This window comes from Epinephelus lanceolatus, chromosome 8 (genome assembly GCF_041903045.1).
Source record: "Epinephelus lanceolatus isolate andai-2023 chromosome 8, ASM4190304v1, whole genome shotgun sequence".
Classification (NCBI taxonomy): Eukaryota; Metazoa; Chordata; class Actinopteri; order Perciformes; family Serranidae; genus Epinephelus; species Epinephelus lanceolatus.
In genome coordinates, this window is record NC_135741.1 from 2,776,882 (window position 1) to 2,921,060 (window position 144,179).

At 43.0% G+C, this 144,179-nt stretch overlaps 2 protein-coding genes across 8 annotated transcripts in view; one reads left to right on the forward strand and one right to left on the reverse strand.

Annotated features, from left to right (window-relative positions):
- Window positions 1–1,668: 1,668 nt before the first annotated feature.
- On the reverse strand, window positions 1,669–78,641 carry LOC117258602 (PDZ domain-containing protein 4-like). The gene is made up of 17 exons (XM_033629641.2): window positions 78,467–78,641; window positions 43,241–43,294; window positions 41,238–41,340; window positions 40,135–40,384; window positions 39,931–40,015; window positions 34,460–34,558; window positions 33,993–34,055; window positions 28,353–28,454; window positions 16,159–16,667; window positions 14,945–15,131; window positions 11,330–11,765; window positions 9,497–9,923; window positions 9,324–9,394; window positions 8,849–9,195; window positions 6,515–6,655; window positions 5,955–6,067; window positions 1,669–2,066 (listed from the first exon to the last, which is right to left on the reverse strand). Exons 1-17 carry the CDS (start codon window positions 78,524–78,526, stop codon window positions 1,823–1,825), a joined length of 3,291 nt encoding a protein of 1,096 aa, XP_033485532.2. The 5' UTR covers window positions 78,527–78,641; the 3' UTR covers window positions 1,669–1,822.
- Window positions 78,642–119,983: 41,342 nt separating this feature from the next.
- Window positions 119,984–144,179, forward strand: part of LOC117258600 (IQ motif and SEC7 domain-containing protein 1-like) — a 259,415-nt gene continuing 235,219 nt past the window's right edge. For 4 of the 7 annotated variants that reach the window (XM_078169731.1, XM_033629638.2, XM_033629639.2 and 1 more), the window contains exons 1-2: window positions 128,537–128,963; window positions 138,597–140,758. In XM_078169731.1, coding sequence (XP_078025857.1) covers window positions 140,022–140,758 — 737 coding nt within the window. In that variant the 5' untranslated portion in view covers window positions 128,537–128,963; window positions 138,597–140,021. Of the gene's footprint in view, window positions 120,096–128,534; window positions 128,964–138,596; window positions 140,759–144,179 lie in introns of those variants that run through there. The other 3 variants (XM_078169733.1, XM_078169732.1, XM_033629637.2) reach the window with 3 other exon arrangements.

Sequence of the window (144,179 nt, forward strand, 5' to 3'; positions counted from 1 at the left end):
AAAACTCAAGCGTGCCGTGTGCACAAGCTCAGTTGGTAGGCGATACTATATTTTCACATTTTTAACAATGCAGTTTAAAACTACATTTACTAACAACAAAAAGACTACATTTAGCACCAAAAAATATGTAAAAAAAAAAAAAAAGTAAATAAAAAAACGCATATCGAATACCAAATTTTCATAACGAATACCTACCCATAGAAACAAATATTCGAATATCCGAATATCTGGGTACAGCCCTAGCCGGCACCCTATATACAGAGGTGATGCCTCGCTGCAGCTGTCATGGGTTCGACTCCAGCTTGCAACTATTTTTATGGTAGCTCAGTCCATAGGGACTTGGGTTGGGAACCGGAGGGCCGCCTATTCAAGTCCCTGTCCGGACCAAATATGGAGCGTGGACTGGTGGCTGGAGGTGCCACTTCACCTCCTGGGAACCACCTAGGTGTCCTTGAGCAAGGCACCATACCCCCCAACCACTCAGGGCACCTGTCCATGGGCAGCCCACTCTGACATCTCTCCACTTACTGCATGTATCGGTCCTGTTTGTGCATGTGTGTGTATTTCAGACCTGTGTGTTAATGACAACGGAGTGAAAATATTGAATGTCCCCTCGGGGGGATTAATAAAGTATATAAAAATAAAAAATAAAGTGTACGCTATATTGAGAGCATTTTCACCACTTTACCAGGAATTTTCGACAAGTAAGCTGTTAATGCTCTTGTCGAAGCCACCAGACTCCACTGACAAAAACAGCAATTCTAGCTTGCTGAATACGGGAGACGCTTGTCTATCCCCACTGACTAACTAGTTAGTTTATGTTACTGTATGACTCTGGTGATGCCAACGTCGCCAAAGTCACACAGTAACATGTACAAACTAAGTGGCTGAGGCAGCTGTAGATCCTTTGTTCAGTGATATTAAATCACTGTTTTTCTCAATGGAGTCTGGCTTTAAAGAGAGCTATATAACGGTGTCCTTTTCCAGGTGGAAATCACTGTCGGACATTCAGCCTGACTCTCCAAACTGGGGGCGTGTTGACTGACATCTGTTATGGATAAGTAGCCCAAACAACCGCAATTCAAAATATCTGAACTATATTTCTGCCTGAACACACCAGGACATGAAACCCGTCTCCTTCAGGTACAGAGAAGAGTCATTTGAAGAAGAACATTTTCTTGAGGTCCTAAAAGCAGCAGTGAACCAGAACAAACCGTTCCCTTCTTAAATGTGTCTTTACTGAGTTTGAAGAGACATATAACCTGGTGCTCTTTGTGTCAAAGAAGTTCAGTTCTCAGGATTCAGTCCAGTCCCATATGTTGGGCTGGACACTCGCACTTCTTTGGCTGCTTAACAGGCCATCCAGCATCCAGTCCCTATAACAGTTTTTTGTTCCCAGATTCAACCCTCAGGACAAGTAACCCAACTGTTCAGGTTTTCAGGGTCACTCCTGATTTCTTTTGAGGCTATTGCTGCTTGTTTGATGCCGAGTCCATCCTTTCAGAGTCATTGTCACTTTTCCACTTCAGCTGCCTCCTACTGCGTGTGGTCCTTATACTCCATCCTCGCGTTTCCTTTACTTGTATCTTCCCTTCGTCATCACGCTCACGATCAAAGACAGTTCAGGGAACAGTTTTTAGACATACATCAAAATGTTCCAGGTTATAAATCCCTCATCTTTATATGAAGTCTTCTCTGCTCTGTTAACACGTGTCTATCTTCCTTCCAGCCCAAAGACATCTGAAGCGTTGATCTCATAGTTTGAAGTTTGTATTGTCCATTTCTTTCTTCTTCTTCTTCTTCCTCCTCTCTTCTCCTCACATCACACCGTGGTCACAGAGAGCAGAGGGTTGTATATTTTCTTCCCGTCCGGCGACCTGGAGCCATGAGCCAGCAGCTCCTGGATGGTGATCCAGTTGTCAAGGATGCGGCGATTCCTCCTCTTCATGATCTTCTTCTGGCTCAGTAACAGGATGTTGTTGCTAGGGGAGTCCTGTCGAGGGTGAAGCTGGGCCGTCTGGGATGAACGGAGGTCTTCGGCTCCCCGGGTTGATGATGAAATGTCCCTGGATAGAAACCAAAGAACAAGACTGATTCAGGCCTCTTTTGTACATTTACTACACATTTCAAAGTATTCTGTTCAAAAAAGCCTTTTATTAATTTCCATATACTGTTTATTTTATATATGTCTCACATATGTCTTATCTTTATTTTGTTCTTTTATTTTTGAAGTTGCTGTACCTTAGTGCAACAGTGCAATCTTTAGTTGCCAACTTTGCTTATCTGTTTCAGTTATGGTATTTCATCTTTATTTTATTTATATTGTTTTTCTATTTTCTTAAAATTGCGTAATTTTATTTACTTGAATCCTGCATTGTTTTAAATGCAGGATCAACCATGTAAAGCACTTTGTAACTTTGTTTTGAAAAGTGCTTTATAAATAAGTTTATTTATTTTATTTATTTTTTTATTAATGAAATGTAAACAGTGTGTTATATATTTCACCCCCTGTACAGTTGCCATGAATGTTGAAATTAGCTGTTGAGACCCAAACTGTTTTTGTACCAGGCTGTAAAATGTTTATTTCTACTGTGAAGTTTGAACCAAAGTTTTTGGTACTTCTGTGTTTGCTTCATTTTTCAGCCCCGGAAGTTGCTGCTTGGTTTTGACTGATTCCTCCAGAGCTCTGAAAGATACGTTGTACAAACAAGGGCCGCGTTTCCCAGATCGCTCTTAGCTTAAGAAGATCTTTCACTAAGAAGGAGTTGTAAGATCGAGCTGACCCAGTCTTAACAGTCTTCTTAGCGTCCAAACACTCACAGATCCAACCGCGTCAGGCAAATTAATATTACACTAAGCAAGGAGATGTTAAAACAGTGCGCACCGAAATCCGGCGGAAGAAAAATAATAATAATGAGAAATATATTAACAAATATTTATGTCTTAGTTTTTCATTAGAATTATTAGAACACACTTACACACGAGCAGCAGGGAATTAGTGCGTTAGGTAGCAGCGCTGTGTGTGACTTATGTGCTGATGAAGTGGTGGGTGATCGATTTGCCTGACATCGATTGATTTAGTTTCAGCAGCGCGGTAGTGGACAGCTCCTGTTGAGAGCGTCTTAAAGAGCGATCCTAAGAAGGGCATTAAGAACTCATCTGGAAAACACTCTTATCTTAGCGACCCTTCTTAGCTAAGACGTTCTTAAAGGCCCAGTGTGTAAAATGGGTTGAAAACAGTGACATCAGTGGTCAAATTCTAGATTGCAGGGCTCACTCGCTCACCCCTCCTGTCAGGTAAATGACGGTGGCCTCGTAGGGACAAAAAGCCTTGTGCAGGCAGTTTTTCAGGAGTAGGTCTATCTAGCGACGAGGTGAATGTTTATTTAGAAATCTAAACCATGTTACGATATTGTAATGAATCCCTCACGAGCAGGAGACCAGAGGAGCGTTCGGGAAAAAGGCCCGTTTATTTGAGCACTCCAAAAACTCCGGTAACACTCCAGGGGGTAAAAGACTCCGTCCCAAACTCTGACTCTTCTGGCGTAATAGACACACTTCATACACACATACTCGTTTACCATTCTGAGTGGGCACCCCCTCCCCTCTCTGCTCCACCAATCTCCAGCCCGCACACTGACTGACAGTGTAGCCTGTAAACAGAGCTCAGCTGTTTATTTAGCATAGCAATATCTCCAGACTATAGTAGCTGCAATGGACGACTTTGAAGGCGATTTTGAAGAGTTTCTTGTAGCGGACACAGACCCAGAGCCATACCTGTTTGAGCCGGAGCATACAGATGAGGAACTCCATGTGTTTGATGCTGAGCGGGCGAGAAGAGAGGCTGAATGCACAGAATGGGATTCGGTGCTACTGCTGCCATCGTTGGGGAGATATATCATCAGGAGGAAAAGCGCCGCAGAGAGTGCATCACAAGGAGTGAAGTTGCGTCTTCTTTTCCTCGCAGATGACGGTTCGGGTTCATTCTCTCCTGTTGCGTGGTAAGTGTGGTCCATTCGCAAACTTTATAACTAAAAAAAACTTTACACTACTCTCTATCAACGAACTACTAACACTCTCTGCTGTTTCCTCCTCCTTCGTCCTTCCTCCCACTGTCTTCGTTGGTTCATTTATACACGCGAAACGCGTTCTCTGGCTGGCTGGATTGTCCGCTCGGGCTGCCGTACATACATGGTGGCGCAAGATGGCGATCTCTCTAAAGCAAGGCCCTTGATATACATATATATATAAAAGCATAATTATAAGGCTACGAAAACCAAACGAATTTTATTTTATAGCGATTATACACTTGTATAAACATATTAATGGGTAGAATATTCAGATTCAGATTCAGATTGACAATAAACCATGCCAAATATTACACACTGGCCCTTTAACTGTGCTCTTAAGTCTTAAGATCGCTCTTAACTGGGAAACGCAGCCACGATCTTGTACCATCATGTCTCCTTGTGTACATTAATCTTCTGTGTACACATTTTTTCTTTCAATTCTTCCAGGACTTCAAGGGTTTTATAGGTCTTATTTCAGTGTAAATTAATTGGTTTATATAGATATGTTTCTTTTTTTTTCATTGTTTCTTATAAACTATCCAGATGATGTGATTTCCGTTGGACTTGGGTTAAAGTATTTTTTGCAGCTTTTTGCACTTCTTTTTAAAGAAAATTAGATTCCTATGTTCCACTAAACCAACTCTTCAGCTCTACGCAGCTTTTATCTTCTTTTACTTTGTTGTTTTGGTTTTCTGCCTGCATGAACACTGTGTGGTTGAGGCTCATAACTCTCACAAAAAATAACTCTCACAAAAAAATCCTGCAAATGAATATAATCTCCTTCTTTCCAGGCGGCCATTTGTTTCCACTATTGTCTTCCTTTTAGAACAGAGTTACGTAATCGTCGCTTGATAATGCAGCTGTGAGCAAGGATTTCTTTCAGAGGTAGTTTGACTGCCTGATACACTCTGAGTCATCCAGTGAGCTTCAACCTCTCTGTGCAAAAAAAACCAACAAAAAATATTTTAAAAAACCAGCCTCAGTCTCGTGGGTTGATTTTCTAACAGCACAGCTTGTGAAAGTCTTTTCAGCAGCTTCAGGTTTTATCTGGCAGCCTCACATAAAAATGAATACTATTATTTTACTGACAACATGTTATTAAAGCACCATGTTACTCCTCATTTGGAGCCCAGCTCTTTAAGCCCTGCGCTCACAGGTGATGTAATGATGCTGATTAACTGACGTCTGTGATGCCTCAGTGTTCAGGTGTCAGAGTTTGACAACCACCAACAGACAAAACCTGCTTGTTCCAGAATTTGGGATTTCCATAAATTAACTCTGACTGATGGATTATTGGTTTGGATTAATGAAGAGTTTTGTTATCCGGATGTTTAATGAATTTTCACACTGCGTGGCGCCTCCAGCTGAGGAAGGTAAGAGGATTGTATTGTTGACATTAATCTTCACGTCATGGTGTGATAGTGAACACACACACACAGATGGGTAACTCTGAGCTCCTGAGTGACAAACCACAAAGAAAAATATTCAAAATTAATAAATATATTGTAAACAAGAAATGTCTCATCAACAAGACAAACACATTTTAACACTCCTATGCAGCCTGCAGCCCTGTGGGGGAAAGGCAGCACGTAGTATAACTAAGGATAACGGGAGGAAAAAGTTCACTGAGTTTCAGCCATGTTCCAGTTTTGTTCCAATGATACTGGAGCACAGAGCGAAAAGGGGCCGGACATAGAAAAGGCTGATTGCATCTCCGCTGGCCTCGCTTCCTTGGTGTCAGCAGGTCATTTAACACACTATGTACCACCACCACATTATTAAGAGCTCTTGGTCTTTTCATACATTTCTGTGAGATACACGACTCTTTCCTTCCCAGTGATCCTTTTCAAAATGTCTGGGTAAACTGGACTTGTTGTTCCCTACCTGTCTCCTCTGAGGTAGTCCAGGCGGCTCTGCATCATGTACTCTCTTCTTCGTCGGTACTCTCTGGCTCTCAGCAGCTGCTGCTTCCTCTCCTCTTTGCTCCAGTATCGGCCCTGGTGGAGCACAGGTTGTCACAGACGGTTGTCACAGTTTGTCACGAAATGTTAGTAATTGGTTAAGTAAAAAATAATAATGATAAAGTTTAATTATTATTATTGTAAATATGCTTTTTAAAAATGTTAAACGAGGAACCCAAATAGTGACAAATTCAGTTCCAAACAATATCAGAGGTGATTATTTAATATTAGAGACACAGAATAAACCTTTAGTTTGAGGTCTTTTCATTTCACTGGTAATTATCAGTGGTCAGTTCGTCATAACTGTTGCGATCGGCAGGAGGAGCGGACGAGAACAAGACATTCTCATCCCATCTTGTCAAATCCCGCTGCTTTGTCACTGGGCCTACATGTCACACTGTGACCTGATAGGTACCCTCGTGCATCAGTTTTGGACATTCAGGGACAACGTGTCAATTCATGCGTTTACTGTGCATACTCCACCTGTTTCATCTCACTGGCAGCGTCGTCATCTGTCGTCATGCCGCTGCGCTCCTCTCTGATCTTCATGGCTCGGGCCTTCAGGAGACGATCCCTGACCGGCCGCTTGGCCACGTAACGAGTTCCGTCGCTCCGGATCTTTACCTGAACACAAAGAGGACAAATCAGTTGCCTCTTGTGCAAAGTCATGGAGGAAATGACTAAAACAGACAGTTATGTTTCCTTTCACAGAGAAAAATAAATATGAATTTGTCAAACAATATGGAGGCAACTGTGTTTAATCACTAAGCAGATTTAAAAGGGAATGCTTTTCCTTTTGTTGTCATCTTACTATATAATGATGAAACTCTGTGTGTCTGTTCCACGTTTTTCTCCTCACTGACTTAGTCAATCCATGTGAAATTTGGCACAGTGGTAGAGGGTCATGGGAGGATGTGAATGAAGCAATATTACATCAATTGGCCAAAGGGGGGCGCTATAGCAACCCACTGAAATGTCAAACTTTGAATGGGCATATCTCATGCCCCGTATGTCGTAGAGACATGAAACATTGCACAGAGATGCCTCTCCTCATGAGGAACACATTTGCCTCAAGAACCCATAACGTCCACTTATATAGATTTTCCACCATTTTGAATTTTTTGAAAAACACTTCAAATGGATCTCTTCCTAGGAAGTTTGAGCGATCTGCATGAAACTGGGTGAACATAATCTAGGGACCAATATCTAAAGTTCCCTCTTGGCAAAAGTTGGAAAACTAAAACTGAGCTTCTATAAGGCAATGAATATTGCGGAGGGCGTGGCTCATCACATAAAGGTGTATAACATCTCAAGGGTTTCACCCATCACCACGCAACTTTGTAGGCATATGACCACACATAATCTGAGGGGACCCCTCCATTATTGACCCCATCAAACAAAATGGGGGCGCTAGAGAGCTCATTTCTTATCTAGGCCTAACCGCCATATGGATTTTTACTAAACTTGGTAGATATGTAGAACAGGACGCCTCAAGGTGACTGGAGAAATTTAACTCTAATTGGCAACTGGGTGGCGCTATAACAACAGAAACATGCTTCAAAATGCGACCGATCGCTGTGGCTCCCCCTGTGGACCAATGTTGGTGTTGTTTTCTAATGTTTGGTATGACTAAGTCATGGTATGGTATGCTGTACATAATCACGGAAACTGTCAGTGTGTCATTCTGTCAGTCAGTCATTCTGTCTGTCCCACGTTTTTCTACTCACTGACGTGGTCAATCTATGTGAAACTGCACATAGGCATTGAGGACTAGCATAGGTAGAAGGTGACAAAGCTACCAGTGGGTATGGAGTAGTATATATAATATTGCAATGTCAGATGTTCATATTAAATGTGGCTCAAGTTTCAAATAAAAAGGTAAACGTAGGTAAAAACAACCTCAGACTTCACACTGTTTTGAATACTCTGTCTCCAACATTTTTTTTCTACTTCAGCAACAAGCTGACGTCGCCTCATTCTAGATTTCTTAATATGGTCCTCTGCTCCAGGCATGTTACTGCAAATGTTTACATTATACACTGCTACATATAGCTACATGCTAACGTCAGGGAAACATGTGAAACTGGTTTCTGCTATTTTGAATTTCTCACAGATTTTGGATCATATTCGTGCTGGAACATGTCTGCTGTTGTTTAGCTTTTACTGGTGATTTTTCACTGTAGAAAACGCCTCTAATCTCTGGTACAGTTATTCCTCAGCTGCAAGTACTCTGCTAACTTACATGTAGCTAAGTGCTAATGTCGGGGAAACATGTAATCGTGGTTGCTGATGTCGTTAATTTCTCCCACATTTTGCATCATATTCCTGCTGGAACATGTCTGGTTGTGTTTTGAAATTTTTATTAGTGATTATTCACAGTAGAAAAGGCTGCTTGCCATTTCCCAGCTGAAACGAACGGTGCAGAGAAGCCAAGATTCAGAAGACTTGAAGAAGCTGGCAAATGAGAGCAGACTTTAATGGAAGGGGGGCTTAAACAGACAGGCGATAAAATGGAACAGAGGATGAATACAGGTGTTTCAGCTCAGACAGTAAGAGGACAATAAAGTGTTTTTTCAACATTAAAGCATGTAAATATATATTTTGGGTTTCTGCCGGAACACCAATGAACCTAAAAATAAACACATAGGTTTGACCAGTGGTCCACACAAAGTTTTGTCCAGCTGATTTGAGGATTTCATTTTAGCAGGAGCCAATTTCATTTATCATTATGGTTAGTAAAAAGCAGGAGGGTGACTGTCTATCAGAGCCGGTCCTCTTAATGAGAACACAAAGAGAGAACATCATCACACCATTTACCTTCCACTCCATGCGTTGTGGTGACGCAGTTGGTGATGAGTGTGTCAGCCCGAGTGGTAACGCGAGTCCTAACCGTGAGGCGCCTGTATGGTGGTCCTCCAGACCACAGGGGGCGCTGTTCACACTCCTGGGGCTGGCTGGGCCACTGCTGCCCGTGCCCATCCCCCTCTCCTCGCCCTCGGCCCTCGCTCTGTCTCTCACTCGATCCAGTGGGTCCACCAGGCCCTCAGAGGGCAGCGCCATGCAGCTCTGGTAGCGCTCTAATGGTTTGTTGTTGCTGTGGTGTCTTCTGGTGAAATAAGGACTGGACTCCGCACTTCCACCTCCGGGCCTGTCGGTGGCGCCACCTGCAACAATAACACAGCAACATTAGCATTTGTTAGCAAACTCATAAGGTTAGGATGCAAGTGATTTGCTGATTAACATTACATCGCCTAATGTTGACGCTGTGGAGAACAGTTAAATTGTTGTTTACCTGCTCTGGAGCCCCGCCCTCCATCAGCCACACCCCTTCTTGAAGAAGACCCCACCTCTCTGGTCAGAGACCTGATAATGGCGATAAATCCAGCATAATATCCAATATTATTTATGCAGTTTTACAAAGTTTAAATTCACAAAATGTGTTAAAATCAAAATGATGAGGGAGACCTGAACTTGGAGGGCGTAGAGGGGGTGGAGCTTGACCCATGTGCGACGTTGCCATTGGCTGTTTCGTACTTCCTGTAAGTGCTCGGGGAGAAAGAGCAGCTGAGGTTCGAGTGGCGCCTCTCTCTGTCTCGGTCCCGCCCGTGACGCCGCGGGGTGAGGGGGGAGTTCAGAGGGGGGAGGCGAGCGAGAGGTAATAGAGGAGGTGGAGACATCAGCCGTCTTCCTCCTTCATCTTCCTCTTCCTGGAGAGGAGGGATCTGCTCGGTGCTAACCAATGGCGTGCTCCGGCAGCTCTCCCCCCCGGTGTTGTAGGCGCTGGTGCTGTCTTTGTCGTCGGATCGTTCTCGCTCCGGCAGCTCATTGATAGCCGATAACTCGTGACGATGAGGGTCATTATCATCGTCATCCTCGTTGTCATTATCCACACCTAAAAGTAAAGAATTTTTGTTTTTAAGTTCCAAGTTTAAAGAGGAACTGCAAAGGAACAACGACACGCACATTTCACTCACTTAACATCTGGAGACAGGCTCTCCTTTGGTAATGACTTTTGCTGAAACTAATTTTGGTCTCATCAGTTTGGTGAACAGAGTGACCTTTCGCGTTTTCACATTGGCCACCATAGTTAGCAGCCCCTCAACGAGAGCGTTGGATTTAAAAAAAAAAAAAAATTACGTGAAACTGCTTTATTCAGGGTTATTACGGGTTTAAATCATCTGGTCTGTTTGTTTTGGAGAGGAAAACACCTCTGAGGATAATTCTGCTCCCAGTTAAAACCTCTTGACCGTCTGGATTAGAAATAAAGTGAGCACATATTTGCAGGTGCAATCGGCCCAACCAGACCAACCAGTTCTCACAGAACGTTGCGTATGACATCCTACAAATTTGTGCCCCACAAATGACGTTACTTTGTAACATACAGTTACGTAATTATGTTAAGTTATCAAGGTTAGGTTGAGGCAATAAAAGTTTATCAAGGTTAGGTATAGGTGATAATAGTTATGGAGGTTAGGTTTAGGGAAAGAAACATGATGAGGACGTACCTTACAATGACTTAAGGTTCACACGGATCTGAACATGTGACTCCAGGGAAAAGTCTCTGGTGAAAGTCTGTGGTTTTGTGACCCATCCACTGCCCCAACCTGCCTCCCTACAAGCACTAGGGACTGCTTCCTTGTTAACTGCCATCAGCGCATTGATCACATGTTTGAAGCCTTTCAAAATACGCAGGATTTGTACAAATTTCTGTGCATTGCTTTTCTTAGGGAAACGTACGAGAAAATTTGTGAGAACAGCCTGAGCAGATATACCAAACAGCGTTGCAGAAACACTGATTTGTAACATAAAACTGCTTTATCTAGTGTTTTCACCATAATAAATCACCTGGTCTGTTTGTTTTGAAGAGGAAGTAAAAACCTCCTGAACAACGAACACTGAAGGAATTTTAACCAGGAGAAGTTTCAGCTGGTTGAAATCTCATTTCTCATCATCTCATTGGTAGATGCCACTAAATCCCCCTAAATCTTACACAGTGGCCCTTTATGGCAATAAAAGAACAATTAAGTTAATCTGTACAAAAAAAGGGGGCAAAAATGACCAGCTGCGGTTTTACAGGGGGTGTAACGTGGCGGACTGTCTGCAGGCCCAGAGCAGTGACCATCTGGAGTCTCTGCCGTAACTTGTTTAAATTATTCCTTCAAGTCATAAGTTGGAATAAAGTGGAATTTCTAATTTGTTTTTTCTCCTTCAAATGCTCCCATCATACAACAGAACAGACAGGATGTCAGATTTGGGAATTTCTTTAACACGTTCCTGTTTAGTTGTTGTCATGGTTACCTGCTTCAGGAGGGCCTGGTCGCCCCGCTCCGGCTGCCACCGTCTCCTCCTCCATCATCCAGGCTTTCAGACACCTCTCTCTGAGCTGCTGCATCTTCTGCGCTCGGAGAATGTTGCGGCACTTGAACTCCAGGTGGCGTAACTCCTCCTCGATCAGCGCCATCTCGTGCTCGCTTAAAGTCGCACTGCAGTTCACGTCCACCGCAGACGAAGAAGAAGCTTCCTCCTCTCCTCCCCTCTCTGCCTCTTCTCTCTCCTCCTGGTCCTTCACCTCTGCTTCAGTGTCTTTACACGCCGCTTCTCTTTGCTGTTTTTCGTTACGTTTCTCGTACTGGCACTTGATCTCCAGCAGCTCCTGGTATCGCTGGCACTCTTCCTCCGTCAGGCCCGGCATCATCATCGCCAGTGGGGGCTGGTAGTGATGGTGGTGGTAGTGCTGCAGATCAAAAGTCAGGTGTTAGCAGCACACAAATAGTCTCCTGGGCAAAAGTTTGGTGTTTGTTTGAGCCACCCATCCACTACTCTGACTTCCCATCGTATATGGACTTTCTCACTCTTTATACTAGTTATGGGGTCGTAACATTAACCACTGCCCATCACGTGAGGTTGTTGAACCAGGGAATTTGTGTGTTCTAATTGACTTTGCATCAGCCCTGTTTCTGTGGTGATGGCACGTTAAAGTGTCACCGTCATGTAAGGTGACCCGGGTCGGTCATTGGATGAATTTCTGAGACCAGATTGGCTGTACTTTGTGTTTGGTGCTAATTAACCAATGTCAGCATGCTAACATGTTAAAGTAAGATGGAGAACATGGTAAATATTATAAATGCCCAATGTCAGCATGCTAGCATTGTCATTATGAATATGTTAGCATGCTGATGGTAGCATTAATCTCAGTAGGGCACAGCCTCATGACTGTAGGATCTTAGTCTTCTTTAATATCTGATACAAATAAAGTCCAAATCTCTTAAAGAAAAGAGCAAGACTGTTAAAAACAGTCTCTGAATATCAACTGTGCTGAATGTTGGATGACAGGGAAAGTGTGCCTTAAAAGGGATCTTCACCCTGACGGCAGGTAAAATGTTTTTATCTCTTTTTATCCAGCAGCAGTAAAGACAGAGGAAGCACTGGTCACAGCTCCTGTTGCTATGAGACGACTGACAGCTCGACTGAAATGCACCACTCTAAATAATAGCGTAAAGGGTTTTCTCAGTGCTGAAGCACATGAGCGCACACAGAACATCCCCAACATCCATCGGAGCCATTTGGGTCATTTCAGTTGTTAAAAGAATAAGTCGAGCTGTATTCTGTGTTTTTGGTCTCGTCAACAAATCCTATGAAAACCCTCAAGACCATCGATGTGTTAGTTTGTCTCTCAATACTTCCTCACCTCCTACCCTGCCTGTGCTGGTCAGCCCCAAGCCCATCGGTTCCAACTGAGGACGACAAAGTTTATTCACCAAAAACAGATCATTACTGTAGTTTTAAGAAATGTAGCAAACGAGGGGTAGTGGGTCTGAAACTAGCCCTTCAGAGCGAGGGATTTCAGATGCTGACTTGCCAGCGAGGGGTAGATGTCGCCATGGCTACCACCGAGCAAGAGACGGGGAAAAAAGTTCATACACAGCTAACGTTACCATCGTCAGGTTGCTTGTTAGCTAGCTAGCTAGCTTGCATTATCTGGCGTCTGTCATCTGTCCTGTTCTGCAAAATTGTCGGACTTTTCACATTACGATAACACGCCAGCTAGTATAACTATGCTGCCTCGTAATGTTAGCTGGCTAGCTAGCTAGCAGAAGTCCCCTGTTGTCTGTCGTTCATCAAACGAAGCATGATGAATGTGGCAAACGCAATCGGTAGGATGAACTCAACTGGAGACTCCACTGTAGATGCCAGTTGGAAATGTAGATGGCTCGCAGCTTCCTGTTTGAAATAGTTACGTATGCATGTACGTAACCGACGCGGTGACGTAGTGAGTGGTGTCCCAATTCCTAGGAAAAGATTTCTACCCCTACCCCTCGTTGCTTCATTTTGAGGGCCAAGGGTAGTGGGCAAGGGGAGGTATTGGGATTAGGCCTTAGTGCTCTAGTGAGTATTTGTGTCAGGTGTATGTGGGAGTCAAAGTAATCTACAGCGTGTGTGTTCATGGTAATGAAGGAACATGTCACCTGGAGCAACAGTGTGTCTCACTGATGGTTTTTTTGGACAAAAATGGAGCCTTATGGCACAGAGGAAGAGGATACATTGTTGGTCTGGCTGTTTAATGGAATTTGATAACAATAGGTAAGGTTGCTGTCAGCCCTAGAGTGGTCTCCTCTGGTCTGAATCAGGGACTCATGTTGTTCCAAAGTTGTATAATTACCTAGAGTTGGTTCGTGTTCTCACGGCAGCATTTACAAGAGGACCAGATCAAATGCCTTGTGTGAGAAAGCTGCTCTTGATTGGTCAGAATTTCCATGTGGGAAAAATCCAGGAAGTAAAGCAAACGTTGAAGAAGAGTACACTTGCAAGATAAATGTGACACTTTCTAATGTCACAATGGAGGGACAACTACGCAGGTTGATTTTAGCGCTGCTCATCGTGGACTATATTGCTGTCATTGTTCATTTTAGTCAAACCATACAGTTTGAAAACGAGGCGCAGCTCCAACTAGAAAACAATGTTTTGATGCATTGGATGTGCTGAATGTGCATATTAAGGCAGTACAGGAGGAGGTGCACATTAATAATCCTCCAGGACTGTAACATGCTCATGTTTAACCCAAACAATGTGTCATGTGACTGCAGTTGCTTCACATCCAGGTCGGAACACCTTCTCACCACAAACCAACCGCACCAGAGTTCCTTTGGAACCGGACTGAGACCACCTCTTCAAGAAGGTCTCAGTCCAGTTGTTTTGCTGTGTTCACACCTGCCCAAACAAACCGCACTGAGGGGGCAAACGAACTTGAGTTTGATTGAACCGAACCAAACAGAGCAGGTGTGAAAGCAGCCTAAAATAGAGAATATCATCAGACTCACTTTTTTAACTAGACAACGTGCGGCTCTGGAGCCACATGCAGCTCTCCAGTGACTCCCTGTGGCTTAAAAAAATTTACATAGAATGAAAAATTTTTGTTTTATTTTTAACATTTTAATTTTCATTTACTGTTTTTGTGGGCCTAAAGTGATTACATTCTCCAGTAGTAAAAATGTGTAGCCTTTACACCAAATAAAATAATGCTTTAATATTTTGTTGAGTAAAATGTGCGTCGTAGGTATACAGCCTGGCACCTTTTCCTCTAATAGCGGTGGCTCATCTTGAATCTCATTAGCTCGGCGAGCTGTGGATTCTGAATCTGAAACAGGAACAGTCATGGCGGAATATAGCAAATTTAAAAGTGCTTGGACAGATGTGTTTGCTTTCAGCACCAGAGCTGTAAAGGTAAAGAGCTAAATAGTCTTAAATAGCCCACTACAGAGTGACCATGGAGACAATGCTAACCACTGTACCACCGTGCCGCCATGACCTTCATTGTAAGGCTCAAATATGATTGTTTTTTTCTATGGCCATAAATGGCTCTGTTGATAGTACAGGTTGCTGACCCCTGCTTCAACAAGACTCATGTTGATATACCTTGTGGTGATGATGGTGGTGGGGGCTATACGCTGCTCCTCCTGCTCCTCCCGCAGCTGCCCAGTCCAGGCCAGGGAGGGAGTCGGAGCTGAGTTGGAGGTCTCGCAGATGCAGGAAAGGAGGGGTGGTGTCTCCTCTGCCGTGTCCGGGGCTGGGGCCGAGGCCGGGGCTGGGTCTGGGACTGGGTCTGGGTACAGGAAACAGGAGGGGTGTGCTGTATTATTACATACTAATCTGAAAGATCTTCTCAGTATAGTTGTGTTACTATCCTCATGGCTGAAGTCAGTCAGATATTTTGCTCCTGTCATGATGAAAATTTGGCAAAATACCAGTTTTGGTTATTTTTGCTTTCGATAGGCTGACAGCCATTAATTAGCTGGTTAATTTAAAAAAAAAGTAAAAAAAAAAAAAAGACTTAAATTACAAGAGGCCTTTCCTTTTAGTCCAGCGCTCCGCTGACTCAGCGAGCTTTAAGGCTGCATTTCAAAGTTCTGCCTAATTTAGAATTGGTCAAATGCTTTGTGATGTAAATTTTATGCCTTTTATTTTATGTTTCTGTCGACACAGACACTGAGTGCAGGTCAGAGTCATAAGCCATGTTTCCATCAGCCTGTTTAGATGCACATCTAGAAGTATCGCATCGGAAAATTATGATGGAAACGCCAAAATTCGAATTAAAACCTCCAGATTCGCACAAACTAAAATACGCTCGCTTTAGCCGGGTTTTTCGAAATCGGTAATGCATTTACAAGCTGGTTGCCAACCACCAGAAAACGTAGAAGAAGAAGAATGCGAGACTTATTTTGTTTCCGGTTCTGCGGAAAACTCGCACAAGTTCATAGTTTTCACCAAAGTCCGTACATTTAATGGAAACACACAGGATTTGTATTTCTTTTAATACGCATTTCCCAATGATTCGAATCACTTTTGGATGGAAACATAGCTACTGTGGATTTGAAACTATTGTCTTCATGGTGACCACAGTGACTCTGTGTCTATGTCTGCAACATAGTACGCCATCTCTGAGTGACAATCATCAAAAGTGCGCTTAACCATAAGTCCGGCTTTGCGGCGTCCGAGCTGCTAACTTCCGGGTCATTGTTTCTCTAACATGAGTGGCTCTTTGGGCCCACTATCACCACGTGTTGGATGTAACTATTCCACCGTTTGGCCACTGCGAAAATGGGCCCCACTTCTTGGGGTCCTGGTCCTACCTGGGGCTGGGTCCCGCTCTGAACTTCCTGGTGCTGCCTGGTGTGTTGGTGGTGTTGGTGTTACAGGCACTGGTCTGATCACCCAGCAGGTCGTGCTCAGACGACTCCTCGTAGCGGGTGCTGTCGTCTGTCCGGCCCACTCCGCTGTCCAGCTCCTGGCTGTTAGACAGCAGAGGAGCCAGGCTCAGCAGAGGAGGGAGGGGCACAGGGGGGTCTCTGTCCTCCTTCTCTCCTCTTTCTCCTTCCTCCCCATCCTCATCCTCCTCCTCCTCCTCCTCCACATCCACATCATCCCCAGGACCTTCTCCACCTCCTGCTCCCCCCGGGCAGGCCAGGCCGCCTCCTCCTCCTCCTCCTCCTCCTCCTCCTCCTCCTCCCCGGCAGAGGCGATAATAGCCAGAGGGCTGGGTGGAAGGGAGGGAGCAGGAGGAGGCTCGTGGGTTTGGGTGGAAGCCTCCTCCCTCCAGAGTCAGCTCCATGTCCTCCTCCGGACCATCAGGGTTGTCATTCTGGAGGACACAGAGAAAATGAATTTGAAAATTATAAAAAATAATTCATTCGTCAAATGATTTGGTTTGTAAATGGCTGAAATTATGTAAACAGACTTTTTTGGTAACAAAAACAACAGCAACACTTAAAGTATAGACAACAACTTCATTACAAGACCAATGCGTGTCAGCTTGTGGCCTTCATCATCATGACCCTGATGGCGTCTCGGTGAGATGACTGCCAAGACCAGCAAATGCAACTTTTAGCGTCACACTGGGACGATAGATGCACCCACCAGACCACAGCGTTTCTCCCAGTCCCACCCCACTGTGCTTTGACTTGCTAATGCTGACCCTAACCATGACCCCTTTGCCCTAACCACCTCTGACCTCATCGTGACAATCAGAGTATACAATGTCTCTGCGTGTGCGTCACAGAGATTACGCTCCAGTTTTTGGATCAATCCTGCGCCTCAGGAGATCCCAAGCTGGGTAACTGTCCTGTTGTTTCACTTACCTGCTCATCCTGTGTTCTTCTAAGAGCTGCTTCAGAGGCAAATACAAACTGTCCTTTTTGTCAGTGGTGCTGCACCTGGGTCCAACCCACGCCCACTATAGGCTCTCAATAGACCATTTGTGCTGGCACATTGGCCACTGTAGTTTAAGGATAGACCGATACATCGGTCGGCCGATATATCGGGCTGATATTTGAGTTTTTTACTTGTATCGGCATCGGCTGATACGCGCGTGGGTTCGCAGATTTATTTTTCCCTGGCATGATTTACAGACAGGCATCCACGGGCAGCTCTGTGTTGCTGGAAGACCCTGCAGCGCACATGCAGTGAATCCTACTGTGTACAGTAGTTGTTGTTTTATTTATGCTTCAGCTTAAATATTTGTTTATTTTATAAAGACATTACTGGAAGATTTAAGAGCACTGAACTCTTTTTTTTATTTCAATGTATAATAATAATAATAATAATAATATTCTACCTGTTCTACCTCAACTTTCCATCTTGTTTTAGTATTTTTTACTGTTCAATAAATGTTTCTTATTTTAAACTTGAGACCTGTAATATTTGTTATCATTGTGTCATTTTTTTGATGTAAACTGAGGGAGCAAAAGCAGTATCGGCCCCAGATATCGGCTCAAGAAAATCGGCAGTCCATAATCGGTCATCGGCTAAGGGTGATGGAAAAAAATCTGTATCAGCATCGGCCCTAAAAAATCCATATCGGTCTATCCCTACTGTAGTTCCACAACACGCTTGGCACACGGGAGAAGTTTCAGTTCTGCAACATCACCAATAGATGCCACTAAATCCTGCACACAAGACCTTTAACCACAGCTTTGTCACATCCTCACTCTGACCTCATCACATATCAAGGTTTGGTCATGGACCCAGGAGCACCTTACACATCATATCTTGACGTGCAAGGTACCCTGGGTGTGTTGGTTGTTGACGTTCTGGGACGCCGTGTCAACTTCAGCCTGTTACATGCATTGTCTGTTTTCAAAATATTAATTGTTTATTGTGTATTTTATATAACTTTATTTTTTAATTTTAGCATCCACTCCCCCTCTCCCTCCAGAGAGCCTTTGCTCTTTGGTTCAGGCTGCATTTGTAAATAAGAATTTGTTCTTAATTGCTTGCCTGGGTAAATAAAGGTTAAATAAATAAAATAAATAAAAATACACTTCTGTTTTCACAGGGAATGTACAGTTTGCATACAGTCTCTTTCAAAATAAAAGCACTACGTCCGTACAACATTGTGAATTGATGTTTTTTTCCTTCAACAACAAACACACATGGTTACGTTTATCCAACACATGCATGTGGTTGGGTTTAGAAAACGACCAGGGTTTGGCTTTACAGTCACACAGGAAGTGAACAGCGGGGTGAAAGTCAGTGGTTGCTGGACCCATCCACCACCCCTCCCACCCGCCCTACTCTGACTTTTGGCACCTTAACTTTTGTTGTTGTCCGACCACATGTCCCCCTGATGCCGCCAGGTACCTTTAAACAACAAGGGCTGCCAGCCGCGTATCATGCCGACACGAAAGGACAGCTTTTTTCTCGTCTGTGTCTTACGCCGGAAGTCAGTGACCAAGCGCTGATCTTCGACAACAACAAGGATGGAATGCGAAGGTCTATCCGGTCGAAGTGGGATGCAGAGGTTTTGTGGCTTCTTCCACCATCAGGCTGCTGAAAGACCTTGGTATCCATGGACAGGCTCTGCAGCAGACAATTAGATCAGTCTCTGAAGCGGCCAAAAGAAGCAGCCAGTGGATGTGGATCAAGCGGAAGGACCCTTGCTGGGCTCAAAGAACACCAACATGACCCGCTCAGCTGGCCGCCTTTGATGAGGGTGTCTAGTGTTGAAAGGCTGAAACACTCCCTGATTCAAAGTGTACACTACTGACGATGTGTCCCAAAAATTTAGATCCTTCCCTGTCAGAGAGGCTCCTCCAATGCCACTCTCAACATCAAGACAAACATCACGTGAGTGCATACCATCTATTGGCACACTTAACAGGGGGATCTTAACTTAACATCAGGTCCCGTGTTTTTATGATTCCAGTGACTTCAGAGCTAGACAGGGTTGAACTTAAATATAAAGATAAAAAACATCTGCTACATATGAAACTTACAAATCAAATCAAATCACCTTTAATTATATGGCACTTTTCATACGACAGTAACACAAAGTGCCTCACAGAGGTTAAAAACAACAAAGAACCAAAACAGAAAACAAAAAAGAAAAGAGAAAACCCAACCCTCCCACCCCACATAGAGATACATAAGTATACACATACTAGCTATCACTAAAGAGACATGGCCGAGCACCGAGACCCGAGGCAAGGAGAAAGCCACCTCTGGGGGCCGTCCACACCGAGAGAGCCCAAGGTCCATGGCCACAGGGAGCGCTGCCGTAGAGATCACCCCGACCCAGGCAGACATGAGGCTCCACACCGAAGTGCAGTGCCCTTTAGCCACCCAGGTCAGAGCGGTCTCCCGACGGCACCCCCATCGGGAGACCAGGAACAACCCTCAGTGTGGCAGGCCCCCATGAGGAAACACTGGAGCTAAAAACTGAGGGACTAAAACAGTAGGATAGGATAAAAGGTATAAAAAGAACCAAATAAACAAAAAGCTATTTAGCTCATAAAATTGAGTTAGTAGCTAGGTAGGAATGATGTAAAACAGAGACATAAAATGCATCAAAACTAAAACCTATAGGCTAACTAAAATAACAAAAGATAAAGGTTAAATGAGGTAAGAAAGTAAAAAGAGGAAGGGTAAGAGCATTTTATAAAAAAAAGAGCAAAAAACAAATAGATAAATCCGTTAAAAGCCTGATAAAAGGAATTTAAAATAGATAAAGAGATCAGTTAAAAGCCTGATTAAAAAGATGAGTCTTGAGCCTCTTTTTAAAAACATCAACAGTCTCTGCAGCCCTGAGGTTCTCCGGCAGACTGTTCCACAATTGGGGGCCATAATAATTAAATGCCGCCTCCCCGTGTGTTTTAGTCCTAACTTGTGGTACGGTTAAAAGGCCGGTGCCGGAGGACCTCAGGGTCCGCAAGGGTTGATATGGTAAAAGCAGGTCAGATAAATAAGATGGCCCAAGACCGTTAAGACATTTAAAAACTAATAAAAGAACCTTAAAATCGATCCTGAAGCGCACGGGGAGCCAATGCAGCGATTTTAAAACTGGTGTAATGTGCTCCCGCCCTCTGGTCCTCGTCAGCACTCGTGCAGCTGAATTCTGTAATAATTGTAGATTTGAGATACTCTTTTTGGGAAGACCAGAGAGCAGGGCATTACAATAATCTAACCTACAGGAGATAAAAGCATGCATCAGCACCTCCGTGCTGGCCTGAGAGAGAAATATTCTTAAGGTGGTAGAAACCTGCCTTTGTTATGTTTTTAATATGTGGAATTAAACAGAGCTCAGAGTCAAAAATCACACCCAGATTTTTTACAGATTGTGTTGGTTTCAAATCCTGTAGTTTTGGTAAAAGTTTCTCTCTCTGGCCTTCAGGACCAATGACTAAAACCTCTGTTTTGTCCTGGTTGAGCTGCAGGAAATTCACTGCCATCCATGACTTTATATCTAAAATGCAGTTAAAAAGGGCATCAATTGGCCCTGTGTCATCAGGAGACACGGCGATGTACAGTTGCGTATCATCAGCATAACTATGAAAGCTGATACCGTGCCTCCTGATGATGTCCCCCAGAGGAAGCATGTAGAGATTAAAAAGAGTTGGACCTAAAATTGATCCCTGGGGGACCCCACACTTTGTCTCATGGGTTCCTGCAGCAACAAACCTGTGGTTTGTAGAAACGCACAATGCTGCTGGGTTGGAGACAAACGCATAACATCACTCAGAATTTGTGTTGGAGTTGTGTTATTGTGTCAGTACTGGTCTTCAGAGGTAAACTAATACGTGCGTGTGTGTGTGTGTGTGTGTGTGTGTGTGTGTGTGTGTGTGTGTGTGTGTTTGAACCTACATGACTTCATCTTCTTGTGTATCGGGATTTGTGTGATATACGTGTGTGCGTATGACCTTGAAGGAAGAAACTAGGTCACATGGGATAAATATCTCCTCCTCTCTTCATCCATCATCCCTTCACCCCCTCATCACTTCATCTATCTCTGATACCTCTCCCCCTCCATCTTGTCTCAGTGGGCTTCATGGCAGGTTGTTATAAACACATTCTGTTTGTCTGCCTCTATGAATACTCCTCCGTCTACTCGACATCACAAAATAATTGTGACTAAAGCAGCAAAAATGAGTATAAATGATTTTTGCATTTTACTGCTGCTGAACTTTGACTTTACTGAGTAGAACCATCTGTTCTTTACACTATGAGAAATTAGTGTTACTGCTTTGAGAAAAAAATCAAACATCCTAACGTAGCCTTTTTTCAGAGCTTTCAGCTGCGTATCACAGCCTTGAGGAAGAGACTAAAGTGGACACCTGATTTTGAGTAGATGTTTTTTTAACCTTTATTTCCAAGATCAGACATTAGTCTCACTCTTAGCATGGGCAGACGATGAGACACTGGGCCCCTGGGCACAGACATGCAGAAGGCCCCACCACCTCGCCTCCACAGAAGCAACACACACAGACTTCATTGTTGTTTTGTAGTTGTTTTCCGTCTCTTTTTTTCCTCTTCATTTTGAATCTCTTTGTTGTTATTTTATGGCTCTTTGTGATCACTTAAAATTCTATGTGTACGTGTTAATTTGAGTGACACTCAACATAGTTTGTCCCATTGCTGAAAATGCAATAATACACTCAATTCAGTTAAAAAAACACACACAACATGACATTATTGTGGGTGTGTCTGCTCCCCCGTCACTTCCCAGTTTATAATTTGCTTATTTGATAAAACATCCATCATCTGCTGTTCTCTCATTACAACATGTGACGGGCTGAAGTGTCGGAGTTGTCTAAATACTGACGGACTGAGTGACGGCTCATTCATCTGGTTAGCGTATGAGTGTGTACGCATACACACATGCACACACACACACTGTGCACATCCATCAGTGAATATGTACGTGTGTTTTAACTGACGTGTATAAATTTGCTGTTCTGCAGTTCTTCCTCTGTCAGCAGATGTGGACACACACACTCTGGGACCTGCTGTCATGCTAGGAACATTTATCATGGCTGTGTGTGTGTATGTATAATACACAGAGCACACACACACACACACACACACAGTGTTATATATATCAGGTTTATGTTGTGTAGAAAACAGGCTGACTGTGAGCGCAGACTGAAGCTGGATGTGCTGGTTTCAGGCTGTGAAGCATACAGAGAAGTGATCTGCATTTAATCAAGAAACTCTGAGAGTTTCAAACAAGATGAGAGTGAATATTCTAGTTCTGATGCTTTATTTAATTTGGTGCACGTTAGTCAGATGGGCCTGTTTTAAGAAGGTGGAGGCTGCTGTGGTGTTAGAAATGACAGAGTTTATTGCTACATCCTGTTGTACAGTGTTTGTCACTCTCAATATGTTTTAATAAAAAATAATTTGTAACATAAAGTAAATCAGCACAGTCGCCACAAGAAAATGTTGGCATCAATAAGTGATTAACATAGGGGGGATTGAAATAAAATAAATAAATAAAATAAAAATCAACCAGCCACCCTCCTCCCCTGACAAGTAAAGAACAGTCCCTAAAGTGCGGTGAGGTTTGTGGCAATGTGAACGGCTCGTTTCTCCTCTGACACGCCACATACCTGTGTGCAGCCACGGCTCAGCTGTTCAGGTACTTCTGGGCAGTCATGACACCAAGAAAAGGAAATTATTGGACCTGGAGCCGGACTTCTCGGTCGCCGGTAAGCCGTTATCTTGCACCGCGGAGCACTATGGCTGCCGTATTTGACAGGAATACATTCCTGTCTGTGTCTGTGTCTGTGACCCCCGTTCAACCCACAACCGGCAGGATTCGCCTTTCGTTTCTGCTGCTGGTTGAGGTCTGTACTCGCACAGCGTGCTGAATGATTTATTTTGCTCGCACAAAACTATTTTTAGTCGCAAATGTGAGTAACGTTAAAATGCTCGCACCGTAGAGCTCTGTGGAAAACTAATCACTGTAGCATTGGTGGTGTTTCCGCCCTTGCATGTAATTACGGTGCTGCATAAATTGCACGTCATGCTGTTGTAATGAGTGAATGTCATGAGTCTTTTTTGGTGAAGTGAAGCCACACTTTCGACCGCTTCTGTCTCTCCACCATTACGTCTTCTTTGTTGTTGAATGTACTGCTGACTGATGAGCATGACGTGCGTCATCGACGTAGAGATTCGGCGTAATGAAAAGAATCGATAAGGGAATCGTTAAACATAAAGGCTAATGATGTTGATGAATTGAACCAGTTCGAACCGGTTCTTAACAGGAACCAGTTTTTGATTCCCATCCCTAACCATGATGCCAGTCTAGTGGGATTTTGTGATAACCACACATTATAATTGCAATATTCAACTGAGTCTATACAAAAAGTTCCGAACACATTTTTAATTGACTGTATCAGTATGTTGTGCGTGCGCATTTCCAAATATAGAGACAAACTCTTGCTAAAAATTTAATTAAATTCTAAATTAATTTCTAAAAAACCTTCATGGGAGCCTATTTGTCACCGTTCATGTGCGGGAAGTGTGTGACACACAAAAGCCCTGATTGGCAGCCAGTGAGAGGGATGATAACAGTTAAAAGGAGAGAGCTGTGAGTGGGACGATGGATCGCTTTATTGTACGGAGCAAATTACAACAAAGCACCAGCGAAGACGACCGACCACTGACAGAAAAGAAAAAGAAACTGTCAGTAGACAGAATCTCGAAACCTACTTGTATTTTTCTTTTCTTATTTTTTAGTGTTTTATGTCGTGATAAAAGTAATAACATACATTGCAGAAGCTATTATGCACAGATATATATAAAGATGTGCCTTGAGATTTTTGGCTTGCCCTTTGGTGAGCCTTGGACATTTGAAAACCACTGCTCTACATGGCGTTGTATTACGTCGGTTGATACCTTAAAGGTATAGAGCACCATCCATCCAGGCTTTCAGCTAACTCCTATGTAAAAACATCTGCTGCAATGTTTGACGCTGAGAGCAGCTGTGTGAAGAGCAGAGCAGAGAGAGGTGGTGGATGGGTCAAACTATATTCTCACCAGGTAGTTTTGCTTCCTAATCAGTTTTATGCTGGGTTTAATCTGGTGGTGGCATTTAGAGAAATATCAAGAGGTCACCAAAGTCTGTTTACAGCTATCAGGTCAGGAGATCCAGTCCTCTGAAAAAGTTAAGTTTGGGTTCATGGTCAGGTCTCAAAAATCAGTCAGGATTTGAAGCAGAAAAACAAACTTCCTGTCAAAGTTTTCTCTGCATGTTGGTCACACACAGATGCATCAAAGGGCAGAGGGAGGTGAACTCGTAACATTCCGGACTGCGACCACAATGGGAACCAAACTGTGGCTTTTATAAATCTTTCCTCTCCTGTCGGCCACCCAGAGCGGCAGCTGCAGCAGCAGGGACACGAGATGAAAGTAGGTTAGTAAAGTAGGCTGCAGGCGAGCTGAGTGATGAAACAGGAGAGACACTGTTAGACCTGAAGTTATGGATGTGGTGACTATTTCCGTACCTCACAGGGACAGAAAAGGATTCACTCAGTTTTAACTGTGATTGTTAGATTCATCAGTCAGCTGACAGTAAAATGAACCAACGGCTGTTTAGATAATCAATTTATTTATAATCTATCAGACTTGATTTACATCTGTGTTTTGTGCGGTGCATTCACACAAAAGCAAAGTCTGTATTTTATTTGAATTTACTGACGTTATCCCTCAGGCATGATCTGCACAGTCATTTGTAACTCTACACCAAGGCTCACCAAAGGGCAAGTCAAAATCTCAAGGCACACCTGTATTTATATCTGTGCACAGTAGCTTCTATAACGTGTGTTCTTGCTTTCATCACGACATAACACAATAGAAATGAGAGAAAATATGACAGGTAGCTTTTGTGATTCTGTGTACTGACAGTTTTTTGTTCTTTTCTGTCAGTGGTCGGTCGTCTTCACTGGTGCTTTGTTTGTTCGTACGATAAAGCGATCCATCGTCCTGCACACAGCTCTCTCCTTTTAAATGTCATCATCCCCCTTCTGATGTGTCATGCACTGATAATTCCCACGTGTGAACGGGGACAAATAGGTTCCCCTTGAATGAAATGAAATTACCTTTTTTGCCTCTTTATTGGGAAATGGGTGTGCAGAACATACTGATACAGTCGATTAAAGATTCAGACATAACTTTTTGTAAAGGCCCAGTTAAAGGTCATATGTATAGCTGTTTCATCAGAACTAATATTTTTTAAAAAAATAATACATCCATAGAACTTCTAGAAAGGTGTAGAATTAAAGTCTATATTTTCCTGAAAAAAATATGGTATATATGGTATATATATATGGTATATTTTGAAAGTCAAGCCAAGGGCCAATTAAAATTGGTCTGCGGGCCACAACTGGCCCCCGGGCCAGACATTGGACATGCCTGAACTATGTTAAGAAAAAGTTAAAACATCAGCTATTATATTCAGATATTTTACCTAATACTCTAGAAACGGCATTTTTGGGACGGTAATGTTAGTTTTTTGCGGCTTGTTGTAAAACAGAGTTGTAAAAAGATACATCTGCTGAGTATATCAAATATCTAGTAAAGCCTAACTAGTAATGACACTGCACCTAGATGAACTATGTTAAATAAAAGCAAGGATGATGGTTAATTTCAGATATTTTAGTTCTCTAGAAATTGTGTTTTTGGGACTCTGGTTGTAGAGTTGTCAAATAGAGTCTTAAAAACGAAAATCTACTGAATATATCAAATATATAGTACAGCCAAACTATCATGTTATTATTATTATTATTATTGGTGGGAAATTATAACAGAGGAATATACTTGCCGTTATAAAATCAAGAACACTTTTGTGTTTTTGTGTGTATACAGGAATGTTGTTGAATCAGGGAATCCGTGTGTCCACCACGACAAAGGATTCTAATTGACTAATTACGTTAGCGTTAGTGACAAGTAAAGCTAAAAATGCTTTACAGAGATTGTGACAGTGTGTTACAGGGCGCACAAGAGAGGATTCATGATTTATTATTATTATTTTTTAATCACTGTACCACAAAAGACTCTTTACTTGACATCGCTGACATCGCATCTATCACCTTTAAATATAGTAATAATAATGAGTGGTTATCACAAAATCCTACGGCACACCTGGATTGGCATCAACACAGAAACACTGTACAGCGCCACCTGGGTGATCTTCAGTGTTAACCTCCTTTTTTTTTCTGCCTTTACCACAACCAACTCTGACACACATTGTCACACATCACCCATCTCATCATCTTTCAGATGGAGTTGAGCCTGCTTCCCTGTGAACAGGTCTCTGTGCTGCGTAGCACGATGAGCCCTCTGAACCCAAAATGCTTTCAAAACTTTCATTTCTAATCACCAGCCTCCGTTATCCTTGATTGATTGGGAAAGAGGCAGAAACGCAGTGTGGAGAAACCAAAATGTCTAAATATGACCCTAATCATATATATAGGCTACATTCATTTATATTTTGCACATGATTTAACCATTAAGGTGATTGAGTAGATAAAGTAGACCTTATGCCCTCTATACACTGTGCGATTTTAGCAATCTTATAGACCATTGCATGACACACTGTGAGATGTGGATCTAATAAACTTTGGTATGACGTCAAGTTTGATGTGTGCAGATTGTACAATGGCCGTTTACGACTGAATCGCAGGTTACGACGTACGTCAATATGCAATGTCATCAGCGTGCACCGCATCAGCGTACGTCATCCATCTGCGCCACCATAGGTAGCTTGCTCACCTGGAAGTTCCTCTGCAGTTTCCTTCCATGCAGCGTCTTTTTTCTGGCGGTCATGATAGCAGCTGGAGGAAACATCAAATCAACAAGGCTTCTGCTGCCACAGCTCCACCAAACTTTCCTCTTTCTGGGAGTTCCACACACTTCTTTTTGTTTGTTTTACCTCCATGGCAAGCGATTATTTGTTTGGGTTCAGCGCTGGTGTTGCGGTGACCATTGCATCAGTAGACGTAGGTCAAAGCAGCTGTCACACTGTGAGATAGTCATCCTAAATTTCTGACACCGTCAGAATTTTATCTCAGGTTATCTTTGGTCACAAGACGTTGACAACGGCCGTCCTTGAACCTGTCTCACAGTGCGATGTAAGACCACCGTTTTAGAACCAAAGATATCGCCACGTTTCTCCCACGATGGTCATCTTTCGTCTGGGACAGCCCAGAGTCGCACAGTGTATACCAGCCATTAGACTACTGAAGAGCCTTTCAGTAAGGTGAATTTCAGAAAAAAAGAATTTTGTACCCATAAAAAATCCCCCTGGCAATATGAACAAACAGTGATTTAAAGTTACACTAACAAAGATTTCTGTTTCAGTCTCTTTGGTGGCGCCTGTGGTGATAAGCGGTAATTGCAGTGTGTGTTTTGGCAGACCAAGTCCAGGAACCACGCTGTTGAATCTATTTATATCAGACATCCAGTTTCTAATGCTGTTCTGACAGTTGCATCCTCCATGCTGTTTTCTATCTGACCTCACACTGGCTGTTCCACCTGTTCTTTACACAGCCAGCAACCTACATGGTGATATGTACATGTAGTTCCATTTAGAGCTCTGATTATCCACATTTGGTAATCCTGAAAAGTTTGTATCTGGATCAGTGTGATCAGTCCAGTGCTGCTTTCAACAGCAGGTGCTAAATTAAGATGAATTAACTGATCCTGAACAGCAAAACATGGGATTTCCAAATCCAGATCATCCTGATCCAGATTAACTTTTTTTTTGGGCCCTGGGGATTGTCAATGTCTGGACAAACTTTCATGGTAATCTGTTCAGTATTTGCAGAGCTATTTCAGACCACAGTGGTGCTGGTGTTGGTACGGATGATGAACACCATTTAAACCTCCCAGTAAACCTTCATCGAACAGAGCGTGACGCTCCTGTACAGACGAGGTATTAGCCTCACCAGCAAGCATTCACCCCTAACTTTGGTTTCCATGGTAACCTGCGGTCTGTGCACTCTGAGCATTGATTTTAAAATGATGGTGTGACTGTGTCGTGTGACGTCACCTCTATATCCGGCCTGGCCAGCAGCAGGGAGAAGTTGATGCTGTCCTCTCGGGTCAAAATGGCCACAGCTTCCTCTCTGTTCTGAATATCCACTCCGTTAATCTGGAGGGGACGAGAGGAGGTCAGAGATCACTTACTTTATATTCATTAGATCATACATGTATGAATGGGGAGCTGGGTGACAGGATAAAGATTAGAAAGCCTTCATGGTGTTTTGTCAGCTGTTTCAAGCCCACATCTGTTATCCAACCAAAAGCACAGTCTGTTACATGTTTAATTACGTCACACACACACCGTCATTCACCTGTCACATGATCCTAAAACACGTATGAACCGTGTCACATGTACTGCATGTGTGATTTATTTTTGGTTGCACTGTGAGTAATGATGACAGGTCTGTTCCCCAAACTTGCAGGGAGACATTTCAGCTGTCCAGAGGGCCTTTATCTCTATGCTGACGGCTGTCGTGGGAACTGATGCTGACATCATTCACCCGCTGCCCAGTAACCATGGCGATGCCAGGTGCTGCCAGTCTATTCTTATCACATTCCACAACTTTACCTTTTTTCCCCGACACTGTTTTGGCGAGGTCGACAGTCGGAGGGTCAGAGGATAATGAGCAAAGAAATGTCAGGGAGATAAATTTATTCACGCTCGTTTCTCATTGTCAAACTCTCAGAAGGAACCGTCAACACGTGTGGAGGTGTAGCGCCAGAGCAGAAAGAAAAACATTGATTCAACGGGATATAAAAAAGGTCAAACTCCTCATTAAACTACCAGTGACAGCTGCTTTTACAAAGCAAAAAAAACATTTATGAAACTAAATCCTTTATATCATCAGATAATAAACTATAAGTGATGATTAAATTACCTGTGTCTCTAATTAATATGTTGGAATGAAATACGATTGATCAGCAGCAACGACATAGGTTGTATTGATAGTAAATAAAATATATTAACATATATGTTTGTACGCAAACACTCGTATTGCCACATCATGGTACAGGGCTGGCTCTAGACATTTTGGGGCCCTGTGCATCTGATCTGGTTCGGGGGCCTGTCATTGTAACATGTAACCATTGCACTGAACCAAATATTAGTTAAAGCACACATTATGTACAAATAAGCATGACTAAAGTGAGACACTTTAGCAGCACCGTTACAGTATCTTTATATAGGTTGTTTAAGGTCTGGAGGTGCAGCTGCCTCTCCCCCACAGGGCTGTAGGCTACACAGGAGTGTTAAAATGTGTTTGTCTTGTTGTGTTATTGGGAGCCAGAATAGAAGGAGTCATGGCTCAAAACCAGCCGCCACTGCCCGTCAACAAAAACAAAGACAACTATGGTTAAATGTGATAAGACCAAAGGACTGGACGGAGGCCATCATCAAAAATGCTCACATGTGCAGCGCACACTTCATATCAGGTTAGGGAAAAAGTATTTCCTGTTGTAGGGATGAATAAGGTTATGTGTATTAAGGGTTATCATGTCCACCTCATCAGAAACTGGGGAGGGATTAAGAGGAATATTGGATTTCTCTGCAACGCTAACTTTTTAGCACATTAGCTAACGTTAGCTTCCATAGCAAAACAAACAAGTGTGGTTCTCCTTTGTAAGATTGGCTTCCTGTGACATCATCCATCCACTGAGTGAGAGCATACGGGTCGGCCAGTCTGGTCCCGTTGGTCAGTGTTTACTTATTCAAGTAACACTGGCGGTCCCGGAGAGTGAGTGACCTGACAGTGAAAGCAAACAATTCTGTCCACACAATACTAAATTTGTTATTTTCCTCCGACACTTACTTTTTTGGATTGAATCCATAGCTAGGGAAACTGAAGACAAGGTTGGCGAAAGTGCAATTTCCTGCTGTAGATTGACTGACTAATGGACAGCTACTCGACAGAGACAACAAACTACCTTGACAGTATGGCCAAACACAAGTGTGATGCTTAAAAGCTGTGTGGACCTTGAGCTAATGACGAAGGAGAAATCTGGACCCCGGGGCCAGACCATTTGGGAAACACTGCTTTAAGGCCGTGACACACCAAGCCGACAGTTGGCCGTCGACCAAAGTCGGGCTGTCGCTGAGCGTCTGTTGGCCTAGTTTTTGCGGTGTGTCCCGCACCGTCGGCACTTCAGCGTCGGCAGCCTTTCGGCCGATTGAGCATGTTGAATCGGCGGCGGAGCTTGTCGGTGAGAGAGATCACTCTGATTGGCTGTTCAGGTTTTATTTCCTCGCCCCTGTAGCGAGTGAATCTGCCTGTAGTGAAACCGGGGCTAACCGGTGCTTCCTCCTCAGGCTCCACTTCACTCAGCTGCCCCACAGACCTGCTGCTTCTTCACACTTTAACCTGAATAACAAACCAGAGCTAGCTGGGAGCGGCTAGCAGAGCGTTAGCCGCAGCATGACCGGAGGGAAGCACAGCCAGTTAGCCTCCGCTAGTCTCTGAGCTAGCCCCGGCTCTCCGTTTGGATCCAACCGGAGCACCGAGCCCTGGTTTGTTATTCAGGTTAAAGTGGGAAGAAGCAGCGGGTTTATCAGCAGCTGAGTGAAGTGGAGCCTGTGGAGGAAACACCGGGACCGTCTGGATGTAATAGTCCGTGGAGGTGCTGCGGTGCTCGGCTGCACAGATAGGAAACCCCTCGGCTGACAGGATGTACCACTCTCTCACTCCGCTCTCTCTCACGCAGGTGCAGAACGTACGTGCTACTTGGCCGTCGGATGTAGTCTGTGTAGTGTGTTCAAATGCAACTGACACAGGGCGACGTGAGGCGACGTAGACGACGCAACAGTTGGCTTTCGTCACTGCTAGTTCTTTGATATCGGTTTGGTGTGTCCGCACCTTTAGGCTACATCTGCATTCCTGGTGCCAACAGTAGTTTTGCTAAGTTTCATTTCATCGTTGTAAGTCTTCTATCTGCCTTTGGACACTTGGAAATATATCTCTGTACACCAGTGTCCTCCCTCTCATTGGACTGGTGATTGATTACCTGCATTGATCAGAGCTGGGATCATTGCGGCGGCCCAGTCAGAGCGCCGTACGCTGTCTCACCCTCGCTCTACAGTTTAGGGCAGTTCTCATCATGGGGGCGTGTCACATATAGTTCAGGGTGCAAGGTGTGTATTACGAAGATAAACTTTCAGGAGGTGAAAATGAGCTGGTTCACTCCTGCGTAAGATGAGTTTATTTAATGGAAATACTGAATGAACAGTGTTACCGTGGCTTCTATTGTCTGACAAACAGCTCAACAGTGTGGTGGTAACACCGGGTGATGACGTTGTCTCCCCCTCCATCTCTCTCCCTCTCTCTCAGTCTATTTTTAGGACGGCAGTAACTGGGCTGCTGACAGCTCTCTCTCATTGGATAAGACCGTCCCCGGGGTTCCATGTAGAAATTTACATAGTTTGATTTGAAACTGTTTCTAACCCTCATACAGCCGGTTAGTTTATCAGAGGACGAGTTTCAGTCTGCGGAACATGTTCTTTAATTTACACTGAAGGTCAACAGTCAACATTGATGACTACAGAATCTCCTTTATCAGTCAGTGTGTTAAAGGTCCAGTTTGTAGGATTTAGGAGCATCTACTGGCAGATAACTGTGTTAGTTTATAATCACCTGAAAATTAAAATAGTTGTTTTTTGTCACGAAGAATGAGCTGTTTATAGGCCCGTTTCCACCGCAGGAACTTAAGGGTAATTTTATGGGGCCGGGGCTGTTGGTGCGTGTCTCCACCGCAGGAACCACCCCCGAAGGACAGAGTTCCGGAACTTTTACAGGGGCTAAACAAGTCCCTGCCTCAGGGTAGGTACTCAGAACGGCCCAGAGAAACTCCTGGCTGGGGCTTGGAGATTACTTGGTGCTGATTGGATATACTCAAGACGGGATGTGACGTCAACAGAAAGCGACAAAATAGCCGGCATTTTTAAAACTCAGCAGACAAGGGTTAGCTCGTTCATAGCTTCAGTAACTCAATAAACGGTCCGTGAAAAAAGTATTTTTTCCAGCGGATATCTTGGTTACAACATGATTGAGCTAGCAAAGCAGTTTTGTGTTGCTATGTGTGGTATTTATTCAGTTATGGGAAATCACGATGTCTAGAAAGCATCAGTGGCTGCAGCTGACAGGGACAGCTAACACTAGCAGCAAAGCTAACATCAGGACGTCATCTGTTAAAAGCCTCCCGTTGTCGGATACGACATGAAACTACTCCAGTTAGCTCAATCATGTTGTAACTAAGACATCCGAAAAAAAAAAAAAAATTCACGGACCGTTTATTGAGTTACTGAGTATTACAGACACCGCTAAGGGCTAACAGCTAACGACATCCCTACGCCCCTACGTCGCCCCGGTCAAAATGGTCGCGCAACGATTTACATCACATCCAGAGCCCGTAACTTTACAGGAACCTTCCTCCTACTCCGCTCTCTCAGTGGAGACACGGCGGTTGAGAGGGCCGAGCGAGAGGACGTTCCTGTAGTAGTTCCTGCCCCCCAAATAGTACCAGGAACTTCTTCAGTGGAAACAGGCCTTATATCCATATAATGAACGGGTCCTCGTCCATGAAGTCAGCCATGTTGTTTCTACAGTAGCCCAGAATGGACAAACCAAACACTGGCTAGAGAGAGCCATTCATGTAATTGCGTAAACCACCATAGTTCTCCTCTATGCTTGGCCCACAGGACAAGTTTCAGTTCTGCAGCTTCACTGCCAGGTGCCACTCGGGCCCCGATCACAGAAAGTGTTTCAGCAGCTGGAGGCGGTTTTATGTAATTGTTTTCAATGAGAATTAAGCTTTTTGCTTGCTGTTTCCGCGTTGCGATACACCTTGTGTTTCTACGCTCTGAACTCCTTGAGTTGAAAAAACTTCAACCCAGAGCAGAAAAGCGGCCCACGTCATCTCCGTTTTTCCCCCACTGTCCAATCTGATGGTCAGGACAACAAGTTTACAGTTGGTAAACAATGGAGGAGAAACTGGCGGTAGCGGTTGCCGCTAGTTATAACCATCTCAGTAAAAAAACAGCAGGCGTGGGAGCAGATAAGTGCAGTACTTGAAATGGCCATGATGGAGGAGAAGCTCCTGGACCAACTGGTGGTACTCCCCATGATCCAGCCTCTTTTTTAGGGTCTCATGTACCCACACAGCTCTCTGTTTATCTGCTGACAGCCTCTCAGCAAATAGATACTGATTACTGTGAAATTAAAAAAATAAACGGTAGACTGATTACATGGAAAAGGTTAGGGTAAGGAGGTGATGGGGTGGTTGCCTGGCAACAATAAGTAGTCCCTCTCCAGTGCCTCCTTGTGGCTTTGACAAATAAATTAATAAAAGAGAATTTAACATCATCATTTTCATTTGTTATTGTTGTAGACCTAAAGAAATTAAAATAGCAAATTTATATTTTATTTTATATTTCGAAATAACAATAGTGATAGTAAGAGTCAGAGGTGTTCCTCTAACCTAACCCTGATCCAAGTACAAAGCTCGAGTGTGAAACATTTTAATACTTAAGAGAAATTTTCTGTTTTGGGGTTTTTGATGAAAAACATTATGTGTAACCAAAAGTTGTGAAATATCCAGATCTTTGGTCACTTGTAAAAACAGAATAACCACAACAGAGTCTAAATGAGTGTTTGTGTACCTGCAGGATCCGGTCGCCCTCTCTGATGCGTCCGTTCTTGGCTGCGATGCTGTTTGGATTAACCTGATATTAAAGATAAAAAAAAAAAAAAACGGTTGAGGAATAGATGGATGAATAAATGACCTCATGAATTAAGAAACAGATAGTAATGACAGAATGAATCCATGAGTGAGTTAATTGGATGACTGAATGATTCAAAGGATAAGATGATGAATAATGTGATTAATGGATAGAAGTAATAAATAAATGAACAGGTGAGAGAATATATGTATGAGAGGCTGAATGAAGATCATTAATCTAATGGCTGAGAGATGCAGTGAGCAGCAGTCACACCTTCATGAGCTGTAATAATCAGTCATCATCAATTTATTATTTTTCCAAAATAAATGAGTAAAAACAAAAATGAGTCAGCCGGAGCCTGAAAAAGGAAGAGTAGGATGAGGGGATGAAGGCTAAATATGTGTCACCTCTCCAACATAAATCCCGAGATCCTCCTCGTCGTCCGTCCTGTAGCAGACTGTGAGCCCCAGCTTCTCCTGCTGACTGGATTTGTACAGCTCCACCTCCTGAAGGGACAGGAGCAGAAAGAAGGACTGATGGTCTGAGCTGGTTTTTGAAGGACAGCTGGTCTTTAGGAGGTCTTCAGACCAGAAAGTGGGACAGCAAAGTTCAGTACACCTCCCAAAACAGGAGATGGTAGAGGCTCAGTGGCGTAGTGACTACTCACAGGGCCAGGTGGTGAACTATTGTTGGTGGAGACCTGGAACTGAGTCAGCATTTTTGCACTCTGGGTTCCCTCGTCTCAAAGTCAGTGGGTTTTTGATTAGATGTCTGACATAAGGTCTGTGGTAGCACAAGCTGAAGAGACATTCACGTTTGGTCTACAAGGTATGAAACTTTTATGCATCTTAAAGGGAAATTTCAGTTATTTCAACCTGTCTCCTATCGTCCTAAATTTGTTTCAAGTGACTAGTGACATAAAAATAATAGTTAGCATGTTAGCCGTTAGCCTAGATACAGCCGGGGCGCATAGTAGCATCAGACCTGTTAAAACGTAAGTGAACGTACGTGAGCGAGCTTTAGATAAAGCCCAGCTGGATACTACTCCAGGTGGAGGTGTCTCGTCCTCGGTCACATCCAGACCTTGACAATAAGGCTGCAACTGGTCCCATTCCTTGCAACAGAGGCATTCCTCTTCTGTGGGCACTGGGGCACAGCATTCACAGGTACACCACCAATCTCCAGAGCTACGCAGCCTTGCAGCAGCCATTCCTCCTCTCTCGTCCTCTACCTGTTGTGCCTCTCTCTCTCTCCTCCTCCGTTCTTCAATTTCACGAAGCTCTTCGTCAGTGTGTTCTGGCTCAAATAAATAAGGGCGGCCATCAAACTCTGCAAAATCAAATTCCTCCTCCACAAAGTCGAAGTCTGGCAAAAAGTCAGCCATTATTCTATAAATCTTTCATAAAATAAATGAATGAACTTTTCAGGCTACTGTCCGGTTCTGCCTTCCAGCTGTTGCTGCTTGTTCTCGCGAGATTTCAGCCACGCTTTGGAAAGCAGAGCTAAATGGTAAACAAACATAGCAGCACACCGGTAAGGTAAGACAACACGTTTACATGTCGTTTTCTATATGTTCTCTGACATTTATCCTAACGATATGAGGCGGTCTTTGTGGAAAAAAAGCTTGTTTAGTGGACTAACTTTGCACTTGAAGGTTGCCCGTTCACTTACGTTTTAACAGGTCTGACGCTACTATGCACCCTGGCTGTATCTAGGCTAACGGCTAACGTGCTAACTATTATTTTTATGTCACTTGAAACAAATTTAGGACGATAGGAGATAGGTTGAAATAAACCGAAATTTCCCTTTAAAAAAGACAGTTGCTTACAGGTGGCCAAATAAGGCCGAAGAACATCATTGTGTACAGAAACATTTGTAGGAACTTGTTGTGGAGGATACAATAGCTTGAATGTTTCAAATGTAGCTCCTGCCATCTGCTGGCGCTTTTTACGTTACTCCAACAACATGTCAGCTGGCACATGAACAGACACAGTGACTCAAATAATTGTAAAAGTAATAAAAACAGGACAAGAATAACCCGATGACATCACACACGTCGTGAAAGACGACCGGGGATAATTGGTGAGTACCATCTTGTAGTGTGTCATGTCTGTCGGCCAAGTCACGGCACGATTTTATGACTCCACAATCGTGTAATGTGACATAGTGACTTTCAGAAGAGGCCGAAAAGTCGTGTAGCGTGAACCAGGCATAAATCCTCCTTTACCGTTTCTCCCTCTTGCATGTTGCTCATTTTCAGTGTGTGACTGCAGCGTGTGCACGAGAGGGGGAGGGGCTGCTGCGTGCTCAGAGAGGCAAGCGGAGCAAGGAGCTTCTTCAGAGCTGCTTTTCTGAAGCAAAACAAAAGTTTACATGTTCTGAAAAAACTATCGCACATGCACACATCGTGATGGCGATGTTGAAACAATATATCGTGCAGCCCTACCTCCCACACTCCCAAATCAGACTTTTGCTCCCTTCACCTTTGTTGTTGGCCCACTACGTTTCCCCTTGACGCCGCCAGGTGCCGTTAAACAATAAGAGACCGGCCTGTATCATGCTTACCAAAAAGGACAGCTTTTTTCATCAGTGTCTGACAATGACAAAAGCATTAAGCTCTTATCCTGCGAGATCCAACCTTCACACCAAAGTTACACAGTGTGAAAACAGGTGTTTAGTAGGAATGAAAAAAAAACGATTCTCTTTATTACAAGTCAGTAGAGCATTAAAATGATGTTGAATTTTAAGGTAAAATAGTTGCATAATTAACAAATCAGAGACCATGGATCAACCCCTCAGACCCCCTGAGGCTATTAGTGATTGGCTGAACTACGAAACCCAGTTACGACCATCATTGTAGCAGCAACCACTGTACCTGTTGTTAGCTGGAGGGCATCAACAGAGAGAAGCAAGTGATTTAGGGAGGAAATGAAGGATGTAATCCAAAGGAAAAAGAAAGTGGGACATTAGGGAGTAAATTAAGGGGATATGATGATGATGGTGGATATCAGTAAAATGAATAAGAGAGGAGAGACAGAACAGAGGACAGAGTGAACATGAATTAGGAAAGGTACAAGGAGCAAATTTAGGGAGAACAAGAAGTCTCTTTGGTATACGAGCCAGAAAGAATGAGAATGTTTCCACTTTGCTGACTTCTTTAATGACCAGACTGGCGTTTGTCTCAAACAGCAGTGAACCAATGGAGCAGAAACAGAGAAAAGTGCAGTTCAGCTAAACACAGAGCTCCATTACACATCTGTAAACTCAACTGAGAGCCTCTGTTTGAAGGTTAGGACCAGTCGGACCATCCCTCATCTTGATTTCTCCTCCAAACACGACAGCTTGTAGAAGTCGATTTGTTTCAGTAACATTTCTTAAGGTTGTGGATGATCGTGCAGCACAAGCAGAAATGTCTGGATTTCTCTTTTCTTTCATCCTCTCAGTGCTTTTCCATCCTCCATGTCTCATTTCATCGATTCTTTGCTCAGTTCATTGTCTGTCTACTTCTTTCCTTCCTACCTGTCTTTTATCGAAGATCTTGCAGATGTATAAAACCGGGTTGTTGACCACCTTAAATGATGTTTCCACTCCTCAATCACCCTGTAAGTTATTCACATTCCTGTAGTCTGTAAGGGTGCTCAGATAAAAAAAAATCAAAAGGGTTTTACATAAGAATTAATCCAATTTGTCAGAGTTAGATCAAATCAATGATTCATAATTGATTTGTTATCTGAAGCCTAATTTTTATACAAGTAATTTTCATACTGGCTTAAATAAACAATTTGATTGTGTTTCTGGTCTTTGCTGAGAAACCGTTTTGTGTGAAAGTAATTAAAGGCCTGTCCCAAATAAGGGCAAATATTAGCCCAGGCTACTAACTGAAGTTTCACGGCATCTCCTTATCTTTTTCTTCCTTCCTTCCTACTCACACTCCTTGTCTGCTTCAGACTTCCCTCCTCCCTTCTTACCTTTAACTTTAACTTCCTTTACTCCCTTCTTCTTCACTCTCCTCTTCCCTCCACCCCTCTCTTCCATCCTTCCTGACTCAAAATCTGCACTGAAGTGTTAACTGTAAAAGCATTGAAAAGGTCTGAAAGTCATGTTGTCATTCTGTTGCCCCTGGCTTCATATGAGTAGAGAAAAAGTCCATTAGCTGTTAGGCTAATTTATACAATGTAAAATGCCATAGACTTGTGCTAATAATGTTAGCATGTTGTATTTGTGGGGAAAATGTGTCCAGATAAAGACAAGTGTTTGTCTGTGAATGCTGCGAGTTATAGTGAAGCTGATTTGTGTTTGAAACTGTTTCTATTAAGCCATGATTAATGTGTGTTTAATGTGTGTTAAATCTGTGTTTAATGTGTGTTTAATGTGTTTAATGTGTTTTAAATGTGTGTTTAATGTGTGTTTAATGTGTTTAATGTGTGTTAAATGTGTGTTTAATGTATGTTTAATGTGTGTTAAATTTGTGTTTAATGTGTGTTTGATGTATGTTTAATGTGTCTTTAATGTGTCTTTAATGTATGTTTAAAGTGTGTTTAATGTGTGTTTAAAGTGTGTTTAATGTGTGTTAAATTTGTGTTTAATGTGTGTTTAATGTATGTTTAAAGTGTGTTTAATGTGTGTTTAAAGTGTGTTTAATGTATGTTTAATGTGTTTAAAGTGTGTTTAATGTGTGTTAAATTTGTGTTTAATGTGTGTTTGATGTATGTTTAATGTGTCTTTAATGTGTCTTTAATGTATGTTTAAAGTGTGTTTAATGTGTGTTTAATGTGTGTTTAAAGTGTGTTTAATGTGTGTTAAATTTGTGTTTAATGTGTGTTTAAAGTGTGTTTAATGTGTATTTAATGTGCGTTTAATGTGTGTTTAATGTGTTTAAAGTGTGTTTAATGTGTGTTAAATTTGTTTAATGTGTGTTTAAAATGTGTTTAATGTGTGTTTAATGTATGTTTAAAGTGTTTAATGTGTGTTAAATTTGTGTTTAATGTGTGTTTAAAGTGTGTTTAATGTGTGTTAAATTTGTGTTTAATGTGTGTTTAAAATGTTTTTAATGTGGGTTTAATGTATGTTTAAAGTGTTTAATGTGTGTTAAATTTGTGTTTAATGTGTGTTTAATGTATGTTTAAAGTGTGTTTAATGTGTGTTAAATTTGTGTTTAATGTGTTTAATATGTGTTTAATGTGTATTTAATGTATGTTTAAAGTGTGTTTAATGTGTGTTTAATGTGTGTTAAATTTGTGTTTAATGTGTGTTTAATGTATGTTTAATGTGTGTTTAATGTATGTTTAAAGTGTGTTTAATGTATGTTTCAAGTGTGTTTAATGTGTGTTAAATTTGTGTTTAATGTGTGTTTAATATGTGTTTAATGTGTGTTTAATGTATGTTTAAAGTGTGTTTAATGTGTGTTTAATGTGTGTGTTTTTACAGAACTTCACAGAAACCCAGATGCCATCTGGTGTTTTGGAGGTGTAACTGCAGAGTGTAGTATAAATGCTCACAACAACATAGGTCACGTGCGTAGGCTGCAGCATAGAGCTGATTCACAAGTAAATCCACCTCTAGGAGGGTTTTGTGGCATTAAGAAGTGAGCACTGCAGTTTTTGTTCAGTAAGTTTGAACAGAAACTGTTTTTAAAGCCTAAGTAAAGAACCACAGCTGTTTGAGTTGCTTAGGTCATATTCCAGATGTATCCATCAGGCTGACTTTACTTTTCATGGAGTCAGAAATGTGCAGCTGGGGACACCAGTAGTCTCTGAGGAGGGGGACCTCGAGTCATTTCAGCTCATTACAAACAGCTCAGTCCTTAAAAAATGTCAGCAGCCACTGTGTTAGTAAATGATCTAGTGACCTTTGGTTTACACAGCAGCAGAGTTCTCACCTCGTACTCCAGGTCGTCCTGCCTGTCCACCTCATGGTTGGACACGTCAAAGTAGTCATCAGGGTCGTTATACTCAAACACACAGCTGGAGGGAGGAGGGAGAGAAACATTAATCCTCATCATATCTAACATGATTGATTTTTTTATTTGTGAGGACATGTCTTTATTCTCAACCTCCCCAAAAGACAACAGGTCAGGACATACAACTCATTGATCCCGTACGGTCCCCCGAGGTGAGGGAGGGGAGGGGAGGGTGGAGGTGGCGGAGGAGAGGAGGAGCCGCCTCCCCGCCCGTGGTGATGGTGGTGGTGACCTCTGTTCTTCCCCAGTGGAACGATGTTCTGGAAGCTGATGTCCGTCTGCGTGGCGTTGTCGACGCAGTCGGGGATTGCAACCATGGCAACGGAGTAGATGGAGCTGCTTCCAGTCCCGTTACCACTGCACACTAATGTACCTGAGAGGAGGAGGAGGAGGAGGAGGAGGGTCAACAACTGAGTTTCAAAAGTTTGTTTAAGTGTTATTGTGTTATTTTATCTTCATTTATTTAAACCGTGTTTGACTCTGAAATGTCGTTCATTCATTTTGAGGACATCATGAAGATCTGAGCTTGATGAGATCAGAGATGTGAATCATGTAAAATATATAACACGACACCTTATACCCATATTTAGACCACCATGCTCACTGCCTTTATATTGAGAATGAACCAACAACAAAATCAAAGTCGATGGAAGCTGTAAAGCTGAAGAATCTGTATTTACTGCGTGTGTATGTCTTTATCTTGGCAGCTGTTTGCTTGAATAAATGAAGGAGAAAAACTACAAGGTAGGAGAGGATCCAGGTGGTGCACGACTGAAACTGAAGCCGATAAGTAGAAAAAGATAAAAAGCTGCAGTTACATCAGAAAAGATGGTAAAAGTCAAGTGATAACACAAAATGATCTGATATTTAAGGAGATGAGAGGAAAACGAGGAGAGTAAATGTCAGGAGATATGAGAGGGAAAGATGAAGGAGATGAGAAAATGTGACAAGGAAGAGGAACATCATTTGAAGCGAGATGGGACGAGGAGAAACCGAGTGAAAATATTAGATGAGCCGTAATGAGGCAGGAACGTGGGAAAGAAAAGACAGAGGATAAAGTGAGGTTTGGATCAGAAGTAATCAAGAGAGATGATATTAAAAAAGAGGATTCCCGTCTGATAGCGGCTCAAAACTTCACAGAGCAATAGAGAAAGAACGAAAGGAGGTCTGACTGAATGACAAAACATGTGCTCATGCATGTTTCTGATGTTTGTTACGTGGTTTACCTTTCCTTCTGTGACTCTTGCGAACTGGACCAGGTTGGTGCAAAGGATCTTGGGAGTTCTGTGGTCTGTCCAGCGGGAGCTGAGAGGGTCTCCGTCCTCTGACCTGAGGAGACGGTGAGATCCACAGGATGACGTTTATACACAGGCAATGAGAATTAATACACCACCCAAAAAATGGAGGGAACACTTAATGGTCACAGTCTAACAGGAAGTCAGTTCAACTTCAGTGATATCTATTTGTCTGTTTTGGAAGGACAAGTCATGCTGCAGCCATACGTGCGAGCATCAACCCAGCAGCAGGACCGGTGTCTGCTCCTTTGTGTGAGGAGGAACAGGAGGAGCACTGCCAGAGCCCTACAACATGACCTCCAGCAGGCTACTGGTGTGCATGTTTCTGAGCACACTGTCAGGAACAGACTCCATGAGGGTGGCATGAGGGCCCCACGTCCTCTACAGGGACCTGTGCTCACAGCCCACAACACCAGAACTGGCAGGTCCACCACTGGCGCCACGTTCTCTTCACAGATAAGAGCAGGTGACAGGCGTCAAAGAGTCTGGAGACTCCATGGTGAGTGTTATGCGTCCCCAGACTTATGAGCAGAGCAGCAGCTCTACTCCAAGCTCGCTCCAGATGTCTGAGCTCCTCACCCTATCTCTAATGTTGTGTTCACACCAAACACAAGGCGAATTCTCACGCCTCGTTAAGGCCTTGCACACTGAGTTCATTTTTTTGGATGCGTTTTATTTTTTTAATTCCTCATCCAAAGAACATCGTTACGCACAGAACTGGAGTTACCTATCTGACTGTCACCACTGCACGAAGGGGCAGAACTGTCCTCCCTCTCTGTGTGCGGTCCACACCCTCCTCTTCATCATCATCCACCTGAATATTATTATCTGACCTGTTGAAAGTGAGCGATCTGAGTTATGAAATGATACTGTCCACTCCATTCCTCTGTCTTGTCACGGCTGTGTCCTGCTCCCACATGATTTTTTGAACATCGTCAAACGTCTCTAAATAGAAATGTCTCTTCTGATGGGTGTGAAAAACACAGGAAATCAAACATGTTCTGAAAAGTTTTGTGGCAGACAAAAGTTTCGGACTCAGTGTGGAAACGTGATTGACACAGCGTGAGGTCGCATTTGGTTTTAGACTTTGTATGAAAATAAACAGGCTCAGTGTGCAAAGATCTTTAGTTACTCATGCAAGTTTGAACATAAGAATATTTTGTGATGACTCACCTCATACACGACTGAAATCGTTGACTCGATTAATGAACTTCCGCCAGTTTGTCCTTGGCGTCATACGTCCCCGGAGCATCTCAATACTGACTCGCTATTGAGGCGTGAATCGGTCGCTGAAGATCAGATTTTTTAACTCTCACAAATAAGTGTATGACGCAAAGCTGCTTAATTCACATATGCTATGTCATTCACTTCGCCTCCGTCGCACTGTCCAGCAGGAATTCGCTTCTAATCACATTTTTACGTGCACTTTACATGTACGAACACAACATGAGGCTGAGCCCACGCTCACTTCAGCCTCCGTATATCTGCAATCTCATTCTTTTAGTCACTGCCCAGAGCTCATGACCACAGGTGAGGATTGGGAAAGCTTTGCCGTCTGGCTCAGCTCCCTCTTCACCACGACGGTCCAGCGCAGCGCCTGCATCACTGCAGACGCCACAACCAAGCACAGGAAGTTTTAAATGTAGATTTGAATGAATGAAAAAGAACCAAGGCAACGCTCAAAAAGACTTTGCACACTTAATCAAACCTTCCTCACATAAATCAGTGATTAAAAGCTGTACGGGTGACAGTCTGGGAGGAAATATTCTCTATCCATCATCAGCTTTATGGGAGTGGAACCTTATTAAAGATGACTGATAGGAGGAGGAGGATGGAGGGATGTGGGACACGAGAGTCAGTGAGGAGGCAGAGAAGTCAGTCATGGAGGAGGATCATTGAGAGCTGATGGATGGCAGCATCCGAGTGTGTTCTACCTTTATGTTTCCGTGTCTGTCCAGCGGCCGCAGGGAGTCACTCCAGCCTTTTTGCTAATGAGAGAGAGGGAGACAGAGATAGATGGTGTTAGCAGGCGGGGAGGAGAGGAGGTAGCCCCGAGGAGTAAAACATCAAGGAGAGAGAAAAGCGAGAGAAAACACAGGAAGCAGAGACGTGAACATTAAAGACAGTTTGTATTTGTTTGTTGGCAGAAAGTATCCATGCATAATGTTGGTGTACGGTGGTGTTTATTATATTTTAAAATAATTTCTGATATTGTTTATTTTCTTGGTTGTAATTTAATAGAAAGAGTGTTGTAAAGGCTCCACACAGCCACGTTCAGTGTACACTTTTATACCTGTTAAGACCTCGTTAATGTTTGTTTCTCACTGTGAGTCTGTTCATGATGTATTGTTTTGTAGGGTTTTCTCCTACAATATATTCTATTTCATTTTGATATCATTTTCTAAAATACTCTAAATTAATATATCAAATCAAATCAGACTGTCCTTTTTTTACTTTAATAACAAAAAAGTTAAGCTCCGCCCAGACTCAACCTAAGCAGAGGTGTAATCAGACAGACTGAGGACACCTGTGTGTGAGTGTCACACAGGGAAGACAACAGAAACAAGAGTCAAGCTTTAATGGAAGTTAAATGTTCCTGTCAGCAGGAGGAAATGAAAATTGTGTCTCCAGCTTCATATGTGATCAGCTGAGGATGTTGCATCTTCCACAGTGAGTGTGTTTCATTGACAGAAGTATTAGTTTCATCAAAATCCCTTCTTTTGAGTCTCTGCTGAGGTGCAGTACACAGTCCAGGAGATTTCCTCTTCATCAAAGAAAAGAAAATGTGGTCCTGAAATTCAAACACAACTCTAAACTGAATCATTAGAGAAAAATGTTGGCATTGTACGTTTCTACAAACCATGTATATGTTACATTTGTACATTATTATGTAGCAGATACATCTAAACTTAACGTTTCAACAACACTGTGGTTAACAGGTGGTCAGGTTTAGGCACAAAAATCACCTATAACTAGTTCATACCCACTGGTAGCTTTGTCACCTTCTACCTATGCCAGTCCTCAATGCCTATGTGCAGTTTCACATAGATTGAACGTGGGACAGACAGAATGACTGACTGACAGAATGACACACTGACAGTTTCCATGATTATGTACAGCACACCATACCATGACTTAGTCATACCAAACATTAGAAACAACACCAACATTGGTCCACAGGGGGAGCCACAGCGATCGGTCACATTTTAGCCATTTTGAAGCATGTTTCTGTTGTTATAGCGCCACCCAGTTGCCAATTAGAGTTAAATTTCTCCAGTCACCTTGAGGCGTCCTGTTCTACATATCTACCAAGTTTAGTAAAAATCCATATGGCGGTTAGGCCTAGATAAGAAATGAGCTCTCTAGCGCCCCCATTTTGTTTGATGGGGTCAATAATGGAGGGGTCCCCTCAGATTATGTGTGGTCATATGCCTACAAAGTTGCGTGGTGATGGGTGAAACCCTTGAGATGTTATACACCTTTATGTGATGAGCCACGCCCTCCGCAATATTCATTGCCTTATAGAAGCTCAGTTTTAGTAAGTTTTCCAACTTTTGCCAAGAGGGAACTTTAGATATTGGTCCCTAGATTATGTTCACCCAGTTTCATGCAGATCGCTCAAACTTCCTAGGAAGAGATCCATTTGAAGTGTTTTTCAAAAAATTCAAAATGGCGGAAAATCTATAAAGCGGAAGTTATGGGTTCTTGAGGCAAATGTGTTCCTCATGAGGAGAGGCATCTCTGTGCAAAGTTTCATGTCTCTACAACATACGGGGCATGAGATATGATATGATGATATGATATCAAAGTTTGACATTTCAATCATTTGCTATAGCGCCCCCCTTTGGCCAATTGATGTAATATTGCTTCACTCACATTCTCCCATGACCCTCTACCACTGTGCCAAATTTCACATGGATTGACCAAGTCAGTCAGGAGAAAAACCAGTGGATGTGCCAGATCTGCTGCTAAATTTAAGCAGCGAGAGCAGTGTATACTTATACTGCACAAACACAGACGTGATGTCATTCAGGCTGACATAAAACCATATTGTGAACATCACTGTTAATGCAGGCAGTTATTTGTCATCTGCTGAAGCTACCATGGCTCTTGTCCTGTAGACTGACATTGTTTGTCTTGTCAGCTGACAGTTACCTGGTTGCTGCCGCTGGCTGAAACATCACCCTCAATTTCAACAATTTAGTTTAGCTGATACTATGGGAGGACCATTAAATCAAATGTAACTACAGTACAACTTCACAGCACACAACGGGCATGTCAAAAGAAACCCACCTGGTGTTTTGCTGAAGCAGACTGCAGGCAGAGCAGAGGCTAACTCACAGGGCTGTGTCTAACCTTTGGTTCACTCCCACCTCAATCAGCAGCTCATAACTGGCTTCCATACAACGAGCCGCCAGCCACACTCATTAGCATAAGTAATGAGTGTGTACGGGTGTCACTCAGGGGGCAATATGAAAAGAAACACCTACAAATGAAGATGGAGGTAATTATGTATGAGTTCAGTGTGTGTGTGTGTGTGTGAGACAGAAGTGTAATAATGAAAATACTGTGTGTGTCTTTATTATTAGATTTTCAAGTGTGCAGGAATCATCACTGATGAAGTTATCGTCTGCAGACACACAGGCATCAAACTAATACCTGAAGACACAGATGCAGACGGCATCTGAGTACACACGCTAACCCGCTACTTCCAGGTGAGAGACACACACACACACACACACACAGACACACACACACACAGGCTCATGAATACTTGCATGGTTGCACACGGACACACAGCTCTGCCTAACACAGCTCTCCTCCTCCCTGCCTTTGTTTCAGAGCTGATTGTTATGCATTACATGGTCTCTGCAGGTTGTCTGGCTGTGTGTGTGTGTGTGTGTGTGTGTGTCAATGAACATAAGGCCTGAGCCAGTCAATACTCACTCAATAACAACAATCATCTATCAGGCCTGTTGTGGTCTGGTCACTGATTGTGTTTCATCTGCCATTAAGAAGGTCAGCCTGGAATTTCCACCCTGACAAAACACATTTCTCTTGGAGACAATAGTGAGTGAGTGAGTGTGTGTGTGTGTGTGTGTGTGTGTGTGTGTGTGTCCTTTTGTGTATGTCGAACACACGCATTTGTTCTTCAGTATGTGGTTAAAACACGTTGTCATCATCATCAACTCGTGAAATGATGCCGCCTTGTCAGCGGACCTATACGTTAAATATGACGCGCTGGGCACCTCCTGCATCATTTTTGGACGTTCTGGGATAGCGTGTCATTTTACACTTGTTACATGCTTTACGTCTTTTTAAAAATAACATACAACACCACGTTTTTAGGGTAACTGCTTTTACCCCCACATTCTCCTCCTCCTCTTCTTGGCCAGTTGCATTAACATGTAGAAACATGCCCACTGCCCTCCCTGCGGTCTCCATGGGTCCTCAGCTTCTCTGTATTGAGGGGGCTAACGCTAGCTAGCTAGCAGTGCTGATCATTCGGCGATTATAGCCTGTAAAGCTCCCGGTGGCTGAACGCGTTGTTGATGAAAACATTGTGCCTACTCTCTGGTGTTCCTTCAGGTGTTCATGGTGACTAATCGGCTTCATTTTGAGCCACAAAACCCTTTTAGCATTGTTAACTATGTTAGCACCACTAGCTGTGCTGACACTGCTAGCAGTAGCAACAGAGCTAACAGTGATCAACAATGCTAAAAGGGTTTTACAGCTAAAAATTGAGCCGTGTCCTCACAGGGGCGAGCTGGGAGGGGACCAGAGGTTGGGCACAGTGTTTCCATAACAGCGCTGTTGGGTGAGTAGTAAATGAGCTGACAAAGTGGGCCCCACGTTTCATGCCGGGGCTACCAGGGTACTAAGTGGGTATGGGCTAAGTCCCGCCCTCAGACGTGATGAGCCAATCACAGTGCGTATAGCCATTCCCATACACTCGGACATTCTCTGCCTGGACGTCCATTGAAATGCATTACAGAAAGTCAGTTTTGTTCGGTTTTATGAGCTTTTTCTGAGATTTGAAGTTTAAAAATGGTCAAACGGTGTGCATGGGGTACATGCAACTCTGACACAAGGTATCCTGAGAGGCTGGGCGACCAGGTGTATTTTTTACACTTTAAACCACATCTCAAGCGAGAAAAGTGTCTCCTTTGGATAAAGTTGTGTGGTAACGTTAGACCACAACATCAACTCAACGTGAATAAGATTAACAATGATGTCTACATCTGTTCTAAGGTAAGTCAACATTGTGTTTGAGGCAACATATTGTCACTTTGCTGGAAAGAAATATAAAGTTATCTTTAACATCTCTAGCTAACGTTAGCTAAAGTTAGCCTAACGTTAGCTCCTAGCTGCGTTGTTCATCATGTCACCTTGTTTGCTGGGAGTTCATTAGCCTATTTTGTTCTAGTTTTGTACTTTGGTGATCGTACATCATTGTTAGCTGTTGTCCAAAGGGCTCTAGTTAAGCTAACGTTAACTTCTGGAGCTTAGCTTCATTAACTTATCTGTAATGGCAGAGATAACAAAGGTTGGCAAACGTTATGCTGAATGATTCAGTGTAAATACTGTAGCACCAAACTAACGGAGAGACACTCTTGGTAAAGATGGTAAAAAGGCCGTTATCCTTTTCTCATATTCTGAGCCAAAAACCTTAACTTCAGTGGCACTTTAACTTGTTGTCTTTGATGGTGACGGCAACCAGATGCGGTTCACAAGCGTACACTGTGACCTGTAAATTTTGGCTTGTAATTTAAGCTTTTCATCGACCTTCTCAACAATAAAATGATGAATATATCCCTCCAATGCGTAGTTTAGGCCCTTTTGGTTACTTCTCAATGACATCTGATCGTTATGTCCCCAAAAATCATCAATTGCCTCCTGTGAAATGCCGTGTACTGTGACACCTGCCATAGCCATAGGTCAATTGGCATGGGGCCATTATGGAACCTGTGGACAATCCCATATAGGGCCCATTTTGCAGCTCAGTTACTACCTACATGGGCCCCACGTCCAAATGTTAGCTGTATTTTTCAGTTTAAAATGTTTCACAGTGTCAGTTTACAGAGTTTCTAAGTTCTTGTCATTGTATTTAACGACTGTCTTTATCTCGTGACAGTAACCTTGATACACTCTGTGTTAGCGGCTGTAGTTACAAGTGAGTGTGTCTGTGTGTAGACAATGAACATGCAGGTAGATGATTTAAAGGATGGGACAGGCGGATCTGAATATTCAGCACACCAGTATCATTGTCTTTGTTTGTCTGTGTGGATTTGGCAGTCGACTGTGAGAGTGTGTGATGATAATTACAACATCCCCCGGCTGCCTGCTGAGCTCCTGCTCATTATACTATAACTGTGTATGTGTGGTTACAGGGACGGCAACAATAAGAGTCCCGACTGTGCTCCGCCACATTAGCCCAACAGAAATCACAGCTAAGCGAAGTGTGAAATTAATAACTGAACGAGAGAAAAGAGCTGACTGTTCTCTTCTGTTGGGTATGACCTGCTATCTTCCAAACAACAGCTGGCTTTCACCTCATGGGGCTCTGTAGGTCCGGACAGGACGGCTCTCACTCAGGAGCCTGTTGTGTTTTATCTCAGTCGGATGGAGATGGATTATTGATCATTTTCAACAGGTAGAGACACAGAGGCGCTCAATATTCCCTGAGAAACACGTATAACTCTGCATTATTTGATGGCATGTGGGAACCAAGAGGCCAGTTAGCAATTTCCCTCGACTTTTAGATTACGGAGGATGAAGGTGAGACTTCATTACTCTTCATTAGTGGTGTGATATTGATTGTGATACAGACCAGTCCCACACATTGTTATCAGTCTGCGCCTTCATTATGTTCCAGAATACTTCAGTCACTATTGACCAGTTGACCCAGTGGATTGATTTTTAACCCACCCTGTAGTCTCAGAGAGAAGTGAGTGAAATCAGATATGTTAATGAAACAGTAAAGCTTTTCTGTTACAGTCCTGTAAGTGCTGCCAGCCTATTAATTGTGGTAATATGCTATTTCAACCCAGTCTCATGGCGTTGAATACCAGTGTTTGGGCAGTGACTTCCAGCGTCAGACACTGACGAAAAAAGCCATCCTGTCACGCCGGCATGATACGCTGCCAGTCGCTGTTATTGTATAATGTTGTGTACGAGTGCACGAGTTTGCACGCTGGAATATGTTGTGTTGACTCGCTTCATACACGTGAATAACTCGCATCATACACACATGAAATCGCTGAATCGATTAATGACCTTCTGCCAGTACCTCCTCAGTGTCATGTGTCCCTGGAGGATCTCAGTGGTGATTGGCTATCACAGGGCGAAGCGATAGCTAAAGCTCAGATTTTTCAATGCTGAAGAAAAAGCGTATGGTGCTAAAATAAACTACTCTCTCAAGTCAGGTCACTTGCTTTGCGTGTTTTCATTCATGTGGCATCCATCGCGACGCCCAGCGGGAATTCGCATATAATCACGTCTTTGCATTGACATTACCTGTAGTTCACTTGTGCAAATTGTTTTATTTGCACCTGGTGTGAACACAACGTAACGGCCCCCGGCAGCATCGGGGGACACAACATAAGATAAGGCAGCGGAAGTCCAAGTAAGGCAGGTGGGAGTGGTGGTGTATGGGTCCTACAACCACTGACTTTCACCTGGGAGGCTGGTGTTGGCTTCCCCTATGATTATAAAGCCAAACCCTGTTCTTTTTTCCTAAACACAAACGTGTGTTTGTTGTTGAAGGAAAAAAACGCCAATTTGCGGTGTTGTACTGACGTAGTGCTTTTATTTTGACAGAGACTGTATGCAAACTGTGCATTTCCTGTGAAAACAGAAGTGTGTTTTGAAAACAGACAATGCATGTAACAGGCTGAAGTTGACACGGCGTCCCAGAACGTCAACAACCAACACACCCAGGGTACCTAGCACGCCATATGTGGACGTGGAAAGTCCATGACCAAACATGGACATGTGACAAGGTCACAGTGAGGATGTTGGTGATGTTGAAAACTCTGGCATTTAAGCGCACCTGCCGCACATCTAAATTGAAAACAATAAAATTAAGGGTGCAAAAAAACGGCCCCTAAGGAAACGCCCTCAAGCATGTCTATATGTAAGTGTTTGACACATATACACTTTGACCTGTTTTGGTGCTTAATGAAAACTCAGGGCATCACTGGCGTTGTAAAGATTCACCCTCTGGGGAACATGAATGCCTGCTTTGTATTTCACAGCAGATATTTTTCGCTTTGTGTCACACCAGCACAGCAGACAGACAGCCACCAGCTGCGCCTCACTGCCGGTTCAGAATGACACCCGACATGTAAACAGGCAGCACAACTGATTAAAATGAAAATATTGACAAGTTAAAAAGCTCGACTCAAACAGAAGGCGTGCCTTCAGTTTACAGGCTTGCTGGGTTTGTAAATAGGACTCAGATGCCGCAGCTTTAAACAGTTCTGATCACTGTAACGCGTCAACATATGGAGCCGATGCTGATTACTGGGATTGTCCTGTACTGTTGTCGCCATGTGTTCAGCGTGTCAGAGTATCCATCACTATCACCTCCCGCGGCTTCAACACGTTTTTCCTCCTCGCTCATTAACTATTTACTGATTCCATCAACACACACTTCCACCACATCCATCAATACACACACACACACACAAACAGAAATAGTTCCAAATCAACACACTCTCCTCTGGCATTTATCTCTTTCACCCACGCAGTCCCTGCAGTGCATGAACACACACACACACACACACACACACTCTGTGGAGAAAGAGACGGGACGAGGGATCCATTTTTCATTCCCAGCATGCCGAGAGGAAAGCAGAGATACTATAATCATCCCCGCGAGAGGGGGAGCTAAAGAAGGAGACAGGGAGTGGTCAGGGAGAGAAGGAGAGGAAGAAGGAGATGAAGGATGAATCCAGACGGGGATAAAGGATAAGGTCGGAAAACAGTGGAAGAAAAAAAGGGGGGTGGTGTGAAAATGCAAAACACCAGACGATGGAAGATGAAAGTGGGAGAAAAGAGAGAGAAGGGGGTCTGAACCATTAGAAAGAGATTTCTGCTCTCTTTCTCTTTTCACTCACCCCTCACCTCTATCAATCCTCTGGACTTTCAGAGTCTAATGGAAGTCAAGCTGAGGATTGAGGCCGAGAGCAGACGGGAAGATCACAGAGAACTACAAAGACCACACAGCCCCCATGGAGAAGGGACTTTATTCAGGCAGTGTGTCAGAAGACAGACCTTATCTGCACATCGAACGTCCTTTGAAAAGAGAAAAACAGTCGTGACATCTGAACAGACTCTGGGGACGATGGAAAAAAAATGAAAAGCTGTAAAAAAATGTTTTAGAAGGTTGGTGAATCAAAAAACAGAAGATGCAAGACAGACTGAGAGAGAATTTGAAGAATACATCATGTCACTGATGGAGATACGCACTGATAGTATTGAGCAGAAATTTGCATAAAACCAAAGGATTATTTGACCGCACTGTAATGAATGTTGTCAGATGTGTCGTAGTGAAGCTGCTGGATTTTGGACGCAGTTGACCCCTGTTAAATTAGGAGATAATTATTAAGAGTTAAAGAGGCAACAGATGGGATTTGGGGTTTTTTAGCTTGGCGCCACCTAGCGTCAGCGGTGTTGCATCACACTGTTGCAACGACCAAATTGAGCGTGGGGATCAGAGATAATCAATAAAATGTAGGCTGTAAAGCCACCAGTATACCTCTATGTATATGTAGAATGAGAAGGTGTGTGGATACACACTGGACTGAGCAACGATTATCAGATTTATCTGAAGAAAAAACAAATAGTAATGCAAATAATTATAGCAGAATGCACAGTACCAGTACAAACAGCTCACAGTAAATGATACCAATATGTACAGTATCAGTACAAACAACAGTAGACACAGTGGAATTATACCAATATGCACATGTAAACAGTCCCCATTCTAGAATAAACGCTACCGTATGGAAACCATGCGGCCGGTTGGAGCTCAAATTGAATGGGAAACAAAGTCCAGTGTTCACTTAGCTGGGCGTAACTTAGCTGGGCGATGTCCGTGGATAGCTGCCTCCGTGAGAAGAGAACAGAAGGAAGGGAGGGGGGTATCACTGTCCAAGGGCTGCAGTAGAATGGCAACCAGGATGTCAGCCGACCAACACTCGCTACCCGCTCCCTGGTTGTGGTGATTTGCGATGCTGGCCAGCTAGGAATGAACTAGCAGCCAGTACAGTACAGTCCTCTCTGGTCTAGCTAACATTTAGCCATGTTACTTACTGATCCATTAGAAAGAAAGCTAGCTGGACATGGGTTTTGAAGCCTCTTTGGTCACGGAGCTCCCTCCATCTCTTGAACGCCTGACTGAGGTTTACTCTTGTTTTTCCTCTTCTTTTATCACTCTCCTATTTGATCTTCTTTGCCTCCTCACACAGAGGAGCTCCTTTTCTTTTGCTAGGCCGTTTTTCACTTGTCTCCAAACTTTGTCCGTCTGCCATTGTGCTCGTGACTCAACTATCTCATGCCCAACTCCTCATAAGGACCAGCTCCAGTCCCTGATTGGCTGACCGACCAGTTTCACAATACATGACGCATTTTCTACCGTAAAGCAGATTTATTCTGCAAAATTTTGGCACCGGTGGCAGAAGCTTATTGCAAAGATTGCAAAGCCACTAAGTAACCTATGTAAACGCTGATAGTCTGATTTTACTGTGGACACTACCCTGTGCAACCCACATTATTTTCATCATGATATATTTAGGAAAAGATGCTATTTGCTGCCTCTTTAAATTTTTATTTCCTCATCGTCTCTTGTTTATTGAAACAGTTTTTTTCTAGACTGGGGGCGTTGAGCAACTGCTAATATCGCGTAGTGGGGAGGGCCGGCTCTGTGCTTGAGACTGTTCCAAAAACAGAAATGTCAAAATGCAATCATCTGATTTCTGCACAGACAAGAAAAATAACAAGATTAAAAAGCCAGATCTGGATGAGATGGTGGAAAGAGAGATGACTGTGTCAACACAGTCAATACTCCATTTGTTCTGATAAACAGCCCACAGTACACTCACACAGTTTTTGGCAGACTGAAACTTGTCATATTCTTAATGGAACAGAGCCAACTGGGACAGACAGGCATCATTAGATACCACAGACTGATTCTGTCACCTGACCGTCATCAGAAACTGGCAGAAACTATAAGGTACTCAGGCCAACTTGGTCCAATCAGCCATTAGACACAGATTATAATAATTATAATCAACCCTCTCACATATTCTGGATAATAACTCTAAAAATGGATCTGCATCCTAATAAACAGAGCTGGTTAAAGTCTCTACAAAGACATTTCAAAGATAGGTTTCATCTGACGAGAGGACACGCAGCCACCACAGAGGAAGAGCAAAAAAAAAAAAAAAAGAGAAACACTATCGAAGAATCCAAATGAGTGCGTGCACATCTGCAGTCTCATGGAACACACACCTCAGACACCTCATCACACACACACCTGCTCTCACACAGAGGAAAAACACAGCTGTTGTGTTTATAGATTTTCGGAGCTTCACAGAGCTCAGACCTCAAGTGTTTCCTCCAAACACTCTTAATTATGATTTATAATCCGAACACATTTACATTTTACCTTCCAGGCATTTCTCTGATGCTTCTGTCAGAGCAACAATAATCCACATTTCCTCCTACGTAAACGTCTGCTCCTGTTTCTCTCTCTGATGTTTGTCTTTACACCACAGACTGGAAGAGACAACTATTTCCATACAGAGTCTATAGACAGAAACCAGTCTGCAAACTGCAGTCAGAGCATTAAACCCTTTGTATGTGCACGAACCACCCTGACCTCAACTCTTCTGTTTGATTAGAGATGTAGCTTTGTTCATGCCTGAAGTTTGAAGCCTGACGTTGCCTGAAAATAAATATAGGAAAAGCTGTTGTAGATGAGTCACAGTCAGTACGTTTACATGCACAGTTTAATTCCACTTTTAATCGGAATGAAAGGCCATTCCGATTAAAAGTGGTCATGTAAACGGTCATTCCGATTGAAAATTAAATCCGATTAAAGGGGGTGGTTTATTCCATTTGTCATTCCGAATGAAAGAATTTTGTGTGCATGTATACACTCATTCCTCTTTAAATTCATTCCGGTCTTTCTGCGCATGCTCGTTTCCTTGCCCTTCTGGCGCGATGACGTATATAGCGCGCATAGCAACAGGCTGAGATAGAGCAGTTGGACTTGTTGCACTCACCGGTTTCCATTCGCCACAGCACGGTCTTCTGCCTCCCTTCACCTCCTCAACAGACGAAGCATTAGCAGAACATCTGTAGCTATTTTTGTAATATTCACTATGATTATTATAGCAAGTGATTACATGACTTATTTTTTTGGAGGTAGTAATTAAAAAAAAAAAAAAAATTCTCCGCCTCAGCATCATTCTGGACAGCACCCTCTCAATTGCACCTCATATTCAAAACATCACCCAGACTGCTTTCTTCCACCTCTGCAACATCTCCAGACTCCGCCCATCACTGTCCCAATCCAGCACTGAAATCCTGGTTCACTCATTTGGCACATCCTCTATCGACTACTGCCACACCCTCCTCACCGGCCTCCCCACCAAACTCATCAACAGACTGCAAATCATTCAGAACTCGGCCGCCCGGATCTCCGCCTGCACCAAACCATCTGACCACATCACCCCTGCTCTCATCCAACTTCACTTGCTCCCTGTACAATACTGCATCCACTACAAAAACCTTCTCTTTTTATTAATTAATTAATTAATTAGTTTATTAATCTGTTGGCGTTGCCAGCTCCAATACTGCCAGTTCAGTCTGATGTCGATGTGGACACCCAGGTACACTAGGATGGGCAGAAATAAATTTGTGGAGCACTGAAGTGGTTGACAACAACCCTGTCTTTTGAGAAAGAGTTAAGACATAGACATAGGGACTATTTCTTCAGTATAAAGAAGTGCCACTGAAACCTGTTGACAGTGAGGTCATTCTCTAATGATGATTACCACACATTAAACCCCCAAACTGTGATTCTCCTCCACTGTGAAGTTCAGGGTTTTGGTGGAGGCAAAAATACATCCCATAACCTGGACTAATAAAACCAAGGATTTTTTAAGGAAAAAAGGATTTGGATGCATGGATCCTTCATGTTATTAATCACACCTTTCTGTGCTTTGACAAGACTGCAGATATGTCGGCACGTCAGAGAAGCTGCTTCTAATTTTTCTTTTTTCGTACAATCTGTCCATCAAACGTTGAAATATTCAGATTGAGCTCTGCACCTGCAGCTTGTTATTCAGAAACGTGCCGCCCTCACGGCCATAACATCACACAAGTGATTACCATTTCATTTCTTGAAAAAGCAAACAAAGCGTGTAAATATGAACCGATAAATCATTTAGATTGCGTTATTAGCTGTGAGCTGTGTGAGATGGGCACCGCCACAGATATTACACAACACATTTGGTCCGTGGGTTATTTCAGACATGAGCCTATTATGGAAATCCACAGAACGCAGGCATGTATCACTGCTATCATTTTAGAAATATCATTACTGTTATTAACTCTACATTTATACAGTAACAGAGCAGTATAGTGCCTTGCTCATGGGCAGGACTAGTTACAGAATGCTTTCCTATACGCTGAGAAGATGTTTCCAAACCCTGTGATGACATTAAAACTGTTGCAATTAATCTAACACATGGCTGGATATTATTAGTTCCTGCACTATTCACATCATCATTACAAATCCCAACAGCGTCCGTATACACGGATATATTCCATATGTTGATATGTTTCCTCGCTCTGCATGAGACTGTATCTGCATAAAGGCGGCGGTGTGACACACGCTGCATCGCTGCAAGTTTAAAATCAGAATACTAACACACAGATAACCTCCATCTCGTGTGTTTAAGATTCATAACTGCACAGCAAACACAGCAGTGATCCATGCCATCATTTCCCTCCTGATGCTCTGAACTGCTGTTTGTAGATGATGGAGTCTGACGGCGCCTCTTTCTCATGCAGATGTTTAGTTGGAGATCATATTTTCTGTTTAGCATTCTATGTATACTGTAAATGCATTATCCATTAGGAGTTTATGATAAAGGCTTCAGAGAGGGAAAGCAATGCGGTGAATATTGTTATGAAAACATCTATCCATCTATCGATAGTACATGTAACTGCTCATGCTGTGCAGGGCTGTGGGTGACGGGAGCCTCTCAGGACAAAGTGGGTGACAACATAAGAAAACCAGTGATCATTCCTCTCCAGACTCTCTCACTGCTGCTTCAATCTAAAAACGGTGTCACTAACAGTATGACTTCCTGCTTTGACCTGAGCTTTTATCATGTGCTTGTAAACAAGGTGAAAAGCTGAAATTTCCTTTGAGTGATTAAAGGGTGAGAGAAGTAATACAGTACAATGTAGCTCTTAGTATCAGAGTATTTATTCACTGCGTGGATAAATGGTTACTGTCAGGCCTGGGGCTCAGCTGGGGAAAAAGATTCATATTATAATTACAGTACAAATTTGTTCTCCAATAATTGATTGTTATTCTGGATAATCCACGTGAAGTGCTGCCAAACACCACTCATGGTGTTTTTCTTTTTTACCAGGTTCCAGTGGTGAAATACTTCAGGTCTCTTTAAGTAATAAGTCATTATTTCAGAATTTTACCTAATTAGTAGAACAGAAGTGTGTAGCAAGTTGTCTTGTTTTAGACGATGGAGGAAGATGATGTGAGTGGTGCGTTCAGAAACACTCATTGTGAGTGTGGGAGCGCACTCTGACACAAACTGGAGCGTTGATAAATTGGGAGCGCTGTCTGAATGTAGCGTTGGGTTATCCAGAGCAGCGCACTCTCAGAGTGGCAGAGCGCACTCTGGACACTCTGTCTGTGGAGACGGAGCAGCAGAGCGCCGAGCGGAGTGAATGTGTGATTAACTTAACCGTTGGTTCATTCATGTAGAAATATAACGCTGCGTTTCTTCCACCAACAGGGCTCTCATTTTAGTGTAGAGCGTCAGACTGAATTTACCAACGCACCATGTCAGGTCACTCACTCTCCGGGACCGCCAGTGTTACTGGAATAAGTAAACACTGACCAACGGGAAAAGACTGGCCGACCCGTATGCTCTCACTCAGTGGATGGATGATGTCACAGGAAGCCAATCTTACAAAGGAGGACCACACTTGTTTGTTTTGCTATGGAAGCTAACGTTAGCTAATGTGCTAAAAAGTTAGCGTTGCAGAGAAATCCAATATTCCTCTTAATCCCTCCCCAGTTTCTGATGAGGTGGACATGATAACCCTTAATACACATAACCTTATTCATCCCTACAACAGGAAATACTTTTTCCCTAACCTGATATGAAGTGTGCGCTGCACATGTGAGCATTTTTGATGATGGCCTCCGTCCAGTCCTTTGGTCTTATCACATTTAACCATAGTTGTCTTTGTTTTTGTTGACGGGCAGTGGCGGCTGGTTTTGAGCCATGACTCCTTCTATTCTGGCTCCCAATAACACAACAAGACAAACACATTTTAACACTCCTGTGGAGCCTACAGCCCTGTGGGGGAGAGGCAGCTGCACCTCCAGCTAATGAAATGATGTCATTGTGACGTCGGCTGTAAAAGAGTTTATATATCTTTCCAAGATTGCAATCTAAATTTTTAATTATTAATTAGTCTGATGTTACTGTTGTATCAGGCAAAGCATCATTAGGGCTGCGACATGAGTAACTTCATTAACATTTGATCTAATGATTAATTTTTCAATTAATCATGAAAAATCCATCATTATTTCTCAGTCTCAATCTAACTCATTGTGACATAAAGAGAGAAAAAGTCCTCACATTTTAAAAGCTGCATTTACAGAATGTTCAGAGCATTTTCATAAATGACTCTTAATTAATCAGCTTCAAGCTCCATCAGTATTTTTCAATCACAAAACTGCCTGAAATGTGCGGTTACATTCTGAAGTTGCTCTCGGCCGTCTGCGTTCTGCCCTGGACTCTGACTGACTTCAGTGTTTGCTCCTGCGGGTGCAGCAGCAGTGCATCATGGGGCTTGTATCAACATGTTACCACCTGGTGTTCAGCTCAGAGCCACAGCTGAATACAAATGAGCAGATTCAGTCTCCTGAGTGTTTCCTCTCTCCGCTGCTGACGGCCTAATGAGCCCACAGCCCATTAAGACTAATGTAGTTTTGACAACTCTATGATAACACCAGTCCTTAAAGAAAAACATGCAAACGACATGTCGGAGCGCCTTAATGTGAGAGGATGGATTCATTCTTCCCTCCTGTGTCGTCTCTCTCTTTGTCTGTCAGTCATGTTTCTGACGGAGGCTTTTACTCTCTGTGGCTCTGAGCTGTGGGTCAAAGGTTAAAGTGAACCGACAGTGCTGAGCAGCATAACGTTGGCAAAGATGTCGAATCTGTTTTTGCTTCAGCGCAGTTCAGTTTCAGTCTGAACAGAGGTGACAACTACATATCTCTCCATGCTAATACTGACACAAAGGTACGACAGATTTCTCAGGTTAAAAGATATAATTACAGATTATGATTTCTATACACCCAAGTTACAGAACGCTTCAATTTTCTTTTATTTTTGTAGCAAAATTGGGCAGTTATATGTCAAGACCTGATATATAGCAGTACATAAGGCTAACAGTGGCTCGGCTAACATTCTGCTGGAAGTTAGCTTAACTTTTTTCAGGCTGCACTTAAAAAAATAAGATTGTATTTATTCCAAGGGAAAGTTTTGTGCAGCAGTTGCAATACAAATTCAGGTGCAGCTCTGCCAGACAGCGGGAGTCATGAGGACCCACGAGATCTCGCGAATTCACGCATAATCGCGCGACATTACAAGATGTAGTTTCTATAAACAGAACCACAAAACTAGAGGAGTAGTAGGAAGACATCTCGGTGCACCTCCATGATTAACATCTCCTCGTCCATGGTGTCAACGGGGTGAAATGACGTCTGAAAACCTCTGACCTGTTGACTTCAGGCCTGCCTCCGCCCATTATGACGTTTTCAAAGTGTAGTGCAGGGAAATATGATCCGCCGTGAACACTGTGTATTTTATTTTGAAAATTAACCGGATGTTTTATTTTGTTTCTGTGCACGACTTCCTGCCCCGCACGATCTGCTGAATTGCTGCGTTGTGCTCTGGCGTCCGGCAAAAATAGAAGTCCTGCGTATCTGTTGTGGAGGGCTCCGGAGCGCCACAGCTGTGACGGAGCCGGAACACAGCACAGCTGCAGCCGGTGGAAACACACACATTGACTAGAATTGAATCCTATTGGCTCCGCTGCCGTTCCGGAGCGCAGACGCAACCAACACGAATCTGGTGGAATTTGGAGGTAAGGTGCAAAAATATTTAACAGTCAGACACCACAGCTGAAATTATTTTAGAACTTAGTGGGAAACATCCTCATTTGCTTTAAGAGTAGTTTGTTAAGTTGGGGGCAGGATGTGGTTAGCTTAGCTTAGCATAAAGACCAGACAGAGCCAGGCTAGCTTAACACTGTCCACATTTACATTCACACCCACCAGTGTTTCACTATCATTCTGAATATGACAATATTCTGAATTAGATACAGGTCGTGTACACACCATGTGCCGTTTGGATAATTCAAGTTAGGCCTCATTCCCAATGCAGCATTTTCCGATTAAGACATGTGAGATATGTCAATAATATTCTGGTTTTTGGACACGTATACAGCGCATTTATATTTTACTCACCCATTTACATTTTATTAAGTGTTAAAGTTAAGCATAATTAAGGGTAGACAGGCTGTCTGCCATTAGTGTTCACTGTCAGAGCTGCCCCTCAGTCCACCACAGCTCCACCCTCTTGCGCAAATACGTCACTTCTGTCCAACTGCAGCTACGTCAGTTATTTTTACAGCCTATGATTTTGATGCAAAGAAGCAAAATGGCTCGAGCAGCTCCGGCCGTCCACTTTTGCTCATTTACATCTTGTACATTAGTCAGAGTACGCACTGCTGTGTGTAAACGGGAATATTAGTGGAACATTCATTTTCATCAGCCGTGTAAACAGCTTAGCAGAATTTATTTTTTAATAATATGGATATTTTGTGCAGGTAAACGTAGTCAGTGTGTCCATCTGTTCAGTGCTCAGTGAGTTAGATGGTTGTCAGATACAGTCGGTGAGCACAGGTGTTAGTTGCATCTGTGTGCAGATGGTACCAAACCTGGCAACCTCACTGTGACATCTGAAGACTTCAGGAACCTGCACACAGTCACTCCTAAAAGCCATAATGCTTTTACGTTTCTGTTTAAGAGCAGATTAAATGAATGAGATAAATGTTTGTGAGCTTTAGCGCCAGGCTAGCTGTTGCCTCCTGTGTCCAGTCTTTATGTGAAGCTGAACTTCAACATCGTGACTCTTCACACACACACGTGAGACTGACATCAGTCTTATTTCATTCTTGGGAGCGAAGCCATTGTTTTGAAAACCCTCAGTGTTCCTCTAACTATGTTTGTTTCATCTGAATATTTCTAACAGCGCCAGTTTCAGGAGTTCAGAATTAGCTCAGTTTACTTCTGACTCTAAACATCTGAGTAAACCATCGGCTCTGCTGAAGTGTCGGCGTCTCGCTTTCATCTCTCTCCTCTGTCTCTCGCCGTCTCTCTCTGGAAAGGTTGCCAGCCACAAAGTAAAGTCGTTTAGAGAAGCAGCTGGTGGGGTTTTCTCTCTCTTTGTGTGTGTGTGTGTGTGTGCGTGCGTGTGTGTGTGTGTGTGTGTGTGTGTGTGCACTCATTACAGCAGATCTGCCAGCTTCTGTATGAGAAAGCATAAATACAGCTTCCCTAATGACCCTGGTTACCGCGGCAACAGCATCCCATTGAGACAAATCTGACAGCAAAGTGAGGAGAGGAGGTGACGGAGACGGAGGGAGGGGGTGGGGAAGGGGGAGTACCAGACGGGGGGGCTGAGGGGAAGGAGAAACAAGAGGGGAGAAAGAAGAAAAAGAGAAGGAGAGATACAGAACACACTGAGGAGACACACAAGAAGCTAGTGAGAGACAGATGGACAGAAATCGAAAAAATGAGGGGAGAAGATGAAGAATAGTTAAAGAGGAAGAGAGTTAATGAGAGGAAAATAAAAGATAAGACAAAATGAACATGATGAGCATCTACACTAATAATGACACACAACTAGAAAAGTGCATTCAGTAGAGTTCACATCTCCACCAGGCGACCACGAAGCCGCCCGCTGATCACCGCCACTCGAGACGATTCTTCTAATCCCAGCAGACGCTTCGCAGCACGTCTCTGAAAGCTAATAAAATATGTCTCGTCTGTTTTTGATGGAGCCACACTGAACAGAGCAGATCGTGTTCTCCTGCTAACAGGCGCTGAGTGTGAAATATACAGTGTCAGTCAGGTTACTCTCAGAGAGTGTTTCTGAACGTCCACTTACAGTTACATGAGTTTTATAAACGATTGTGTTTCAGCTGATTTACAGTGGAAACAGACACACTGTGGAGTCATGGCACAAGCTTCCTCTCTCAATCCAAAGTCATCAAATACCTGTGTTTGGTCAGTGACTTGCAGCATCACACATCAATGAAAAAGCCGTCCATTCACATCAGCATAATATGAGGCTGCCCCCAGCGGCGCCAGGGGGAAATGTGGCCAGACAGCAGCAAGAGTTAAGGCAGCAGAAGTCTCAATGGGTGTGGTTACATGATGGCTTCTCATTCAGAATGAAATAAATCTGAATGAAATCATTCGGAATTAAAGTTTTTCCAGGTAGTTTACATGGGAAATATTCATTCCCAATGAGGGTTTACACGGGAGATCAGTTTAATTGCCTGTATTCGGGTCTGCACAAGGTTTGGGGCAGGGAAGGTTTCTGATTGGATAGGGGGCGGGGCGGATGTTACGTGTTTACGTTTACCGGAAGAAAACACCGTAGTCCTCGCTCCGGATAACAAGATGCTTGACAACGCTGTTCTTAGTGCCTTTTTTGGGCTTAATTTCGTTTCGTCGTCCTCCGCTTATCCAAGTCCGGGTCGCGGGGGCAGCAGCCTCAGCAAAGAAGCCCAGACAGTCCTCTCCCCAGCCACTTTCATCAGCTCTTCCGAGGGAACCCCGAGGTGTTCCCAGGCCAGCCGGGCGATGTAGTCCCTCCAGCGTGTTCTGGGGCGGCCCCGAGGTCTCCTCCCGGTTGGACATGCCCAAAACACCTCCTAAGGGAGGCGTCCGGAAGGCATCCTTACCAGATGCCCGAACCACCTCAACTGGCTCCTCTCGATGTGGAGGAGCAGCGGCTCTACTCCGAGTCCCTCCCGGATGTCCGAGCTCCTCACCCTATCTCTAAGGCTGAGCCCAGCCACCCTGCGGAGGAAACTCATTTCGGCCGCTTGTACTTGCGATCTCGTTCTTTCGGTCACTACCCAGAGCTTGTGACCATAGGTGAGGGTTGGAACGTAGATCGACCAGTAAATCGAGAGCTTCGCTTTCTGGCTAAGCTCCCTCTTCACCACAACGGACTGGTTAAGCGCCTGAATCACTGCTGACGCCGCCCCAATCCGCCTTTTTCGGGCTTGTTTTGCTTTTATTCTTGAAGCAGCAGTACGACAACAACCTTGTTCTGCTAATGCTTCGTCTGTTGAGGAGGAGAAGGGAGGTAGAAGGTCAAAGAAGGGAGGTAGAAGGCCGTGCTGTGGCGAATGGAAACCGGTGAGTGCAATGATCTCTTGTTTTTAGAAGCTGCCATTTGTCACACGTGCGCTATATAGGTCATGGCGCCAGAAGGGCAAGGAAACGAGCATGCACAGAAAGACTGGAATGAACCTAAAGAGGAATGAGTGTATACAAGTGCAAGAAATTCTTTCATTGGGAATTAGAAATGGAATATTCCAGCCCCTTACATCGGATAGAATTTTCAATCGCATTGGCCATTTTCATTCCGAATTAGGTGTTTACAAGATCACTTTTAATAGGAATGAACTTTCATTCCAAATGAAAAGGGAATTAAACTGTCAGGAGGGGTGGATGGGTCCAACAACCACTGACTTTGACCTGGGAGGCCTGTGTCGCTTCCTGTAAGATTGTAAAACCAAACCCTGTTCTTTTGTCCTAAACCCAACCACGTGTGTGCTGACAAAGAAAAAAAACAGCAGTTTGCTGTGTTGAATCAATGTAGTGCTTTTATTTTGAAAGAGACTGTATGCAAACTGTACATTTCCTGTGAAAACAGAAGTGTATTTTGAAAACAGACAATGCATGTAACAGGCTGAAGTTGACACGGCGTCCCAGAACGTCAACGACCAACACACCCAGGGTACCTTGGACGTCATATGTGGACGTGGAAAGTCCATGACCAAACATGGACATGTGACGAGGTCACAGTGAGGATGATGATGGTTTTGTGACATCCACACACAGTCAGCATCTGTTGAAGATTTCTGAGGGCAAGAAAACTAAACTTTATGCTGCCAGTAAAAAACAGATCCTGTGTACACCCTGCTGTACATAAACAGGAACCAATATTCACAAATAAAAATAAGGTACAAAATAAAAATAAATATAAAAAGAAATAGGTAAAGTGTTTGTCTGCAGCATAAAATATAGTTATTATAGTAGCAGAACAAAAAAAGGTGAGATAATGAAACAGAGAGACTGGAAGAGGAAAAGGAAAGAACAGAAACAATAGAGATGGTAGAAGATTCAAAACAGAGATGGGGGAGGAAGACGGCATTAATGAGGAGTCGTCAGGGATGCTGAAGATGAGGTGAAGAGAAGAATGGAGGTGGGGGAGGAGAAAGGAGAGAGGAAGCAGGAAAGGAAGAGAAAGAGGACAAGGGAGGACAGAACTGAGAGGTGGAGAGGGACATAGAGGAAAGACTGAAGGACAGAAACTGAGAGAACAGAGAGAGACAGGAAGAGGGAAAACGGGAAGATTGATGGACAGCAAAGAAAAGACATGGAGGAAGAGGAAAAGAAAAATCGATGAAGCAAAACACGTGCAGGCAGTGAACAGGAAAATGGACGGAGAGAAAATTTGAAGAAATGAAAGAGAAGAAGAGGAAAGTGTGTTTTCATGAGCATTAAAACTGTGAGCGTGTTTTGTGTGTAGTAGAGCAAAGTGTGTGTGTGTGTGTGTGTGTGTGTGTGTGTGTGATGTCCAGACGAGCCCAGGCAGCGAGGAAATCGAATGAAATAAAATAAGCCTCTACACCTGTCAGCCTCAACTCACACACACACACACCTCTACAGCTTCAGTGAGCCCTGAGGGACACACACACACACACACACACACACACACACACACACACACACACACACACACACACACACACACACACACACACGCCTGTTTGATTTGCAGGGTTTGATTCCTGACGTTAGATTTTCTCTTCAGATGTGAAGGTTTTCTTTTCCTCCCAGTAGCCATTTAGTTTCACTCAAACAGACCGAGCCTGAAGCCACCAGAGAGGCGTTCAAATGCTCTGAGGCAGCGTGGGACGAACCAGAGGCTGCTGCTGGCTGGCACCACTCACTGAACAAACACTGAGCCTTTTAGTGAGGAAGAGGATTCTGTTCCAGAAGGGAAAGAATCAAGACTAAGATGTCGCTTTAATCTGCTCTGCAGCTGTAATCCTACTTCTCTTATACACTATGGGAGGGTTATATATTGATTAAATATGATGTATCGCAGCTGGTTCCATGTGGGATGTATAACATGACTATATTGTGAACACTCGCTTTGGCATTTTGGTTCTTTCACTCCCTCATATGGCTTTCTTCGTCCACACACACAAAAAAAATGGACTCACAAACATGATTGGTCACACACATCCACACCACTCTCTCCTGAGCGACAGTGTGTATCAGTTTGTACCTGCAGCGCTCCAGACCGCAACCATTTAGTTGTGTTTTACAACCATGGAGCACCTGTGTGTCTTGCCAGTGTTCTAAATATATAAACTAGAGAGATGTTAGTTTGTTTCCAGCTCACAGTGAACAAATCATCACGGTTTAACTTAGTGCTAACTGCTAACTGCTAACTGTTGACCACGAGCTTCAAGTTCACAGCAAAAACATCATCACATATGTAACAGTACTTTATTTATATTTGTCATAAATGGTCATGGACTTTTCACGTCCACATATGGCGTCCAAGGTACCCTGGGTGTGTTGGTTGTTGACGTTCTGGGACGCCGTGTCAACTTCAGCCTGTTACATGCATTGTCTGTTTTCAAAACACACTTCTGTTTTCACAGGAAATGTACAGTTTGCATACAGTTTCTTTCAAAATAAAAGCACTATGTCGGAACACTGTGAATTGATGTTTTTTCTCCTTCAACAAATTGTGGTTATGTTTAGCCAACACACACACGTGGTTGGGTTTAGGACAAGATAACAGGGTTTGGCTTTATATTCTTACAAGAACTGAACACTGGCCTCCCGGGTGAAAGTTGGTGGTTGCTGGACCCATCCACCACCACTCCCCCTGCCCTACTCAGACTTCCGCTCCCTTTACATTCATTGTTGTCCTGCCACAATTTCCCCTGATGCTGCCAGGAGCTGTTAAATAATAACAGTGACCACCTACGTATCATACCACTGTGAAAGGACAGTGATGTTTGTCTGTGTCTGACGCAGACGTTGCGCTAGACTTTTTCATCGCCGGTCATTTTGACCGACAGGGTCATAAAAATCCGGTCATCATCTATTTTTACCGGTCATTTTAATTTTCGTTTTTAAATGATAATAAAGATATTCAAAGACATTTAGTTTTCATTCATTCGTTTTTAATAAATCCAACAAGCAAGTTATAAAGTGTGCATTAATAAGGACGTGAACGAAAAGATGAACAGACATCCACACACCCGTGCCATTAGGCTTCGCCCTGGACACACCGGGCGGCACTAATGCGTCACTAATGCGTCACTAATGCGTCCGGTGTGTCCAGGGCGTTATGTAGCCTAGTTATGCCTGTAGGCATGTAATGAAGTGAATAGGGTATTGAAAAATGTGTTTGGTTATGCACTGTTGTGTTTTTTTAAATCATAAACACGGTATTTTCTCCTCACTTTCCTCAGTGCGTGCTGTTATTTTATTTTGAAAATTGGCCGGATTCTCTCGTCTTTTCTGTGTCCGACTTCCTGTTTGTTACAATCCGCTCGATCCAGCTTGACAGAAGCACTCGCGGCTTCCGTGAAAAATAGACCAGACGCCGAACTGAAGCGCTGCCTCCGCGGGCGCTCCGCTCTGCTCAGCGGCTTGTGTGGACAGTCAGATAGGTTAACATGGGCGCTGACTGAAAACTGCCTCCGCTGCTGGGCGCTGCGCTTCGGTTCTGCGTCCGGTGTGTCCAGGGCGTTATGTCAACAACGCTACATCAGAGCGACAGATGAATGACCTTTTCTCTGCAGTGTGAAAACGGCAGCCACTTAAACCACTGACTGTGCACTGACTGTGTCCACTGTTGCACTGGTAATTGCAACCGGTCAAAATTTTCCGGTCATTGTTGTAAAAAAACGGTCAATGACCGAGAATATCCGGTTAACGCGACCCCTGGTCTGACGCCAAAAGTCACTGGCCAAGCGTTGGTATTTGATGACTTCAGAGTGATCCATGGAGGTTTTTTATTTGTAAAACTTTCCTCAAAGCAATTTAAATACCTGTGATGTCATCACAATGAGAAGTCTGTGAGTGAAGCCAGCAGGAGAAACCCCAGTTCGCATATTCAGTGGCCCTCATACTGTGCCAGTAAACCCAGAGGCTAGAAACTCATCTTGGCGTACGCTCCAGAGAGACGCCATCTTGGGGTCCAGTATCTTGTGACTATTATACATCTATGTTCATGTCTCTGTGTTCATGAAGTGAACAGTTTTGGGTTCAGTGTGAATTTTTCACTTAATTTAGTACATTTTTAAAACGCTTCAGTTTCCAGCACCTGGAGCAGGCCCATGAACGCAACACGTTTACATCCAATCACATCTTTCCATCGATTTTGTAACTGGTATACAACACCACGTCTAAAATTAGCTTCATGTTCTGACTGAATGAGCCCTGTGTGCGTGTGTGTGTGTGTGTGTAAGAGAGATTGCTTATCATCTCCTCTTCAAATCTCATGAGGTCATCAGAATCCATTACAGACCTCATTAATCACACACACACACACACACACACACACACACAGAATGCCCCCTGTCACCTTGGCTCTGTATGAGAGGGTGTCACTATCAGAGTGTGTGTGCACATGCATGTGTGCGTGTGTGGTTAGACAGGTTAGACAGTTGGGCATAGTGAGACGATAACTGTATAACTGTTGCTATGGGAGAGGAAGCCATCTGTGTGTGTGTGTAGGACAGAGGGAGGGAAGGAGAGACGAGTATGAGGAAAAATATAGGCTACGACAATGTGTGAGTGTGTAGCAGGCAGTACACGTGAGACATTTAGTCAGATCGATACACAGAGAAATATGAAGCAGATTTATAAAAGTCTTTCAGCTAAATTTTGCATTCATCCAAGATGAGTAAAATGTTTTGGGTCGGCTGAAGTTGATACAGTGACTGATGTTTCTTGCCAGTACCAGGTTGGACCCCCTTTTTTAATTCCCGGTGTCATAGATTCAACAAGGTGCTGGAAACATTCCTCAGAGATGCTGGTCCATATTGACATGATGACATCACACAGTTGCTGCAGATTTGTCGGCTGCACCACAGACGGTGGATAAATCAAGACGGTCCACTGCAGGTCAGTTTCCTGTATCAGTGTCACGTGGGGTTGGCGACCACCACGGCCCTTTAGGAGACTAACAGCAGGTCCTGAGTCCATTGACTTCAGTGGGAGAAATGAACGTGATTACAGATTATGGCCGATTCTTTTGCCCCATAGTCACGGAAGCAGATATTGGACCCATTTATCACAAGCCACGTATCTTCAGAACATTTCGACACCAAAATGGCAAATTTCAGACTCTGTCTCAACAACACACTCTCGCAAGATCTTGCAACAGATATCTCCTCTCTGATGCTGAAATCAGTGCAGTTTCACCAGCGGATATCTTAGTTACAACATGATTGAGCTAGCAAAGCAGTTTTGTGTTGCTATGTGTGGTATTTATTCAGTTTTGGGAAATCACGATGTCTAGAAAGCATCAGCGGCTGCAGCTGACAGGGACAGCTAACAGCAGCAGCAAAGCTAACATCAGGACGTCATCTGTTAAAAGCCTCCCGTTGTCGGATACGACATGAAACTACTCCAGTTAGCTCAGTCATGTTGTGACTAAGACATCCGCTGGGAAAAAAAAAATTCACGGACCGTTTATTTATTTAGTTTACGGCCAGTAAGGGTACACACATGTTGACAGAAGCGAGGTTGGGGATACTCATCTTTGATTGGCGGTTCCCCATCGTCTTTGATTGGGGTACGGGGGACAACGCCTACTTAGGAGACCGGAAATGTATACCATTTCATACAATGGGAGTATATTGTAGGTGGGCCATCTTGTAGTAATCCAGTATCTTTGGCTGCACATCCATGATGAGAATCTCCCGTTCCACCACATCCCAAAGGTGCTCTATTGGACTGAGATTTGGTGACTGTTCAGTTATCCATCCAAGATTCCAGAAAATATTAACTGTAACTATGAAAACACATAAACAGTAAAAATAACAACACGACCATGCAGAGAGGTGAGGCTTTGTTTTTAAGGTCGTCCCGTCAGTCTCTGTGTGACCTCAACGACCTCCAGCTGCAGGTCGGCCGCCTGTGTTAAAGTTTTAATCACATTTTTTAAATTCAGAGCGGGTACACAGAAATGTGAAAATAGATCAGGTGTGTGTGTCACAGGGAGGGAGAATATGTAATATGTGTGTGTGTGTGTGTGTGTGTGTGTGTGTGTTGGGGGTTGCTTGTAACTCCCTGGGAGCTCAGATCAATCAAGACACAACAGCCATGTAATGAATGTGAATCCCAGGTGTATGTGTGTGTGTGTGTGTGTGTGCGTGTGTGTGTGTGTGTGTGTGTGTGTGTGTGTGTATTTCTCCCGAGGTGACCTAGTGAAGATGGTAATGATATCTAACAATCAAGCAGAGTGTGGAAACCAAAACCTCAGAGGACCTCAGTGTGTGTGTGTGTGTGTGCGCCTTTTACAAATCAGCAGCTCCACCTTGTAAACCTTCAGCTTGTTTCTGTTGCATGCAGTCAGTACAGTACGCTCTGAGCATGCTCAGTTTTTACAGAGCTGTAAAGTTGTCCACCATGGTACCAGTTAGCTGCTAGCTAACTGTAGCTAACTTGTTTGTCCATTGTTTGTCCACCATCAGCCGGCTTGAGTCGAGCTCAGACCGGCCAGTTCACACCACTGACACTTTTCTCTTTTCTCTTTTCTCTTACCAAGACTACTTCTTATTTAGTTGTAGTCTTGTTTTCATCATGAAAATAGGTCATTAACAAATATTTATCATCTTAGTTTTTCATTAGAATTATTAGAACACACGAGCAGCAGGGAATTAGTGCGTTAGGTAGCAGCGCTGTGTGTGACTTATGTGCTGATGAAGTGGTGGGTGATCGATGTGCCTGACATCGATTGATTTAGTTTCAGCACCGCGGTAGTGACCAGCTCCTGTTGAGAGCATCTTAAAAGGCCCGTTTCCACTGAAGAAGTTCCTGGTACTATTTGGGGGGCAGGAACTACTACAGGAACGTCCTCTCGCTCGGCCCTCTCAACCGCCGTGTCTCCACTGAGAGAGCGGAGTAGGAGGAAGGTTCCTGTAAAGTTACCAGGCTCTGTATGTGACGTAATCATTGCGCAACCATTTTGACCGGGGAGACGTAGGGGCATAGGGACACCGTTAGCTGTTAGCGGGGTCTGTAATAACTCCGGTCACGGTCCGTGAAAAAAATATTTTTTCCAGCGGATGTCTTAGTTACAACATGATTGAGCTAACTGGAGTAGTTTCATGTCGTATCCGACAACGGGAGGCTTTTAACAGATGACGTCCTGATGTTAGCTTTGCTAACTGTCCCTGTCAGCTGCAGCCACTGATGCTTTCTAGACATCGTGATTTCCCAAAACTGAATAAATACCACACATAGCAACACAAAACTGCTTTGCTAGCTCAATCATGTTGTAACTAAGATATCCGCTGGAAAAAATACTTTTTCACGGACCGTTTATTGAGTTATTACAGACACCGCTAACAGCTAAGGGTTAGCCTAGTTAAACAACGATAACCATGTTGTTATTTACAAAACGTCACATCCCTCCTTGAGTATATCCAATCAGCACCAAGTAATCCCCAGCCAGGAGTTTTTCGGGGCCGTTCTGAGTACCTACTCCGAGGCAGGGACTTGTTTAGCCCCTGTAAAAGTTCCGGAACTCTGTCCTTCGGGGGTGGTTCCTGCGGTGGAGACACGCACCAACCAATTACCCTGAAGTTCCTGCGGTGGAAACGGGCCTAAAGAGCGATCGTAAGAAGGGCATTAAGAACTCATCTGGGACACACTTGTATCTTAGCGACCCTTCTTACCAAAGGCGTTCTTAACTGTGCTCTTAACTGGGAAATGCGGCCAATATGAGTGGATGAATGAGGTCATTTAAAAACAGGATTTTAGATTTTAGTGGTAGGAATTTGATTGCATTGAGGGAACAATGTGTGAGTGACTCCGTAAGCAGCTGTGTGTTGTGTTCATGTATCTGTAAAAGAGGGCGAGCGGTACAGTATGTAAGTATGTACAGTATGTGAGGAAGAGATTTCAAAGGTGTATTGATGTGTAACAGTGTGAATCTGCTCCATATAAATATACATGAGAGTGTGTTTGAGTGTAAAGCTTTACTCCCACTGTGTTCCTCCAGCCCCGTGGTCTCTTGTGAAAAACAAACTGTAGTAGGAAAGAAAGAAATGTGCGCTCCCCAGCAGGAGAGGACGTGAGCAGACCCAGGAGAGTGAGAGTGTGGAAACGGTGGTGAGATTCAACCACAGTTAAAAACACAGCTTCTCTGCTACAACAGAAGGCTTGTTTAGCTTTATTATAATTACATTTATTTGACTCAGTGTGGCTGTTTGTGTGTTAATATTCTTTTGTGAGGACGGTTAAGAATATTAAGGTGTGTGTTTTATGTATGAGGTGAGCTCGGGCCTGCTGCTCCTCCATAAACATGTGAAGTTGGAGTTTTGACACATGCGATGCTTCCTGACACGTCTCCTCAACTCGACACGCTGAGCAGTTTCAGCCTGTGTGCAAAATCTAACTCAGCTGCAGTAACCACAGAAATCTATGTGAAGTTTATTATAATACTTTGAATTAATTTATTCAGAAACAGCTGAGCTTCCTGCTCGTTGTTCAGCAGCTGAATGTTTACAGTGTTCAGTTTCACATGGTGACACAGGGAGCTTTTCTCAAAGGCATCTCAGCTGCTGAAGGGCTTTAAATGAGTCGCTTCACTTAAAGGGATGGATTTTTGAGATGGGGTTGTATGGGTTACTTAGCCATAGTCTGTGTATTACATAAAGCAGATGTCAGTCGGCACGCCCCCAGTTTAGAGAGCAGGCTAACACAGAAGCTAAGTGATCTACTGCGGTGGAGGGGTCAGCAACAAAACGTATTTTTGCCACGTAAATAAACAATATAATTTACAGTGTATGCTATATTCAGAATACTCTCAGCATCTTACCTTTTCGGCAGACAGCCTGTTCCAGAAATGAAGCCACTAATGACTTACTAAACTATGCCCTCGTCAACGCCAGACTCCTTTGACAGAAACCGTGATCTAGGCTTGTTGAACACAGGAGCTGCTGGTCTACTGCTGCCTCCATTAGTTGGTTTGTTTGTGTTACAGTGAGACTTTGGTGAATCCAAACTAACACTTTAAAACTCCAAAGTCACACAATAACACAAACAAACTAACAGATCAAGGCAGCAGTAGACCAGCAGCTCCTGTGTTCAGTGATGGTAAATCACTGTTTTTTTAACAGAGTCTGCCTCTGAGGAGAGCGATACAACAGCTTAATTTTCCATTTGGAAACCACTGTCTGACATTAAAGCAAAGCAGTGAAAATATTCTGAATATAGCGGACACTTAATCTGATATTCATTTTTTAGGTGGCTAACGTGTTTTATTGCTGACCCCGTCCACAGCAGAACATTGCTGAACTTCCATGCCTGCTTCTCCAAACTGGGGGCTGTGTTGACAGACATCTACTGTATGCAATATACTGGATAATTAGCTCATACAAACCCACTTAAAAAAAATCTGAAAACAACGACTGGCCAGCTTATTCAGTGTAGAAGTCCATGGTACAGGACAGCAGTCCAAAAATGCATCCAAGGTTCTCTGACTGTTCTTTAAAATCCTTTACTGATTCACAGATAATCCTATGACTCTCGACTAGAGATGACAACTGATGAAGACTCTCCAGTCAGAACAGGTTGGTTTGGTGAATCAATGAAGGATTTTTCACTGCAGTCAGAATTTCTCAGAATCATGGACTTCTACACTGAATGAACTGGTCAGCTGTGATTTTATCTTTATGTGACTGTTTCCCCCATCACTGAAAAACACCTGACTGATTTTTTTACAATTAACCCCACGGTGCCTTAATCCGGTGCAGCACTCCCTATTTTTTCTTCATATTTAAGAGAAAGTTGCTGCACGAGGCCAAACGTGTGGCAGAATCAGTTCTGTTTCTTTAACTCATATTTGAAAGAACTAGAGTGGAGTTACAAATGACTGTGAGGATCATATCCAGAGGATAATGTCAGTAAATGTGAGTAAAATACAGACTGTATATACCGTACGAAACACAGAGGGGGAGTAAATTCCTAAAATACACCAGGTCTCCCCGTGTGATGTGTTTGCACAGTCTCCTCAGGGGAAAGTTTTACTCTCACTGTATTTTCATCAGGATAGTTGTGTATTGTGTGTTGATGGTGTTTATTGATGCACAGCTCCACATGTTACAGAGAAGAACAGTGTAGTAAGAGTCCACAGTTTAAGGGCCTGTCCCAATACTCACACTTCCCCTAGAGATACGCACTTGCACTCTGTTGTGCACGTTCACGTTTAGGCTAGTTGTGTCCCAAAACAGAACTGAGGTAGTGGAAGTGGTTTCCAACACTTAAACCTGCCCTAGACTCCAAGGGAGCCCCGACCCACACTTACAACAAAGTGGAAGATGAAATTTCCCAGAACACCTTGCGAAGTCAGCAACTTCGGCAAGTTTTGGAAAACATTTTGTTGCTGTACGATCGGAATGTAGGCTATACAAACAACAGATGGTCGGACTAGCCTGAACTCATCAGCAACTCACAGCGTCAAAATATTTAAACAAATCGACTTACCCGAACAAAATTGATCAGAACTAGAAGGCGTCGTAGGCGGCTCCTGTTTTCAGCATTTCTCCTCCGTTGATTGATCAGACGGAGAAGAATAAACATAGCACACACCACAACACAAGCGCTGGAGCCGGCGATTTCAAACCTGAATGACTACCGGTATCTTGCGTCGCTACTACGCGTGACGTCTGCCTGCACGTCGGCCACACTGATTTGTATGAAGTGGTGTCTCATTTCTTAGGGAAAGATCTCTACCCTAATATTTCTCACTTCCAAACGAGGGTACTCAGTACCAAGTGGAAGATTTAAGGGGTAGAAATGGGATTGGGCCTTAATCAAGGATTCAGCACCATGGACAGCTCCATCAGATACAGTAAAGAACAGGAGCAGGTTGCACAAAACACCTTAAGTTAAGATTTTCCCTAAAGTCCATCTTAAGGCTTTCTTAAGATAAAATCACTTTCACTCCTTCAGGTTTCTTTAAAATGTTGCCTTAAGTATTTAAGTTTTTCTCCTTGTCTTGGTCTCAAACCTACGGAATCCCTTAAAGTTAGTCAGATCACTGCACAAAGGACCTTAGGTGTCACAAGCAAGCAAACAAATGGTTATCATGGAAGCTGTCGTATTTTACCACCGTAAAATCTTTCAGTGCAGTAAATGCCTTAACATTTTTACTTGAGTAAAGCTACTCTTACCTTTCTTGCATTTGAAAAAATTTTGCACTTTGAAAAAATTTGAATATCCACAATTCCACCTCCCTCCAAAGTCCCATCCCCCTCCTCCATTACGTCCTCATTACGTCTATGATAGACGTAGGCGTTGGCAAGGTAACATTAGATACACGGAAGAGGAGAGCGAGTGTAACGTTACAACAAGACAGTCAAACGCAACCCCGGAGTTTTAAAACTCAACCGGAGTCAGTGATGACTGATGAGTTTTAGAATAAGGTCACAGTGCTAACGTTAGATAGTATTGTTAATGTTACTAGTGAGTGGAAACGCACAAGGAAGATACCATTAATGTTTCAGAGGCTCGAATGCAATGATTGGTTGGAGTTTTCTTAGAACCATATGAGAATGGTATAATTATGAGTTTGTATCTCTGGTGGAATTCACTTACATTTTAGTGTGCCATCAGCTTATTAACAGCATTTTAACCTAAACAAAGGAAAGTGTCGCTTTAAGTAGATCAGGAGCCAGAGCCTTCAGCTATCAGGCTCCTCTCCTGTGGAATCATCTTCCTGTTACGGTCCGGGAGGCAGACACCGTCTCCACATTTAAGACTAGACTTAAGACTTTCCTCTTTGATAAAGCTTATAGTTAGGGCTGGCTCAGGCTTGCCCTGTACCAGCCCCTAGTTAGGCTGACTTAGGCCTAGTCTGCCGGAGGACCCCCTATAATACACCGGGCACCTTCTCTCCTTCTCTCTCTCTCTCTCTCATGTCCTGTTACTGCATCTTGCTAACTCTTATTGCTAACTAATTTATCATGTTGATCTGTTCTGTACGACATCTACTGCACGTCTGTCCGTCCTGGAAGAGGGATCCCTCCTCAGTTGCTCTTCCTGAGGTTTCTACCGTTTTTTTCCCTGTTAAAGGGTTTTTTTGGGGAGTTTTTCCTGATCAGCTGTGAGGGTCATAAGGACAGAGGGGTGTTGTATGCTGTAAAGCCCTGTGAGGCAAATTGTGATTTGTGATATTGGGCTTTATAAATAAAATTGATTGATTGAAATAAGTCCCTCAGCTTAGGAAAAATTAAGTGTTAAGTGTCATACGTAGGGAGAAAACTTAAGGTGTTTTGTGCAACAGGCTCTAGAGTCATTAAGCGGAAGTGATAACTGATGAGCCTCACCTGACAGGCGTCACCTGACAGGCGTCAGCTGATGCTCCTGTGGCAGATTAAAGGCATTAGATCTGAAAATACCGACATCACACAACCAGGTCTCTGTTCACATGACGGCAGGCAGAGTTTGTCAGTCATTTTCTTTCAAATAATTTTTGGACCTTTTTGCACCTCTGGCTGTTTTTCATACAGATTCAAAGTCTCCCTCTTTCTCTTCTTTATCACTCAGTGACGTGAACACAGACATCAAACACACTTATCGATTGAACCTGGTTAAATGTTCAAACTGTATTGAAAATTGATATCAGTTAATTCATGTTGAGGCTCTTAAAACTGTTCTGTGCTCTCGCTTCACGTCCACCTGTCCGTCTGTGTGTTTCCTCTCTGCCTCACTGGATGTCTGAGGTCAGTGTTGATAATTTACTGTGTGTGCTCGGTTTCTACTGAAAACCTGCGTTTGTAAAAAACAGCTTTGGTTCCTGAGGACTCATTCAATGCTCCAACATGAAACAAGGTTAGATTAGGGCATCAGGGTTGTTTGACGTGTCTCATAATGTTTCCGGTGCGTGTTTGGCCTTTTTAAACAACAGGTGGACTTTAAAGTGTGCACGTCAGACACCAGTTACTGGGTCAGGAGCTATTTGTCTTACTCTAAATGGTTTGCTGGGTGATACAATCTGAAAGTTTGAGCAGCTAGGCCTCTGTGGTCTTTTGATTTCTGTAAGGTAGATACATTTCTTTGTGTTTGTTTTTATGTCTCCAGTGGAGTTATGATAGAGTCTATAGAGTCTAGTGTTGAACCAATGTGATGTAGGGAGGACTGGTGTCATATAAAAAAACAAAAGGTAATCTGGTTATTTTAACAGCTGCTATTTGTCCAGTTAGTGAGATGAGAAGGTTGTTCCAGTGAGTGAGGACTTCTTCAGTGCTGTTTAATAATGGTGCAGCTCTGACAGCTTGGTGGAGATGTTGATACAAAGGTATTTAATGGCATCTGCATTTTGTAATATAGGTCTATGGTTTGAAAATGATCTGAGTGATTCCTTTAAAGTGAGTCAGTTTCTCTAAGTGGAACCTTCACTGACATCAGAGAGAGTTATTAACGGGTCAAAGGCACATATGAGGTGAAATACTCTACATTATAAACGTGATCAGGTCAGCGCTGTCGACTGGCAAATGTTTTGTTGCAGATAAGTTGTTGTTCGTTTTTATTTACCTGCAAAAAGGTGAAACCAGAGTGAATCACTGTAAAATAAATGTACATGTTTGATGTAAATATGTGCACAGCAGATCGATTAAAGGAACAGGCTTTATTCTTTAATGTGAACTGAAACGCTGCACATTAATGCTTCCATCACAATCCACACACACACACACACACACACACACACACACACACATATCGCACACATATCACACACACACACTCCCATGAACAATCAGGAGGGCTGTGAGTCCTCTGTGACTTTCAGCCTCGACTGGACAAAAAAACCCGGCAGAATAACACAGTGACCTTTACAGAAAGTAACTGGACTAACCTGCAGTGATGAATGGTGCCGTGGCTTCCTCTTACACACACACACACACACACACATACACACACACACACACACACGCAGGGAGAGTCTTTCCTAAACCCTCATTTCTCTCTCCAGAACAAAAGCAGTTGAGGTTGCGGCCTCTTCCTCCTCTGTATCTCTCAAACACACCTGCATGTTTTATTTGTATTAATCATTTCATCACTTTTTCCTTTCTCTTCACAATAGCCACCTTTTTATTTTCTAAAATATTAACTGTAAGAGAGTATCAGCCACGAAAAACCTGGCAGATTTTCCTCAGATTTTAAGAATGTAGACGCTGCTTATAAAGCTGCTTGTGACTGTTGTCACTGTCTCCTCCACCTCCTTGTGCATGTGTGTGACAGTCATGTGTATTATTCAGTTAGCATTAAAATCAATTTAGTGGTGCAGTGAGAAGAAAAGTCAAAATAAGATTTACTGTTAACAGATTGGCAAATTCATGTTTGCTCTCGCTGCCTCACATTGAACCTTCCACTAACGGCCAGGTGTCCCTCACTGACTGACTCTTCCAACAAATGTTAGTTTCTACTAAAATCTTCTAAGTAGTTTTTTAGCTCAAAAACAATTATTATCATAAATGAATATTGTCTGTCTGCGAAAGAGGGTTTGGGCCATGTTTAAGAAAAAAACAATCTTAGATTTCGAGGATTAAAATATAAATCTACGAGATTAAACACCTGAGAGAGAGTTATGCATAAGAACGTGACTGTGTGCCGGTTTGCTCCTCAATTGTAGGGGATGAAAATGGAAAACCATCCAACATACTAATGCACATACGATGGCATCACCCAGATGTGTTGATCACTGGTATGAGAAAAAACACACTGAAGGCCAGCTCCTTATCCTCGCTGCTTTCAGGCAGCCTTAGGACGCAAAGAGACCACACTTTGTTGCTATTTGTACCATGGTCATGACTCTCCAGTCATAATCGGTGACTTCTTTATCTGCAGAATTCCGCAGATTTTTATTTTGGATCACCGCTGAAAACACTTTTAAAAATCCACAGTATCATTTGGGCCTGCTTAAAACTTGCAGATGCTGTTGTGAATAGTTTGTTTGTTGGTGCTTGCAAGAACGTTCCAACATCTAAAATTTAGGAGCGGTTTGCAGAGTTGTCAACAACATGAAGGACTGTCTGATGACGTCCTGTCTCTCATATCAAGGCAACACATTATGTCATAAAGACTTCACAATGTCAGCTGTCAGCAGAAACCATGAAACCAGAGTCTGAAGAAAAAGAGCTGGTTTAGAAACTGGTTGGAACCAATATGTGTAAAGTGTGTGTAGACACACCTGTCAACATCTGATTGGTCAGACGGGCACCAACGAGCTCTGAGGTCTTACCTGGAACATGATCCTGTACTGCTCCTCCGGACGTTTCACCACACACATGTTGCAGCCCATGATGACGTCTGACACTTATCTCCGTCTCTGCGTCCTTTGTGTCTTTTTAATCTCGGCGTCCTCTGTCCTCTGTCTCTGCAGGTCCCTCAGGAAACGAGTCAATAATCCAGCTCGCTGTCTGACTTTTACCCTCCAAATGCGACGTCCTCAGGTGCGTCTTTGCCGTCTGTTTTCTTGCTTATTTTCCCCTTAATCAGCCTCTGACCTTTGAGCCAAAATGACCTTCACAAAGATAATTCTTGTTCAGATGACCACGCCCAAATCTGAGATTAACTTTGCCAAACAAAAATGGGCGACAGTCCAAAAACATCACCAGATTTCAGACAAATTTTCAAACCAAATGAAGAGTTGGTGAAATTTATAATCCAGACAAAGATCCGTTATGTAGGAAGAGTCATGTTCATCCTTTGCAAAGGTCGACTAGAAATCCTCAGAGAAATCAGTCAAAGCAGTTCTTAAAAAATGAAATTAAAATGTTTCCTGCTTTCTTCCAGGTTTAATTCAAATGTAGTGTATTTGTGTGGCTTCTGTGACTCTTCTGCAAAAAATAATGATATTCTCATAAAGGTGAAATATTTTAACGTTGCGTCACTGTAGTCTGAGTTTTCCCTCAGAAAAGAAAGATTTCCCACAAGAAATGAAGCCACTTAAAATCCCAGAATGCGCTTCATCAAGTTTAGTAAATGCTTTTATCAGTCAAACTCCTTCAACAAAGACGTCTGTCTCCGTTTAGAAAAGTGTCACTTCTGATAAAAACCCAGCTGAGAGTCAAGCTGAGTTCACTTCCTGTTGTCTCTGTCACTCTGAAGACAAAAGAGAAACCCACCCCTGTGTTTCTTAATGCTTGGCTCTCGTGGGCAAAAACAATTATGAGACAGAAGACAAAAGGAGGAGGACACTGTTCAGCCTGGTTTTGTTGTTCTTTTCATAAATGAGACGCGTTGTGTTGCTCTGAAGTCTCCTCACAGTAAACAGCTTTTATCTGCTGTCCTGCGGGCGGCGAGGAGGCGAGACGCTGTGTCTTTTCATCACGGTGAAAAATTAATTTTTATTCATGCGCGGCAGATTGTTTCTGCCCTGCAGGGGAGGAGGAGGAGGGGGGGGGGGGGGGATGAAGAGGGGAAACACTCTCCAGATTGTGCTTCAAACTGGAAAAACAGTTCATTTGAGTTTGTGGAGGTTTGTGGAGGTGATGGAGGGGTGAAGGTGTGTGTTCACAGGTGCAAAAAATTAGGTCAGTTCAGTTAAATCTCAGTGTTGTTAAATGGTTTCAGTGTCGGCGGTGAAGTCAGTTATTTAATGTGTTGAACACAAACGAGTCGAGTTGGTCAGTTGTTGGAAGTCTGCTGCTTAAGTCGCCAGAGAAAGGTGAAGGGAAGATGATTTAAAAAACATTAAATCTTAATTTATCCTCTCTGGTGTCCTGGTTTTTAATACATTTAACGACTGCTTTGAAAGTGATGGATTCAGTAAGATAAATATAAGCTGTGGGGCTTTTAAAAATGTCTCCCTGCAGCTCAAATGGCCAAATGTGGAGAAAAGATATATAAAATTAAACTGTAAAGCTTCTGCGTCCAGTAAAAGTGACACCAATAAGTCACAGTCACAACAAAACTCCTGCTTTTCATGTATTATGTATGTTTTACTTCTGTTTGAGTTATTAAATAATCAGCGTCTTCCTGCAAACTGCAAGTACAATGACAAAAATATATATATTCTTTAATTTCCCTGACAGAAATGTGCAGCTTTCCCTACGCTGAGATCTCCTCAGCCTGAATCAAAGTGACACCTTCTCTTATTAAACTTACATTAAACTAACCGCACTGCTTTTTTCAAGCCTGTAACGTCTCACAAAACACTTAAACATCTTCAGCCAAATGTTTAGTTTTCGGTCCCCTGAGGTTTGTTTGAAGCCGCAGTGGAAACGAGGCCAGTGATGATTAATAAGACATGAAGGAGGAGAAGAAGAAGAAAAAGAAAACTCCTCCGGGCTGTAATGTGTTCCAGCAGTTTTCACTTCAGTTCAATAATTCATCAGTGAGTGATTAAAACAACTTCCTTTCTCCCCAAATTGACAAGACACAGCAAACAGTTTGATGTGAAATATTAAATATGAGTGACAGAGAAATCTTTAAAAGTGATCTGAATTTATGTTTCTGGATCAGGACGAGGCGACGCTCCGAGTCAAATATTGAAGTTTGGCCTCAATAATTTATCCAAACACATTCACAGATCAGAAAGCAGCAGCCTGAATATGAACATTTGTCTGGAGGTTTAGTCGACTCCCCTGATCTCGTCTGCGCACCAGTTATTTTATAAATCAGCAGCTGATGTTGAATTATTTCTCAAATCAGCGTAAAAAGCGCTGTGTGCTTATGAGGGGTGTGTTTGTGCTTTGAATTGATACAAAAGCGTTTCTGAAATCATTAAAAAAAACACACAACAAAATACTTTTTAGCACCTGAATACTTATGTGTGGAAATAATCTGAACGCAGCTTGTGCTTACTGAACTTTAAACTTTATCTTTAGCACCTGAATTTGAAATCTGTGTTTGAATATTGGTCACAATTTGTGCTTGAAAGGTCATTTTATAATCAACCTGTTCGTCTGTCAGATCCAGAGCAGCTGGACGTTTTAATTTCAGAGATAAAAACAGTTTGTGCTTCGATCGTCACAAAAATTTTGTGCTTAAAGAACAGCAAATATTTGAGGAGTAAAATCTAAACTCCATGTGGTGTTTGTGCTTTAAGCATCAACTCAGTCGATTTCCTTTCATTCTCTGAAATCCTCACGGTTTCTGCAGGGTTTTTATCAAAAGTGTTACAAGAGATTTTGTGCTATGGGTAAACGTTTGTAGCCGCAAAATCTTTCAAGTTGATTTGACTTGATGTCTTTCCTCGTTATTGTGGGCTCGGTGTAGCGCTTGTGCTACAAGTTGGGTTTTTCTTTCCAGCTAAACTTCAAAACATTTTTCTGACCGCTCAGACTTGTCTTCACCACTTGTGGACGACTTTCGGTTACTCAGTTAGAGATCGACCTCTGTGCTTTTTCCTGAAGTCTCATTTTTACATTTGAATACACATGTTCCAGGATTATTCACTGCGGTCGCCTCGGTTTGCATTTTGGATTCAGTCTCGAGCTCATTTGGAGCTTTTGTTAATTCTCTCTTTGAAAGTGTTTTTGTCTTTCACTCCACACGTACCTCAGACAGCTGGTGTCGTCTGCACGCTCTTGTTGCTTTAAAGACAAACCTCTGAGCTCCACGTTCATCTCCTCTTTAGATCTTTTCCAACAGGCTGTGTTGCATTATTATATAAAAATCAGAAAAAGGTTGGTAGGAAATCACAGCTGTTAGTCAGTGATGCCTTTTTACAAGTGATACTGAGACTTTGCAGAGAACAGAGCGTCCCTCCCTCTGGTTTTATAATCGACCAGCTCGCCCACTGACGGTCCTTGAGATGGAATTAGCCTGCAGAAAGATGACAGACACTCTGCAGAAACGCCGGCACATTCAGCCTGTATTACCTGCCGCTCCTGTCACTGAACATGATTCATCTGATTTTATGAGCCGCCTCTCTGCAGCTGTTATCTGTCATCAACACCTGCCTCACCGACCACGCAGAGGGGGAAAGGGGCAAAATGGAGAAGGTGTGTGTGGAGAAGAGAGGAGAGATACAATAAATGTGGTGAAAGGAAAACTACAACGTGAGATGAAGAGAGACAGGAAGCTTGAAGAGGGAGGAAATAAGGAGCTGAACTTCCTGATGATCCCTTTGAGCAGCAACTTCATAATAAAAGTTCACCTCTGATCTGTTTGGCTTGCAGGTGTGCAGGTCTCGGCTCTGTCTGAAAATAACTTTTTGGCCAGTAAAAAGTCAAAAATGGTATATTTGGTGTCAACACACCGGCTCTCTTTGCTCAGACTTGAACAATTCAATGAATTTCCAGTGTTTCTTTCTCTTGAACTGAATTCCAAGTGTCTTTACATCCTTTGCTGAGCAGGAAAAAAAATCAAAACCCCCAAATCCTCCTTCAGGACTGATAATCCAGAGAGGTGAAGACCTGCTTTTGTTTCAGCAAACTTCACCGTGAAACAGTCGCCCTCCGTCTGCAATGAAGCTCACTTTATTCTCCATGTAATTCCCCCCAAATCCTCTTCCTCCTCCTCCTCCTCCTCCTCCTCCTCCTCCTCCAGGAGTGGAAGGCAGACTGAGGTGGATCCTGTTGTTTTGTGAGGAAAGCTAGATCCGCCGACTGTCAGCCTTTTCTCTTCCTCTCTCCCTCCCTTCATCCCTCGATTTCCTCTGCTGCTCCGTCATTTCTCCACAAAGGTTAAATCCGGCTTAGTTTCGCTCCTGGACACACAGACACAGAAAACACAGAGATTCTCACTGGTTTTACACACTGATTGGACGAAGGACATGAGCACACACAGGCTTGTTAGTTTTGGGGTCTCTCTCTGCTCGGCATGTCAATGCTTGTGGTCGAAGTGTGTGTCATCGCCTCGCATCATTTAATGGGAAGAAATCTAACAAGCTAAAAATTGATTTCACAAACCAGAATTTGTTGTCAGGCAACAAGAGTGTGTTGGCTTTCATTCACACTGCACAGATTTTCATTCCAGTAGCTGTTTGTCAGTGAAGACGACGCTTTACAATCACAATATCTCCATTTTATCAAGTCGTTTCTCTCTATTATCAGACCCTACAAATCTTTTTTTTTCCCCAAAACAAGTTACAGAATCTACCAGAGCAGGGACCTGGTTTATGATACCTCAGCTGGTTTACGATAGAAATCAACTTCAGAGCTGAAACAATCAGTCCGACGTTAGCTCATCAGAGGTGTTGATAGATTTTTAACAGGACATGAAAGCAGAATAAGCATATTTCTAATACAACAAATGCTGTCTTTTTGGTGACTTGCTTGGTAATTTTAGCCATTTCTAGTCTTTAAGAAATATCCAAATAAAACAGGAAATAATAGTTGAACTAGTTTACATATGGTCACACAGGGTTCCTGCACATTTTCATGGACACAATTTGGACAAAATGATGTGTCAATGATCCATAATAAAGTTTCCATTACCATTCACGAGGCATACCAACAGAACCATGTGGTCCACTTTACTCCAAATGTTAATCATATTATTACAGGCGGACTGCAGACACGGACCAGTAGAGCTCCCAGAGTAGGAGTTTGTCGTCCGTTCAAACACCAAACACACTTTGTCAATGATTTCAGCGTCAGACACCAACGTACAGAGGAGCTGTTCACGGCGGTGTGATGGGCACTGGGTGGCAGCTATTTCTGACGCCGCGGCCACAACTGAACTCGTCAAATACAACAGCTTTGTCGGTTAAAACTCTTCACATCGGTATGATACTGAGCAGTGGCTGTCTGCGAGAGGAAGTCTGTATAGGGCACCCAATGTGTTTTGAGTAATTTTCAGAGGAAGGTAAATCTATACTACTATACAAGCTGTACACTGGCTACTTTAAGTTATATCAAAGTGTCATTTCTATAGTGTTGTCCCATGAAAAGATATAATGAAATATTTGCAAAAATGGGAGGGGTGTACTCACTTATGTGAGATACTGTATGTCTCGTGACATTACGTCAGCAAGAACTCACCTTGAGCCAAATCATGATGTTTTTTTCTAAACCTAACCACGGCCTGTTTTCGCCTAAACTTCGGGAATTAAACCTAAAAACAACATTTTACATTCTACGTTTATGTTTGAAAAAGACTGTATGCCTCCAACAAGCAGAAACTGTACATTTCCTGTAAAAACACGTGTATTTTGAAAAGCGTCAATTGACAAGTCAACCATGAACGTCCAAAACTGAAGCAGCAAGTTTGACGTTTAGGCCCGCTTACAAAGCGGCTCGATCTCGATCCCCGGCTCCTCCAGTCTGCATGTCACAATATGCTTGAGCAAGATACTGCTGCTGATGGCTCTTCCATCAGTGTGTGAGTGTGTGTTAAAAGAGAGTGAGCAGCAGGTGGCACCTTGGATGTTAGCCTTGCTAAACAAACTGTAAAAACAAACAAACAAACAAACAAACAAACAAACGTCGCACATCAACACATTTTGAAGCTATGTTACATCAACAGATAAAAAAAAATGCCTCACTGTTACTTTCTCCACTGATAATGACTGTAACAATTTCATTACACACAACAAATTTCCATGACTTTTCCAGGTTTTCCATGACTTTGGGGACTCCAGTCACAAGTCAGCATTGGCCCATTTTTAAGCCACATAAGTTGAGACCCGCTGGATCAACACATCCTCACTGTGACCTCGTCACATGTCCACGTTTGGTCATGGACTTTCCACGTCCACATATGACGTCCAAGGTACCCTGGGTGTGTTGGTTGTTGACGTTCTGGGACGCCGTGTCAACTTCAGCCTGTTACATGCATTGTCTGTTTTCAAAATACACTTCTGTTTTCACAGGAAATGTACAGTTTGCATACAGTCTCTTTCAAAATAAAAGCAATTTTTCCCATTCAACAACAAACGCACGTGGTTGAGTTCAGGCAACAAACACACGGCTTTGTAATCTTAGGGGATGCAAACACCGCTCTCTTGGATGAAAGTCAGTGGTTGATGGACCTATCGCCCACCCTACTCAGACTTCTCATAGCCTTAACTTTCATTCTTGTCCCATCGCATTTCCCCCTGATGCCACCAGCTGCCGTTAAACTATAATGGCGACCTGCTGCCTATAATGCCAACGTTAAACGACGTCACTAACTAAGCGCTGGATTTCAACGACTTCAGAGTGAGACCGGGTTGACAGGATGAATTGATCAACCTTTTTTGAGCAAATTTGGCTATTTTCTGACATTTTTGAACAAAGTGTTAAAATGTTAATCAGAACAATAATCTGCAGAACAATAAATAATCAAATCAAAATTGTTTGTTGTAGCCCAACTTTTTTTTCCAGAAATTAGTGTTTGTATCTTAAAACATGACACAATCAGGCAGGATGCTTCGGGAGAATTCTAGAAAATACTTACTGAAATGATTTGTATCAGACACCAGCTGAAATGTTCAGTTGCACATTTTTAAAACTAGTTTTTAAGAAAATTACACTTTAAATTACAGACAGATAAGAAGGAGAATTTTGCACTACACCTTTAGAAGTACATACAGAAAACTCCAGACCCTCAGTCTTCCTGTTGCTGCTGGTAAAAAAAAAAAATCATGTGAAGTGATCTGAGTTTAAATCTCTTTTAAAGATCTGAAGTTGCACCTTTCCAGATGTTTCAGGAACCATCCACTCCTTGATTTTCCCGGGGCAATCAGCCTCCGAGTCCTCCCACAGAGGGTGATCCTCTCGGCAAAGCTTCCTCACTGGCGTCCCTCCTCCTCCTCCTCCTCTTCTTACTGCTGCAGCTTTCCTTCCCTCCTTCAGAATGATGATATGTCCAGTGTTTCCTCTCAGCCTGAGCAGCCCCGGCGCTTCACAGATGTATGATGGGATGGTGAAATGAGCCGGCGGTGGATCAGGAATCAGCAGACAGATCTGCGGCTCTCTGCTCGCTGCTCTCTCTTCTTCTGCAGCATCCTCACTGTGCTGGAACAACAGCAGCCTCCGCGGCAGCACAGCCAGCCAATAACCTGCAGCCGGCAATTAATTTTCCTCTCTGCGATGGCTTTCCTCCTCCTCCTCTTCTTCCTCCTCCTCCTCCGCTTCTCCCTCCCACCTGCTCTAAATCCCTGCTCGTCCCCCTCCCCTCCTTCTTTTCCTTTTGCTCTGTCTGTCTCTTCCTTCTTATTGTTCTTTACCTGTTCATTCATCTCTCTGACACTCAAATGTTTCTTGGCTTTCACACGTGTAAACATGTTTTTGTGTTTTCTTCAAGGCTCAACGCACACCCGGCAGACTGTTACCTGCATCTGCATATCACAGTTGTCAGAAGGAATCGTTTCATCTTCAAAATGTCAACTTTAATGGTTTAAACCAGCAGGAGCGTTTCACTCTCTCTGCTTGGATTCTTCCTCCTGCAGAGGGAGGTGAACGTGTCAATCTTTACGCTCAAGTGAGACGAGAAATCTGCAGAACTGGAGGAGACAACATGCATGTGTTTCATCTTTTTTTTCTGTTCAGGAGTTCATAAGTTCATGTCTTCCCATCAGTGCAGGCAGTCAGCCTCTGACAGGCAGAGTGTTGTTAGGAGCTGCTCCTGTTTCTCAGGTGTCATCTCAGGCCTCTCGGTGCTTTCTTATCCAGCAGAGTTCAGACTGAGCTACGCCACATGTTGGATCTGCTTTTCTCACAGTTTGAGCAGGAACAACCTTTTATTTTTTCATTTTCAGTCTCGCCCTAATCAATTAATCTTGAGGGACGTATCAGTCCAGCCAACGTTGTGTACAGTCAACACAAAACATGTTTCTCATTGATCAAAGTGGTGTGTCGATTTACTGTCCTCATGCACTGTTTGTACGTTTTACTATGAAAAGTAATCACCAAAATTCCTACATAACCCACCTAATAATGAGCCACTAATTTGTGCACGTATTTAGGAAGGCTGCAGTCATGTGAGTAAAGAAGTAAGTAAGTCAGGAGGCAGGCTGGGGTCGTGGATTTAATTACTGGTACTGATCGTGCCGCTGCTCATGTCCTGCTATTTTGTTCTGAAAATGTCAGGGTGCATAAACCAGGTGCGGACTTCCATCTGTGTGAGGAAATACAGCGAGTGCTGGACGAAGCAGTGAGTGACAACAACCCCGCCCACATTTAAGAGGAATGTCTGAACACACCGAGGGTCTAGGTACCATGTCTGAAGGCTTACTGCTGGCTCCAAAGGTGCTGGACTGAAAGGGTTTGGTGGAGACGGGGCTTAAATTGCCCACTGGTGTGAGTGTGAGTGTGAATGGTTGCCTACCCGTCCAGGGTGTAACCAGCCTCTCACCCAGCGACGGCTGGGATAGGCTGTTTTCGTTGCCTTACAGTGAGCTGTTTATATCTACATATGAGTCAGCCATGTTATCTCGTCGTGGCGGACTCTGTATATTTAAATTGAATAATAAGACATTAAAATTAATATTTTCCAATGTGATGTCACTGATGTTACATTTTCTCTCTTTATGTTTTATTTTGTGCTCTCCGCCTGTTACCTGGACAACCCTATCATTGAATGCCACGTTATTACACAGATTACTTGTGTGTGTGTGTGTGTGTGTGTGTGTGTGTGTGTGTTTTCAGAAACCAATTTGTCTCCTGATAAATGAACTCTGCTTACATTTATATGAATCTAATTTAATTTAATTTAATCCTCTCTGCATAACAACCACACACACACACACACACGCAGAGAAAACAATAATATTCATGACATAATTTACACATTAACATAAACACACTAACATGAAAATGTGTTAAAGTGAATCTGTGTTTTTTTAATGACTCTTCAGTAACACCCGGTCCTGCTATATAAATAAAATATGGAACCCGTGACGGTGTGCGTGAGCTATGAGGAGAGAGACTCAAACACCACCAGGACAAATCAACACTCTGATCTTATTACAGAGCTACACCAGGAAATATTGATTTTTAATTAATGTGATTACCAGCTGAAGCTGATCATGCAGGACACTTTGGACATGCTGCACAAGAAGCAGACTCAGGAAGCGTCTCTCTGCTGGTGCTGGGCAACTGCAAAAATAGCTGTTGTCCATCAACTAGCTAGCATACAGTAGCGTATGACATCATACATCAGTGCGCTGTCCAGATTTAGGACAGGCAACTGGAGGCAAACACTATGCCTTTGATCTGTGCTGCGTATGGCTGTTCACACTGATCCCATTGGGGAGAAAAAACACACTTTAAGTCCAGAAAATAGTAGGACGTAAAGAGAAGAAAAATGGATTGCAAAGATTCAATGCAATTACCGTGTGATATAACAACTTGTTTTTTGCCACAACCCAGATTTTTAGCAGCATTTCACCAGACCTCTGGGAACAGTTGACCCAGCAGGTAGAAAACGCACTTAGTTAAAGTTAGCAACATAAGCCGATAGCCTAAAAATGGTGCATCCATGTACAGAGTTATAAAAGCCTCTAAAGGACAATTAAACTCGAATACATTTAGGCCCAATCACAGTTCTCCCCAATGACCCTACACCCAGAAGTAAGGTGTGAAGTCTTAACGTAGGAAATAGGATGCCTGTTGTTACGTCATCGGTAGCATTGGCTAGCTAAAAGTAATGGATAACCATTGAAACAGTTAGCTAAAAGTAACTGACTAGTGTCTAAAATAGCATTAAAGTGATAAACAAAAGATTGAAACAGTTAGCTAAAAGTAACAAATAGCAGTTAAATAGCATTTGTCAGTTAAAATAATAGATAATGGTTGAAACAGTTAGCTAAAAGTAATTAAAGCAGTTGAAGTAGCATTAGTTAACTAAAGGTAAATGATGAGCTACTGAAATAGTTTTAGCTAGCTAAAAGTGATTAATTAATGAATGAAACAGTTAGCTAAAAGTAACTAATAGCAGTTGAAGTAGCATTCGTTAGCTAAAATAATAGATAACGGTTAAAACAGTTAGCTAAAAGTAACAAATAGCAGTTAAAATAGCATTCGTCAGTTAAAATAATAGATAACGGTTGAAACAGTTAGCTAAAAGTAACTAATAACAGTTGAAGTAGCATTCGTTAGCTAAAATAATAGATAACGGTTAAAACAGTTAGCTAAAGGTAATTAAAGCAGTTGAAGTAGCATTAGTTAACTAAAGGTAAATGATGAGCTACTGAAATAGTTTTAGCTAGCTAAAAGTGATTAATTAACGAATGAAACAGTTAGCAAAAAGTAAACAGCTGAAATATCATTAATTAGCTAAAAGTAATTAATAGATGTAGAAATAGTTAAAAGTAACAGATCAACTGTTAGAATATCTGACAAGACTGTGAACACAGTAGTGATTTTTCTGAAATGCTTGTTTAAACAATCAAAATATTCCTTGGCATCTGCATTAAACTAAGATATCCCAGCGTATTTTAAAATTTTTGCATGAGTATTTGCAAAAATAATCAAGTTGAGGTGGGGATGACACGGGTCTATAATCTGATACAACATGCTTGTTACTCTTTTTATAGATTGGCACCACTTTAGCCATTTTCATTTCATCAGGAAAAGTACCTGTAAGGATTTATTACATGTATACGTAAATGGTTTGAGGACACAGTCAATTACCTCTTTAATAAGTGAGATATCAATAGCATTACCATCTATAGATTATTTATTCTTAAACGTTCTGACCACTTCTAACAGATCACTCTCTCTAAGGAACATTGACTTGTAGGATCAAATGTGTTTAATGAAGTTTTAGAACTAGATTCGGGAGCAAGACCACGCCTTGAACACGTCCCATTTCCGTTCAGTAAGTATTTAAGCACACCTCATCCGTTTCCTACTCCTTTGACTCAGTTTCCACATCCCTCCCCCCAAACCCCCTTTCTTTTTTGTTTCCTTTTCTCTCTTTTGTGTTATTACAGGAACCGGAGGCTCTGATCGTACCCTGGAGATCGAAGAGACGGCTCCCCCACCCAGAGCCTCAACTGCCTGGTTCCAACCACCAAGCATCTGTCCATCCACCCATAACCCTCTTTCCTCCTCTCATACCTTCACCCCTTCTCCCCCTCATCCCTCCTTCCCTCAACCCTCAAATTTCATCCCTTCATCCCTCATCCCTCAACCCTCATCCTCTCATCCCTTCATCCCTTCATCCTCATCCCCCATCCCTTCACCCTCATCCCTCCTTCCCTCAACCCCCATCCCTCAAACTTCATCCCTTCATCCCTCCTTCCCTCAACCCTCATCCTCTCATCCCTTCATCCCTCAAACCTCATCCCTTCATCCTCATCCCCCCATCCCTTCACCCTCACCCCTCCATCCCTCGACCTTCATCCCTTCATCCCTCAAACCTCAACCCTTCATCCCTCATCCCTTCATCCCTCAAACTTCATCCCTTCATCTCTCATCCCCTCATCCCTCCTTCCCTCAACCCTCATCCCTTCACCCCTCAAATCTCAACCCTTCACCCCTCAACCCTCATCCCTTCATCCTCATCCCCTCATCCCTTCATCCCTCACCCCTCCATCCCTCGACCCTCATCCCTTCATCCCTCAAATCTCAACCCTTCACCCCTCAAACCTCATCCCTTTATTCCTCTTCCCTTTATCCCCCAAACCTCATTCCTTCATCTCTCATCCCTTCATCCCTCAACCCTTCATCCCTTCATCCCTCATCCCCTCATCCCTCCTTCCCTCAATCCTCATCCCCTCATCCCTTCATCCCTCAAACCTCAGCCCTTCATCCCTCAACCCTCATCCCTTCATCCTCATCCCATCATCCCTTCATCCCTCACCACGCCATCCCTCAAACCTCATCCCTTCATCCCACAACCCTTCATCCCTCATCCCCTCATCCCTTCATCCCTCAAACCTCATCCCTTCATCCCTCAACCCTCATCCCTTCATCCTCATCCCCTCATCCCTCACCACTTCATCCCTCAAACCTCATTCCTTCATCCCTCAACCCTTCATCCCTTCATTCCTCATCCACTCATCCCCTCATCCCTTCATCCCTCAACCCTCATCCCTTCATCCTCATCCCCTCATCTCTTCATCCCTCACCACTCCATCCCTCATCCCTTCATCCCTCAAACCTCAACCCTTCATCCCTTGACCCTCAACCCTTCATCCCTCAAACCTCATCCCTTCATCCCTCAAATCTCATCCCTTCATCCCTCATCTCTTCATCCCTTCATCCCTCATCTCTGCATCCCTCAAACCTCATCCCTTCATCGCTCATCTCTTCATCCCTCAACCCCTCATCCCTTCATCCCTTCATTCATGAGCACGGTGCTGTTCTGTATTGACTCAGTAGTTTGACATTAAAATGTTGTTTGTTCAGTGTAATTCCCTAAATGTCAAACTGTTACTGAAGTAGAACTAGTTTTCACCCCAAGTCTAGGGTTTGATGATGCATTGGAAAATGCTGGGTTGAATTTAACCCAGTGGTGGGGTCACTCTGTCCCAGCATGTTGGGTTGTACAATCAACCCCAGCGCTGGATGTATGTAGTTGTATGTAGTTACCTCACATTACTATGTATGTACATTCAGTTATTAACCAAAACTCTTTTCTTCATTTTTTTTTCTTTACCTAACCAAATAGTTTTGGTGCCAGAACCTGCTGTCACGTTATGTAACATATTCTGTACCACCACCGTGTGATGCAGCGTTCTGAGGTCGTGGTTATTTTATTTCTGTGAGATCATGTACAGGCCTGTTGTGTGTTGGTTTTATAGGCTGATATGTAAAAGTCTCCGTGTAGTTAAAGATGCAACCTGTGTCAACTGGTCAGTCATGCTGGTGTGTGTGTGTGTGTGTGTGTGTGTGTGTGTGTGTGTGTGTGTGTGTGTATTTATGGTGTGACTGCAGCTCTATCCAAATGAAATACATCCCTGCTGTCAGAGTACTGAATCAATACACCTCCCCTCTCCTCATCTTCTCCTCCCTCTCCATCCTTTAATTCTTCCTCCCCCCTCCCTTCTCACACCTCCTTTAATCCTCCTCCCCTTCTCCATATTTACCTCTCATCTCTCCCTCCACCCAAATCACAGCCTTTGTCTTTCTGCACATCCTCTCCTCCATCCATCCTTCCTCCTCTGTAACGCTCTCCTCCTCTCTCCTAACCCTTTCCTCTCCTCTGTCTGGCTCTTTGTGATCTCCTTTTCTCCTCGTCCTCCCCTGCTCATTTCTCGTATTGTCCTTTTTATTTCCTCCTGGTTCCCATTCCTCTGTCCCTTCATCTCCTCCCCCTCTTCCCACCTTCCTCCGCTGCACCTCCTCCTCCTCCTCCCTGCTGACGGTGAGTCCTGTGAGAGCAGTTTATCAGCTCAACACAGTAATTACATCGACACAGAGAGGGAGAGAGGGATGCTCCTGCAATGTCGACACAGTGTCACGCCCGCCACACACACACACACACACACACACACACACACACACTCAGCTCTCACTCTTGTGTTTCTGCTCACACATGCAAACAGAAACACACACACACACTGTAAACAGACAGCGAGGTGCTTGTGTATCTGCTGCTGACTGAAACTGTGTTGATGTGTTTGTTGAAGCGAATCTTCCGCCCAAACATCTATTTATCTCTGTCACTTCAGCACACACACTGTCTGAGTGTGTGTGTTCCTGAAAGCATCCATCATATATAACACACATGTATTAGTGTGCATACAGTTCAGTTTCTATTATATCTGTGTGTGTGTGTTTCATGTCATGTAGCTTTTGTTCAGTATCGTATGATTCTGTTGCTTTTACTGTTTTCTCTCCTGTGTTTCTCTGTTTAACTCTCGTGTGATTGTTTGTAAAGAAAACACTTCTGAGGAATTATAATCCTATTGCTGCTGCCGTCTCTACTACAACTGTGTGGTTGTGTCACAGATGCCCACATGGACTACAAAGACTTCAGATCCCCCTCCAATCAATACTTAATTTATCTTTTTCATCATGTTTATGTCACCTGTTTACGTGCCTGTGTTTGTCACACGAGAGGTGTTTTTACATTCCTCTACTGAAGGGGACGATGTCTGAGCAACTCCATAAAATCTGAGATTCAAATCTACGCCAGGCGAGCTAAGCCCCTTTTAGGGGCCGTACACATTTCACAGAGTAATGCAGGACTGATACCTCTGCGTCTAATCGACACCATACCTACAGCGAAGCCTGACGTGTCATCCCCAGAAATGTAACTACACGTCATAATAGACCTCCTGTCTGTTTCTGTAAGCTGAAGCCATTTCCCTCAGTGGAAACAAAGCTTTTATTTGCTTTAATTTCACAGATAAGAAACAATAAATTGTGAAGACAGTAAAGCCTCCACAAAAATAGCATTTTAAGTCTTGTGTGTGATTTATCCTGGCTTCATATGAGCAGAGGAAATCTCCGCTCGTCTGCTAGGCTAATTTATACAATGTAAAATGCCAGGGAACTGCCCATTGGTTCGACAGCCCATTGTTCCGACCATATTAAACCCATTGTTCCGAAGTCCCGTTGTCCCGAAATCATCATGATGCCCTGTGGTTAAGGTCTGGTTAGGTTTAGGCACTAAAACCACTTGGTTAGGGTCAGGAAAAGATCATGGTGTGGGTTAAAATGGAAAAGACAGTGGCAAACACATAAGCCGTGAGCCTGCTTCGCCTCAAGCCTTTCCCAGCTGACCCAGAGCCGGTCGCGGCACACCATCAAGGCAGAAATACGCCCGCTGGGAGCCATTCAGCACCGCGGACCGTCGGACTAATGGGCTGTCGGACCAATGACATGGACCCAAAATGCCATAGGCTTGTGCTAGTAACGTTAGCATGTTTGTTTGGAAAACGTGTTTAGTAAAAGACAGTTGTTTTGTCAGTGAACCTCAAATTTTGTAACGTTACCTTTGTTAAATGTTGCTGTTGTCCCTGGCTCCATATGAGAAGACGAAACGTTTGCTAGCCGCTAGGCTAATTTATACAATGTAAAATGCCATAGACTTGTGCTAAAAACATTAGCATGTTGTATTTATGTGGAGAATGTGTTTAGTATTAGACAGTCGTTTTGATTGTGAACGTTGTGAGTTGTAATGGAGCAGAGTTTTGTAACTTTACCTATACAATGTAAAAGGCCATAGGCTTGTGCTAATAACATTAGCATGTTGTATTTGTGGGGAAAATGTGTCCAGATAAAGACAAGTGTTTGTCTGTGAATGCTGCGAGTTATAGTGAAGCTGATTTGTGTACTTGTGTTTGAAACTGTCTCTATTAAGCCATGTTTAATGTGTGTTTAAGGTGTGTTTAATGTGTGTTTAATATGAGTGTTGAATCAACTCAACCCCGACTGCCGACTAGTGTTTGGAGGTGTAACTGCAGAGTGACACAGACACACCACTGCACAAGTATAAATGCTCACAATGGCGTAGGCCATGTGCATAGGGTCTGCCGGACAGTATAAATCCCCTAAAGGTGCCTTAACCGCCTGGAAAACATGAGGTCGAGCACTGGGTGCAACTCTTGTGCCTTCTCAAAGAACTTCAAATTAGAGGCATCTCTAGACAACACATCTCTAGACACGCCTGTGTTGGAAGAAAAACTCCATTTACCATTTGTTATATGTGCCTTTGAAAAGACAAACCCATCTACCATGATTTTCTTTTGTTGTTTTTTTTTTTGTTTTTTTGTAAATAGCCAGCAGCAATGCATAACAAAATGTTATAAGATATACGCCTACTCTCCATAAACTACACATGTACTATACATGTACAATGCACATGTACAAATCTTTACAATTAAATGAATAATCCCTTATTTCTGTTGGTATTTTTGTCAGATATATGCCATGAGGATTTCTGGGTGTTATGTATGTTGGTGTTATCCAGTGCCAAGTATCTGATCATGTGACGATAAGATTTTATGGTACCTTGTTAAGGCACATAACAAGTAACTACCATGCCTTAGGGCCCGACATAATAGCGTGCACTGGGGCCCGTTCTACCTTACGCCTGTGTGTCATATATAGCACTGTAGGTAAGATATTAAAGTTCTGTAAAAGCGCACTGGGCAAAATGAAAACAGTTTTATCATCATATTAATAATTAAGTGGACTCATATGCATCGTATAAAGCTGAGTCTTCTGCTAGGATTTAAAAAGTGTCGACCGATAGGATAGATGTGACTGTGAGGAGTGAGCCGTGCCAGAGTCGGTGAGCAGCAGTAAAGCTGAGAATGTGAAATAACAAGAAATAACTAGAATCTAAAGGGTCTGAATGTAGAGTATAGTCTGAGGGGATCAGAGATGCAGAGCTTAAAAACCAAATAAAATATTCAATCCTATGTATCACTGGTAACCAGTGGAAAGAGGCCACCAGTGAGTAGTCTCTCTGCTGCAGGCCAAGACTGACCGACTCCCACATACAGACAGCTGCAGCAGTCAAGATGTAGGGTAATAAAAGACGGTCTCCAGATCTCCCAGAGAAAGAAAAGGTTTATTTTTGTTATCCACCTAATGTGGAAAAAGCTACTGCTGATTACAGAATTGATGTTTTATCAAATTTTTATCACAGAACCAAAATTACACAAAGATTCCTTTCACAGGGATTTCAGGACATCAGCCTAAGAGAATGAGCTATATCACCAGAAAAACTGCGGTAAGAAAAAAACCCTCTATCTTCACTCACTTAACTGAGGGAATTGTTTGGCCATCCAACATTTAGCATCCTTGAGACAATTTAAAAGACACTGAAGATTATGTGTTTTGTTTGGTTCCAATGGAAAATACAGCATCAGCGTAGTGGTGATAAGGGATGATGAAAATGTTCCCCAATGTAAGAAAATACTGTTTAATGAAAATTAAATAGGACCTAGGATGGAGCCTTGGGGTACACCACAGGGGACAGTAGCAAAAAGATCATAACAGATATTGATCTTTGTTGTTTAATAACCAACTTCAATTTGGAAAACTAGCTTAGCTCTGAAGAAGCATAAAGGAAATTTGAAAGACGCACAGTAGCAGCACACCGATGATGTCAGAGGGCTGTGATTGGTTGATTGCAATGTTGATCCAGGAACGTGTGTCCTACTTGGCAAAATCACAATGTGCAAAAAGTTCCTAGAACGTCCCTATCTGGATGCCTGCTGTTTGTTTCCCGTGTTTTATGCCAAACCATGATATTGTTTTCTAAACCTAAACACATGCTTTTGTTGCACAAAGAAATAAATGTAAATATTTGGTGTTTTACTTATGTTGTAAATTTATTTTAACAAAGACTGTAATGAGTAGAAGCTGTACATTTCCTGTGAAAACAGAAGTGTGTTTTAACCATAAGTTGACATAGCGTCCCGTAACATCAACAGCAGATCAGGAAAAACTGCCCAAAAAAACCCTTTAACGGGGGAAAAAACAGTAGAAACCTCAGGAAGAGCAACTGAGGAGGGATCCCTCTTCCAGGACGGACAGACGTGCAATCAATCAACATGCGAGACAGTGGAGCACAAGGGCTCTGGAGAAGAAGCCGAGTTGGTGACATGCAGTAAGAGGACACGAATTTTAGCAAATGAAGAGAAAGAAGGTGAGAAGGGGCTTGGTGTGTCATAGGAAGTCCCCCTGCAGACTTGGCCTATATCAGCCTAACTAGGGGCTGGTCCAAGGCAAGCGTGAGCCAGCCCTAACTATCAGCTTAGTATCAGTAACATTGTTAACACTGTGCTACATTACATAGAAATACAAAACCGTACTAATGAACCTTCATTAATATAGGCCTATATTTTATCTCCAAGTGCACGTCACACACTGAGCGAGCCGCCTGTTAATGACGCTGTGGGCTAATGGGCATGTAGCTACTTCCATGTTTCAGATGATACGTCATGTTTGTAGTCAACCAATGAAGATGAGTTTACATATCACCTTGGGTTCGTCCTTCACCTTCTCAAAATGATCCCACACTTTGGATTTCCTGCCCGACATGTTATTAGCTAGCCTGTGGAATAACCGCAGGTACCAGCCCTGGAGATTAGGGGCTGTACCCATGCGGCTAGGTCGGGCTCAGGGCACCGCTCTTATGCCTTTTTTGTGCCGGCTTTCAAGAGTCTGAGATCGCTAACCAACCTTAACAAGCATCATATAGCCTATTTACCTGAAATCCTGATTGCAGAGCTGATCTTCTTCCAGGAGCTGTGTGTAGGCCTATCGTCTGTGGGACACATGTAAAGCTCTGGGCAGCCCTGCACTAACATGATCAACTTTAAGGAATGTGATTGGTTTGTCACCTGGCTCCTGTCTTACTGCTGAGCATGGCCAAGGTGCAGCTCCTAACAGCGTTTCACGTTTTTTTAAATTTATTTATTTATTTTTCTGTGACTAAGCGACCAGAAATCTTGCCGACTAATGACCTTTCTGGTCGACTAAGGTTTGGTCGAATATTAGGGGGCAACCCTCCTTAAGTCTAGTCTTAACTGTGGAGATGGTGTCTTTCTCCTGGACTGAAACAGGAAGATGGTTCCACAGAAGAGGAGCCTGATGGTTGAGGACTCTGGCTCCTGTTCTACAGATGAATTCATTTAAATGGAGTTAATTTTGATCACTGACTTTCATCACAGAGGCAAAGCAAAGCAGTTTTGGTGCATTTAGATTCTCTTCATACTCTCGACAAATTAAAATCTGTATTCAGAGTGCTGACTTCTGAGGGGATGGAGACGTGGAGAGTCTAAAGCTATCATATCATCCTATAATCCCCCTCTGCTGCAGTATAAACTGCTCCACTATGAGGCAGAGCTTTCAGTCAGTCCTCTCACAGGAGTCAACAGTAAGAGTTGAACCTGATGTACCAGATGGTTTGCTACACAGAACCATCTGAGAAGCTGTCATCAGAAACTGTTTAGAAAAGGGCAGGCCTGCTCAAGAAACACTTGGCATGTGATTGGATGAACCATCTGTCCAGTCTATCACGGGCCAGTCGGGAGAGGAGCCAAAAAATCTTTTTCATCAAGAAAAACCTTCAGTGTTGTTTTGCTCCAGCTCTCATGTAACTGATGCTGATGCAGTGTGCGCTAACCTCTGTAGGAGCCACCACTGTTGTCGCCTCTCTGTCTCGTCACACATCTAAACCACGCCCTGAGCTGACCGTAGCTCTCACAGGACGCTGATGGTGGTGCTGACACTAATGCATTATCTGAAACCTGATGAGCTGGATTTTGTGAATTATATGTACAGAAATATTAAACAGAGTAACACCAAAGAAAACAATGCCACATTGTGCTCACTTTAGTGGTCTGTAAAATCAATAACTATTCACAATCAACAAATCTTCACACACAATTGATAAACGCTGTTCTCTGAATAAATGAAATATTCAACAAACCAGTCTACAGAGTAGGCCTGTGTTCAGTTACAACAATCAGGCTTCAAGTGCGGTCTGCCCTCCTCACTTCTTTCTCCACTGCTTTCCTTTGCCCTCCTCTTCTCCTCCTCTTTCCTTTTTAAATAATCACATATTAGCTTTTATCATTATCTTCTGAACAAGCTTTAATTAAATAATCCTAGAGAACAGACTTGTGCAGCCGCTGCAGCTCTGCGCTCCTCCTCTACGCTCTTTACGCACGGCGTGTTCATGCAGCACCAAACCTCGCGTCGGATTTGTTTAAATGAGTTGTAAAAGCCACGGTGTGGGAGATGTAAACAATTTTTCAAGTTGGGTTTCGGTTTGAAAAGACACGTGGAAGTGGGTGAGCACCTTGGTGTCTGTCTCCGCTTACAATGAGCAGTTGGTGAACCTGAATCTGCCAGCGAGTTGGAGGGTGATGATGTGATGTGACGCCAGATTAGCTTGCTGTTAAACTTAATGTTGGTGGATTGATTTCACAGAAGTGACAAACAAAATGCTGAGGCTCGGTGCAAACACTGGGTCCGTCTCTTATTTTTATAGTGCTACTGCTAGCTCCTCGCTTGAACTGGAAGTCGTTCGAGGTCGGCCATCTTCTAGGCCGTCCCAAGTCTCTTATTTGTGCAGCGAGGAGCTAGCGCTAGGAGCTAGCAGCAAGCTTTAAGAAGCTACGAGCTAGGATGGTCGAGAGCTTCCTATCCAGAAGAGTTTTTCAGCTGAACGCCATGATGTATAAATACCCGCCCTCTACATCTGGCACATTTGAACGAGATGGCGGAGAAACAGTACAAGAGTAAGTACCCGTTACATGCATGCTTTGCAATGAATCGCTGTAATTCACGTACCTACTTCAAAGAGTAATGATACTTCATGCAAGATTGTTATGTTGCAATTAGGTTTATTTCAGTCACAACCCGTTGCGTTGTTCATCGGACTGTCTGTGATGTGCGGCTGCTACATGCAAAAGTGTGTGACCAGAGTCATGACGGCGGGGGGGGGGGGGGGGCTACTATTTTGGTCAGTGAATATAATGAGACTTGGGATGTAGCCAGAGTAACGCCAGACGCTGGCTAGTTTACGGAGCAGATCCAGCGGTGCCGCCGTCATCAGGAATGGACGTCGCTTCACGTGACGCTTCAGTGGAAAGGACGTCTCATGTCTCTTAAACCGACAATGCTCGCTCATCACTCCTAATGCTAGCTCCTCACATTTTTTCCTGGGGGGGAGGAGCTAAACAGCTAGCAAAGTCGGCTAGGTAAGATAACTAGCAGTAATTTAAGAGACTTGGGACGGACCCACTGTCGTTACCTGACTGTCCATGAAGGCAGCACAGGGAGAGGTGACGCTGCTCTGCAGGGCGTTAGATTCATGTTTGTTAACTGTGGGGACTGTGACGGGGGGAGATAAAGAGGGAGGGGCAGGTGCCGGACTCAGATGCAGTTATGGAGCATACGACACGCTTTATATTGAGAATTCATACCATTGGCCAAATTTAAAACTGAACTGAACTGCAAAAAGGGCACTTGTTGAGTCGGAGGTCAAAAGGACAGGTGCTTGAGCAGCACATGGGGTCTACCTGTGTACGTGCCTGGGATGCAGGGTTCAGGAGGTTTATTATTTGTCCCTTTTAGCGATCAAGGTAACAAGTTTGCTCACCGCCATTTTGTCCAAAAGTTAGGTGTCAGTGCAGGACATGATGTGTCCTTGTGTGGAGGTCGGGGTGGTGGATGGACATGTTGACTTCCTCTTGCAGACCTGCTATGAATGTTTCTTTCCTACTGTAACCTCGATCTTTCACTGATCTTAACCAACACAGTCACCTCTTCTTAATCAAGCAGGTAGCTGAAGGAACGACATTCAATATAATCCAGAGTTTGTAGTGTTGTCCAATGTCAACTTTCTGGCCATAGCGTGGCTTCCAGCACCTCCTCACTGACGAGAGAGAAAATTCATTTTGCTGCTCTACTTTACCACATGGAAGGAGAATGATGGGAGTGTTGCAGAGGAGACCGTAAAGAGGACACAGGGAGGATGAGGAGAGGAGGAGAGTAGAGCTGAGAGGAAGAGAGGAGAGAAAACCATAGATCAGATGAAAGGAAATGTGAGGAGGTGAAGGACGAAAACGTGACAGAGGGATCACAGTGATGGAGGTGAAGAGAAGGAAGAGGGGGTGACAGTATGAGGGTAGACGAAGAGTAAAAACAGGGAAGAGCACAGAAATAAACAGAGAGGAGGAGGAGGTGAAAGAAGCTCCTGTTTCCTTCATATCACCTCATCTTATTTTTATTTTCTTGAAGACACACTCAATCATCCACAGCCTTCATATGTGACGTTTCCAATAAGACTGATAACACTTCTACATATTTGAATCTGATTCCTGTCGCTCACCTTCAGCTTTGAATCAATTCAATTTATCTTCTGGATTCATTTTCCAAATAAAACGCACTGAATTTAACTTATATGCTCATTGATTTATTTAGATTTATTCAAACACAAAATTAAAAGATAAATCGGAATTAAAAGGAAAAAAATCTATTTTGATCACGTCTGTCTCGTCATGTCAAGAATATTGTTTAGGATGTCACTCTACTCTCACTCCTTTGTGTTTGCATGTGGGTGAGTTTGTTTTTTCCACAAAGAGTGAAGACATTTATTAAAAGTCAGGAGGGTGTACAGATGTTTTTTTTAGCATTTTGTAAAGTTGAGGTTGGTAAAGGTAAAACTTCTGAATTATCCGTTCGTCACTTCTTCAAAGGGTTGATCAAGGTCATACGTATGCAAAGAAACTAAGAGAAAGAAGACCGACGTTGGTCCTGACCAAATAAAATCATCAGTTAAAGTTGAATGAATGTCAGCGACAAACACAGGCAGCTATTGAGTGCACAATATATAGACGTAAATGGCCCAGACAAAGCAGTGATATTTGATGAGGGGGAGAACATGTTGGAATTGACCTATGGCTAAGCCCCACCCTCAAACGCGATGAGCCAATCACAGTGCGTATAGCCATTCCCATACACTGGGACATTCTCTGCCTGGACGTCCATTGAAATGCATTACAGAAAGTCAGTTTTGTTCGGTTTTATGAGCTTTTTCTGAGATTTGAAGTTTAAAAATGGTCAAACGGTGTGCATGGGGTACATGCAACTCTGACACAAGGTATCCTGAGAGGCTGGGCGACCAGGTGTATTTTTACACTTTAAACCACATCTCAACCGAGAAAAGTGTCTCCTTTGGATAAAGTTGTGTGGTAACGTTAGACCACAACATCAACTCAACGTGAATAAGATTAACAATGATGTCTACATCTGTTCTAAGGTAAGTCAACATTGTGTTTGAGGACACAGTTGTTGCAGGACACAGTGCTCTGTACAGGATGGAGCTGTTGGTGCAACAAAGTGTAAAAACAGGGGAGCTGTACTGCTGTGGCTTTGGAGAAGTTATTAGTTGTTTGGTTTTTCTGGTCATGTTCCAAAGCTGATGATCATTTTTACCATTTTAGTGGATTTACTTTTACAGCTAGTTTATGTCATGTCATTTACTGCTGATGTTTTGTTTTTTAATATATCCAGCTGTTGTTCTTCTCTCACCAGTTTGTGTTGTATCATTTTGATTCTTGGTGTCTTGTATTTAAAATGATGTAGTTTTAAATATTCCACTAAAAAAATTAGATCTCAATTTGAATTTAACTCATGGCCAGATCAAATAAAGCTTCTGTCAGCGCTCACTGAGCAAAGAAACACAGATCTCTGCTTTTGTTTTGTTTTTTCCTTCTCCATGTGCCTTTGGACTCTTCAGATCTGTCTCTGAACAAAAAGGAGCTCAAGCTGCAGGAAATTCCTCTCATTTAAAACCAGTGCTGCTGGGTGTTTGTGAGAGATGTGTGATAGCTCCATTCATGTCAGGAGAAAAAAAAACAATTATCTGTGAGCCCATAATGAGAACGAGAGAGAGTCAATGGGCTTTAAAGCTGAGAGGAGTAAATCTTGTTAATTGTGCTTCTGTTATCTGCAGATCTATATCCTGTGAGACATAATGAGGGGTCGCAGAGAGGCGAGAGGAGAGAAAGACAGGGGATCACAGTTAAAGAATATCAGTGCGTATTTTCAAGTTTGTATGAGGAGCAGCTGTAGTTTTTATCAAACAAACAGGATGTGCATTTGTTGGGGACTACTTTCAGCAGCGGATTAATCTACATTTGGTGCTCTGGTGAGTATTTGTGGCAGCAGGACGGTGTGTGTGTGTGTGTGTGTGTGTGTGTGTGACTGAAAATAAACTACACTGTGTGTTCATGGTGATGAATGTGACAATGTGTCTCACTGATGTGTTTTAACAGTAATAGAGGAGGAGGAGAGATCAGGCTGTGATACAAACACGTGTTAGAGGGATCAGTGTATAATGTTTCCTATAATGAAGAAAAGCCAGCGGGCAGCACTGTGTGCTCGAGCAGCCGGCTCACCTTTGAGAAGATGAGAGGGTTAATTATTGTGCTGGACAGAAATCAGCGGCTGCTGCCTGCTGATGGTTTAACCTGAGGTTAATGAGTCTGTGATCAAAGAGCAGCATCACTGATTGATGCTCTGAGGCCTGAGGAGAGGAGAGGACACAAACGACTGAGCGCTAACGGCCGAGCAGAGTGTGTGTTGGAGAAGGTCACATGGTGTTAAAGTGTACTTCTTAAGGATAATCAACACCAACAGCATCGTTTGAAGCTGCTTAATGTTTGTCACACAGAATGTCACAGATCAGAAGCACAGAGAGTTGTTGACTAGAGATGATACGCCGTCTCATGGTGGTCACTTCCTGTCGACGTTACAGATCAGAAGCACAGAGAGTTGTTGACTAGAGATGATACGCCGTCTCATGGCGGTCACTTCCTGTCGACGTTACAGATCAGAAGCACAGAGAGTTGTTGACTAGAGATGACGCGCCGTCTCATGGTGGTCACTTCCTGTCGACGTTACAGATCAGAAGCACAGAGAGTCGTTGACTAGAGATGATACGCCGTCTCATGGTGGTCACTTCCTGTCATAACCCTGATACAGTCCATTGACTCTGCATATATACCTCATACAACTCCACTTCAAGAGATCACAACTGTTTCATTCATATTTTCATGTCTTGCCTTTGCTTTTATTGGCCTGTGTGCACAGGATGCCCATGCATAAGGAAGTGACCTGCTCTCATTGGAGCCCCCTGTTTGAACAAAAATCAAATAAACCAGATATGGATGTGGTGACACATAAAGAAAACCAAAACATCAGCTCTAACATTTGCTGTGGTTCTATATATGTTCAGACAACGTGTGTTGGTGTTATTTTCTCGCTGCTCACTCCTCATGAAGCTTACTGTAAAACTATTTTGTGAATCTCTGAAGTTCCTCCGCCTGGTCAAAACAGTTTGTCCTCTCAGCTGCTTCAGAAGACAGCGCACAGACGGATGCTTCAGTGGTGTTTACGTGCCGCTGACATCTCGCAGTGCGACTCAAACTAAACCGACTTGACTGATCTTTAAATGTTGCAAAGACTTGAATCCAGAAGAGAAGACGTGAGACCTTCTGTTTCTCTCTCTGTCACCATGGATTGTTACTCACATGATGTTAACCTGCCCTGAGGGTGGCTGCAGAGGAAAGGTCACAGGGTAAATTAAATCAAGAGTTCATCCTCTGGAGAGCTGGAAAATGATTTCCTGTCAGTCTGCACAATAGATCTGACAATTCAGTGAGCACTGTCTGAAACATGATCTTATGTTAAATCTTAAACTTAAAAAATACCACACAACAGTTTTAACGATGAACTGGGTAGAAGGTTTTCTGAATACACAACTCAGTCAGTTTACTGTGTTAACAGTATGAAAGTACTTTATTTATGACACTTACTACAGAAACTGTTCACACATTTAACTCAATAAAGAAAAAAAGTTTAATTTCTGGTTTCCACAAATGCACATCAAGTTTAAGTTAAAATACAAAACATGAGTTGTGACATTTATAGATTTCCACACAGGCACTAAAAGAGACACCTACTGGCAGCAGCTGCCTGGTTGATTGGAAGATACCATGTGAGTTGGACCGATGCTTTATAATGTAATGAAAATTAAAAAACAACAAAAGTATAGATAGAATTTCAGTAATGAGGTTTTAAGCACAAAAATACCTGTAAATATTTCAGTATCTCACAGAAATGAATCTAATCACACACAAATGAGTGCTGACTCCCCCTCACCTTGTACCTGTGGTTCGCTCCTGGAGCTTTTTAGCAGGTGTGTTTGGGCCTTTGGCTCTTTTGGCTCAACATCCGTCTGAGAACGAGGAAAGAGGTGAGTCCACACACTCACTGGTTTAACTTATTTTCAGGACATACTTTAGTTAAACACAACAAAAATATAAATCAGCTTGAATTGTGATGGTAAAATGAAGCTTTGTGCAGCAGACAAACACAAGAACACGCTGCTAATAATCTGCACATGTATGTTTTACATCACGCACACAGACACATTGGCGGTCGTGTGGTGCAAACTTGTGTCACCAGGTCACTCTCGCTGTGACTCGTGTGTGAGCACTGGTATTATTCACTTGTATTTTGAGGATAATAATTCTTGTGTGATAATTTAATCGACAGGAAATGTTGGAATATAAAGTTAACTCAGATCAGTTGATATTAAAGAAGCTGTACGTGACATTCAGAACAAATCTATGATTCAGACTCTGAGCTGGGATATTCTGCACATGGAGCTAGCTCAGCTAGCAACCACAGAGCTAACAGTAGCGATGTTACTCTCGGGACAGTTTGCTCGACACAGTGTCAGTCTTTTGAAGCGCAAGTGTTCAGAGACAGTGTTTCAATCCCTGCTTCGGCACGCCCACAATCACGTGATTACCTAGAACGAGGCCTCGTTACAGGCTTTTCCAGGTCTTCCACTTAGATACAGTTCTGACACACAGCCAGCAGGTGTCACTCTTCTGACTGTATGAAATGCTTGAAGCAGTTGTGTCAAAGTGGTTCACTGCTTCATGAAGCTTCAATTTCACCATCACTAGCTAACGGTGCTAACAGCAGCATCAATGCTAACAGAACTAATGGTGTTAACCTAAGGGGAACAAGAGGGTGGATGCTATGCTATGAGTGGGATACACACACTTGCACTTGTATGTGGCTATGTTGTTAAGGCTAACTGGCTGTGTTAGCAGCTGAGTGAAGTGGAGCCTGAGGAGGAAGCACCGGTTAGCCCCCGCTTTCACTGCAGGCAGATTCACTCGCTACAGGGGCGAGGAAATAAAACCTGAACAGCCAACTTAGTTTAGCAGTTAGCGATGTCTTTCACCCACTCTCGGTCTCTGCTGTGTTTAACTATTTCCCTGCTTTCCTGTTAGCATTAGCACTACTCAGCTGACACAGGCATGTCCGCAGTCCGGTCTGGGGGCCAATCGTGGTCTGTGGACTGAATTTAAATGGCTCGCAGCTTGTCTTTTAAAATATGTCGACTACTACACAGTATTAGTTTAACATGCAAGTTGATTTAGCATTTTTTTCTGTTCACCTGATGACAGGACTATCACGCAGTTTGTAGACATACACCAAGTGGAAACTACGCAGATGGATTTACTGCATTTTCATGAACAGAAGACAAACAAGCTAACAACCAGCTACCTAGCAGCAGACATCACCTGCTAGGTAGTACACATAGCCATTAAAAAAGGCATAAAGTAGTAGTTTTGAGGAGCGACAGAAAGTTTGCTATTTTTCTTAGTGAAAGATCAAACAGTTGCATTTGTCTGTTTTCACCCGGTCTGCTCCGCTCACATGTTCTGACGCATACATAGTGTGCTGCGCCTGTGTGTATACTTGCTGCAGCACAGTTGTGCGTCGACACAGCCAAAACGCCTGATACTGGTGGTCTCTGCTAGGGGCAGACCCAGAGCTTGAAGTTCTCCGGCACAGTGCTGGATTTCCGGCGCAGGAATATTCGAAGCGTAGCGCCCAGCAGCGGAGGCAGTTTTCAATCGGCGCCCATGTTAACGTATCTGACTGACTGTCCACACAGGCCGCTGAGCAAAGCGGAGCGCCAAAGGAGGCTCGCGCACTGCAGTGCTTCAGTTCGGCGTCTGGTCTATTTTTCACGCAAGCTGCGAGCGCTTCTGTTAAGCTGGATAGAGTGGATCGTACCAAACAGGAAGTCAGACACAGAAAAGACGAGAGAATCCGGCCAATTTTCAAAATAAAGTAAATTTTAAAAATAAAAGCCTGTTTAATTAGAGAGAGAAATGGCTACAGGTTGGGGGCTGCAATTCAGAGAGATAGAAGATGCTCCTTGATGTCAAAGGTCGTGAGTTCAAGCCTCAACTGATGTAAAATGTACATTTTAATGCAGACGTTTTTGTTGTCTTCCTATTCTGCCTCTTGTTGCTCAGAATTGCCTAAAATTGCCCGGCCCCAACCAGATTAATTCATTTAGATGTCAAATGTTCAAAATTTTATTTCCCCTAGCGCAGAAGGCACTCCCCCCCCTTCAAGCCCTGGGCAGACCACAGCACTCAGACACAGAGGTCGCGAACAGCGTATGTGTTATGGTATATGCGACCTGACCTCATGTTCACGGTCTCTAGAGATTTACTTTGCACGAGCGCCTCAAGTGTTCATGTCAATATTGCATCTCGCGCATGCGTCACGTTACCTCGCATCTACGTGCCTAATGACCGCAAGATACGCATGGCAGCCATGATGCGTACGCACACACGTTGTCTGCAGCAAGCATACTTCTCACATAAGGCAACAAAAGAAGTGCAGTGAGGAAATATCTCTGTGAAATGAATGTGTTGAATCGGCACCCAACTCTAGGTTTGTTCCAGGTAACTGCTCATGACAACTCTCCTCAACTCCACCACTGTTACTGTGCACATCACAAGGTTTTCAGAGTGACTCTCTGAACTATTAAAGGTCGAGGCAACTCAGAGTGACTTCAAACCACACGAGACAAAACAAAGCTCTAAACTGCTTTAAACATCATCAGTCACATCACTTGTTTTCCAGATATGAAGCGAACTTGGCAGTGGTTTAGGTGTCTCTGCTTTGTCGTGATGAAACAGCATCTGATCCTCAGTGTCAAACGTAACACCACCAGTGAACATCAGTCACCAACCTCAGTACAGTAAAGTATAAATTAATGAAAAGGTCACCTTATATTCAAAAAAGAAGAATTGATTCATCTGTTTATTTATCTGACATTAAATGTACAGTATGTGTCGTTAGGATTCGACAATTTTCTGCAGCGTTATCAAACCCCTGGTCTGTTACGGAAAATGCAGTTGCATTCATTTATATTTTTACTAAGCCTCCACACTGGTACAGCCATGGTCAGAGGCAGTATGTTGTCAGGTTGTGCGTACATATGTTCATACACATGTACATCCCATTCTCATGAGCGCAATGTCTCAATAACACCTGGAGGAAACTGAGACTCAACCATAAAATGATTAGTGTTTGGTGGTCAAAGGTCAAGGTCGATGTGACCGTGCGTCTGTTTCAGTCTCGTGAACTCAGTATCTCAAGAACATCTTGAGAGAAGTTCCTCAGACTTGTCACAGGCAGTAAATCCAGTTTATGTTTGTCCAGGCTCGGACCGTCTCCACAGTAGCGGTAGTGGAAAACATATTTTGTGCTCTGCAGCTTTACGTTCCAGATTCTTAGTCTTTTGCCCCGTTAGTGAACAGATCCTCTACTTGTGTGTGCATTGCATTGTGGGACAGCAGCTGTGAAGAATCAGGTGTGCAGTAACACACCTCTGCAGCTTCTCTCTGCAGTCTGTCCTCAGTTGGTTGGCTTTAGATGGTGTTGCTGCCACCTTGTGTCTGACAGTAGTTACTGCGTGGGCAGCACTTAAAGGACTGTACCACAATTTTTGCATGCTGTAGCTCTGTGGGCACCATCACATCCTCTACACTGGAGCAAGACAAACAGACTGTGTGGTGGTTTTGTTTCTTTCTGTAGTCAGTTTGTGTCTCTTTGAGGTTGTTTTCTGTCTTTTTGGAGTCGTTTGGCTCTTCTTGGTTGTCCTGTGTCTCTCTGTAGTCATTCTGTGTGTCCTTGTGGTTGTTTTGAGTCTCTGAGAAAACTTGGTAGTTTTTTTGTCATTTTGTCTCTCTGCAGTTTGTCCCTTTGTGGATATTGTGTGTGTCCTTGTGGTTGTCTTGTGTCTCTGAGGTAATTTTATATCTCTTTGTGGTTGACCCTGATGAAGGCAACAAGCCGAAACGCATCAGTCAATAAAGTTGTTTTTCATACCACAAGTGTTGCTGGAGCTCTTTTGACATTTTCTTTGTGGTTGTTTTGTCACTTTTAGCAGCCATTTGACTCTTTAGAATAGTTCTGTGTCTCCTTGTGAATGTTGTGTCTCCTTGCAGTAATTTTGTGGGTTTCTTTGGTTGTTTTGCGTCTCTTCTTGGTGTTTTCTTTTTTGTGGCCATTTGGCTCTCAGTTGGGTAGTTCTTGTGGTTGTTTTTTTGTCTCTTTGAGTTAATTTTATGTCTCTTACAGCCGGTATACACTGTGCGACTCTGGGCTGTCCCAGACGAAAGATGGCCATCGTGGAAGAAACGTGGCGATATCTTTGGCCGTGGCTCTAAAACGGTGGTCTTACGTCGCACTGTGAGACAGGTTCAAGGACGGCCGTTGTCAACGTCTTGCGACCAAAGATAACCTGAGATAAAATTATGACGGTATCAGAAATTTAGGATGACTATCTCACAGTGTGTCAGCTGCTACAACCTACGTCTACTAATGAACCAATAGAAATGCAGCGTGAAAAGACGCAATGGTCGCCGCGACACCGTTCAATAGTAAACGGCCATCGTACAATCTGCACACATCAAACTTGACGTCGTACCAAAGTTTATTAGATCCACGTCTCGCAGTGTGTCATGCAATGGTCTATAAGATTTAGTCTTTAAGGTTTCGAGGGCATAAGTGGTTGTTTTGTTTCTTTCAGTAGCCATTTGGCTAGTGAGCAGGTCTGTGTTTCCTTGTGGTCGTCCTGTGTCTCTCTGTAGTCATTCTGTTTTTTTGTTTTATTTTGTCTCTTTCGTAGTCGTTTTGCTGTCTTTGAGCTGATGTTGCATCCTTTTGGTTGTTACATGTCTCTTTAAGGTTATTTGGCTCTTTTGAGTAATTCTGTGTCTCCTTGTGATTGTTTGGTGTGTTGCTGTCGTCCTCCTGCGTGTCTTTGTGGTCATTCTGTCTGTCATTGTAGTTGCTTCGTGTCTTGTTGTGGTTGTGTTCTTTCTTTTTGTAGCCATTTGGCCCAATGTAGAGAAGCGTCTTGCTTTCTGTATCTTTGAGGTCATCTGTGTTGCTTCAGTCATTCTGCGTGTCGTCATGTTTGTCTGTGTCTGTCTGAAGTTCCTTTGCATCTCTTTGTGTCTTTTAGTGGTCATTTTGTGTCTCCTCCTGGTCCGTACATGTTCAGTGAGTGACATTTTGCAGGTGAAGCTCAGTGGGGCCCCTGACACTTTGGGCCCCTGGTCCTGCGCATGGTAGGCCCGTTCAGTAATCCATCCACATTCAGCTTAACTACCAAACATGTCGCCTTTATTGGACCAGCAGCCATTTTGGAAGCAGAGCTGTGCTTTACATCAGTGCGTCTCAACGTGACAACTGACAGATCCAAAGGGTCAGGAGAACATTAACGAGGCGGAACAGCAGAAATAAAGCTGCATAATTAAACCTTTGTTTTTAAACATTCCTTTAACCTTTGCTTTTTGTTTCCTGGATCATTTTCCTCTTCATGTCTCTACACATTATTCAAATAAAACACGTCAGTCAAGTTTAATTAAAGATGTGTATCAGTTTCTCATCTGACTTTTCAGGTAACTGTTCATTTCATATCCAGGTCTGGCCTTTTGACCCTGAGAGAGATGTCCATCAGACATGTGACGCATCAGTTTATCCCAGAAGTAATGTAGAAGTCAAGTCAGATATTTGTGCAGTATATAAACATCATAAATCTTACTTTTCATCTTGAAGAGTAACATGGAAACCAAAGTGCCTTTTTATTTAACATGCAGTTCTGGGGTTTCTCCACTAGAGAGCAGCACAGCACAACAGAGCAGCTGACTCCTGCAGGAAGCACCAGTGTGTGAGGATATTAAAACACAAGTGTACACATGTTGAATTTTTATGATCCGCTAATGACAAAAATAATTTTTCAGACAGCTGCGGTGTGTTTGGGTGTCTGTGAGGAAGATGATGCTTTATACATGCAGTGTGTTTGCTGTAGGAGGTGTGTGGGAGCAGAAGGAGGCTGGTGCATAAATAGAATTTACTGTGAGTTTTTATTTGATCAGTCATATTTCTGAATCACTGGTAAGTGCCTGTTCTTCTCTCAACTTTCCAACTGGACTGCTTCATGGAGGCGTACAACCATGAAACTGTAATTGTAGTTTTCTGAATGTTTCAGAAACTTTTCCATCCTGAGAAGGACAATCATCAGAATAAAAGTTGCATTTCAAGTCGAGTCAGTTAAATATACTTTATCCCGGTTATATATTTCATTAAAGGAAAATAAAACTGGCAGAACAGCAGCTTGAACTCAGTCGGTATGGAAACGATTTTGCCTTCAGGGTGTTTTTTCAGTTGAACCCTAAACTGACTTTCAGCATACATCACATCAAACACAACACGTTTATTTGTTAAAGCAATCAAAGAACAATACGATGAAGAGTTCTGTAAATCCTCTGCACATCGCCTGTACATTTCACCCTGCATGTTGAGTGCGATCACGCTGTGCTGCGCTCCCACACAGCTCGCAGCTCTGCAGCCTACACACTGATCACAGTTCAGAGGTGGATCTGCATTAGCAAACAGTACAGAAGTGATGAACCAGCACGGCTCCATCTGCTAACATGGAGGGCAGCGGAGGACGCCGCAGCCTCCCCACACACACACACACACACACACACACACACACACACACACACACACACACATGTTCATATGTATAAGAGTACAGGGGAGGAAGACCCATTGGTAGCTTTGTCACCTTCTACCTATGCCAGTCCTCAATGCCTATGTGCAGTTTCACATAGATTGACCACGTCAGTGAGTAGAAAAACGTGGGACAGACAGATTGACTGACTGACAGAATGACACACTGACAGTTTCTGTGATTATGTACAGCATACCATACCATGACTTAGTCATACCAAACATTAGAAACAACACCAACATTGGTCCACAGGGGGAGCCACAGCGATCGGTCGCATTTTAGCCATTTTGAAGCATTTTTCTGTTGTTATAGCGCCACCCAGTTGCCAATTAGAGTTAAATTTCTCCAGTCACCTTGAGGCGTCCTGTTCTACATATCTACCAAGTTTAGTAAAAATCCATATGGCGGTTAGGCCTAGATAAGAAATGAGCTCTCTAGCGCCCCCATTTTGTTTGATGGGGTCAATAATGGAGGGGTCCCCTCAGATTATGTGTGGTCATATGCCTACAAAGTTGCGTGGTGATGGGTGAAACCCTTGAGATGTTATACACCTTTATGTGATGAGCCACGCCCTCCGCAATATTCATTGCCTTATAGAAGCTCAGTTTTAGTAAGTTTTCCAACTTTTGCCAAGAGGGAACTTTAGATATTGCTCCCTAGATTATGTTCACCCAGTTTCATGCAGATCGCTCAAACTTCCTAGGAAGAGATCCATTTGAAGTGTTTTTCAAAAAATTCAAAATGGCGGAAAATCTATATAAGCGGAAGTTATGGGTTCTTGAGGCAAATGTGTTCCTCATGAGGAGAGGCATCTCTGTGCAAAGTTTCATGTCTCTACCACATACAGGACATGAGATATGCCCATTCAAAGTTTGCTGAGACAAAAAAATCGATTTTCTCTTATGTCATGTAAACGTACTGATTGAATGACTGACAGCAGCGAGTTACCACAAGATGGTGTGCAAGTAAAAGACCCTTTACGTAAAGAAAACAGTTTTTGACTCTGTTCTAGGGTATGTTGCATCTGGTTTGTTTAAACGGTGCAAAAACTGTGGTGTAAAACTGATTTTATTACCTTGGACAGAGCTGGGTTACATCTTTGCTCCTGTTTTAAATCTGTTTGGTATGCTAAGAATCAGATTCTGGCTGTAGTTACATATTGAACAGAAAAATATGGGCATAGTATCAAATCTTAACATCTAACCAGCATCAAAGCAAATGACTGTGTTTCAAAATGTCAAACTACTGCTTTAATTTACTTCTAATTTAACTACTAACTCTAAACTGTTTCTAAATTTGTTACATGAGCTGTCAGATAAAGGTGGAAAAACCATAATAATACAATACCATAGACCCTTTAAGGGCCGACGTCACGATGACATCATGTTGTTACCTGGAGGTGCAGCTGCCTCTCCCCCACAGGGCTGTAGGCTCCACAGGAGTGTTAAAATGTGTTTGTCTTGTTGTGTTATTGGGAGCCAGAATAGAAGGAGTCATGGCTCAAAACCAGCCGCCACTGCCCGTCAACAAAAACAAAGACAACTATGGTTAAATGTGATAAGACCAAAGGACTGGACGGAGGCCATCATCAAAAATGCTCACATGTGCAGCGCACACTTCATATCAGGTTAGGGAAAAAGTATTTCCTGTTGTAGGGATGAATAAGGTTATGTGTATTAAGGGTTATCATGTCCACCTCATCAGAAACTGGGGAGGGATTAAGAGGAATATTGGATTTCTCTGCAACGCTAACTTTTTAGCACATTAGCTAATGTTAGCTTCCATAGCAAAACAAATAGTGGATTTCTCTGGAACGCTAACTTTTTAGCACATTAGCTAACGTTAGCTTCCATAGCAAAGCAAATAGTGGATTTCCCCGTAACGTTAGCTCTTTATCACATTAGCTAATGTTAGCTTCCATAGCAAAGCAAATAGTGGATTTCTTTGGAACACTAACTTTTTAGCACATTAGCTAATGTTAGCTTCCATAGCAAAACAAACAAGTGTGGTCCTCCTTTGTAAGATTGGCTTCCTGTGACATCATCCATCCACTGAGTGAGAGCATACGGGTCGGCCAGTCTGGTCCCGTTGGTCAGTGTTTACTTATTCCAGTAACACTGGCGGTCCCGGAGAGTGAGTGACCTGACATGGTGCGTTGGTAAATTCAGTCTGACGCTCTACACTAAAATGAGAGCCCTGTTGGTGGAAGAAACGCAGCGTTATATTTCTACATGAATGAACCAACGGTTAAGTTAATCACACATTCACTCCGCTCGGCGCTCTGCTGCTCCGTCTCCACAGACAGAGTGTCCAGAGTGCGCTCTGCCACTCTGAGAGTGCGCTGCTCTGGATAACCCAACGCTACATTCAGACAGCGCTCCCAATTTATCAACGCTCCAGTTTGTGTCAGAGTGCGCTCCCACACTCACAATGAGTGTTTCTGAACGCACCACTCACATCATCTTCCTCCACTGTCTAAAACAAGACAACACAACTTCAGTGAAAAAGAAGAAGTAGCAAAATACTTTCTGAGATGATGAAAAAAACTTGTACATTCACTATATACACTCACACCCACACACACATACACACACATACACTGTACACTTTCACGTGACCGTCGCCCACACGTGAACATGGATCTTACTGTACAGAGACATCAATCCACACACACACACACACACACACTTTAACTAGTAGGAGGTTTAATAACAGCTGTGATGCTCCTCTTCTGCTTCTGCATGTCCCTGAAGACAAACACACACTTATTATAATGTACATATTACACACTTACACACACTTACACACACACACACACACACACAGTGCATACATCATGGCTTCACATCCACACACACCTCGTCCTCCCTCTAATTGCTCAAATTAATTATACTTTCCTGAACTCTGCTGTTATAAATACACGCAGAGGAGGACGGAGAGCAGCTCTGTGTTTCTGAGGCCTGAAACTGATATTTTAATGATACTGAAACCTCGCTGAGCTCGTAGTGATCGGAGCAGAGCTTCAATCTGTCGCATCAGACAGGAACACCTTCTGAAACTGTATCCAGATTATCATGAATCAAACTCAGATCCTAAAGGTGCAGTCAAAGAACAACAATGAACACTGAAGAAATTCAGAGTTTGATGTGCTTGCAGTCTGCAGTCCTCACTGCCAGACGCCACTACATTTCCCTAAATCTTCCACACTGTCTCTTTAATTCCAACAAGTCTACATGACTGCAGCACATGTGTCTGTGTGTCAGTGCAGTACATGCTTCGTCTGAGTGAAGCTTTCAGGTTGAAAACGTTTCAGCGTCAGTAAAACAGCATCTGGTCGTCATGGCTGTGTGTTAGATTTTATTGATTTCCATCCAGAAATATTCTTTCTAATCAGTTTCTACAGAGAGAGAGAGAGAGAGGGAGAGAGAGAGAGAGAGAGAGAGTGGGAGGGAGTCAGAGAACAGAGCAGAGAGAGTGGAGGAGGAGGAGGGTTATGAAAAGAAACCATCCAAAGATAGAAGTCAGAAAAGCAAAATTACACTGAATGCAACATGACACGAACAGCTGCTCCAGAAATCACTGCTTTTGATTCAGTAAAATAACGTCAACTGTGTTTGCACAGACTGTGATGACTGCACCTATCTGTCATCAATCATGTCGAATTTAAGGAAAATCTGACAGATTTTCAGGTCTCTTTAACACGATGGACTCCAGTTTTCAGCCCTGATCACAAACACTCACACATTATATTATGATCATATCAAAATACAAATGTTTTCCACTCAGCAGATGTGAAATGTTGTGCAGTGTTGCCAGGAAACAGTCCGTGTCCCTCTCCAGCTGTTTGAATGTGCTAACAGCACTTCACTGCTACAGCGTTAATGTTCTACTCTGTGCCTCTTTTTACCGGCTCCAAAATGGCGGCCTGTAGGATTCTGGTTTCCTGGTGTGACGTCATCTTTATGCGCCGAGCTTCTGGTCGACGTCAGAGATGAAACTAGAGCAACCAGTCTCCCTCTGACATTTGTTCTCGCTTTTCTCCTCACCTCCCCTCCTTTCCTTTTTCCAGTCCTCTCTTCTCACCTCCTTTCTGCTCCTCCTCTGTCCTTCCTCATCCCTTCATTTACCTCCTTCCTCTTCTCCTTACATTCTCTACTTGTTCCAGTTAACCTGAATTCATAAAAATGAGAAGTATCTGAAACAAAAAAAGTGAGAAGAAGTGGAGGAGGGAACTAAAGAGAAGGAGAAGTTACAAAGACGAGAGGAGGGAAAGGAAAGGCAGGCAGGGGAAAGAAAGGAGAGACATGAGAGGAGGAGGAAGAGCAGCAGCAGATGGAGGAAGATGAGGAGCTGAGGGAGGGAGGAAGAGAGGGATGAAAAAGCAGGACAAAAGAGGGGACAGGAGGAACAGCAGGTGGAGAAAAATGAGGAGAGGAAGATGGTGGGAAAACATTAGCAGAGAAGGAGGAAGAGGAGGAATAGCTGAAGGTGAAGGAGGAAGATAGGAGGTGTTGGAGGAGGAAGTTGACAAGGAGTAGGAGGAGGAGGAGGAAGAGGAGGAGGCAGCGTGCTGCAGGTGCAGCAACAGAAGTGCATGCAGGATGCTGATGAACTGAGCCATCAGAGAGGAGAGAAAAGCAGCGAGCGCTCACTCTGCTCAGGTTTCCAGCCTCCTCTCACAGCTCTGCTCTTAATATCTGAAACATGATTCATGTTGATGACGTTTTGTGTTCAACACATTTAGAAAGTTTTATTTTCACATCATGTGTATAGTTTTACATCAGAGCTGTTTACTACAGGAAAGTGATAATCCACCAAGAAGTGTCCTGATTGGCTATAAAACCAACACGTCCTCACTGTGACCTCGTCACATGTCCACGTTTGGTCATGGACTTTCCATGTCCACATATGACGTCCAAGGTACCCTGGGTGTGTTGGTTGTTGACGTTCTGGGAAGACTTCAGCCTGTTACATGCATTGTCTGTTTTCAAAATACACTTTATTTTTCACAGTTTGCAAACAGTCTCTTTCAAAATAAAAGCACTACATCACTATGTCATTTTTTTTCCTTCAACAGCAAATGCATGTGGTTTGTTTTGGGAAAAACCACATGTTGTTTTTGTTAGCGTCTAACACCGGAAGTCAGTGACCAAGCGCCGGTTTTATACGACTTCAGAGTAAGACTGGGTTGATTAAGAAAAAAAAAATTACAGACAAGGCAGAGAGAAGAAGTTCAGTGAGTTTTTTTTCCAATAATGACAGCTTGAATCACCGTTATGCTCATGCTGTAGAGTCAATGAGTTATTTCAGCATCCAGGTTTCTGGAAGTCGATGTGTTAGACCTACAATGGCTGCGTTTCCCAGATCCAGTTAAGAAGATCTTAGCGCTAAGAGCTTCTTAAGAATGCTCTTAAGCCTCCCGTGAAAGACAAACACATTTCCCAGATTCACACTTAGCTTAAGAAGATCTCAGTGGTTCTTTTCAAAAGCAATTTGCCTTCAATCTAGCAAATACTGCCTCCTTGCTTTTTAACAGATATTTGACTTGAGTTAAATTAGCATTTTCTAAAATGTCCTTGCAGCTCTGTGATACCTGTTGTGCCGTACACATCTATAACATTACCACCAACCAGACTAAGATAAATTTGTGGCTTCAGCAACCGTGTGTCCAGCTACATTACCGCTGAGAGTGTTCAAGTGTTTGCTACCACTGTTACACTTTCAGTCCAGTCCCTTTGGAACCAGCAGTAAGCCTTCAGACATGGTACCTAGACCCTCGGTGTGTTCAGACAGTCGTCTTAAATGTGGGCGGGGTTGTTGTCACTCACTGCTCCGTCCAGCACTCGCTGTATTTCCTCATCAGCGGTGACACAGATGGAAGTCTGCACCTGGTTTATCGTCCACAGAACGAGGCTGCACGCCCACATTTTCAGAACAAAATAGAACAGGCTGCAGTGAGAGTCTCTCCATGGGATATTTAAAAATAGCAGCTTTGTGCATTTAGTCCTTCTCAGGCAAGCTCAGGGGTTTAGTGTTGCTGTAGCCCACAGGAAGTGAGGATTAGAATATATGACCTTCACATAACCCGGCCGAAATTAATATAAACGCTTGAAGATCCACTCATTATTAACAGTGTGTGTCATATAAAAACTAAAGTGATGGTCAAAGTTGTCACAGTGAAATTTAAGGTGTGCTGATGGATTCACGTCATCAACTCATGCATTGAGTAACATTACAAGTTAATGTTCCACCTTAAAAGTTGCCGGCAGTCGGCCCAGTGAATGAAGTTATTTTTTTCTCTTTCATTTTATAGTTGTAGTTTACTGATGTATGAACAGAGGTTACATAAAACCAGAGTGACCGTCCTCTACTGACCAATCAGACTGCAGGGTTTCTAGCTCCACCTTTTAGTACCAGATCTGTGTGCTAGGTACCCCAACAGAGGGGGGACCAAACATGGGGACGCTAAGGAACGCTTCTGTTGGGACCATCCACAACTTTTACTGTGGATACGGGATAAAAGCGTACCGTACTGCTCAGTGGAAACGGGGCTTTAAGTTTGTATTTGGAAATAAAATATCTATGCTTATGATCAAAGTCTGAGCCCCATTTTAACATCACATTTTGCCACCCCATCGCTCACTAAGCTAAATAACACAATACTATCCACCTTATTTTCAAACACGGAAGTAAATAGTGATCAACTTCCGTTTTTTTATGCGTGACTTCCGGTCACCCGCTTTCCCTCATGCTTTCCCTTACCGGAGCTAACAGTGCAAGCTAATTTTTTTCAATTTTCAGTTGTTTATGTTAGTCAATCAGTTAGTTAGTTAGTTAGTTAGTCTGTGTATTTTGTATAGATAACTGTGCCCACGTTTCCGTTATCACGGAAATTTATTCCCTCTAAACGCGAATAAATCGCACGTCAATCATAAACTATGAACCAAAAAAGCACAATCTATCCCGAGTGAGACAAACTGCTTGATCCCCGTCTCCAGTGTACCAGCAGAGAACCTGCAGAACCGAATCAGCGAAAAAACACACCGGGCTACACAGCCTCTCTACCTGAGCAGCTGAAGCTGCGGCTCACACCCTCGACACACAGACGGTGCATCTGCATGCCAGCCACACGTGTGCGCAACTGTGAGAAATAAATATGTGAGGTGTACGCTGCTTTTCTATCTTTTTTCCCTTTTCTTTCTTTCTGTCAGCGACATACACTCCCAACACAGGATGGGTTGTTTTTATTGACTGAGTTGATCATTAAGCCATAGTGATGTGTGGATCGGCTCTGAGAGCACCTGAATCAGCATGTACGCATCAACCATCCAGCCGTTACAACATGATTGAGCTAGCAAAGCTAACATCAGGACGTCATCCGTTAAAAGCCTCCCGTTGTCGGATACGACATGAAACTACTTCAATTAGCTCAATCATGTTGTAACTAAGACATCCGCTGGGAAAAATATTTTTTTCACGGACCATTTATTGAGTTATTGAGTTATTACAGACACCGCTAACAGCTAACAGCTAACGGTTAGCCCAGCTAATCTACGATAACCATGTTAATTACTAAACGTGCACACAGAAATAGTAATGTTTGTTCAATCATTAGATTTTACAAACATCAGATTAGTCTACACGGTGATACAGTGACGTGAAAAATGTGATATATATAGCTAAACTCAGCAAGGGTAAACAACAAGGCGATTCCCATTTACACAGTGGTCAAGAGTGCTGGACTGGAAGTGTCGCACAAAAAAACGGAAGCTGGCTGCGTTCTGTTTTGCCTCCGTGTTTCCGTGAAAAATAAGGTGGATAGCTAACAGCAAACCACGTGATTGGCTCATCGCGTCATTGGACTGCTGAAAAAAGTTGAGGTCAGCTCAACTTTCGTTTGTAGCGTGTCACGGCCGTCGGCAGAGACAAGTTGGGGTGTCAGTTTGTAGCTTCATGTCACTGGCTTCCACTGAAGATCACTTGTAGCCTGTTGCTGTGTCTCTTGTCGTGTGAACGCAGCATAACTTCTGTGTCAGCTTCCAGAAAAATGTCATGCATGGAGAACTGTACTAATAATTTTAAGGGACACCCGCCAGCCAATTACAAAGTATTTTCTGACGCCTTTTTCTTTTATTATTATGCATTAGAGCACAAAGCTGGAGAAGTTAGCCACCTAGTTAGCCGGCTCCCTGTCTTTGTGCTAGTTTAAGAGGTCACATCAAGCTAGGCTAACCAGGTCACAGATCTAAATTATGATAATAATAATAATAATAATAATAATAATAATAATAATAATAATAATAATGATAAATTGGATTTTACAGCACTTTAAAAAATAAAAATAAATTAATTAAACAAGCGATTAAATTCATATTAATCTGACTTAAATCAGCAGTTTTACAAAAAATGTTTTTGTATCCCTGTCTCTTATCAGGTGGTTGTCAGTCAGCACAGACAGCAGTGGAGCTGAAGCTGTGGGATAAAATGAGCAGAGAGAATCAGAGACAGAGTGATCGCTCCTGTGTGATGGAGAGGATCTTTGGAGCCGTCTGCGGCCACAGCTCCCAGCAGCGTCCTGATGACACAGACTGGTGTGTGTGATGGGGATTACTGTGTTTCTGCAGCAGAGGACAGAGGACACACTCTCAGCTCAGGTGAGTTCACATCACACTTTTCATTACACAGCTTTCTGCTTTGTGTACGTGACGGCAGCTCGGTGTGTTTAAACGGCACTGATGGAGACCGTGTGTGTGTGTGTGTTCTGGGTGAATGTCCGCAGACAGCAGAAAAAGATCAACTTAAGTCCCGGTGATTTTTCTAAATATAAAAGCTTATCAAACCTCTTCTGTGTCACATCGCTCGTGCTCTCATCGTTAATGAGCGCGGACGGTTCATTGGTTTTCCTGTCACATAACGCCGGAACACCGCGGACAGAATGAGACCAACAGCCTCAAATACATCCCATAATGTTCCTGCAGACGCTTACTGAGCTTCATCAATAATCAGCATAGTGATCGGTGATCGATATTGATCTCCTGTGTTATTGATACAGCTGGTTTGATGCGTGCAGGCCTGATGCAGCCTCTGTGTTCACACCGTGTTGGATTTGATCACCTTAGGGACTGTTCTTTACGTGTCAGAGGAGGGGGGGATATGACTTCGATTTTAATTTTATTTATTTAATTAATTTTATTAACTAATTAATTTTGAGTCTCTCCTACGCTACACATATTTCCCTTAAGTCTCCCTGAGTGACTGGTGGAAACCCTCCCTCCACCAAAAATATAGTTATTAGATTTTCAAAACTTACCCTTTGATGTTTGAAAGTTAAAAACTCTTTCACTCTTGTCGTGCATGCTGGTTTGTTCATGCAAACGGTTCATTTCTGGCAATATTTTAAGTGTAGACTCATGTAGTGGTTCCCAACTGGTGAGTTGTGGTCCAAAAGTGGGTCAGGGCCCCTCTCTACTTGGACCACAGGTGACTCCTGGTCATGTCGTGTCGCCACAAAGAGATATGTTTAGCTCGGACACTGTAGCAAAACGGTGCATACCATTTTTTGAGAATGAATGTGCTATATTTCTGTTTTTCTAAAATGGAGACAGGAAGTGATCATACCTCTGACTGTCTTTAGGTAGACCAGCCACCTTGTTCCTGAGGGCGCTACTGTAGAAATGATTATGGGTCAAACTTCCTCTGAGACAGCAGAAGTAGCAGTAAGCTAGTGATTCCCATTGACCATGGTTCGTCCCAGTGGCTAGTCTTAGTGGCTAACTGCTAATGGCGGTTCTTTTCAAAACTAATTTGCCTTCAATTTAGCAAATACTGCTTTATTTTTTACAGATATTTGACCTGCATTAAATTAGCATGTAATAAAATGTCCTTGCAGAGCTCTGATAGCTGTTGTGCTGTACACGTCTGTAACGTTACAGCTAAATTTGTGGCTTCAAAAACAGTGTTGACCATGCACCCAGAACATAAAGGGTTGTTCCTGTAACCAGTGATACAGTTTCCATCCCCAGCTTACGGAGAGGATTAGGTTGCCACTGATACTGTATAATATTAACAAGGGATTGTTCCCTATAAAAAATAAAATGCACTGTCCCTGACTGAATCAATACGGGATGGGATTTTTATTCCTGCATAGCCTACACTAATGTATACATCATGTTTTTGAGAGTAGACAAGTATTAAATCAGACTTTGTGGGAGAGAAAGACACGTCTAATACTCAACATCAGGACATGGTATCCCACAAATAGAGACGTTGCTGTGAAACAAACAGCTGTGATTAACAAAGAAAAAATGGTATTACAAATAAGTTGCATCTTTCTTCCACCAAATTCCACAACAAAGGAACACATCAGGATCTTTACGACACAAGGCAGTGGTGTTCATTCCAGGAAACACTGACGCTTTAGTCCACAGGGTTAGTCGAAATCAGTAGTTAGTTGTAGTTGCTTTAAAGCAGTGGTTCACAACTGGTGGGTTAAGGTCCTAAAATGGGTCGTGGGTCCATTCTGAACGGACCGCAAATGACTCCTGAGCATGTCACGTTTGTAGAAAACACTTTATTTTCAAAGTACAGTGAATTTCCGGCACAAGATTTTATTTTTAAGTGCTGTTTCCTGTTGTAGAATTAGTCAATAGCCCTTTTTAGATAGGAATTGTGCAAATTTGCAGGAAAGTCCGATCAGTCTTTTTTCAGGATTGGCAGTAGAAAAAAAAAATCGGAATCGCAAAATGCCGCCTACCTACTTTCATTTATACAGAATGTGCCTTTTTCGGGGCAATGGGGGGCGTGAGCAAGTAACAAAACATGTAGCTCAGCGTGTGACGTAAACAGTGACGTGGGAGGGAAGCCGCGGCTGGTCAGTCCTTCGGCGATTCTCTCATAAGTCGGCCCATTCTTCACCGTCCCCGTCACCTTACGGTTAATGGCCTCTTCGTTTGCGAGGACAAGGAGGGCACGCAATTCCTTGTCTCCCCAGCTGCTCTTTCATTCCTTTAAGTGTCATTTTGACTTCTAATAATAATAATGATTCTGTAATACTGTGATACCTTGAAACAACAATAGTTTCCCAGACGGTTATTGTACCATGAAAATCTCAATACCATTGCAACCGTAGTTTAGGCTTATGTGCTGTCTCTTTACATTAACTTTATTATTATGTATACGATATTATCAATCTGTAAAGGGGTTGAGTGTAAACTACCTGCTGCCAGACGTGTTAACTTGTGGCAAACTAAAGCCTCAGTGGACACAACTTAACAGCTGCTGTAGTGTGACTATAATATTCTGTATTTTAAGGTTAAATATTGAGGGGTGCCCTGACTGGATCAGATCAGATACGCCAGATGAGTGTTTGTGTCGATACCTTCTTGATACAACTTTGTGAATCCTAGGATAGTGAGGGAATGGCCCACCCTACTCTCCCTATGATTGGCTTGGACTTGTTGCCTTCATTGGTATAATTGTTTAGGTTTAGGCAAGAGGAGTGCATTGGCTTACCCTGACACTCTTACCCTAACCCTAAATAATTTCAGAGTATGGCGAGCCATTCCTTCACTATCCTAGCATACGTTTACTTTTCTTCACGAAGAATGTTTGCCTTTTTTGGATTCTTTGTTCACCGTGGACGCATGTGAGAAAAACCTTCTTTTTTTAAATATAAATTCAAATCTATGCGGTGGGCAGTTTAAAATAGTAATTTTGTGGGTACTCTTTAAAGTACAGTTTTGAGGTACTTTTACATTTCAGACGAACATGTTGTACTTTATACTCCATTACATTCATCTGGCACCTGGATGACTTTATAAAATTAAGATTTTAAAAGCAAAACACGTGATCAATTTATAAAATAATACAGTGCTACAGACTGAACTTTCCAGTAGTATATAATGTAGTTAAAATGTGCTCCACCTCCACCAGCTGTAACATTAAAATGCTGTTTATGTATTAAAGCATCACTAATAATATTCCAATTATATGATATATACTGTATAATAACTTAACTCTGAGAGCAGAGGGACCACTCTGCCCAACAGGTACTTTGTCGTACATGAGTGAAGTGACAGACCTTAGCTGCGCTGGATGCAGACTCTGCATCAAAATCTTTGACATTAGCAACATCTGGAAATCAGCTCTGGTCATGCTAACGCGGAAATGCATAAAGACAACCAAAAGGCCGCTCAACAGACTGCCATCGTCTGCAAATATTTCATGCCTGCTGTAGCAGATAACGTCACCACTTTGTGTCTACTGTAAGTGAAAACCCAAAGGAATTGCACACCATACGCTGTGCTATATTTTTGCTTCAATGCCTCTTTCAGCACGCTGGAGTACGAGCCTCATTGCGCCCTGTGATCACTACGTGGGTCTAACGTTATTTTAGACTATTTAAATTCAGGGTGATGGGGTAAAATACCATAAAACTTCAGTTTAAAGCCTAGTCCCCTTTACGAGCCCAGTGTGGCTACACATTTTGACAAATAAACACCTGTTTTAATTAGAGGCCTGGTCTGGTTGCCAAGCAGTTCATTTTTTTTTTATAGAAGTTCTTTGGATGTATAACAGCTGGTTGTTGGCTACCCCAAATTATTTGTCCATTCCTCAATTACCCCATTAGTTATTCATATTTCTTTAGTCCGTAAGGTTCCTCAGATCAAAAGAATCAAAAGGGTTTTTCATAAAAATCAATCCAAGTTGTGAGGATTGTTTTAACAGGATAAAGTGGGGATGTGTTGGTATGCTGGTGCTGTAATCCTCAAGTGCTGTAAGTCTGTAAGCCTCTGGTGTGTTCATGTTCATACTGATTAAATAAACAATTAAATTCTGATCTTTGCTGAGCGACAGTTTTGTATGAAAGGAATTAAAGGCCAGTTCCAAATATAGGCCTGTTGATTTTAGCGAATTAAGCAAATAATAGCCCGGGCTACTAATTGAAGTTTTACAGTATTATGGAAAAGTTATGGAAAAGTTTTGAAAATTCATCAGTAAAAATGTGTGGGAAACATTTAACGGCAACATTCATTCTGGTACTTCACTTTCACGAGACAGCTCTTGCACATCTTGTACTCTTTAGCAATTTTGTTTGTTCTGTCTGTGTTATAAAAGCCGAAGTGGGCCTGGACTTTTGACCTTTGAAAGATCAGAATCAGAATCAGACGGTGCCTCTCTGATTTCTTTTACCCTTGCTGTCCGCACTGTTCGATCTTTCACCTGTGAGTTTCTCCTTCACAGCAAGTTAGTTCCATTAACCTTACCCACAGATTGACAGGGGAATCCGTTAAGAGTGCTGGCATGTTTTAATAAAAATATCGATATGTGACGCCATCCATCTATTTCCATCCGGGGCCGGGTCGCAGGGGCAGCAGGCCAAGTAAAGCATCCCAGACATCCCTCTCCCCAGGAACGCATTCCAGCTCCTCCTGGGGGACCCCAAGGCATTTCCAGGCATGAGATATGTAATCCCTCGTGTTCTGGGTCTGACCCGGGGCCTCCTACCAGTGGGTCGTGCCCGGAACACCTCTAACAGAAGGTGCCCAAGAGGATCCTGATCAGATGTTGAACCACCTCAACTGACCCCTTTTGACGTGAGGCAGCAGCGGCTCTACTCCGAGCTCCCTCCGGATGTCCAAGCTCCTCACCCTATCTCTAAGGCTTAAGACATTACGTTCACAAAAATGAGACTGATGACATCACAGTGACCTTGACCTTTGACCACCAAAATCTAATTAGTATGTCTGTGAGTCCAGGTGGATGTTATTGCCAAATTTGAAGACAGTACCTTCAGGCATTCTTGAAATATGGATGGATGGATGGATGGATGGACAATCAGAAAACATAATTCCTCCAGCCATGGCTGTCGCTGACGCAGAGGTATAAAAAACACAGAATTAAGAGTTTGTCATGAAGAAGAGCCACTGATTTGTCACTCTACGGAGGAAACTCATTCCAGCCACTTGCATCTGCAATCTCATTCTTTTGGTCACTACCCAGAGCTTATGACCATAGGTGAGGGTTGGGACGTAGATGCACCAGTAGATGTAAAGCCTTGCCTCCCAGCTCAGCTCCCTCCTTTTCTTCTGGTGACAGTGTATTGATAACGTATTGAAAGATGAATTTTACCATTGTTTTGTCCCACCTCTATTGTTAAGCGACTTTATGTGTTCCATTGTCTCAGCCTTAATACGGTGTAATTTCATACAGACCAACATACAGTCTTTTGTATTTCAGCCTCAGATTTACATTCTGGATAGAATCTTTATTACTAAGTGGACAAATGCCAAGGAGCCACAGATCACTAAGGGCCCCACAAGCCCTGGACTCACTGTATGTCAGTTGGTTTTTGGTTATCTAAACATTGCACATTTGTTGGGAACTACAGTATTGACTCCAGCGTAGAGATGCATAGATCCAGCTTTTTCAGTTTCGATCCCGATCCCAATGCTGTGTTTTTGACTATCAGCTGATACCCCATACCGATCCGATACCATGGTTGACCTAAAAAGCTACCTTTACATGTAGGACAGAAGAAAACGGAGGCATCAGGCATTGATGTCTACACAGTTCTTTCCTAAGATAAAATGAAACAAGATGAAACAGATTAATGCAATGATGAACTATTTATTTTTAACAAAAATAAACAATTGTGCAACAGCAGTTGAAATAGTGTGAAATACCTCCACACAGCAGATTCTCTCCTTCGCTCCATGACGTGTGACGTAGCTCATGACACAATAGATTTAAAGGAAAAGGATTGCCTCAGGTACAGGTTCGTTAGCGCAGTTAGCTTGTTTACTATATTATGTGAATGCCAATGTCACACTGATAGTCCTGCGGAGCCCTGTTAAGGCTCTATTTGAAGAAAAGAAAAAAACAAGAAAACAAAAAGAATTGTTGAATAATTGTACAAAACGGGACGGGAGTCGGGTACAGGCCTATATTCAATATATATTTCATACATTCTGTTAATCCCAAAACATTTCAGGCCTGGATAACAGATTTCTAATTACATAACTTTGCGAGGAATTTCATGACCTATGGGAAGCCCGTGTCACATAAAGTACGTCTGTTATTATGTAGCGGATATGTTTAAACCTTATGTGTCTTTACGTTTCAGCAACGTTGTGGTAAACATGGTTATTTCAAGGCACAAACACCACTTCCTTATGGTTGGGAAAAGATCGTGTTTGGGCTTAAAATACCAAGTTTTGGTGGCACAATTGTTGCTGGAAATGCTGCAGTGTTTCAGTAAAAACAACCAGTTTTTGTTGTTTGTTGGTCTCGAACAGTGTCTGCAACCTGGCAGCCATATCCACCATCCCCTCCTCTTCTCAATGAAGAAGTCAGCTAATATACATGTAATTAGGATTATGTCAATTTAGAAACGGAATTTGAAATGTAAACATAACATGTCCGTTGTTTGCAAACATTGTATTGTGGCAACTTGGCTTGACCACGTGACTCATCTGCATTTTCCTCTTGTTGTAGAGAAACACTGCTAACACTTGAACAACTGTAAGTCAGCCTACAATGATTACAGTGTGTGATTGCGTGTGTTAAAGAGGCACTAAGTTGGGACCCATATGCACTATTCTGCTGTATCACGATACCATTGTTATTGAAGACAATGTATGGTGATAGTTTTCTATTTTGAGTCACTCCGGGATTACTAAGGCTGCCCCGTGAAAGTCAGAGATTCAGATCGTTAGTTTGAGACCCCTCAGTCAACTGAAATTGCCTCAACTGTTGTTGTTGCACGTTTCCGTTCCGTCGTTAGCATTGTTAGTACTTTTTAAGACTGTATGAATACTCAATTAATAATCATTGTAGCTTGGATACATTTACTGCAACAGGGGCCCCCTGTCAGAGTTTATACTTTTGCGTGGAATCGACGCCGTACATGTATATTTTTGTAAGCTGAAACCATTTCCCTCAGTGGAAATGGAGCTTTTTTTACTTTAATTTCACAGATAAGAAACAATAAATTGTGAAGACAATAAAGCCTCCACTAAAATAGCATTTTAAGTAGTGTGTGATTTATCCTGGCTTCATATGAGCAGAGGAAATCTCTGCTCATTGTTAGGCTAATTTATACAATGTAAAATGCCATAGGCTTGCGCTAATAACGTTAGCATGTTATATTTGTTTGGAAAATGTGTTTAGTATAAGACAGTTGTTTTGTCAGTGAACCTTGTGAGTTGTAATGGAGCCGGATTTTGTAACGTTACCTTTGTTAAATGTTGCTGTTGTCCCTGGCTTCATATGAGTAGAGGAAAGTCCGCTAGCCTCTAGGCTAATTTGTACAATGTAAAATGTAATAGGCTTGTGCTAATAACATTAGCATGTTGTGTTTGTGGGGGAAATGTGTCCAGATAAAGACAAGTGTTTGTCTGTGAATGCTGCGAGCTATAGTGAAGCTGATTTGTGTACTTGTGTTTGAAATTGTCTCTATTAAGCCATGTTTAATGTGTGTTTAATGTGTGTTTTGAGTCGTCTAAACTTTAAAATACTTCACAGAAACCCTACCGCCGACTAGTGTTTTGGTGTAACTGCAGAGTGACACAGACATAAATTAGGCTGGATTTCCTAAATATTTTTACCTGCAGCCTGTGATCACGAGCCTGTCATAGATCTGTTCTTCACTCTGTAGCATTTAATTTGTAGTATGTTTAATGTTCCTGTACTGAAGCTGAAGTCCGTCATGTTGGTAACATTTGCACCACAGCCTCCAACATCCTCTGTAATGTGTGTGTGGTGTTCCTGGTTGTGCGGTAAACCAGCGGTGATGTGATTTCTGCGCTTGTCGCCGCGTGACGGTGCGTGTTTTTTCTCTCTGCCACCGACACACTCACACACACACACACACACACTTTTCCTCCCTCCTTTCTCCTTCTCCCTTCTCCACTCTTCTGTTTCCACCTCCTCCATCCATCCATCCCTCCATCCGTCCATCCATCTATCCAGGCAGCCTGTCTGGACTCGACACCTCCTCCCTCCTTCCTCCTCCTCTTTCTACGGCAGAACAGCGGAGGAGAAAAAACTAATATTTTACCAGTGATAATAACCACAGCAGCGTCCGTTCACATGCGCGCACAGAGACAGAGGGAGAGGGGGGATCATCAGCTCTGCAGCAGCGGATCGCTCGGCTGTCAGACGCAGAGGAATGATAATTAGAAAGAGATTGACTCGGCAACAAGAAGAAAAAGAGGAAGAAGAAGGAGAAGGAAGAGGAGCTGGGCCTGCAGCAGCAGCAGCAGCATTGAGGCGAGCAGAGGAATACATGAAGGGAAAGAAGGAGGGATTGAATTGATCATAATCTGATCAAGAAGAGGAGGAGAGGAAAAACGGCGGAGCAGCAGTTGTGTGTTTTTTTTTTTCGGAGGGAGATGATGGTGACAGCAGCAGCGGAGGAGGAGATAGAGGGATGAGCAGGGATCAATAATCCTCCCTCCTCCTCCTCTTCCTCCTCCCCCACCTTCATCCCTCCATCACCTCTGCAGGAGCCGCTGAAACCTGTGAGACTCTGCTGCCTGCTTTTTAATTCCTCTTTTTTTTGGGGGGGATGCTGCATCGTGTCCGTGTGTGTGTGTGTGCGTGTGTGTGTGTGCGTGTGCGGGTGCTGGTATGTGTGTGTCATGTATGTAACTGTTGGCTATGTAGGCCATGAGAACTGTTATATGAGTGTGTGTGTGCAGCCTATGGTAATTCAGTGTGTGATGCATGCATGTGTACGTGATGTGTTTCACGTGTGTGTGTGCATGCATGTACGTGCGCTGTGAGCTGCTGTGTGTAAAATGTGTGGGCTGTATGAACTACTCCGTGTGTGTGTGTGTGTGTGTGTGTGTGTGTGTGTGTGTGTGTCGATGGCAGATAACATGACTGTAAAATTGGCCAATTAAAAAAGTCCTGCTGCTGTTAAATCAAACTGAAATTATATAAATGCGAACACTAAAAAAAAAAAACCTGTTCAAACCGCCCACACTTTGATAAATTCAGTGTGAATATAAAGTACGTACTGTACTGAGAGTCAGGATTTACTTCACAACTTGTTTCACATTTTAAACCCAGGAAAATATAAGTATATCAGACATTAAATGGCTCATTTGAGGGTGACGCTGGAGTGGATTTTCACTCCTGTCCTAATTCTGAAAGACAGACTCCTGTTTGATCCTTTTCCCATGTTGTGTTTTCAATAATATAGAAAACTGCATTTATTCATATTAAAACTCCATATTTATATATAAACAAAGCATATTTAATAAACTACACAGTGTCCACCTTATTCTGAGCCCCCATGTGTGAATTATGGGTGCAACTTCCAGTGTGATTCTGCGTTCCAATGGTAACAGTTAAGCTAACGGTACGCTAATCCTCTTTCCTAGAGCTACTGTTGAATAAAGCATAAAACACACCACCTGTTACACCTCAGACAGTAAAAACGTGATCGCACCTCTGCCATCTCTGACAGCCATCTCAAAGCATTGGTTGTTTTGCTTTCTAACTGAGTGTGTTAGTGATTAGCTTAGCTTGCTACGCTAACATTATGGAGCCAGAGCTAGCTAACGATAAACATCTACTCCTTCTAAAAGATGATTTGTGATTTCTCAAAACTTATAAACAGACGATACTGAATTTGGGCGAAAATTTAACATAGTTCTGTATTGATTTTAGCTCCATGTAAAGTGAATTAACGTGATGTTTCTTGGCTAACGCACTGCTTGTCTGCCTTAACACGGCAGTTCACACATTTTTACGTCTGCTTAAACAGAGTTCTGTTGTGTGAAATATGAGGCCGAATTAAGCAGCAGACTTCATCAGTAATATAAAGAAGTAGTGAGATCAGTAACTTTTGGCATTTTGGACAGTATGAAAGAGGTACGGTAAATCAGTAACACATTCTCAGCTGAGATGATTGAAGTGGGAATTACACTTCTGCAGTGAATCAACGCCATACCCTACGGGAACTGCCCATTGGTTCGACATCCCATTGTTCCGACCATATTAAACTCATTGTTCCGAAGTCCGTTCCGAAATCATCATGATGCCCTGTGGTTAAGGTCTGGTTAGGTTTAGGCACAAAAACCACTTGGTTAGGGTCAGGAAAAGATCATGGTGTGGGTTAAAATGAAAAAGAAAGTGGCAAACACATAAGCCGTGAGCCTGCTCCACCTCAAGCTAGTCGCGGCGCACCATATGCCCGCCGCAAGCCGTTCAGCACCGCGGACAGTCGGACTAATGGGATGTCGAACCAATGACGTGGACCCTTACGCCGTAGCCTGATGTGCATCTCCCCCATAAATGTAACTACATGTGGCGGTGACGCAGACCCCCTGTTTATTTCTGTAAGCTGAAACCATTTCCCTCAGTGGAAACCAAACTTTGATTTACTTTAATCTCACAAATAAGAAACAGTAAATTGTGAAGACAATAAAGCCTCCACAAAAAATCATTTTAAGTCTTGTGTGTGATTTATCCTGGCTTCATAAGAGCAGAGGAAATCTCTGCTCATTGTTACGCTAATTTATACAATGTAAAATGCCATAGGCTTGTGCTAATAACGTTAGCATGTTGTATTTGTTTGGAAAACGTGTTTAGTATAAGACAGTTGTTTTGTTAGTGAACCTTGTGAGTTGCAATGGAGCCAAATTTTGTAACGTTACCATTGTTAAATGTTGCTGTTGTCCCTGGCTTCATATGAGTAGAGGAAATGTCCGCTGGTCACTAAGCTAATTTATACAATGTTTTGTGCTAATAACGTTAGCATGTTGTATTTGTGGGGAAAATGTGTCCAGATAAAGACAAGTGTTTGTCTGTGAATGCTGCGAGTTATAGTGAAGCTGATTTGTGTACTTGTGTACTGAAACTGCCTCTATTAAGCCATGTTTAATGTGTGTTAACTGCTCACAACAGCCTACGTACTTGCTTAAGCTACAGCACATGCGTAGGCTCTGCACAGAGCAGACGCACAAGTATAAATCCGCCTTAAATGCGTAATTCAGGTATGCTGCCTAGTTGATTTTATGACAGATAATTTTCTAATGTAGGTTGAGAACTCAGTCAAACAGTAAAGATAGGAATATCATGTACTGACGTTGAGTAACAAATGTGTCATCCTGGGTGTCATTCTGTTCCGCAATTTCTGATTTAATACCTCTGCGCTCTTGAACCTCTTGGTTTTATTATTTCTTATGTAGTTCCAAACATGTGAAAACGTAGTTTAGACATTAAAAGCCGTTATGCAAATTTGCAGGAAAGCCCAATCAGTCTTTTTTCAGCATTGGCAGTATAAAAACAAAATCGGGGAGTGCAGCAAAATGCCGCCTACCTACTTTTGTTTATACAGAATGCGCCTTTTTCAGGGCAGTGGGGGGCGTGAGCAAGTAACAAAACATGTAGCTCAGCGTGTGGTGTAAACAGTGATGTGGGAGGGAAGCCACGGCTGGTCAGTCCTTCGGCGATTCTCTCATAAGTCAACCCGTTTTTCACCATCCCCGTCATCTGACGGTTAATGGCCTCTTCGTTTGCGAGGACAAGGAGGGCACACAATTCCTTGTCTCCCCAGTTGCTCATCTTTACAGTGTCTGTCAGGTTTGTGTTTCCCTCTTGCTACTAGCTGCTCGCTAATTCCTGCTATCAGCTGTTTCCTGTTTATCCACCGCCAGTGAGTCGCACGTGCAGCATCATCAACAGCTCCTCCCACAAGTCTTCAACAGCCCCTGGTCTGTTTAAACTAAAAGGGTTCTACCAATATGTCTACCCTATGAGGCGGAAAATTGGGCACCTCGGATCAACTTGCCAATCCGGCTCTGTGTGTCTAAACGCTCGCAGCTTGCCGGAAAAATGGCCCAACATTCGTGGAAAATCTGGCAGTGTAAAAGGGGCTAAAGTAGGTTTAAAAACACAAGACAAATCACGTCCAGTATTGATTTAGTAAGAGACAGGGCACATATTTTTCAGTACGAGATGATCCCATATTAAACGGGTGGCAACCTAGTCCTCTCCATATGTTGGTGATGGAAACTGTATCGTTGTTTACAGGAACAATCTCTGGGCTGAATTCGAAAAGAATGAACTGCGGCCGCTGATAGCACGCCCACAAAGTTTGGCAGCTGTGTGCAGTTTGCCCCTGATTTGCCCCTGATTGCAATAAGCCACACATGGCAAAGCATAAATGCTGGCTTTGCACCAAGAACACCGTGGCAGAACAATGGCAGACTTTGTTTGGCAAAGCACTGAATACTGTATACCCTCATGTAGTGATGTCTGCTGGTGAGTCAGTCTAACAGTGTCAGATGGGTTGAGGCTGTGGATTTGACCAAGTTTGACCACTTTATCACTATTCCCTCTCACTTGTAGCTGTTTTTTCGTTATCTTTTGAATTTAATATGAATTATGGAACCGTTTTTGTTCACGTTTGTTTCCCCCGTTTCGTAAAATAAATCATTGAAAGTTGCTTTTGAAGTGCGTGACAGAAGTGCGTTTTGAGAACGACCGCAGACTGTCACCTGTTCAACGCATCAGTATCTTCGGATACCATTAAAGTAATAATGATTATAATAATAATGTCAAAATATTATTTACAGACTGATTTAACAGACGATCACTGCTGCCACGATCACTGGAAAAAGTCTGGGCGAGAGGCTTCCACAGAGGAGCGCCCAGTTTGCACCAGCTTTCTAAAGACGTTATTTACTTCACTCAAACTGCGTGTGGCTATTAGCGCTGGTGTTAGTGAATTAGACGTTGTTTATCAATGAGGCTCATTTGCATAGAAAGGGGCAATTTTTGTGCCAAATGTATGCATATTACTTCATTTAAAGACGTGCAAATAACACCGGAGCACCGAGACACAATCTGCTTGGCAGCGCAGTTAGTGGAACATTTCACCCTCTGTGCGTGCTTTGTGAATAAGAAGGTATGTGTTTGCTCCATTTTTACCGGTTTAGCGGCCGCAAAAGCCACGCAATCCTTTTGTGAATTCAGCCTTCTGTTTGTTCTGGTGCATGTTCAACACTGATGTTGAAGCCTGATTGTTTGTAATGTTAGGGACATAATATGCAGTGACATATTAGAAATCTCTAATTTGACGTTGGTTAAATATTTGTTAAAAACAAGGCGGTATTTGCTAAATTGGAGCTGAATTACTTTCAAAAAGAAATGTCATTGGCCATTCGCCTCCAAAATTAGCCACTGGGACTAACCATAGTTTAACTAACTAGTTTACTGGTGCTTCTGCTGCCTGTTGGAAGTTTTACCCATAAATCATTGCAGTAGTGCCCCTGGAAATAAGGTGGATGGCATAATGCTGAAATAACTCCTAATGTAACAGCTGAAACAGCTTCATTGCACATAGTTATGTTCATTTTAATGTTTAATTGTAGCTTTTCTACTCTTTATCTATGTTCATGATTGTTGCAGTACTTTGCCTCTAATTTTTTTTCCTCGTGATATATGAATTGTATGCTCGCTGTGTGCACGAAATACAGAACAAATTCCTTGAAAGTGAAAACCTACATGTTAACAACCTTATTTTGAATCTAACTGCTACAACCATGTGGTAAATAAGTAGTGCACAGTCAGTTAGTTTGATGCTAACAGGATACCCTACGAACCGTTCTGTGAGAAAACGTTGCATACTGTCGGGCATATATTTCCTTTGCTCTCTGGAAACAAACTAATAGCTCCTGATTAACTTCACATTATGAGCTAAATATTGTTATTATTATTCTCCCGCCTACTGCCGTTGACTGTTTCCTGTCTCATCACAGTCAAGTGAGGAATAGTGAAATTGACTCCCATCATGCAAGAATCCCGTAAAAAATGTCAGCCTCTATTTGGAACAATAAATTCAACATAATCAAAGGGTCAAATCAATCAAATGACCAGAGTTTAAGTGTGAAGGTTCATTAATGACTTTGGAAACAGTAAATGTAAACTTACACTAAGTGATATTTTTTTGGTCAACTGAAACACGTGAACACAGCTTTGACGCATCGTCACCTTTTGAGATGTCGCCAGCTTTTGAGATGTGTTTGAGCTTTTAGCAAACAGTTGCTTATTTACACATCCAGCAGTTACAGAGCAACATGATGATTCACTAGGAGTCTTTGTGTTTGTGTCCACTCCGCTACTTACTGTCTTTAAGCTCTGTTTTTGGTCTCCACCACCCCTGAGGGAAATGTCTCTCTCTTTAGCTGCTAAATGCTCCACTGTGCTCACAAGCTAGTTTCTAACTGTGTCTGTCCGCTGTTTGCTGCAGAGCAGGTAGTGTAATTGGCTTTTTACTGCTTTTTCTGTGAAAATGATGCTATGAGAGCAGCAAGAGAAAACCAGAACAGTAACGTTACTGCTGAACAGATAAACAACTAGTTGAAACTCACTCTACAGCTCTTTAAAGTCGAAGGTAGCTGCAGATTTAGCCGATCATTCTCTGCAGGTTTATCACTACCAGAACATGCTAGCTAGCCGCTAGCTAGAGAAAATTAACTTACTGCTAAGTTACTCTCTAATGCAGTTAAATGTCCAGTGTGTAGGATTTAGGGGGATATATTGGCAAAAATAGAATATAATTTGATAAGTATGTTTTCTTTTCTGTATAATCACATGAAAATAAGAAAAGTTCTGTTTTTGTTACCTTAGAATGAGCCATTTATGTCTATATAGGGGGTGGGTCTTTGTCTACAGAGATCACGATGTTGCACCACCATGTTTCTACAGTAGCCCAGAACTATGAAACCAAACACTGGCTCTTGATAGGGACATATCTGTATTCTTATGTACATCACTGCCACCATAGTTTGCAGCGTCAGAAAAACACTGATTCTTGTTTTTTTTAATGTGAACTTGATTCATTGTTTTTACCAGTTTAAATCATCCTACACACTGCTGCTTTAAGAGTTCAGAAGTGTGAATTCAAAAGAGTTGATAAACTATATATTTATCTGTCATTCAGGTCACAGTCACAGTTTAAATGAGAATATAAAAATGATTTAAAAAAAACACTTTTACAGATGCCGTTCAGTGTCAGAAATGGGAGCTCAATAAACACCATTATGGGCGCCTATGTTTCTGCCTGGCTTCATGTACAGTATATTTGGAACAGACCATTCAGGCAGCACCAGCCAACCATCTGCAGAGAGAAAGGTAGAGAGACCCTGACGAAGACAGAGGCAGAGAGGGATGGTGGTCAGTTAGTGAGTCATGAATAATTGAATGTGCTTAATGGGAAGAGATATAAAAACTGAAAGTGTTTGGCCGCTTTGCAATAAAGACCAGAGAGCTGGTCATTTCCTGCGTGCGTGCGTGCGTGCATGCGTGTGTTCACCGTGATAGTGCAGTATCTACTGATGAAACTTTTTCTAAGGCAGCATTTTTGCACATTAGTGACTTCAAGTGGCAACTGGTGAAAAGTGTGCACATTTTCAGCAGCATGAGGGATTTCATTACCAAGATATCCTTCAACATGGCACCAAGAAACATCTTAGTCTCAATGTCCACAAAAGCATTTTTTTTCCCCCGAGGCCAGCGTATTTTTAAAAAATTCTTTGCAATTCGGGCACCTCATATTGACGCTATACCACAAATGTCAGCAGTGTGATGAGGCGCTGAGCGTCTGTTCTGTTCTTCCAAATGCCATCCGTTTGGCGTTTTTATGTCTGTGCGCCAGCGATAGCCTTCACTGGAGGGATGATGTTTTTGGGTTGCCCAGCTGCCTGTCTCATTCTTGTGAACATCATATCTGAAGAACACCTCAAGGGAATTTCCTCAAATTTGGCGCAAACGTCCACCTGGACTCAGTGGTGAACTGATGAGAATTTGGTGGTTGAAGGTCAAAGGTCAAAGTCACTACAGCTACTGTTGCTAACATTATGTGGTGAATTCAAATGTGGGGTAGCGCTACGGTGTTAACTTTATAAGGGTGTTGAATGTTGCTGTAACATTTTAACATTACTGTACGTATTAGGGCGGATTTATATTTGTGCGTCAGTTCTATGCAGTGCCTACGCCACAGTCGCTGTTGTGAGCATTTATACTTCTGTGGAGGTCTGTCTGTGTCACTCTGCAGTTACACCTCCAAAACACTAGTGGGCGGTGAGGTTTCTGTGTAATGCTATAAAGTTTAGTTGATTAAAAACACACATTAAACACACATTAAACATGGCTTAATAGAGGCAGTTTCAGTACACAAGTACACAAATCAGCTTCACTATAACTCGCAGCATTCACAGACAAACACTTGTCTTTATCTGGACACATTTTCCCCACAAATACAACATGCTAACGTTATTAGCACAAAACATTGTATAAATTAGCTTAGTGACCAGCGGACATTTCCTCTACTCATATGAAGCCAGGGACAACAGCAACATTTAACAATGGTAACGTTACAAAATTTGGCTCCATTGCAACTCACAAGGTTCACTAACAAAACAACTGTCTTATACTAAACACGTTTTCCAAACAAATACAACATGCTAACGTTATTAGCACAAGCCTATGGCATTTTACATTGTATAAATTAGCGTAACAATGAGCAGAGATTTCCTCTGCTCATATGAAGCCAGGATAAATCACACACAAGACTTAAAATGATTTTTTGTGGAGGCTTTATTGTCTTCACAATTTACTGTTTCTTATTTGTGAGATTAAAGTAAATCAAAGTTTGGTTTCCACTGAGGGAACAACATGCTAACATTATTAGCACAAGCCTATGGCATTTTACATTGTTTAAATTAGCGACTAGCGGAGATTTCCTCTGCTCATATGAAGCCAGGATAAATCACACACAAGATTTAAAATGCTATTTTGTGAGGCCTAATTGTTTTTGCCGTGACGTGTAGTTACATTTTTGGGGAGGTGCATGTCAGGCTACAGTGTAGCGTACGCCGTGGACTCTGTATCGATGCAGAAAACTACAACTTCCACATTTTCTTTTGGTAATGGGAGGTGACAGCTGGTGTTTATGGTGTGGCGTTTACCACCCCTGACTACGGGGGGATGGGACATTTAATTCTATCAAGGATTTATCAAACATGTATTATATCTTTATTGAGTAAAATCATATCTAGATAATCATCGTTATTTTTTTATCGCCCAGCCCAAATGTTTTGGCTCAAAATTCTTGGTTATGATGCCACAATCATGACTGGAAATGCTGCTGAACCAGTTTGGTAGTTTGTTTTCTCAAACAGTGGTATACAGTTTGGCAGTTGTCTCATATAGGTCTCACGCCATAAACCATCTCTTTCTCCTCCAGATGACAGTCGGCTCATCTCCATGTAACCAGAACTACGTCACTTTGGACACGTTGATATGATATGTATGAAAATGTAAAATATCGGTGGTTTGCAGAAACGTGCAACACCAACATTTTCTTCTTGCCTGGGCTGTGCGACCAAGAGCAGTGTTGAAATGTACTGACTTTAGATATTGCACTGATAAAGTGATGCACACAAAACATCACAGGATGGCATCGGCAGAGATCAGCACAAGATCTAAAACTGAGTGAAATTAATAGAAAATGAAATGAAAGAGAGAGCGAGAGACAAAAAGAGGTGGACTAAGACGGAGGAGGGATGGTGATAGAGTGTAGGAGGAGAGGCTGATGGGGTGTGATGATTTTTCTTGTCTCTGATGGCTTAGACAGAGCATGTCATTGGTATTTATGGGCTGAGAGACCTCACACTCCTAGCAACCACAGAGAAAGAGAGAAATGAAAGGGATGGAGATGAGACAGTAACAGCTATATGAAAAGAGAAAACTACATAGAGGAAGACAACTGCACATGGAAAGAGAGCAAAAGAAAAAGGAAAGATCAGGAAGAGAGCAGAGAAAGGATGGAGATAAAGAGAGCAGGCAAAAAGACAAAAGAATAAAAGAGACAGGAAGTAAAGATGAAAGATTAGAAACAGGTGAGAATATCAAATTTAAAATAAAAGCAAAAGTACGGGAAGTCAAACCGAGAGGGCAAAGACTAAATGATAATACAAGGAAAAATAAAGAGGTGATTCTCCTAGAAAGAACGTTTTAAAAGTATCACAAGTTTGTACTTGTGTTGGCTCTTCCTCTCCTGTTTTACAACTTCCTGTCTCCTCATCTTTTCTTTCTTTCTTCTCCTCTTTTTCATGTAACGGGCGGATGACATGAAGAAGGATCTGGATATGCCATCCAGTGGAAAGATAATGACCGTGAATCCCAGATGCCTCATCGTATCCAGGAAGAAGACAAACGTCTGACATGACATTTAACCTTTGCGCATCACTTCCTCTGACAGACCGACTGCAGGACGACAGGCTGATGCCTGCAGATGAACCCATGGACCAGGAAGAGGTGACGCTCTCCTCTTCCATGTTTGTCAGAAGATGATCTTCGACGGACATTCCATTTTCATTTCGTGGAGCTTTGCGTTGTGTTGATTTCCCTGGGTTTGGTTGCAGGCTGTTTTGTTGATGGAGAGGGTCTGAACTGAATTCTCTTTCCCTGCTCAGAAAACTCTTGACTTGGAGAATTACCGCAGGGGTTCTGACCCTGGGATTTTATTATGAGGCACAACAGGGGAGCCAGCTGTTAGTCAGCTTGTTTGGGAGTTCGTGCAAGCTTTTGCAGACTGCATTTCTGCTGGAAAAACACTTGTATTGGATGCAGGGAAAAAAAATATCACTTGTACCACTGGTGCTGGACAAGCTTCTGTTGCTCAACAATGATAAGGTGCAATATCTTTGACACAGAGGGACAAATAAAGCCTCTGTCAGTGAAGTTCTCCACACCTGCTTCCTGGAAACCAATGTTGTGATCTTCTGCATGGAGTGTAAAGAGTGGATACAACTGACTCACTGACAAACAGAAAGACTTTTTGGGGGGGGGAGACAATCCTTTCTTTATATCTGTCCTGTTTTTAACCGTTATGGGTCTGAACCTCAGCAGAAACGCCTGACTGAACCAGGGGATGGTCGACGACTCGGTAAACCTCTCTGATTGGAGCCAGCGAGGACGAGGTCCATCTTGATCTTCGAAACAGAACTCAAAGAAGAAAAAGTCCTCTCCCCCCCACTTACCTCTGGTGGGGGGGAGGGTGAAGGGTAGTTTAGTTTTTAGGGTGTAGGGCTTAGGGCCATAGGGAATAGTTTCGTAGTTATTTAGACGTTAGGTTTTAGGTTGTAGACTAGATAGTAGAGTACATAGTAAGGCTCGGTGGCCAAGTTAGACAGGATTGAGTCCAGTTTCTTCTGTTGTTTTGAGTCTTATTCAGTTGTGCTAGCCTGCTAGCTCATTTACCTGTGTCACCAATCTACCAGCCCCTGTGATATCTAACACTCAGCGAGTTAGCCTTTGGCTCTGCACCAGCTGTAGCTGTGACTCAGGCAGCATTTCATCCAGTGCAGACGTTTAGCATTTAGCCTCAGTGCTAGCTACAACCTGGATCTAACCAACTGTAACAGCCAACAGCATTCAGGCTCTGTAGTTTAGAATTTAGAATTAGTGAACCTTGGTCACCTTGAGCATTTCCCCAGCGGTTGTTTAGCTTGAGGTTCCCTAGCCATTAGCCTTTGTGCTAACCCTCAGACCAGCTAGTCATGGATGCTAATCAAGGCCCAGGTCAGGGCAGCCCAGAAAGCCCCAACCGGGCAGTGGAGTACCTTCTTGAACTCAACAACATCATCGAGAGCCAGCAGAAGCTTCTTGAAACTCAGCGGCGCCGAATCGAGGAGCTGGAGGTCCAACTGGACCGGCTCAGCCAGGAGAACAAGGACCTGCGTTTGGACCGGCAACCTGTTGCTCCTCCTCCACCTGCTCCTCCCCCTGAGCCTCCTCTCCCTCCTCCTCCTCCGCCGCCTCCTCCGACTCAGACCATGTCGACGTCCATTTCCACCAAGAACCACCACCACCACAACAGCCAATACCAAGCTCCTCCCCAGCCTCCCTCCTCCATCCCCCTCCACCACAGCCACCACCATCAGTACCACCAGCACCACCACCACTCCTCCTCCTCCACCCACCATTCCTACAACAGCTCCAATAGCACCAGTACAACAGCGATCCCGGTTCCTGCCCCGGCTTCGGCCCCGCCCTCCATCTCGATCCCCACCCAGATTCCAGCTCCAGTCTCCTCCCCAGCCCCGGCTCCACCTCCCCCTCCTCCGATCCCGCCCAGGGATCAGCCGCGGGCCCACAGCCGGCTGACCCGAGTGCCCTCCACCAGCACTGGCACCAACACCAACTTCGTGGAGAAAGAGAAGGAGAGGCTCGAGCGGCTGCACAGAGCGAACGCCTCCAACAACCACCACGCCCACACCCTCCACCACCACAAATCGTAAGTTAGACTTTAAGGTATACTTACTACAACCAAAGCCAAAGATAGCACAAGGAGGGCAAACTTGATCTCAGCAGTGGGTTGAAATGATCGAACTCTATATACAGACTGGAAAACAACCAGAATCTCAGGATTGTAAAACGTGTGAATAAGTTTATTTTGTAAGAAAAACTGAGAGAGGATGCCATTTTGATTACGACTCAATCATACTGAGGAAGTATCAAAGGGCTTTAAATCTCCCAATAAAATGACTCGGTTGGTATTCATTGAAATGTTTCTTTAGAGAATGAGTTCTGCCGTTCTATTGGATGACATATGCCTCTAAACATCCATTGTGATTGTTATTGAACTGCTGTAGAACATTGTGCTTTGTTTCCACTTACATACACATGTACAGAGGACACTGCTCTTGATTGGTCAGAATTTCCATGTGGGAAAAATCCAGGAAGTAAAGCAAACGTTGAAGAAGAGTACACTTGCAAGATAAATGTGACACTTTCTAATGTCACAATGGAGGGACAACTACGCAGGTTGATTTTAGCGCTGCTCATCGTGGACTATATTGCTGTCATTGTTCATTTTAGTCAAAGCATACAGTTTGAAAACGAGGCGCGGCTCCAACTAGAAAACAATGTTTTGATGCATTGGATGTGCTGAATGTGCATATTAAGGCAGCACAGGAGGAGGTGCACATTAATAATCCTCCAGGACTGTAACATGCTCATGTTTAACCCAAACAATGTGTCATGTGACTGCAGTTGCTTCACATCCAGGTCGCAACACCTTCTCACCACAAACCAACCGCACCAGAGTTCCTTTGGAACCGGACTGAGACCACCTCTTCAAGAAGGTCTCAGTTGTTTTGATGTGTTCACACCTGAGTGTGATTGCTGTGTTCACACGTGCCCAAACGAACCGCACTGAGGGGGCAAATGAAACTGAGTTTGATAGAACCGAACCAAACAGGGCAAGTGTGAAAGCACTAGGGATGGGCAAACGATCAAAATTCATTATTCGATCATCAAAAAAATTAACGATCAATTGTCGATTAATTGATAAGCGAGTATTTCAAAAGAGAGAAAACAAAAGAGTGCAGTGCAGACTGTGGCCGCAAGAGAGCACAGCTGCCCCAGTTTTGAGCTTCAACCCCCCCAGGCCAAAGAGGAAGAATGGCGTGCATGCGCAGTTCACCCCTGGGTGTTTACAACCGTTGCCAGCCAGAGTTACAGGCTTCAGTTTTCAGCAAAATCTCCGTCTTTCAATGGCGTAGTGTTTTCAGAGGCCTCAAGGGAAGCCGCTGAGGTTTTGGAGAGCGATTAGAGCCTCCGTCTGTTTCTGATTTTTTTGCCTGGCATAGGTCCGGCGGGTTCTCATAAGCCTGTCGAGCCGCCGTGCTCGCCGGGCGGGGGGTCTCGTTGGCACGGCGGCTCGCCGGACCTATGCCAGGCATTGTAGGGGAAACACTGCGACTATTGATCAAAATTATTTGTGATCGATCAAAAGCCTTAACAATCAATCATCGATAATCAAAAATTGATGCCCATCCCTAGAAAGCACCTATATTATCATTTTTCAGTGGCAAATTATGTCCCCAAAGGAAAACTTTGTCATCAACAGTTTTATTTAGCCTGTTCATCTCACTTCAGTTGCTGTTATTGCAGCAAAATGTATCTAGTAAACTGAAAAAGATGATATGACTCTAGCAGGCTACCAAACCTCTAATTTGTATTTTTGATATATAATTATAAAAATTAATAATTTATATAATAAAAATAGTTGATACCTGGTCTCTGTGTGATGATACGATAATGCCACACAAAAGTATTACAATACGATGCTTCCTTGCGTCGGACACTAGAGGCATCATGAGTGTCTTTACAGATTTATGGACACCAGTCACATTTGTAAGTGGAAACAAGGCACTGGTGTTATCATGGCATCCTTTCACTAAATTTCCAAACTCAAACTTGGCTGCCAGTCTTTCATCCCATGGTCTGTTTTGCCAAAACTTGTGTCAATCTTTGACTTTGATCGCTACTAACTTTGCAGCTTTTCTCACGCAGGTTTTGTGCAAGCCTAGAAACACGTGCCCACATGCTAAATTTGACCTGGAAATATCTTCTTGCTTGATTCTAAGCTGGCAAAATAAAAAAGTGCAAGCAACGGATTTAAAGGTAAAGCTCTTCTGCTGAATTAATTTATTGTACGAGTAGGAGAGATGAGTTGTTGAAGTTTAACATTGAAGTGTTTCTTCCTGCGGAGGAGAGGGGGCAGCTGATGCCCCGTGTGCCTTCTTTCTGTACTGAGATAGTGTGATTAGTGTGTGTGCAGGGCTGATAAATATTCATCCTTTTATCAGCTAATAGGGCTACAGAGTGGAAGGCTGTAGTGGGAATTTACATATTGCAGGAGAGCAGGAGAGCACTAGCCTCCAGAGACACAGCAGCTAAACGACTACAGCATCTCTAACACTGATAATTGGTGGAGCACAGACTGAACAGTGTTATGTAATAGATATTTTTGCTAAGCAATAGGATTGGTTGTTGACCATGAAGAAAACACGCTGTGCTTTATGTTAAAGGGAAGTTGGTCGCTGTACTAATCACCATGGTAACCACTTAGCAGGTAGCTTTTGTTTTTTGCTCTCATTTTGTCGTAATTTTGTTGCTCTGAATACATTTTCAGTCAGAACTCTGTTCGCTGCCTGGAATTGGGTTTGTTGCCTGGCAACACTATCTTAGGAGCATCCTATCAGGAAGTGTTGAGAACGACGGAGCCTCGCTGCCGTCTGTGGCAGTCTTCTTTGTGCACAGGGCTGTGTGGTGCTGCAAGCAACAGGATGCAGGGCTGCAGTCATCCCATGCGTGTACAAGGCAGTGCCTTTGTAACTGGTAACACCTAACCGCTGTCTCTGGAAGCGCTGGTCATGGCGATTGCTGTTGCTATGCAACTGTGGAAAACCTGTTTGAAGGACAACGCTCTCGCTAACAGTTGAAATGGTTTTAACCTCGCTCGGTGCTGGGAGCGCTTGAAGCTTTGCTAAGCTTGCACTGCTGTTGGGAACATAGAGCGTCGCTTCCTCTCCTCTGCAAACAGAGAGGCTCCCGACAGACCTGCAGAAATGAAGGCTGGGGAAACGCAGTGATGACTCATGGAGACAGATTTAATAGTACTATTGCTTTGTCTTATAAGCTCTCATACGAGCAGCCAAAAAGTAAAACAGATTGTACACAGAGGTGCAGAGTGTGACTCAGACTCTCAGATCTGGGTTCATCTGAGGCATCTTGAGGAATCAAAAAATCCTCCGAGCCCTTAGTCATGGGACGTTCAGGTACAGCTGATATCGTGAGAAAAAGCTGACCCCAAGCTTGCAAATGATGTAACAGGCAGAGAACAATGATGGAGTCTGACAGCGGCGAAG

Coding starts and splice junctions, on each gene's coding strand:
- LOC117258602 (XM_033629641.2), bottom strand. CDS start 78,526: ATGGGCTGCAACATGTGTGTGGTGAAACGTCCGGAGGAGCAGTACAGG. Junction 34,056..34,459: donor TCGGGATTTATGTTGGAGAG/GTGACACATATT, acceptor CTTTAATATCAG/GTTAATCCAAACAGCATCGC. Junction 9,395..9,496: donor TCTACGCCCTCCAAGTTCAG/GTCTCCCTCATC, acceptor CGCCATTATCAG/GTCTCTGACCAGAGAGGTGG.